Source organism: Pelmatolapia mariae, linkage group LG7 (assembly GCF_036321145.2).
Source record: "Pelmatolapia mariae isolate MD_Pm_ZW linkage group LG7, Pm_UMD_F_2, whole genome shotgun sequence".
Classification (NCBI taxonomy): domain Eukaryota; kingdom Metazoa; phylum Chordata; class Actinopteri; order Cichliformes; family Cichlidae; genus Pelmatolapia; species Pelmatolapia mariae.
Genome location: NC_086233.1, coordinates 48,238,974 through 48,345,455, shown reverse-complemented (window position 1 = coordinate 48,345,455; position 106,482 = coordinate 48,238,974). Strand labels below are relative to the sequence as shown.

Genomic DNA, 106,482 nt, shown 5'->3' with positions numbered 1-106,482 from the left:
TGTGGCGTGAAAGTCTGAAAATATGTCAGCAGACAGAGAGAGAGAGAGAGAAAGAAGAGGAAAGGAATGGGGGGCCAAGTTTAACCGTTCGCTGGCCCAGGAGGGGGATATTTCTAACACTGCACTGTCAGGAACCAGGAAGTGCTTTGCAGACAGAAGATGCACACACAACGTTTGACACATGCGCTCTCATGTGCAATCTGGCAGCATCTGAAAGAGGAAATGTGTTTAAAAAAAGGCACAAAAAACTGTAGTGGAACGGAAATAGAAGGAAGCAGAAAACCTGTGTCTGAGTAGTAGCATGTTCCTGTTGTTTGTATCTGTAATGAACAGCAAGTGATTTCTGAGAGGTCGACAACACAAAACAAGGGATAGGAAGAAAAAAACAAAACCTGGAAAAGGCCGATGTCTCCTTGTAAGCACTTCCTTTACTTCCTTGTGCAGCTTTTCTCGGGCAGCCTTAATCCTCAGACAAGGAGCCTGAGCAGGGAGACATCTTTCAGCTCTTAAGTCATCCCACAGTCTCCTCACCACACACAATAACACCCCCCACACAGACACATACACATACACAGGAAGGGAGAGCTGTGGAAAGCGCAGGCTGACAACACATGACAGAGTGTTGATAATGAGCTGACAATGTCTGGCTTCAATCCACGAGTGTCACTCTAGTGTGGCAGAAGCAGCCGGGCTGCAAAGTAGAAGTGCCAAAGAGGAAATGCAGATACTGTCAAACCTTGGTCAAAATATTTTTAGTAGAAAGTTGAACCAGATCGATGTCATGTACCTGCCTCTCCACAGGCCCCACATACTCAGCCATGAAGCTACAGTGAGGATAGCGCTGACTGCTGCACTGTTAGAAGCTTAAAAATCACTCAGAAATGTTGTTTTGTGGGAAATCGCGAGCATTTTATAGCAGCAAATGTCTTTACGAGTGCCTGTTGATCAAGATCTGGTCGTCCTGCAGTGAAACTGTTAGAGATGAGTTGTTTGTTCTGCTGCAGAGAGCAGTCCCACAGAGTGTGAGGTCACATGAAGGGAATCTGTCCAATCTGCTCAGACTGTGGTCTTTGTCTTGTCCAGATTCAACAAGTTACTGTGCCCACAGCCACAGTGCAGACGTCAGGAATGCGAGCCTATATTTGGCATGAAGCAAATGAACAGATACGCACAAACATGCACACACACACACGTCCAGAAGCCCCTTATTTCATACTATTCCTCATATCTGGCATCACATTAAGCATATTGCATTAGCGTAGCAGCTGAATACGAGCGTTGACAAAGGATTTACATAAAAATGTACATAACAACATGAAGAATTCATGCAATGACTGAGAGTATATGTCTCACTACCAACTCATTTGATTTGCTGCAAAATTTCCATAAACATACGTACACAGCTGTGGTCCCCGGAGAAAAAAATCCTACTGTTTTCAGCAATTAACACTTGTGATTTGTAATGACGTGTGTCTGTAACCTTTGTTCCCCCCTCCACACAACCATGAGGCTGTAGCATAAATGAGGTCCTTAACTGGTGGACACTTCTTAATAGATTACGCACTAAGTACTGCCCTGTTTAACAGTCACTCATTTTATTTGCCAGCTGGGTGCTGCTTTGGTAGTGCAAAATACAAAGAGGTGATTAGTGGTGAAGCTAGAAAGTAAAGACAAACCACACGTTATTGAAAATCTGCTAATGCTTCCATTGGATGCTTCTATACCTTTAAAACCAGCTTTAGAGGTGGCCAGGTAAATAACATTAAACAGTGAGCAGATCTGGGGCATGTAGATGTTTTTCACCAGCACTGTAAGCTGAAACACTGTATACCGCAATGCACCGAGCACTAGAGGACTACACTGTAAAATTTAATGAGCTGGCTTTACATTAAAAAAAGAAAATGCAAAATTCATGACTCAAAGAAAAAGTAACCTCAACTTAAGAGGAGTAAGTTATACTTACTTAACAGGGTACCAAGGATAGTATAGAGCCATAATTTGAAGTTGAAACTGTATTTTAGAAGGCTATAGATTTGCATTTTTTACAACTTTAGTGAATATATAGGCAATAAACTCAGAAAATGTCACTATAAATGGCCATTATATTTATTAGTCAAGTCAAGAGTACTCGTGCACAATATTTACATTAAGTGTTATAAGATGTGGATCCAATTCCATGTTACACTCATAAGCCCCATTTGCTACACAGTTATAGGACTACTGATTTTATTAGTATGGATAAGAGCCTTTCACTCCATCCAGTGTATCACTCCAGAAATCTCAGACATGGTGGTCTGTTGCCAGCGAAGCCTTTACACTGTTCTTGCCCACACAAACGCTTGGAACCACATCACACATCTGGTGAAATAATCATCACAATATCAACAATAACAGTCTGATGAGTCTAGACTTGCAGAAGTATTAAAAACAAATCAAGCACACATTATAAAATTAATTACCTATGTACAAATACTCTTCAGCATTTGGGCAAGAAGTGCAAATAAGAAATTTCAGTTAAAATTCACTCATTTATTTAAAGTAAAGACATTGTTTGGAGTTACAGGGTGGGAGTCAAAATGGGTCCAAAGCACATTTTTAACAGCAGTTAAATCACAGACCAAAATAAACCTAACACAGACGCAGCTGGGTCGAGAAGAGCTATCTCAAGTGTCATGCCGACCTTAAAAGGAACTTTGCAAGCACTGATGGCAAATTAAACACACTATCAAAAAACCACTTTCTTGTTGTTTTCACAGATCTAGCAACTGCCCAACAGCTTGTTAAATTTCTCAAAAATGCTCATAATGACCAACTGCTGCTCCTGCGGCACTGGTCAACCAGCAGAAACCCCACTACAGCCATTGAGCTGGCATAATTTGCTTGCGGATACACCAGAGGGATCAACAGGACGTATAATTACTCTGCAGTGACAGTGTATCATTGTCATTGTCTGCAGGCCGTGTAATGGAACCTCAGAGCCATAAAAGACAGTGATTCACCCCCACAATCGACTTTACACCACTGGGCTGCCAGCCTTTAACTCCAAGCATCACTGTGGCGCTCTATGGTTGCTTAGCAACTAAAGGAAATTGGAAGTGCCTTTGAATTAGGGCATTTTAAGAGGAGATTTATATGAAGACCTTGATGATAAATGCCTCCATAAATCTGGAACTTTCTATTTCTATGAATTCATTGCTGGAGGTTCTAATTCTGGTTTTAGACACTGCAGCGTCACGTGGGCTGCAGATCTCACGCTGGCTCTGTTATGACACTGTGGCTCGTTTCCAGATGCAGGCTACATTTTCATGTTATAGTGCAAAAGCAGAGGAAGGGAACATGGCCTGTTTCCATGACACCATAAACAGGAAATAGGAAGGGCCCAGTGCTGCCAGAGCAGTCTACGTAAATCAATGAAGAAGTTAGCAGAGAGGTCAGAACTTTCCCATAATTTCAGTCAATGCACGAACGAGCCACCCTTGGCTTCAAATGGAGGTCCGATGGGCCTGTAGCCCAAAAAGTGTTGCATTTGGGGATTTTTGTTTTCAGCATTTATTTTCAATGAAATTAGCTGCAGCATGGGATTTCTAGCTCTAGCCACCTGATAGTGGTTTACATATACTCCCAACTTTAGGTGTAGTTTGGAAATGAGTGCAACCAAGAAAGTATGTTCCATCCTAAATCCCTGACAGACCAATCACCATAGACATACATTTGGTGGGTGCTCTTTTTATGTGTAAAACAGGCTATATTAAGGACCCTTAAACTAATATTTTTCTTTTGATTTGAACCAGATTTACGCAATCACTTAAGCCTTCAGCTCTCCTCACTCAAATTAATTGAGGCCTACGTTGGCAGTGCCCTCTAGGTAAACTCCACCCTATGTTTTTATTTATGGGATTATTTGGAAGTGAACGGACTCTACGCACTCACCCACATTTTTATAAAACGCACGTAAACAAAAAGACAGCGGTACTTATAGCTAATTCTATCTACACACTTCCCACTCTGTTTTCCCGCGAGTGAAAAAAAGTGTCCCTCTCACTCCTCCTCCTCACTAGAGGAGAAAGCAGGAGTGAAGCTGCGGCAGTCCTTTTTGGCGGCCTCCTCCAGGTCTTGTCCCCTACAGTCACCATGCCAACCTATGTGAGGAGGAGGCTTAGCTGCGGGCCCAAAGAGACTTGATGAGGTCCTGTGATAATTAGCACCTCATTATGGAGCCCAGTGAATAGGCCAGCGGGCTCCAGGAGCCACAAGGGACAGAACAATGGGGAAAAAACACACACATACACACAAGACAGAGGCTCACATCAAAGGGAAGCGCCCACTTTTTAGACCACGTAATAAAGAGGAGAAGGAAGATTGGGGAGGAAAATATTGCTCTCCATTCATACCTAAAAATATAGCTCATAATCCCAGTTTTTAAGCTTCCACGTGTGGGTGGTTGGGTGTATGTGTGTGTGCTTGTGTGTTAGGATCTCTGCGTCACTCCAATCTGAATTTCCCCCCCTCCGGAGGCCTTAGTTGCTCCTCAAATGCATGAAACACAGTCAGTCCTCCCACTCTCTCTCTCTCTCTCTCACACACACGCACACACACACACACACACACACACGCACACACACACACACACACACACACACACACACACACACACACACACACACACTCAGAGACAGAGAGAGACTTATGCATAAGCAAGTCACCATTTCAGTGTTGAACTTCAGTGAGAACCAGAGCCAGAGGGACCCCGGTTAAGCAATGTGTCCATCATCAGCATTCCTGTTCCTGTGTCTCACCATGTGTCTGTACCTCTGCTTGGCAGGCAGGCGCTAATCACACAGATATTACCATGCACATGCTGAGCCAGGTGAACCGTATTGCACTGCGTCTGCGTTTAACCACGCACTGGGGTTCATTTTGGGTGTATTGTGTCAAACACTGAACATCCTTTAAATACTAATACATTGCTACTGTTTCACAAACTTAAACTTAAAAAAAACAATCAGTAGTCCTGGCATATTGCAAAAGCAAAGCCCGTAAAGTAAGCACTTAATCTGTTCTTCCCTCTTATCTGTGCAGTGTTTCCTGTACCTCTGACTGCCACACAAACCCCCAAAAGCAGAATATTTTCACACCTATGATTAACAGTTGTCAAGCTGTTCTTTTCATCAAGCGCTTTTCCCTTTTCACTCAAACACACCTTTCGTGATTGTGCCCAGCGAGCTTAATGTTAACTTCATCAGTCCACTCCACTTCTTTTTCTAAATGAGTCTGGCTTAATCAGCTGTTGCTTTACAGACGTCAGATTGTTGACGAGGTCGCAGGGATTGTTGATGATTCATCCATATATAGAATGTGTTTGTCCTATAAAGTTGCAATGTTTAACAGAGCACCACTCAACACTTCCTGGAGACTTTTTTCAGTGATATGTGGGGGCACGGGGGGTCCTTTCAAATGTCTTTTTCCTCCTTCCTTGTCCATGACATCTCAGGAAGAGGACATTGCGAGCTGCATTTTATTTGCTTAGCCTAATTTTCAGCTGCTCAGTGAGTTGTCATGGTAAGTAAGTGTTATCACAAGGTTTTAATTTACACTTTACCATTAGGTCCGGAAATGTTTGGACAGTGAGAAAATTGTGATTTTGTCTCTCTGTTCCAGCACAGTAGAATTTAAACGAATCAGTCAAGTCCACTTTCATCTTTAATTTGAGGTGATGAAAAAAAGAATGTGTCATTGACTACTGAAGAAATCATTTGTATTTTTATTAAACAGGTTAATTTTCTTTTTTTTTTTAAAAAAAAAAGGTCCCAAGGAGAGCAGGAACATTAGGAGTAGCCTAATTAACAGTTTTTGGTTCTTAGAAAAAAAAAGAAAATGCATTGGTTGGTTTGACAGGATTAAAAGCCCTGGTCTGCTGAACAATGGTGGGTAATCACAGATTTCTCTCTGTAGTAAAGAAAATCTCTCTCAGACCATCCAGCCAAGCAAAGAGCACTTACACTTTCACAAAAAAGAAGAGTCACATTAGACTTTACCAAAAAAAAAAAAAAAATACTTTGATGATCATTCACTTTGATGATGTGGCAGGAGACAAAATCATCTGGATGACTTCCACACAGCTTCATGTTCATTCAAAGTTAAGTGAATAAACAAAATCTGGTTGGAAATAATATTTCAGAGGTATTGTAGCTTTACAGTGATGTGATTTTCTATCGGGCCTGATTGATATCACTGTAATGTGCTCATTCATTAAACTGAAGGCATCTATGATCATCAGCCCCATGGGTGCTAAAATCCACACGGATGGGAGTCACACCGCTCATTTATGGAGAAGCATCAGTATGCAGAAAGCATGGAGCTAGATTTAACAATAAGGAAATATTGTGGAATATGCTGCACAAATTGTAGACACACACTTCATTAGGTACATTAGGTATCTCCTTAAAGGAGATTTGGATGCGGGAATAACTGCATCAGTTGTGTGATTACAATATGAACCACAATCTCTGAGGAATGTTTCCAAAGAATTAACCCAAAAGAAGGGACAACCTGGTGCTAGCCCAGTGTACCTAATAAAGTGTCCAGTGATTGTATAGGGTAAGCTGTAAGTTTCAGAACAGGGCACTACTTCTTCACACTGGTCTGAATATTACTGTTTCAATGAATCTTTGTAGTTTTGTTTATTTGTTTGAAGTGATGGACTTTTTTTTCTTTTTACTAAATCTATCATTTAGATGTGCACGGGTTAGTACTGCCATGCAGACTGTATAATGTTCTGCACCGTTCTTGCCTATGTTCATGTCAAAAGTGCAGCACTACCACCTCCTAGTGGTAATGATGGAGATAGTGTTTAGTAGAAGAGCCATGAAAATACTTGGACTGCTTAAATTAGGTTTATTTGTCCCATAAGAAAATAAAATAATGAGAAATAAAAATCTGTATTATTAACAAGGACTGCACTGATACTTTTCCGCTGATATAAATATCTTACTCAGATGGCGTTTTACCGAACTTTGATGTTTTATAGCAGCAGTCCACATTTTCAGAATGACACCAAATACAACAAAAAAATCACAATCACTCAACACCAATTCCATAAACAAGTTGATTTAAAAAGGTTTAATTTAACAGAAATGGTTAGACGAAGGCACATAATGCATAAAAATACAACTGATTGATCAGATAGTGCACCAGAGATGAAAACAGCATGTAAACCAGATTTTAGTTCTGCTTGCAAAACTTCCTTTAAATATATCAAAACGGGAACAAACAAACAAAACAAAACAAAAAAAATCATTAAAACAGAAAGACGATGACAAATATAAACGCAAAGCTGATTATTGTGGCAGACAGACAAAAGTGGTCCACAGCTTCACGTGGAATTCTTGTAGGCAACGTTTACAAGACAAAATGAAATAACACATCTGTCCAAGTCCAAGAGAAAAAAAATATAGGCTTGTAGTTTTTCACTGAGAGCTTTTCGCCTGCATCCTCTCTGCTGCGAGTAGTGAAGGCTTTTTTTGTTGGTTTTTTTGCTCTTTTAAGAAGGGAATTGCATTTTTCCTCAGAAAAAGGCATTGTATCACAGTATACCCCATCATCTCTCTGTCACATTATTAGTAAAAGTCCAACATAAAAGTGGAAGTAGGGGAAACAAAAAGCCTAAGACATTATTTACTGTATATACAGTGAACCAAGTGAGCGACTGTGCTGTGTGTCTATGCTAGAGAGCTGGTGTGTGCTGATATTACGCTACTAGCATGCGCTAATGCAGATGGATTGATTTTTTTTTTGGCCCTTGAGAGAAGAGACAGCTGGTCTTGTCAGAGCTCAGCAGTGACTTCCGTGGTTATGGATCTCTCGTGCTAATATTAGTGTTGTTTTCCTTCCTTCCAGCTCCCTGTCACTGATGTAAAAGAATAATTGTTAAAAACAAACTGTGCTCTTGGAAATCAAATATATTGCACTTTAGGACAAGGCCAGACAATGTTTTTAAAAAAAAGTAATAAAGAAACAAAAAATGAAAAAAATAGGATGTCCAGTGTAGCTAATTTTTGTCTGCAGATTCTCCAGTGAAACAATTACTTTCACAATTAGAAAAATATGGTCATTCATTCTCATTCAACCTGTTAATGTACCTTAAAACTAAGCCTGAGGACACTGAGGAACAGCTTTGCAAAGTCTACCTACCAGCAGCAAAACCTCTTAAAAACCATATAACAGTTTAAGCTTTTTGTAAACGAAATGTCTGCTGGCACATATTTAGCAATCAGAATATCAAATAAATGCAAATATTCCTAAATATGGAAGCGTTCCTCTTCAGTGGAATTAGAAATTCATAGGCGTGGACAACAAGACACGACAACCGAGGTCTTGTTTGAGTTTTTGAGTGTAGTTTGATTTATGTTAAAGTCAAGCTGAAGACAAACGAGAAAGAATAATTGCACATCTTTATCTTATTTATGGATTATTTACCTAAAACAGTAACTCAATAATAAAAAAATCACTTTTCCTCCCCCCTCTTGACTCAGAGCAATCGCCGGGTAACTAGCAGAGTTTGCTGTTATGTAAATATAATTTGAATGTTATATGAAATAGTTAGTAACATACATTCAAGTTCTAGAGGAGAAAAAAATCAAAAGAGTTTTATTTCAGTCTGACTAAAAAAAGAGAGATCTGTGTAATTGCATGGCGACTACGTCTTCTGACGATTGTACAACCAATCCTCTCAGACCGTCCTCTCCTGACAACCTACAGCATCTGTGTTAATGATATTTTCAGTGTGTTTTCTTTCCTACTAAGCAGGCATCAATAACCTGTCTAAGGCATACTGTAAACGGTCCCAGTTCTTCCAAAATACAGTCAAAAAACAAATCCCCAGGCAGGTAGCTACCACATGATACCGGCTCCTCATCAGTGGAGCGGCAAACTTGGCAGCAGTGGAGACGCACACCAGGATGACGGTGATGATGGCCACCATGACGTTGATGCTCTTCCCCAGCAGGACTCGGGCGTCGTGGCTCTCGAGTTGGACCGTCTGCTGCTGCTGCTGCTGCTGGAGCTCCAGCTTGGACACGCGAGTCTGACACGACTCCAGGGCTTCCTGAGAAAGATGGGGAGAGGGTTTTTTATGGGTCAGACCGTCTCTCAACTTGCTAAAGGGCATTTGCTGACCTTTAAACACTCAATTACCCAAATTCCTCTAAAAGAATTCTTCTGCATCAGCAGAGAGAGGCCGCTTGGACAGATGACAATGGCCATGTGCTGAGATATTAGACACTTACAGGCATGGTGCATTTTTGTGATCCATCTTATGTGCTGCTTATGTGTGAAGCATCGCAACATAAGTAGATTCACCACTATTTACCTGTATGTCCCTGGCCCTTTCGTGAGCCTGGTAGGCCACCCTCTCCTCAATGCTGGCCAGCTCCTGCTTCAGATTTGCCATCTCATTCTGGTGAAGTTCTGTCAGATCGTTCAGCTGGTCTTCCAAACGCTCATACCTGCCAGTCAATGTAAGGGGATGGTTAATATTCATATCATTGCGGATTTTAAAGTGGTTAATTAAATGTGATATTAAGCTTATTGTTATCTCAAATTCTCTTAGAGTTATGCTTGTTTATTTTAGATGAACATTTTATATTGGTATGTCTGTTCTTATTAGGCTGGACGGTGTGTTATTTAACAATAATGAAATGCCAAGTTCTGTAATCGTACCTGTATCTCTCATCCTGCAGTGACTGGCTGACAATGCCATACTCTCTCTCAAACTGTGCCTTTAACTCCTCTATATCCTCCTCCAGCTGATTCTGGGCATCTTTAATCTCCCTCACCTCCTCCAGGGTCAGGGCAAGTCTGCCCTGGTTGTCTTCCCCAGTTTGGTCCCCCTTAGCTTGGCTCTGACACGGCCCTGCAGACGCTCCTGCCCCTGCTGGGTTTCCATTATTGTCTGAAACAGAAGCGCTGCCTGAGGAGCACTCGTCATCACTGGGATACTTGGGTTTGCCCACTATAGAGGTGCTGTTACTCAGTCCCTTCCCTTCAGTGTCAGTGGGCAGTGGAGAAGAAGAGTCCAGAGTGGTTTTGAGGTGGGCAATGTTATCAGCGCTGCCAAACTTGTTCCTGATGAGGTTGGCGAACTCTCTGGGCTTGCTGAAGAAGAAAGGAGGAGACAGCGAAACACCTGGTCCAATGGTTTTGATCTTGTCCATGGTCGGGTGTCGGCCACTGCTTGTCATGTCCCTCAGCTGTCTGGGTGACTCCCGGGGTATGGTGCTGTGTTTAACAGTGGAAGAGCGAGCGGGAGGGCTTTGATAGTTTTCACTGTCTTTCATCTTTCGGTGGTACTGTTCCAGCTTCTTTTGCATCTGGGCAATGTTCTGAGCTGACTTCTGGTTCTTTTTCTCAAAGACCTGCTTGATGCGCCCCACCTGCTGCTTGTCCGCACTGTCCATGAGCTTCAGATACTCAGCTAAATTCTCATCTCGTGTCGTTTGCTCGATCTTTAGCTGTTCTGTGACTTTCAGTATCTTTTGCTGGAGGCTGTCCAAGCACGAGCGACTACGCTGGACCTCAAAGCCGAGAGCAGGATAGGGACTTCCATCACTGAGCTCCAGATCCAAATTATTCTCTGAAGAACCCCGGCGCATTGACAGCGGGAGGCCTATAAAACTGCTCTCTCTACTCCGGTCCTACAAAAGAAGAAAATCAAAAATTAAGCTTAAACAAAATCCTATAAAAATATATGAAATTTGGTACAGTCATGTATCAGTCAATACCACAGCGCTGCTATTAAAAACAAGCTACTGGTCATCTCACAGTAGAATAAAGTATTTTTCCTTTCTCGGTTAAGAGACACTGGACTTGTACTCATTTTGCACCACCTCCAAAATATATACACACATACATGCTAGTCACTAAAAGCAACCATCCAAAATTCAAAAAAGAAAAGTAAAACACACATCGTACCACACACACAAGGCACATAATCTACAGACACTCATCGCACAAATACACAGTTTTCAATTGCAGTAGGTATCCTATAACTGTTTCATGCTTTTAAATGTAGATGACAGCATTTTACTGTAATTTACAAGAGATGTTTTTTTCAGTGTAAATAATGTATTAAACTGGTGCATTTAAAGGAAGGACCTTTTACTACAGAATTCTGCTTAATAAAAAAAAACACAGCATTCTGGGAAAGTAAATATTTTATCAAGACTTCCAACTATTTTACCTTTTTTTAAGATCAGGGCCTGTTTTCTAGTTTTGGCCCCAATTTTAAAATTTGATCATATTATTTTATTCGACAATAAAATTACATGTATGCTTCCTGGGTACAAGTCTTTAATACAGAGGGTCTTTATCATTATCACAAAGACACAGCTATGCTAAACAACCTAAAAGTAGGTCAGCATTTTTAACTAAGCATTACAATCTACAGCTGCAGCTGTAAAGTAAAAGCACATGTGACCAACTGCTCATACTATGAATCCGATAATGTTTTCAGGCCCTCATTTGCTTCAAATTACTAGCTTAAATAATTGGGGTAAACATCATTATTTTTTTAGATATATACAAGAAAATACAATATTTCTACATAGTAAGCTCTGGCTCGCGCACTATTCAGCATTTCACACTGTGAGGCCATCTGGGTGTGTCTATAATGCTCTTATTTGGAAAATCTGTTACATTTTAAGAGCCAGAATTTAATCCTGTTTGTTTATAATATAGAAAAAAAAACAGTTGACAAAATTCATATAACTACTCTTAGTATGTGTGAAAGAAGTGGAGCATGTACATCTAATGTAGGTCAGTGATAATGTCACACAAAGGCGCGAGGCAGCAGAAAATCCCTATTCCAGACAATGTACCCTAGTTTTACAGTTAATAACCGTTTTTTGTGATTAAAGCTGAACGTTATGCTCACTTTTTGTACTCTGTTGTAGGTTTAAGGAAGTAAGCATAATATATACAGGCTGAGTAAGCAAGTTTGCATTTAGTAGGGAACTAGAAGACATCCCGTTATGAGGAAACTGTAGGAAAGCAGAGAAGCAAAAATGTAATCATGCTTCTGAGCTGCACTTTAAAGAGCAGAAGTGTCGCTTAAAGTGTAAAAAAAACTGCAGCCCATCGGTGGCTCAACAAACCACTTCATCTTGCAAGCTGATCACAGTGCAACACCCCTGTAGTGAAAGAGGGTGTAAGCCAGGGGTGTCAAACTCCAGGCCTCGAGGGCCGGTGTCCTGCAGGTTTTAGGTCTCACCCTGGGTCAACACACCTGAATCAATGATTAGTTCATTACCAGGCCTCTGGAGAACTTCAGGACATGCTGAGGAGGTCATTTAGCCATTTAAATCTGCTGCCTTGGATCAAGGACACATCTAAAACCTGCAGGACACCGGCCCTCGAGGCCTGGAGTCCGACACCTGTGGTGTAAGCTATTAAAGCCTTACACTAAGTGTTGTACAATAAGCACTATAGGCGGCACAAAACTGCACTAATCCTTAACAAATGTAACACTGCTAGTTTCAAGTAAATAAACAGTCAACTCAAGCAGGCTCGATCTTGCTTAGCATTTCAGCATCGCCACGTAATGGTCACATATTGCAAGCTAAGTATCTTGACATCAGACAAATGCACCCACAGTTAACCACATAATGAAACTTCTCAACACATGACTCCCACGTGAACCTCGAGAGAAGGTTTACAGGATGATGTATGAGTACATGCCTGGTGCACACACTGAAAAACACTGCTCAGACTAAAACAAAAACACAGTCACCAGGACCATCTCTCTGAATTCAGCTTAATTCAAGGTATCCAATTACACAGGTGAATAGAATTTACCTGCTGTTGGCTCTATGATGTAACACCAAACTAGCCAAACTTGTTTAATAATGTGATAAGTAAGGCAAGAATCTGATGACATGATTATAACTGCAACACACTGTGTTTGTACCACAGTGAACGAGCACAAACTGCTTCACGTATGTTTTTAGCCATGCTTGTGGTCACGTTGATGCAGACTGTAATCAGTCTGCAGCCACTGAATGACATGCTGCATGATTTAGCACACATAACTATGACTCCAGGAATATATATCTACTGTTGTTGTAACGCCATCATCAGGCAACAAGGCAATTTTCCCGAATATTTAACCTAACTATCAACACAACTAATAGCATGTTCAGTGCCTTGTTCTTAAAAGGAACTTCTGGCAGCAACTTTAGAAGTCCAAAAATAAAAATTATTTCCACACCAGGAAAAAAGATTTTTAATCAACTATCAGTTAATTAATCAAGCATTGATAATATGCAATCAAACATACAAAGTGAGGTTACGCTGTTGTTTTATTCATTGCTATTCATTCAAGGTATCCTATTACACAAGTAAATTCAGTTTACTTCCTGTAAACGGAGTATGAGGTCAGGTAAAGCAGGTAAATTCCATTTACCTGCTGCTGGCACTATGACTTCACACTCAACTAGTCAAACTCGTTTGATAGTCTGATATGTGAGGCAAGAACTGATTATTACTAGAAGAAGCTGGTGGTTACATTGGTGCAGACTACAATCCTCAGCAGCCACTGGATGAACTGTGACATAATTTACACATATCTGTGATCCCAGGAATATGTATCGTGACTTTGTAATGCCATCATCGGGTCAAAAAGTCAACAATGCCACTAATGGCATGGTTAGTGACATGTTCCTCAAACGTGTTCTGTTCGGTCTCTGCTTTCAAAGTCCAAAAAGTTACTTCCACCCCAGAAACAAGTGTACTTTAATCAACAATCAGCGAACTAATCATGCTTTAATAATACACAAACAAAAACTTAAAGCTAAAGTTAAACTGTTGTTTTATTTATTATAATATAAGATTCAAGCTAGCCTTGTTAGTATCAGACCATTTCACCCATCCTGGATGCTCCCCTTGTTCTGACCCCTCTAAGAAGGACACCACTGGGATAACGTGATCAGCTCAAAAAAAACCAAAACAAAACATGGTGGCAAACTGTGATGGCTGAGCTGACAGATCCATTACTCCCTCTAGGAATGAAGAGGACAAACTAACTGACTCCACAGCATTCATCTATTAGAGAATCACTGATTTAATGCAAATCAGCAAATGTTGGAATGCTAACAGGCTCAACTAAGATAGTGAAAACAGTAAAAATTACACTTGTTAAACATCAGCTGTTAGCATGTCGTTATGAGCCTGTTGCAAAGGCAAAATCAGCATTAAGCTGCCATCATGGCTTTAAACTAATCTCATTTATACACACACACACATATATAAATATATATATTTGACTGTAATTACACTGCTCTTACACAGTATATTCTTCATTATGTGCAGTGTGTAACTGGAGAACGGCACGCTTATTTCTACAAGCAAGCCAGGGTTTTTTTCAGCCTCTGTCCTCATCCTACTCTCACACTCTCTCTGGCATCTGTCCTTATTGAACACAGAAGTCTTTCTCTGCAGAGAAAAAAGCTTACTTTGTCATGTTCTACCTCTGCCCTGTCCAGGACTGAGCCACTGCATATGGATTCACTGGCCTGACGTAAAGCCAGACGAACCCTGCATCCAGTTGTGGTCTTGCCCCATCAGCTGTGAAGGCTCTAATTCTCCACCAAACAATTGGTTTCACATATAAACCGACCTTTTAGTCAAACCTGATTTCCATACAGAACAATGAGCAACTTAATGATGCCTCACTTAAGAGGAAGTGTAAAGTAAGCTGCTGTATTGCTCGCTCAAATTACCAAATCTTTTCAGTGTTCATAAGACAGTCACAAAGAACTGCCTGTTCCACCAGACAGCTTAGACTGCATGCTATTTCTGCAGTACTTGAACAAAGCTAGCTCCTCAGGCACTCTCCCACCACTAGCGTTTACTTTGGAAATGTTCAATATTGTCCTCTGCACCATTAGGGGCTAAACACTGAGCACAGGGGTCTTACTCTGTTGCTTCAATGTGCTGAGCTAACATAAATATGGAACAAGTGCAAAATAGATCAAATGGAAACCTGGCAACCACTGGTGAATCACTGCCGAGGCCTGCAGTAAGATTTATGTAAAGGGTATTGATAAAACTTCCACACTCGCACTGCACCTGAATTTCAAGCATAAAAATGATAAAACAAGGAGCTTTGTGATATAAACAGAAGTGGCTTTTAACTGGATGAGGCCATAATCGTGAGAGCGACCTAAATAACATAACCCAGACATTTTTCACATTCTGGAAACCATCTGCAAGTATGACAGCTGGCAATTTCCTCACACGAGATTGATGAAATTGTATCATTTCAATTTAATAAGCACATCTGCACCACCACTGCTGCTGCTACTTAAGATTTCGAACCACTCTGAATAACCGCAGGAGCAATCTGAAGGTCTCTGCGGATGAGTGGTCCTGCTAAATGAAGTAGGCTCACGCTGATGAAAATGTCCTCCCCAAATCTGCTGAGGAGCTGCCCTACTTTTCACTCACTTTCTCCAAAAACATTTGCGCAGCCAGAGACCGGTGAGATCCCGGTTACATTTTTGATCCCCCCTAATCCCTCTTATCGTGCCTTTAAAATATTTTTTATCACTACAAATGCGGTGTGTTCTCACTCTAAATAAAGTCTTCAAGATGTTGTCTTTAGAATTAGCAAGCCAGGCAATACGCCCACTGGTGTTTTGACTCACAAATAGATTTTAGTGTGTCAGTAGAGCAGAAGAAGAAGAAAACAGAGAGCAGGAGACAAGGCAGAGAGAGAGAACTGAAACGGATATAAAAAGGACAGGAACAGAGGTTGCTCCCAAACAGAGCTCAGCAGCACACATCATCCCAATCATCATCATCATCTCCAACAGCAGGATCAGCAGGAGTCCTCCATGCCCTCAGGGTGCCTCCTTCACAACTCAACCCTGCTTGAGCCCCCTGTTCCCCCTCCCACGCTGTCCTACATAGCACACAGAGTCTGTCCAGCACCATGACCCATTTAATAAGCCCTGACCTCGCTTGACAGCATAACATAAAGATCCATCTGCATTAGCCTCAATCTTAACCCAACAAGGAAACTCTGTGTGTTGTTAGGCCTGAGAAAACCCACTCAAAACTTAGCTACAGTTCGAGGGCAAAGTCGCTGCAGATGCTGCTTATCTTGCACTGCAGTGTACTCTCTCTTGGATCAATGATCTAGTTAGTGATTCAATTTTTCATGCAAAGGCAGGCCTCGCACTCATCTGCCCACTGCACCACCACGAGAAACAGACTGAGCAGCAATTCAGCATTTAAGTTCTGAGGAAGAGCAAGGGGGAGAGCTCACAAATTATTTAGAACTGGGTGGATATGCAGGGGATGTTTACTAAATTCTGAGTCGTATAGATAAAATAAATATTGGTTTAGATTGATTGAACGTGCAGCTGATTTCTTTTCATCTTGCTGAACCCACTGCCCCTTTCAGTTTGAGTGAACATTATTATAACCACAGACATTTTCTTATGCAAACAGGAACACATTGTCCCCAATACCAGGAAGTAATGGTAGCTAGTACTCACAATCCCTTTTGCAATCTAGAGAAACCATCAGTTCACAGCGCCAGGTCATGCAAGTGCACAAGCACATTCAAATACAAGCACAGGTGTTTGCACCAGTTTGAAGTAACTGGATCCAAATGACAAAACATTTGGTGTGCTGTCACTGGCTCTTGGCACGCCCAAGTAAACACGCACAAACAAGGCAATGGAGCTGGCACACTTGAAGAGATGGAACAAAACCGTCCCTTCAGCCGAGAACAGAATCACAGAGGGGAAGAAGCCCTCGATGCTTATTGGTATTCCCTCCAGCTGATCCTCATGGATACAGACGCTCTCCCACTCAGGGCTCACACAGGGAAACAGGAAGAAAACCAGCGATATGGAGCGTGAGAGGGACAAGGAGCACATCTTTCATTTTAAAGAAACCTGACCCGGCGTCTCCCCCCTCCGCCCTCTCCTCTCATCTGCATCCCACAGCTGCGTATGTGGTCAAACTTTGATTGCTTTCTTTACTGAGGGGCCAAACTGTGCACCTTATTGGACTAAAAGGAATGGGGAAACTTGCAACAGAGTCTAAAGTCTTAAATTCCCTGAATGAATGATCCCCAGGGGGTCAGGGGAATTAATTGCTTAAGACATATTCACTATTATCTTAGAAGACAAGCTGCTCCAGGACTAAATCAATAGTCCATTAACACTTACTAGTGCCTGCTTGCCTCCAGTGACTGAGAGAGTATTGAGCGGGATTCAATTAAGATAAATACGCAGCTATATTCAAGCGACCAGAACCGGTGACGTAACGAGGCTGGCGAGGACTCGAGCACTTCAAAAAGATACTTTCGGCTGCTCCCTTATTCGCGAGGTGTCACGGCAGGTACCACTGCATGTTTGGTTTGGCAGATTTATTTTTTTATAACACTGGTGCTCTTCCTGAAACAACACTAAAAGGATTTGTGTCTCCTCCCGGCATCAAACAGGAGATCTTTCATTAAAGCACTACATCACGGTGCCACTGAGGACTGAAGCACTTCTTTAGCCTTAAAAAAAACCCCACACAGGACCTACTTTAAAAACTTTTTTTAAGGACTCTGGCATACAATGCACAGCATGTAAATATTATGCCGACGTGAAGGTCAATGTGCACCTTTTGCACAATGACATGCATGCGAGAATAGCATTACAGGTAAAGGCCACAGTTCACATATGGAGATCTGGGTCACTGAGAAATGCCACAATCTCAGCAGAGCCACCACTCAGTAAGGGTTAAAGGCAGTCTCTGGAAGCCAGCCACGAAAAGCCACGTTGCATCATTTTTGGCCTCTAACCCACTATATCTGCTGCACAATGGCTTTTTGAGAAACAAAACTGGAATGCCATTTACGGGCAACAAAATGAGGAAAAGCAAAACTACACAGCCCAGCATTAATAAACCAGCTAACAGTCAGATGAGCTGATCCACTTTACTGTGTTAGCGATTATAACAAAACTGGTCTGACTGCTTATATAAGAACCCGGCTATAAAGTTATTCCGCATGATTCTTTCAAGCTGTACTCCAGGGGAGAAGTGATCGATTTCAATTACTTATACTCTTAATTCAGTTTAAATTCAGTCTATTAACAGGAACTAAAAAAAAGGGGAAAAAACCCCGTAATAGCACTTTTTAGTGACTGGGTGTCAGATGTAAAGGTTCATACTGAAAATGAGAAACAGTTTGCTGCTTCATGCCACTTTACTGAAGCAGCGAGAGAATCACACGTTTTTATGTGTTAAAGTTTCTGGCTTTTAACAGATAACAGATCTGCCCCAGCCATTAGGGGACTTCTGACTCCTCGTGTGGTTTTCCCCCTAACCACCCAGTTTTAGTTAGCTACTTTTGTCAAGTCTCTTTCAGCTAAAAGATTTGTCATGGGACTTGAGTTAAGTGCCATTCTGATACTGTGTACTCTTAAAAGAAATTGAGATTTTGAGGATATAAGCATATAAATAAAAACTTGCTTTTTTCCTTACTTTTCTGGATTGTTTATACTACATGAAATTGTAATATGAGTCATCAGGACTTTATGTGATATAATCCTCCTTGCACTTCATCTACATCTGAAATACTAACTTATGTGATCGCTGACCACAGAGAAAACTCAACTGCGCTATCAAAAGAATATATTATGGTATAGTTTCCTTTAAATATCTGCTGTTATCGCTTTAATATAGATGAGCTGGGATCCTCATATGGTTGTGAAATAGTAAATAAATCCAATCAGAGTAGGTGGCTCTAAACAAGCAAATATTTGATACAGTGTTTGTGTGTTTGCGTGATTAAGGTTTGTATTTGAACAACACCATGGCTGTTTTTACAAAGACCGATTCAGCAAAAATATTCCCTGGTGGAGAAAGTCAGTAAGCAAGCCGTTCGCCTGAGAAACTTGTATTGTCCCCTGTAGAGGAACCGACTTCTTGTAGGTGCTTTGCATAGTTTCTTACCAGTCTCTGACACCAGCTTCCTGGGAAAATTAGCAGTGAGTGCGCATATTACATGTTAAATATTCGGTACTTACTTTAGATTTTTTTTTAAAGTGAACATCTTTCCCAGAAAGAATTGATGATCTTTCATATTTACGAGCAATCATCATGACAGACTTGCAAAGGGAACAGCAGGCACTGATTCTAATTGATTTGAAAGTCGAATAAATGCAGGGAGCGTATTTACCTTTTCTGTGTGACTGACCTGCTTTTTATTTGCTTAAATTGGGAGAAATCACTAGAAAATATTGATTTTATGTATCACTTGATTGAGTATATCTCTTTGATTGTTTAAAAGACAATAAGCTGTTTATGTGTCCAAATATGTTTGTTTTTTGTTTTTAAGTTAACCCTTTCCGTGGGTTCTACTTACTACTTTTTCACAGCTGTGCATGTCAGTAAGGTGGGGATGGATGACAGTTTATGTTTTTTTACCCTTTCAAAACTAGGTTATGAACTGAGTCACTGAGCACAAACACAGAAGCACCTGTAAGACGCAGCGCAGTACAGTAGCTTATAACAAACACACTACCTAAGCTATTAAGTTTCCGCTCAGACTACTAGTTCTGCTGATAGCAAAATCGATAATCCAGCCAAAATTCTTGTAAACAATGGGGGAAAATGGCCAGCTCATAATTTACTTTCCAACAACACCTTTCATAAACTTGTTCGCAACTTAAAGCTGGTCCTCATACCAGCTGGCCTTACTGAACATTTACCCAATATTGGCCTAGGCTGACTCACATATCGGGCAGACTCCACACCTGTAAGCAACACAGCAGGATCACAAACCACAGCCTCGAAAATGAACAAATGCATGGAATATGTATTAAGGAGTCACGTGTTTGTTTGGTTTAATATTTTTGCATGTTTCCACTAAACTTACCACCCTTGTGTTTAGAAACCATATTTAGGAGTGGTGGGCGTGTTTCTCTAAGAATCAATAAAACTTTTCAGATTATTATTAAACCATAGGATCAACCGCTTTCGGTAGCCCGGAGTTCACAGCCTCGGAGTCCCTTCACATCCTCATGAAGACATGCCCTTTTCTACAGTATCTGTATGAGTGCGGCTCACTGAAAGCTCTTTGTTCGGGGAAACACGCAGCTTTAAAAGCGGCGCAGCTGTCGGTTTCACATGACGTGGAGCTCGAGAGGCAACAATGCATCGCTGGTACAGTACGGGTCCTGCCGTTTATCACACAACAATGCTGCAAAAACAGTCATTCACACACTCACCATCCGGCTGCTGCTGGTGCTGCTGCTGAGGTATTTCTCGACTTCGGACAAACTTCGCACGGACACGTTTGCGCTGGGCATAATAACCTCCAATTAGTGGCCAGTTAGGAGCTGGTGGGTCGTCACTTCGGTGTCAGGACTAGTTTACAACTGTCGCCTAAACTCGTATCCATGTTTAGCCCCCCTTTTTTTGCTCGCTCTCTCTCTCTCACTCCCTTGCTCACTCACTCACCCGTGCACTGGCTGCTCCCTTTCAACAAAACTGCGCGTGAACCTAAACCCCGCCCACTCGTCTCTCTGAAGGGTGGCTCAGCTGAAAGAGGAGGGGTTAACTCTTTAAACACACGTACCTGCCTGCTGAAGATAACGCAGCCTTGAAACTCTTTTTATTCTCTTTCTCTCTATTACCACAACAATTTAAGGTACTGTAGTTAGAAATATAAGTATTAAATACGGTTTTAGATATATTATAAATGGAGGAATCTCGTTTTGGAAAGCAAAAGCAGATAATAACTTATGAATATTTAAACCACTTAGCCTACATTTGTTATTAAAGGGGAAAAAAGGCATTATAAGCAGGCAATCTACTTATCATCGATTGAACTCTTGAGAGCATTTGCTAGAGTAAAAGCTGGAGGACTGTGGTTTAAAATTACTGTTGCAAATATCAGTTTAAAAGTTCATTTGTAGCTCTTGAAGTATCAAAGTGCACATCCTGAATTGGGTTCTACTTACCCTACAGAGCATTACCTCAGTCACTCAGTCAGCTGAATAATGCATACATTTTCTGAAGGGCTGAGTTTTTAAATTTAGTAAAGTGTGAAAGGGAAGGTTTACAAGATGTGTGGTTTGGAGGTGGCAGCACTGACTGAAAGATAGAAGGACGAGTTGGAGATTGTGGTTTGGAGACGAAGTTAAGGAGGCACACTTGGCTGACTTGGTTCAGACATGTGCAGAGGAGGGAGAGTGACTATATTGGACAAAGGATGTCCAATATAGTATATGGAGGGGGAAAGGACAACAGAGGAGGGTGAAGAAGTCACTTGGATGAGTGGTGAAAATGTTACCAACAATGAACAGAGCTTTGTGGGATTTCCTTAGCTGGATGATTGAGCATGGATCAACACACATCAAAGAATCTCATGGGTGTCATGAAGGAGGACATGTAGAGAAGGGTGCAGATGATCTGCAGTAGGGGCCACTGAAGGGAGCAGTTGAAAAAAGAAGTAGTACTGAAACTGGGTAACTAGTACCCAGCTGTTAATGTGGTGCTGTTGTGGTGTGAAAAAGAAAAAAGGTGCTTTTTTGTCCTCTGAACTATAAAGTTTTGAAAATGTAAGTATCACAAAGTGCATGAGGATTCACTCAGATATTACTTATTGTGTCGTTGTACAGATACACATATGAACATGTAAATGTTTTATTATTCAAAACCAATCTATATAAACTATTAAAGTAATTACTTGTGGGGAACAAACCCTTTGTTTCTTACTGTAGGGTTAATTCCATTGAACAATGTGGTCATTTTTAAAACTGTGCAAAAATAAATAAAGGACACGAAAGTGCAAAAGTGCAAGAAAATGTGACGACCATTATTACGTAATAATATTTCAGCTTAAGTGGTGAAAAACAGGGTGGCAGTCAAAATGGGGAACAAAACTAAGCAGTACACTCTGCAAAGTGAAAAATGTTTTAAAATAGGGTGATGATTGCATGTATCTATAACCAGACGATCAGCAGGCCTAACAGGAAGGAAGGAGGTTTGGCCTGATGATACTCATGTATTGTAGAACAGCAAGTTTGATCGTCTTAGATAAACCGACAGCATAACTGACATATCGTGCTGATGTTTCACTCCAAGAAGTATTTCAATTTGATGTAAAAGAATCTGGCTTACATATAACCGGTTCTGTCACCTTGTTTTTCAACACTAGCCCCCCCCCCCCCTCCCCCCTCCTCCTCACCCCTCCCAGCTGCACAGACACCCCAGAGGCCATGAGAACAACCCAACTGGTTCTTTCATTCAGATTCAGCTCAGAATGAGCTAATCCACCATAAACACTCAGGCTCGTGTTGCATCACAAATCCCCAAACCTTAACAGTTACCGTGTTGTTTCCCGTTTCTTAACTGGTTTGCATCACACATTGATATGCAGCAGCTTATGCAGTTCAAAGGTGGTGAATAAAGCGATGTACTAGTTTGGCAGGACTATGGAGAACCACACAAAGAAGCTTCTGGGATACACTGGACAATGGACTTCTGAAAACAGCAGCAGACAACATCATTCATTTGTTCATCAAGTTTTAATGCTGCTATCAGTGCTTTTAATTAGCTGGACACACCCACGGTGTAACTACCACGAAGCCTGCAGACACTGTCCTCCGTTCAGTTACGTATATGCGCTGAGCTCTGATTAAACATTGATGAGCTTATAACACAAGCTGTAAGCACAGCGCCCTGCAACATCTTCCACCGTCATGTCATTTGACACAAAACACAACAATAAGTCGGTTGGGCAGGATGCAGATTTTGTATTACTAATTCAGAAGGGACATGTAAACAATCTGGTGTGTTTATAGAAGAGGTTCAAGTTCCAAGAATTAGCATTTAGACTGAGTGAAACCAAAGTCCTGCTAGAAACAGGTCTTGCAACTCAGGAGACATCTTGAAATTCTTATTTTGAAGCATTACTTAAATGTACTTTGCTTTTAATGGTCCGTAGAACATTAAAAGTGCATCTATATAGAGAAAAGTTTTCTGACAAAATACATTTATTCCCCCCTGGAAGTTATACTTTTACCACCATCGTCATCATCATTGTTTACAACAGGCTGAACTGCAGGACCAACACAGGGAACTGTGTACAGAAAGGGGAGTAGTAAGTTTGATTTCCCAGGTAAGATGATATCTCTCAGTGTGTGCCACAAAATGATGGAGATTTTCTATCACTAAGCTGTGGCAAGCACTGTGTACTCTGCTGGGGGACAACATCAGAGCTGGTGACACTGAACAGACTGAATAAACTGATTAGGAAGGCTGGCTCTGGGATTGGCTGCAAACTGGATGCTTTTAGCGCTGTGGTGGAGAGGAAGCCACTGAAAATGTAAATGTGACAAATACCACCTGATCACCCCTCTGCACTTATGAGTACATAGCTAGGGTTAGCGTTATTTCTCTGTGAAGCTCTGAATAGAGCTCAGTTAAATGGCCTTTTGGAAGTGGGCTTCTCTGCTTTGCATGAGACAGTGGGTTTACAAACCCCTTGTGGTCAACCACTTTGAGCCAGTTTCGTTCTGAGAATGATTTAGTTCATGAGAAAGGTGTTTAAAATGGTGTTTGAGCTTTGTCTCTGCAAGCTCAAGAACATTTGTCTCATTTACTTCTAGAAAGCTACTTTCAGATGCTGCCTTATTCATACGGGGTCACCATAGCAGGTAACTCTCCATGCTTGATTTTGTGCACTGGATGCAACCCCAAAGGGATTTATGTCTCCTCCTGCAAATGAATCTGGGAACTTTTGCTTGTTAGGTAAATGTGTAAACAACTACACTATTAAATTCTTATTGAAGTATGAATGTTCACCCATCCGCAGATTATCACAATTCACAAGCTGTTGTCTTTTTCCAGTGAGGCTGTATTTTTAAAGCACTTTTGCAGTCATGACTGACACATTTTCACCCAAAACTGAATGATAATGAAAACAAAACCTGTTTATGTGCAAAGTTTTCTTAACATAACTGGTAATGGTGCAAAACACGTGTTATATTTGTGTGCGCTATATAAAAGTTTCATTCATTCAGAATCAGTGCCGCCAACTCCTGCTGACAATCATGTTTGAAAGATGTTTTTATTTTCAAATGATATGACCATCATTTTCTATTCGTGTGAATTTGTCCAAAAAAGATGAAACCCACGAACTACCAAGTGCTGCCCGTTAGCCTTGGTCAATTCTATATACAAAGCTATATACACAAATACTTCAGATCCATATGACGTCAGTTATTTGAAAAGCGATGTTGCCGATCCTTTGGACTGGCAAACAAATGAAAAATAAAAGTTTTAACTTTAATTGATCTCACAATTCAGTTCACATTATGACAACTTTCTTCCTTATAGTTACCACTATAAAAAAAAAGCTGTGTATGAAAACAAACCATACTCATTTCTTCAAAAGTACAAACAAGATTTGCCAAAAAAAACCAACAGAAAAAACAAGGCCTGGAGTCTTTTAAGCATAAAATATTATGTACAATAAAAAGCACACACCAAGCCTACTATCCAAGTTTCAAAGGGTTTGTTCCTGAACAGGCAGATACAGATAGGCTTCCTTGCAATTGGGAGTTGATTTTATTTGTCCTAATTGTGAGCTGCGCTCTACTGACGGGTTCCTAAGGGGTCAGATGAAGGACAAAGTTAAGATGTGAAAAAAAATTCACAAGTTAAAGTGGGTCATTATATTATGACCTTTCAGTGACGTGAATAGGCGGCCACTGAATCTTCAGTCCCGTGTCGCTATAATAAATAGCTGTGCGTCAGACAGCAGAGACGGCCTGGCTATTATAATCAGTGGACTCCATTTTGAGGATGTAAGGGATGATGCTGTCAATCTGCACGTTGCCAATGAGCCCAGCGAAAAACAGCTCCTCGGTGACAGCTGCACTTATCAGCCTGAGGGCAGGGAGACGCAGCAACAGCTTGGATAACCTGGGATTGATGAGAAACAGACATCAAATTCAACATGTAACAATTAAATCTACGAGAACAGCACACACACACACACACACACAACTCTGTCCTGCTTTTTAAGAGTTTAAAAAAAACGGATGGTGTGTTTCCAGCATTGCCGGCATTATGCAGCACAGAGGTGAAGCCTACAAACCTGTAAGAGTCTTCTGGATATGTTCTGGTTACATAGTCCTGCAGCTCCATGTAGGCTTTTTCCTGGAATCTCTCTATCTGTGGGATATTATCTATGCCCGGATGATCTGGTACAAAAATAATGTATATGCACAGTCAGACTTGAGTACACCAAGGAATCTGCTTTTTTGCAAATCGGGGGGGATTGTTTACGCACCAGGGCTGAAGAGTACAATAGCTTTGAGGTAGGCATATTCATACGAGTCTGGGGAAAGCTTGGACATGCTGTTACAGAACTCCTGCATCCTCCAAATGTGCTCCATCACTATTTTCACTCTCTCTGGGGACAGCTTCTCTGTGAGACCAAGAAAAAAAAAAAAAAAGAGACGCTGTAACAGACATGCCACAAAAGTGAATAAGACAAGACAGGGGTAGGAATTGATAAGCATTTGCTTCCTCGTCCTCCTTTTCGAACGGGAAACTGTCAACCTTTTGTTTTTTCTTTGTGAATAGGATGGCTTTTAATGATTTTGTGTTTATTTGTTTTTTTATATGCATTAGCACTTGTTGCTTCCATTTTCAAAATAAAGATTTGTTTGATTCATTGAACATCTTGTGTTACTGTCCCTTGAGTCTGTCTAGCTTAACAGCTTTCCTCTTTCTCAAACTGTACACAAGTATTAAACCTCTCAGGAAGCAAGCAGCAGAGCTCTCCTACCTTCCTGTAAGCTGGTCTGGAGATGGTTGATAATAGCACTTAAGATGGTGCCGACATTCATTACATTTGAACACTGTGCCAGACCCAGGGCAAAAAGTTCATTCCAGCAGGCTTTCATCAGGTTAATGTCATTGTCTTGCCCGCTGTAAAACAAAATGCACATGGTTAATGTACTACAAAGGACAGTGCGTGCACATGTAATGGCGCACTTCAAAGACACATGATTTAACAGACATTAGAATATTCTTGCAACAACAGGCTTACCCGAGGGTTTGAAAGGCAGGTATGGAGCGTGCCCAGTGCATAGAGAGAAAAAGTAGCCGTGAAGCCGATTCACAGATGTAGTTGACATTGAGGTACTCTGGCACAGGCAAAGGCATCATAAGCTGCAGGAATGGGGAAAGAAAACAAAAATATGCTAACAATGCAGACAAAAAATATGTAGCTCTGTTTAACACAATCAGGTGTTTTTATCAAAGGGGAGAGTCACAATCAGTGGCTGTCCTTTTACCTTGAAAGGGATATGGCTGTCAGAAAGTAGAGGTCCTTCCAGCTCCACCACAGGGCCCGACTGGTCCCCTGACATCAGCTGCATTGTAGCCTCCAAGGACTCTCCTGCTGAGCCATCACCAGGGTGCAGGACTTTGGCCAGGGTGTCAAAAGCTCTAATAATACACAACATATACACTTATTATATTTTTAAAAATGCTTGCACTGAAAGAGCCTCACATTTGGATTTATAAGTTGTATACTGCAGGATAGAGCTGGGTGATATGACCCAAAATTCATATCTCGATATTTTTTAGCTGGATGGCGATATACGATATATATATCTTGATATTTTTTTTAAGCCATAAGGTAAGAACAAAAAGAGAGTTTAGTCAAAGCTGTGTCCCAGATGTCACACAGGCACTTTTATTAACATACAGCGTAGATGTACATGAAGAAATTACTCAAAAATAAATTATCAGCATTTATTAAATAATAATGCTCCATAAATAAAAGAAACACAATGTTGTTTTTGTGCATAACAAAAAGCTTACAATTGTGCAGTCAAAATGTAAACTAAAAGACGCTGAGCATAATAACAAAGAGACAGATTTCACAGCTCCTCTATTCCCAACTTCTACTGCGTTACTGACAGCCTTGAGTTTGAAATCCTCTTTGTAACCATGTCTCTGAACAGGTGCCATTTATGGTTCTTATACACACACAATACGGTAATATTACGTTGAAGCACAGTACGTATCACTCCGCGAGGCTCCACTACGGTAGCCGTAATGCTCCGACAATCCATCAAGCGGTGCGGCTCTGTAGCTCACCAAAGTCGTACTAAAACATTTTTTGACAGATTACTGAGCGCCGTGTACCACATAAAAACGGTTCGCGGTCAGTAAGCACAACCAGAATTCATACATAAGGTGCACTGTCGATTTTTGAGAAAATGAAAGGATTTTAGGTCATGCAGCCCCTGTGGGCTGCATGTCGTTAGCGCGGTTAGCTCGCTAACACGTTGACGCTGACCAGCCCCACGCACGGGGCGATCCGCGGTAACTCGTTAACGGAGATTTGCCGTGTTCATCTTGTCGTTGCCTGCAGGTGAAGCTATGGGGGAGGGGGAGTTGTGTTCAGTGAAGGAGAGGCAAGGCCCAGTAACGCAGCGTAGAGACAAAAATGGACGAAAGAGAGGCAAACTTGCGGCTCCACAAGTATAATTATAACGTAACATATACTATATCGATATAAACGATATTGTCACAACTTATATCTCGTATGAAAATATATCGATATTTTTAAAAAACTCGATATATCGCCCAGCTCTACTGCAGGAGATTCATCACAAAGCAATGCAGCACCACTGTCACAGATGCAAAATGTTACACTTTTGATCAGCAGAGTGCCAGTCTAATTAAAGCCTTAAGATCGAATTAGAAACCACATGGCCCTGCAGGAAATTCAATTACAGCTTTATGACAAACAGAAAATAGAAGCCAGAGAGTTTCGTGAGTTTCATTCTGGTGCTTCTTTAGGCCTCGGTATCAGCATCAAAGCATCTTGATTTCTTACGACAGCTCTCACCTTGAGATATCACTTGCAGTTTGTTCATCTCCCTGGATATCAGTCATTGAGCTGTCACCGTTGCTAAGTGTTTCAGCTCCCATCAGATCATTTCCGCTGTCACTCGCTTCTCTGCTCTTGTTGAGGTGGGCAAGGGATGTTACTACATTTGCCAGTGTACCAAGGTCACCCTGGCAAGGGTCCTCCTGTTGAGGAGGGGACAGTCGTTATCGAACATTCTGATCACTGAACTGCTCCCACAAACAACAGGGACAAAACTGGTTCACAGCAAACTTATTAGGACACGTTCTTCATCAGTGAACATGCAATAAGTTTTGTTTGTTTGTTTAATCCTAAGTACTCTAAAGTTCTCTGCTTGTATATAAGGTAGGAAACATATAAGCATACTACAGTTTTACTGCATCCGTGTTACCTTTTCAGGTGAAGCTGGAATCAAGATGGTGTTTTCCAGCTTGGAGAAGGGTTGCTGGATGTTGAGTAACATGCTTGACTCAAGCAAACTTGTAGATCTGAAGTTAAGAGATTTGACATCACATATTGCATTATACTTTACAAGGCCGTGTAGCAAAATAATCATTTCCAGCCAGAAATATTAATCGAGCTTCTAATTGTATATAACGTTACATAAAAGACTTCCAATATAAGTTCAATATAACTAAGCAAAGGCATTGGAAATGTAGAAAAATAACATGTACAGCACATTTTATTCATTATGTTTTCTTACACTGTGGACAGTTAAGGGGAAGCAGAATTCAACTAATAATAACAACAACTGTCTTATCAGTATATTAGAGTTTAAGTAAGATTTACCGAGCAGTTTCCTTGTCAGATGCAAAAGTAGGTGTAGCAGCCAGAGGGCTACACAAGTTCTTGCGGATGTAGATCTTTTCAGTGGAGGCTGCACAGTTGACGGATTTTTCTCTCGCAGTGACTTCAACAGGCTTCCTCTCACACTGAACAGCTAAGAGACCAAAGTCATAGTCACGTCAGTCTTTAATCATGCAGGTTCTTAATAACTTAGTATTACAGTTTCTTACAGTCCTGCTTCATGCCCAGAGCTATACAACGCTGCAGTCGACAGTACTGGCAGCGATTTCGGTGTAGCTTGTTAATAGCACATTCTCCGGAGCCCCTGCATGTGTACACCAGGTTCTTCCTTATGCTGCGTTTGAAGAAGCCTTTACAGCCTTCACAGCTAACGGCTCCATAATGACGTCCTGAAGGATGAAAGGGAAATGTAATCAGGTGTGCTTATGTGTCATTTCAATACCAACATTATAAAAAAAATCTCTTTCTCTCTATACACATATATATATACCTAATGCATACCTGAGGCCTTATCCCCACAGACAACGCAGTACTCCACAACAGGCTTCACAATAGACTGGTCTGAGCTTTCAGTCACAAACTGCCAAACAACCCCAGAAATTGAATAATTTAATACAGCAAACACTGCAAGCAGGCTGACTAAACATATTCATGCCCCAGTCATTAGACTTTTCAGTAGCTTGTTTATCAAAACTGGAAGGAGTCAATAACATCTACAGGCAATACCTGAATCTGCTGCCCAGTGAGTTCAGGGGAGGCAAACAGCAGCTGGTTAACCCCAGAACCATCTGGAGTGGTGAGGATGACCTTGTTGGGTGAGCCTTCCTGCTTGGCCAGAATCACCTTCCCCCCAGGAGAATAATCAGCATTTGCTAAGATAAACTGCTGCTTTCCAGGGGAAGATGGCTCAAGTGCTGTGACGATCTGGATCTTCTGTCCAGTCTGCTGATCAGTTACAATCTGTTTTGAATGAATGAATAAATAAATAAATAAATAAATAAATAAATAAATAAATAAATAAATGAGCAGGTGTTTACTGCATGTGCTGAAATGATAAGTGGAATTGACACATTTTACAAGCAAATTGCGCATATTTATTTATTCACACAAATTCACAGTCTCTGGGGGTGAACGGGCCATATCGTCACCTGGATTCTGTGTCCTAACGCCATGTTGTTGTCTGCTGACACAAGCTGAATCCTTTGAGCCTGTCCATCCATTCTGATATTCCACACACCTTCCTCCACCACCGTTCACATCAGTGCCCCATGAAACAGACACACCTGTACAATTAAACATCTGTATTACTCTATGTTGGGATCAGAGAATATCCTTTAAAAACAAAACAATTACTTCACAATGTTCTTACAGTAAACAAATCCCTGAATCACTTATCAGCACTTTCGATTTATCATCCTTCCCCCCACGATAAAAATATTTTTTTCTAATGCTGAGGCTTTTTCTAAAAATATGCATGACTGGTTGTTTTGCACAATAATTCAGAAAAGCAAAGCCAGCAGTGGCTTCACAGTAAATGCCGAATAGTTCTTAAAACAAACTGCAAGTCATTTCATTTTTCAACACACTGATTGACTGGCTAAATAAAGTCAATCTCAGCTGATATACAGAAATGCTTTCCTATCTAAAAATAAACATTAAAGTCAACCTCAATAATATTCTATAGGTTGAGATCTAGCAAATACATTTTTAAGACCATTTTTAGCAAATGCCAGGGCTTTCCCGGGAATATAGAACTGTGATATAAATTTTTTTTTAAAATGTAACACATTTTTCAAAGTAGTTTTCTTTACTCAATTGTAAAATATGTTTTTGTTCATCAAATGGCATCAAATAACAAGAAAAGGCACAGACTTGTCTTAAGTAAGCAGAAATTTTCTTGGTGCCGACCAAAGAGGGTTTGGCCTTCTATTACAGTGAAATCACGAGAACTTGATGAAAGGATTTCAACAATCTTTTTTCCATAATTGGGGTTTGATTTTAATATGGCCAAAAAATAATTAATTAAGGCCACATTGCCCTTTGACTTAGCTATATGCAGTTCAGTCGACACCACCACAGGTCAGTTTGAGTCAGGAAAATCCCTCAGTTCACAGTTCACACTTGTTGAAACGCAGTTTAGCTTCTAAGTGTTTTACAATGAACAGTGCAAATAATGCAGGAAGAGGTCACCCTGGAGTTACATTTCCTCTGTTATCATTATCATTAATATTATTATTGTTAATGTTAATGTTATAATTATTATTGTTCTTGTTGCCTCGATCTCATATTTCTGGACAATAGCCCTAGTCTATAAATAGGAGGAACAAACACAATCAAAGTTAACCTGATTAATTAACTGATAACATGTTAATAGAAAGAGTAATGTAAAATAGCAGAAGACTCATCTTTTAATCACAAAAATATTTCTTAGGTTCTACCAAAGATCTAATTAGTGTTTTTTTAATAATCTGATATCTGCAAAGTGAGCTGGGACAACGTGATATATTTCAACTAAGAGCAAATAAGTCTGGCAGAACTTATACTTACATAACCAATAATTATTCATACTCCAGTTTTCTCCAGTAGCGGTCCTTTTAGCTACAGCCCAGCATCTGTTTATATTTTTTAATTATGTCAAAAGCTAATAAGTCATGCATTGCTTGAAATAACTTTTACTAAACCAATATAAAAATATAGGTATTTAATCTGTTATGTTCAGTGTCAGTAACTACACGTTAATTTGTGGCCTGTGCTAACCAATCAAGCCGGTGCTAGCTCGAAAATGCACTATTGGTGGCCTTGCGATAAAAGACAGCTTAATGTCGCGGTAAAGTAACAATAAATGAGCAACAAAGACACTGTATGAAAACATACAAGCTCCTGACAGCCAACTATTTAAAATCGATACGGAAGATAAAGGTATTTCTTTTCCTGTGGGTGAAAGGTCAACATTGAAGGGTTAAAGCATGCTAGGGTTCAAGGCCCATGATGCCGAATCGTACAGTGAACAGTTGCGCTCCGGTTTTCATAACTGACCAAAAATCGCAATAATTCTGGCACCGGACTTCCACGCGAGTCGGCATTTGAGAACAGCTCACGATTTAACACTTTTAAATTTCTGCTGTTATACTCACACTTACGGAAAGGATGCTGTTGCTTGCTTTACGCAGTGTGGTTTGCGAAGCTAGCACAGCAGCTAACATTAGATAGCCGTAGCACGGTTAGCTAAAGCGGCTAACATAGCTAGATAGCATATATGTTGACGATATTACTGACGTTATGCGTTAACCTATGATGTTAACTCTATAACTGTAGAGTCTCACAAACATAGCAGCATCTTTACATACTTGCCGATCTTATGTTTTATGCTCCCAGCTCCACACGACAGTGCTAACGAGCTAAATTAGCTTTTTGCTAGTTGGTAGCTAATGGCAGCTTCCCTACTGTAGATCTACTGAACACTCCCTCCCTTCCTGAGTTACTGGCCGCTCACGGATCCTTCTTTAACCTCTCCTGTCCGCATAACTAATAAACTCTTACCTTTCGATGAGCTGTTGGGTCAGATATTTTGCTGCCTTAAATAAATTAATATTTTTAAGTGTTTGCTGCAGGTAGTGGGAGGGTCAGAGTTCGTGACCTTTTTTATCAATAAATAAGACTCGCACATGCGCATTTGGGCAATATCGATTCATATTGTGTACACTAAAACCTACAGTAATTGTCATGTTTAGACGTCAGATTCCTGGTAAACCGTTCATAATGTAGTCTTCCTTTCATTATACTCTCTCATGACAAAACTTAAAGAAAATGAACAGGAAATTTTTCATTTGATTAATGTTTTTTCTCAATGACAATATACTTTAAATTGTTAATTTTTTTTTTTTTTTTGGTCATTTTTCTCACATAGTTTTAGGTTTAAGTATAATTCTGAAATTATTTTAAAACAGCTTCTGTCACACCAGCTATTATTCCATTGCCTACAATGTCCTAGACCATTTTCTCACAATCCCTGCACTTGAATGATTTAGCAAGAGTACACACAACTGGGCTTAAATTTGTGACATATTACATTAGTGAGGATTAGAGATTGCACAACATTTTTCTTATCTGTTGGGTTATGATGTCTTCACAGCAAACTGATTGATTTACATTGAAGATTACGATAAATTCAGCAAACTGTTATGAAGACATTGTAAGCCTTTTGAAATGTCATAATCAAACGTTGAAAATATTGCACCTTTATACTAAAAAGGGACACAATGACAAAAAATGAACCGCCCTCTTTTAAGTGCAAATAAAATTCATTTTACACAACCAGCTTTTCCATACATAAAGTGCAGATAAAAAGAGCACTTTGCGATCTTTTTATCTAGAAAGGTGCTATATAAATGAAATTTTACTTACTTACTTACTTACTTACTTACTTACTTACTTACTTACTTACATAAAGTTTAAGTAATGAGAAAGCATAACCTGTTTCATTACATGTCTTTTCCAGTATATTCTTGACTGGTTACTGGTTCCATATTATTATACTTGAGAGTGAATAAAGTGACAGAAATAAATAATATTTAGTTCCATATAACAGTAGCATAAAAATGAATGATGCCATTTGCTCTGCTGTCATTACTCGAAGAATTATAATTGTAAAGATAAATGAATAATCCTAAAACTATGCTTTGGTAACTTAACAGTTATGTAATGGATGGTCTTACAATGCTGTGCATGTCATAAGCTGCCCCTATTTTGCTAGCAAAGTAGGAAATAGGTGCAATAACTTATTGACACATGTAAACATAATTAGAAATAGAGTCTATAAGGCAGAAACAGAGTGTGTGCAATACTGACTTTCAGTGTCATGTGTTTCTTCAACACAGCCTGAACTCTCGTAGTTAAACTTTCTTGTAATTTCTTAAAGAAATTTTCAGGAACAGTTCTCGAGGATTCTTGAATGACATTATTTTTAAAAAAGGATGAACCCACACTGCTTCAATAGTGTTGATCTCTGGGCTCTGGGGAGACCAATCCATGACTGACACTGTTGTGTGCTTTGATGTTTCATGGCACATCAAATTCTGCCAGTGCTTCTTTGTATTCATTCCATAAGTTCAGATAAAATCCCCAACACCACTGACTGAATTCCAAACCCAAACCATGTTTACAGGTGACTGTAGACACTCACTGTTGTATCTCTTTCCAGGCCTCTTCTGGACACATTAACAAAATTTGGGGTCATCACCTCATAAGACTGATTTTAAGTCCAGTTCTTTTGTACTTTGGCATATCTCATCCTTTTCTTGTTTCCATCCCTTAAGAATGGTGTTTTGCCTACCACCCTTCCATTGAGACCATTTCTGATGAGGCTTCAATGAAAAGTAGATGAATCAGTTGAAGGACCACATGCATCTCTCAGGTCCTGTGTCAAGTCTTTGCTTGATTTTTTCCTATTTCTTAAGGACATAACTTTCAGATACTGTCCATCTGATGTAGCTCTTTGAGAATCACTTTGTTGGTGCAAAACTACAATATTATGCCTGTCAGACAGTGTTAAATTACATGTTTTTGCAACAGGCTGCTAGTAACACAGCGTGTAAAGATAAAATTTAGGTACAAGGACTGGACTGAAAATGAATGAAAAAGCAGACAATGTCCAAAGAAGAAACTTTTAAAGACCTTCTGAAAGCCTGAAGAGCTATGGCTCAAGAATAATTCTGGACCAACTCTGGTAATGAAATGAGGGGTGACTCAAGACATCTGCAAAAGATTGTATAAACCTTTAAGATCCATCATGAGGACTTATATAATATAAATGACTAAACTGTACAGTCAATATGCGGCATTTACACCCAAATCACTTTTACTTTAAAGTATAGCGTTAACGTTGGAAAAGAATAACTTCAGCAAACATACATACAACAACAATAAACACGTGAAAATAAAAATTTATTACAATGACAGAATTTGAGCAGTAAAAATTAATTTCTTGTCAATCTAATTACAATCACCTCTATTTACATAGATATATATTTAGGGTATAATCATATGAAGCCATTTGATTGACTTAAGTGCAGAACCCATTATGGGACAGTTTGAACAGTGAATTCTCCACCAATACATCATCGAGACTTTAGATTGCAGACTCCAGTCTAAGAATATAAAGTAAACATTTCTTACCCAAGCAGGAAGTGAACATTGCTCTGAACGTGCTCTATGGTAACTTATGAAGTGTGAAAAAAAAAAAAAAAAGCATTCCCAAACCACAAGAAATACCTACATAATTTATTTAGGAATCTGCTGGATAGGCGTGTGTTCACATGTTATGACAGCAGCCGTGCCCATAGTAATTAATGGATAATTCTCTTTTTCATAAAATCTGTACTATGGCAATCCAAGCATGACATTAGACAATTGCATTAAAAGCATAACCCAAAATTAAAGTCTAAAAATGGATTTCTGACATTGAAGCCTAAACTTTTTAAATGCATGTGGAAAAGATTCATGTGACTGTGCAAAAATAAAAATGGGTAAATCCCATCTCCACAAGAGAGCTTTAAAAACGATGTAAAAACGAGTTACAGTAATTACAATAAAATCAATAAAAACAAAACTGGTGACTCCAGATGCTTTTTACAGATTTCTGGGAGCACTGAGGTAAAACATTTTCAGCCAAGGCAAGCACAGCCAGCAGCTTCACACAACAGATATTAAAGCACAGCAGCCTCTTTAAAAGACTTGATCCATCTGTTAAAAAAAGAAAAAAAGAAATATTAATATTATCACAATATTTTAATATTATTAATATTGTCACTATATGCAATAATAAATAGCATCTCTCTACAGTACTTTTGGGCAGTCTCTGGGCTGTCAGCTTTAAAAATGTAGTAAACTTTGTTTTTGTGGTAGAGTTTGAACTGCGACGTCTGTGAGGAATCAGCTTTTACAACAAATCCCAGCAGGGGCAGACTCTCCAAAGCTGCCACGTCCTGCATGAAGAAATGAAAAACAAACGTTGCATTAATTCTCTTTGTTCCAACTGTCATACTGAGCTTTTATTAATACAAGTAGAAGACTTTACCTCACTTGCTGCGTATTTGTACAGGACCTTGCCTTTAATGACGAACCATAACCTCTTCCCGTGCTTTTTAGCCACCTTGGACGCCTGCAGGTACCCACTCATAGAGGAGTCGTCTGTGTTGGCCGTCACCTTTACAAAGTAAAAGCAATCTGATGAGTTTTCTGAACATTATATGAACCCAAGTTGGGACACTGTAAAATGTAAATATAAACAGAATGCAAATCTTATAAATCCAAATTTTTATAACAAGAGAAATTGAAAATATTAAATGTTTAGAAATTTTACTATTTAATGAAAAATATTAACTCATTTTAAATTTGATGGCAGCAAAACTTCTCAAAAAGCTGGAACAGGGGGGAATAAAGGCTGGAAAGAACTTTCTACAACTAATTAACCTGGATACATAAAGTCTTCAAAAGATTCAGAGATTCTGGAGAAATCTATCATGCAAAGACGAAGCCATATGTGAACATGATCTAGAATCACTGCCATCTTCTCTGGACCAAAACTCATTTAAAATGGACTAAGGCAGGGGTGTCCAACTCCAGGCCTCGAGTGCCGGTGTCCTGCAGGTTTTAGGTGTGTCTTTGATCCAACACAGCTGATTCAAATGGCTAAATTACCTCCTTAACATGTCTTGAAGTTCTCCAGAGGCCTGGTAATGAACTAATCATTTGATTCAGGTGTGCTGACCCAGGGTGATATCTAAAACCTGCAGGACACCGGCCCTTGAGGCCTGGAGTTGGGCACCCCTGCGATAAGGGGTCTTCTGGTCCTCTGGTGGTGTCCATGGAACAGTTTTCCGCTTTCCCTTAGTCCAGGGGTATGCAACTCCAGGCCTCGAGTGCCAGTGTCCTGCAGGTTTTATGAACTTCAAGACATGTTGAGGAGGTAATTTTAAATCAGCTGAGTTGGATCAAGAACACATCTAAAACCTGCAGGACACCAGCCCTCGAGGCCTGGAGTTGGACACCCCTGCCTTATCAGCATTCAGTACAAAAGCCTGGATCTCTGATGGTACGGGGGTCGCACAAGAGCTTATGGAATTTGCAGCTTGCATATCTGAAAAGCCATTATTAATGCTGAGAGGTATTAAAAGCAATATATGGTCCCATGCAGATGACATCTTTTTCAGTGAAGACCTTGTATACTTCAGCAAGAAAATGCTAAACTGTATACATCAACAGTCCGGATCTTTAACCTACTGAAAACATTTCAAGCACCATAAAACAATAAATACGTTAAAGAAGACCCAGGACTGTTCAGCAGTTAGAATCCTATATCAGACAAAAATGGGACAACATTCCTCTCTTGAAAGTCCAGCAGAGTCCAAAGTTTTAAACATCTGGGAACTGCCCAGATGTTTAAAAAAAATTTCTATTGTTCTATTGTGAATAATAAATAAACTACTTCAGTAATGAGGTTGTAATGGAAAGTGTATACAGATGAGGGCGACATATGAACTACCTCTTTGAGGGTTGCGGGTATCAACTTCTGCTTTTTGTGGAAAGTAAACGCAGTTCTTTTTCCAAGTTGATGGGTCTGTTCGCCTTTCTGCTCCAAAAGAACTTGGAAACACTGGTCACACACTCGAGTAAACTTGTTCTTTTTATATTCGAGAGGGAATTCATTGGAGGAGCAAGATTGGCACACAATCTGGTGAAAGAATAAAGCACAAGTTTTACTTTTTTTGCCCTTCCATCTCTCCCTCATTCTGGACAGTAAGCATGTTGTACAACTGATGCCTCACCTTTCCGCACGCACGGCAGTGATGTCTCCTCCACGTTTGGGTGAACTTGGAGGTGCAGACCATACACATGGAGGCCCGCTTGTCAGGGATCCATATGGGGGCTTTGGATCCCAAAGGAGCACCATCGCCAACATCAGTGCCATCCAGCTGAATATGAGTGGTACAAAAAAAATGAAGGCACACAGGAGTTTCAGTGGCTGCTCACACAATGTTAAATGTTGCTCACATATTGCAACAGCTGGAGATGTACTTTTTTAAGTGATCTTACCACATCTTGAGGCTTGCCAGGGGTAAAGCTGCTCGTCTTCTTGGTGTGTTCACTGATCGCTGTGGAAATCGCTTCAAGCCATTCGTCCTGTTCCTTGGCCGAGCTACAGAAAGAGAAAACAGAGCGTATGTGAAAAAACAAAACAAAATAGATTCAAGCAAAAAAAAAGAAAAAAGAAAAAAAAGAACATACACTAATGAAATAAAATGTAATAACAACAACAACACACCATCTTAAATTACAAAGGCCTCTTTCATTTCTGATCATTACCTCGCGGAGAGAATGAAAGAGCGCTCTACACTCACGATGTTCAGCTCGTTCTGATAGGCCTCTTGACTCGGTTTGCTAACCTGTAATTATTTTCACTGTGAGCCGCGATGCCAGCATAAAGATGATCTCGTGATGTGAGAAAATGTGAAAATTGATGAGACAGAATAAGAAAGAGTTCTCACCTTCATTCCTCTGAGGGGCAGCGTGTTTTTGAACATGTATTGGCCTGACTGAACGGGTTTGGTGTACAGCAACATGTCGTTAAACTAAATGGAAAATGACATGAAACATTTTCATTCTGTCATGACCATCGAGTCTCAAATACACCAGTAATAAGATTAATGAGATTATAAAAATGTGGGAAAAATATCAAACAAATGTGGAAAGACATCTGAGCACCTTGAAAGCTAAAGCTATTAATCAATCCAAGTTCCTTATATCAGCTCAACAGAATGTATGACCACATGTTTTACTAGGAAGGGAACCATGAGTGGAGGCACATGACAGAAACACTGCTGTTCGATTGTGATTTGGTTATGAAAGCATAAAATAAAAGGAAATATCGACTATACCAGGAAGAACATTCTGGGCTGCATGACTTTCCTGGACAGCTTCATCAAAATCCCCTCTTTAAGGTATACCTGAAAAAAAGGGGGGAAAAAAGAAATCACAAAAAAGTGTAAATTAGCAAAAAATATCTGACCCTGATCCTCCCTATATTTTACTTTATCACTCTTCTCACTGCCTTTTCTTTATCGAGAACTTCTTCTTGCAACTTGTGAAGAAAAGTACTTTGCAGAGCTTGAAGTTCATTATTTTCTCCAATTGATGGCCTAGAGAAGGTCAATATTAGCAGCCCGCCTTAATAATCACGTGGCAACATGGTGGCTCAGTGGTTAGCAAGAACATCCTGGACTCAGGCACACTCCTGTGTGCTGTTTTCATGGTGTCCCAGTGCTTGTGTGGGAGCTTCAGTTTCGCCCATCAACAAATAACATGCTACGTTAACGCTGCCTACGTCAGCCCAGGAAACTCTTGCAAAACATATTGTTAATCTCAACTAAGGAAACATTGCGTTCCCACTTTCTCACCAAGTGGAACAACTCAGTTAAATATGCCCAAGCATGGTATGTAAAGATCAGGCTAGTCAAATAAACCAGACTCTGGTGGTTACACCTGCTTGAGTACAGTATGTATCGCCTAACGGGAAACCAGTTTAGCTGCTTCAGTTTTTCCCAGGGTCCTTCATGCTGGAAAAGCGTGATGGCTCACTGGGACATTAGAATCAGAGAGACATCATCCGTGTTAGCACAACCTTTGCTTTTCCTACATTGACATTGCGTGTCAATGTGTGTGTATGTACTAAATCTTACAAAAGCTTTATGACCTCACCCGGCCAGGCTGGACAATCTCATGGTTGCCAATTAGACGGCACTGGACACGGATCAAACTCTGGAAGATATCCTGAGAAAAAAAACGAGTGGAATGTGTAAGTAACGTGTATTAGGGATTTACCATGTGATTGCTTATCATGAAATTTCTATTTTGCTCTCACCCCTTGTTTCATGAAGTCATTTGCATGACTGGCCACCTCTTTCACTATAGCAAGGGCAGCTGAATGGACACAAATTTGTAATTGCCACACACATGACAAGAAATATTTCCATTCGACTAAAACCATCAAGAATATTTACGGATCTGCAGATTTAAAGAAATTAATAAAAATAAAGGTTATGTCGTTACCTTCTGTGTCTTTGTAGTCGTCTGCATCTTCAGGCAGGTTTTTTAGATAATCTAAAACAAAATAAAAAAACATTTAAGTTTTGCGATCAACAGTGTAACCACAACAAGTGATCAATAAGTACGCAAATGGGTGTTAAGGGCTCAGTTTCTATATCCAATTCCTGGAATGATTCAGAACTTAAATCCTGGATGAAAAGGTCTTCAGGTGTTTACGTAACGCAGCTATACAAGAGTGACGTGGGAAACATTCATCATATGTTGGCACTGACCGATTAACCAGACTCGTGAATCCACAAGCTCACTCTTGTTGAAGCTTATGTTATGTCACCAAATCTGATTCGGACTGCACTTCAAAAGCCTTATTATACAAGGAGTCAAGAAGGAGCACAAAAGATTTTCGTAATAAGCACCAGAGGGCAGCATGATGCCTGAGATGAGACATCAAAAGCTGCGCCAACATGTACAGTTTAGGAGTCCAAAACTACAACAATGAGCTGAGTTTGTACTTAAGTTAAACTCACCTTTAAGTATTAAATAAGAAACATAAAGATCTATTTCAATGACTCTTTATTTACAGGTTTACCTGTGAGTAGCAGCTGATACTGAGGAATCCTCTGTACAGGTTTTAACAGGTAATGCTTCAGAGCCAAGCTGGCGCAGCGTGGACTAGCCTTAACAAAAAAAGAGAACAAAACCAAATCAACATTTAATGGTTTTTGTTTTGTTTTTGAAAAAGGGAGCAAAGACACCCGCTTACACACAGAACAGGTTGAGCACCATTACCTCAAATTCCCGTACTACTGCGCCAAATGCTGGATTCTTCTTAGTCTGCTCATCCAGAAGAACCACATTCCTGTCAAACTCACGAATGTATGTCGAGTACATCTTCAGATAGGGCCCCTGTTTCAGGAAAATGTCTGCTACCTGGGGATTCTCGTTCCTGTAAACAAAACCGAGCAAAAAGAAAAACACTGGTCAGTTCCTCGATCCATCTAGGTGATTAGGTGGGGGGGGGGGGCGGTGAATTATCAAAAACATGTGAAAATATATATTCTTACCCAGAGCTTGAATACTTCCTTGTGGATCATGAACAGAAAAAATTCACCAATGTTCTGAGTTTCCTCTTTACCCGACTAACCACACTTTCAACAGGCATTAACAGCACCACATAGGTATCGTGACTTGATTTAAGACCGTGGGCATTAGTATGGAGTTAAAACATAAAAACATCCCTCTACCTCTGAAGACTATCAGTTATTACTGCATGATTTAGCTCCCAATCGGCAACAAGAGCACATGTAAAGCTCTCAGTAAAAAAAAACTAAAAAACTTTGTTATACCATTTAGCTATTCTTTGTCTCAGTTCAGAGAGGAGGTTTTGGTTGAGTTCGTAGAGTTGTGGGAGGGAGTACAGTATCTGGTTTAGAAGACGGTCCTCAATCACAGGCTTCCCACTCTGGCGAGAGGCTTTAGACACTGCTTCACGAAAGTCCTGTTGATAGACAGATAAAAAGTCAGATGGGCACAGCTTAAGTGCATTCTTAAAAGACAATTAATTTCTGTTTTATTTGCATAGTGCTAAATCACAACAGCTGCCTAAAGGCACTTTATGTTGCAAAGTAAAGACCCTACAATGACACAGAGAAAACCCCCAAAATAAAATGACCCCATATGAGGAAGCACTTGGTGGCAGTGGGAAGGAAAAACTCCCTTTTAACTGGAAAACTCCGGCAGAACCAGGCTCAGGGAGAGGCGGCCATCCCCTGTGACCGGTTAGGGGTTAAGCGGGCAAGACAGGACAAAAGACACACTGTCATTCTTATAAAATAAATCAGGACCAAAGAAATAATAAATAAAGAGCAGCAAACACTGAGGGTACCATTTATGGTTCGCTTTCTGGTGGTTTATAGAGACACATGGCAAATAAAACTGCCAACAGACCATGTACCCAGCAGAGAGCTCCTGTGGTTAACGTGCGATTTCCTCCTACTAAAAAAAAAAAAAAAAAAAAAAAAAAAACAGCTGACAGTGTAGGAGGTGGCTCACATGGTGAAGGATGTAGCAGAAAAAAAAAATTAAAAACATGTACGTTTTACGAGATAAGAAAAAAACTACGTTGCAGACAGTCAGCAGTAACAAACGTGTGACGTTAGGCTTGTTGGTTTTGAGCAAAAGGCCAGTTTGGTTATCTTGTTTCCATTATAACACATGGGTTAGACAAACAAAGCAGCTAAATCAAAGTAGCTTTTATTGTCTGCATTTAGATCCCAAGAACGAGAGCGTCTAAGAATATGCATTACCAGATAAATCAGATAGAATATACATGCTGTGGTGAGTGCTGATGTCTGTTTGAGTATCTGACAGAGCTGGGTAAAATAGAAAGCCACTTCAACATTGCTTTGAACTTCATCTGATCTGTTCTTCACAACTGTGCAATCCACAGAGACTCGAGCGCTTCCCGTGTATGCTATACAGTCATAGACGGGAGTCGTCGCTTATCACTCAAGGCTACTACGTCCTACGTACCAGCCCTGATCAAATTTCCTCACACTTGACACTGCAATTCATCACATCTCCTCTTCCTGAGCAGATATGATGAACTGTCAAGAAAAAGCGAAGACTCAACAAACAAACAGAAACAGATGTGGAGATTCTCGCAGAGATAGGGAGTCCTTTACTTATAGTGACATCACCGATCTAAGAGTGGGTTGGCTAAGAGTTGGTTAGACTGGTTGGACGACACAAAAATATTGTTCTTCCCTTCTTGTCGCATAGCAAACATTGCAGGGGAAGTACAGCATAGGAATCAGATCATTTTTTTGGCAGCGTGAACCATTTGAGGTTAAAACAACGCGACTGTGTTTCATTCAGAGCAAGTGTAGTGTTACAATAAGAACCTTTTATTGCCAGAAGGACGGAGAAAAGTTTATTGTGCCCTTCTATGAGGATCAAATCAAACACATATGGAGAATGTGGGCTCCGACACTAGACCAGCACTGGCTCAAATATATACCCACGGCTCTTTTCATGGCAAACACGGTGGTTGCTTTTGTTTAAAGGGTGACATGTGGAGGTACTCACAACATGAAGCAGCTTCAGGACGTCAACAAACCTGGAAAAACAAAATACAGTTATAATGGTTACACAATCGCTGCCTCCATACAACAATACATCCTCATGTTTTGTGAGGTTTTGACATATCTGTGTGTCTACCCATTACAATGAAGGTGAATGGAATTTTTTTTTCCAGTCAGGCGCTTACACACAGATCCTGCTAGATTCTACCACCTGTTGGATGCAAGTGGAGCAGTGTGTCAAACATATGGCCCAGGGGCCAGAATCAGCCTGACAACGATTCCAGTCAGGCCCGCAGGAAGGCTTTGCAAAATGTGAAGGAGTTCATAGATTTTGAACATTTAACTGTACTTTCACGTTTTACAGCTTTCCCTATGGAGAAAGACCTCCCCCACTGCCATTCATACTACACCAAAGTAGTTTTTTTATTTATATAGCACATTTAATGACCACAGCAACGCTGACCAAAGTGCTGTACAGAAATACAAAATAACTAGTACCAAGTAACTTTTATTATTAGCACCAAGCACCAATTACCTCTCATACTGTACTAAAAGCCAGTGAATACAAATGTATTTTTAGATGAGATTTAAATTGATTGACAGTAGGAGCCTGTCTGATGTGTTGGGGTAGATTATTCCACAGTTTAGGCGCTACGACCCCAAACGCTCGATCACCTCTGTGACCTTGGTATGGCTAAAAGCAAAAGATCATTTGTTCTAAGACATCTAGTGGGCACATAAGGCTGCAAGAGATCAGACAAATACCCAGGAGCCTGTCCATTCAGGGCTTTATAATCAACAACAACATTTTAAAATCAGTTCTGAAGTGAAAAGAGAGCCAGTGGAAAGAGGCAAGCACCAGGGAAATACGTTCACATCTTTTAGTTCGCATCAGAAGGCGAGCTGCAGCATATAATATAGTTACACAATGCAAGACACACACCAGATGATCTGGATGATGAGCTACTACAACTATTTCTTTTGTTGAAATTGCACTTCTTAACAATTAAATGTTTAGTTAAATGGCTTTTTCTCCAGTCTTTTTTCCCCCAGTGTGTAAGTTAATGTTGCAAACACCAAGAGAAACTTTTAATCTACAAAAACCCACAACAAACCTGAGAGACAGACATCCCAAAATCTGGGCAAAATTATCCTAGACTATATGCAGACTATATGGAGTTCAAGAAATGCAAATGACGAAAAAAAAAGGACACTCACACGCTCTCAGAGGTCATAATTTCTTGTGCAATGTTGAATATCTTGTTTTTCTTCTTTTCACTCGCCGTCTGATGAAGACAATAAAAACAGTACAGTTTGAATAAAACAGTACAGTAAATGTAGCACACGTACAAGATGCAATAATAATATATTAATCTATTAGAAACAGCATGAGGATGATGCTATAAATGTTGGGGTTTTTTTGTTGTTTTTTAAAGGAAGGCGTGTTCTCCCCTGCAGGACTAAGTTGCCTGCAACCTTGAAATTCTTGCAATGAGCAAACCCTGTCAGGATCTAACAGCATCTGCTCCTCACCGTTTTCTCCTCTGGCTGCTCAGGGTCACCTTTACTTGAGTCAGAGCTGCTGTCATTCTCGCCTTCATCTTCTGAGGTGGTCTGGATGAAGTCTTCATCAAACGGCACCTCGAGAACAACGTCTTTTTCAAAGGAGCTTCTGTACAAAAAAAAGAAGTCAGAAACACATGTTAGTCAAAGAGCAAAACAGGGACTGACAAACACAAACAGGGCAGGTAGTCTTGACACAGAACTACCTGAAGGCATTTATTCTGCATTTGAAAGGCGCTGACACACCTTTAAAATACACATGGCACACGAGCGAGAGGAAGGGAATTTCAGAAGAATGAGGAAGATTTCTGATATAAAAAAAAAACCCTCCTCAGCATTTAATCCCAAGAATTTCTTATACGGGAGCATTTATTATTAAAAGTCATAGAAATGCACACAGGAAAGGGAGGACTTCACACCTTTAAATGTTAAATCTAATTATCAATGCAATCACAAGCCTACTTCTATTGCAGCTTTTTACATCTGCTCACAGAACTCAGAAATCGTCATGCGTTTGGCAATTTAACCCAGCAGTTTTAAACAGACTTCACATGAACAGCTAACAGGAAATTGTGCCAAAGATGCGCCGCATGTCTAAAATGCCACAATTCCCTGAGGATTCTCAGAAGGCACCTCCCTGAACAAAACTTACAAAGAAAGAAACCAGACAAAGCTAAGGGGGGAAAAAAAACGCAAGAAGCCAGTCTGTGCCCCCTTTACAACAGCTGTAGTACTTCACAGTGAGCGGTCTCTGCTATGAGCCAACGTGTTTCCAACATGTGAGTGTTTGAACCAAAGCGCTGCGACATGCTAAGCTGTTCGAGGCAGCGTGTGCAGTTACACAAACTGTAATCCTGTTATCCAGCTGACTTCTGCAAACTGCTCATTCAAAACCAGACATGTGAAATTCTTTGCCTACTAACAGGATTACTACAAAGATTACTTCAGGGAATATACACACAGGAAAAAATTATAATAAATTAAAAACTGGAGCCAATGAAGACGCAAACTCAGAAACATTTTTTAAAAAAAACAGAAAAGAAAAAAAAGGGGGCAGTTCAACAAAAGTGCAAAAAAGTAAAAACGTATCTATTTAGCACTGATCTGCTTCTTATGATGAATGTATCTAGATCTGCAGAAACAGGGAGCAATATCTAACAGTGCAAACACACAAATCTGTACATAAACAGATTTAATGCACAAATCTGTGATATTTTCTCAGCTTAATTTGTTCATAATCTGCAAACAAAGTTAGAACATGTTCAGGAACAAATAATAAAGGCCTGGATGTCTTAGAAAGCACATCTTAAAACTTTACTATTACCACCACTAATAATGTTGATGATCAAAAATATTTCATCCATCCATTTTCTTCCACTGATTGAATTTAGGATTGAAGGTGGAGGGGAGACGGCAGTAGTTTGGACAAGCTGCTAAAATATTGCACGAAAGCCATTTACAGTCACATTCACACCTATGGCCAATTTAGAATCACTAAATAGCCTAAGATCCATGTCTTTGGACTCTGGCAGGAAGGTGGAGTACCTGGAGAGAAAATGCAAACTCCACACAGAAAGACCGGCCAGCCCGTGGATCAAACCCAGGAGCTTCTTGTTATGAGATGACGGTGCTGTCCAGCACAACACCGTGCCACGACAACACTTTCATTAGCCATTATTTACAGTTTTCCAAAATGACAGAAACAAAATAAAAACACTAATACAATTAAATTAAAAACAGAGGACAAAAATTACATTAAATGTTAAGAAAATGGGAGCAAGAGTAGACAGTGACTCAACATGTAGTAGTAGGCATCTGTAGTTTAACAAACCAATACAAAGACCAAACAAAACTCATCCTTCACACATGACACATTTGGAACAAATGTTCCAGTTACTATGATTATTTAAGTATATCTTATCCTGGTCAGGTACTTCTTATCATGCCTAGAAATGAATGATAAGATGGTGGTTGGCAATATCGCGCGTATGCTGAAGGATGTTTTTTGTTTTGTTTTTCCAGTAAGTGTAGTGCCTTTTTTTTTTTTTTATCTTGGGCTGATAGATCGGACGCTCCTTGCTTCATTTTGTTCTGGTCTGTTCATGCCGAGACTTTTCTATTTTGTTTGTTTGATTGATTTTTAAACCATAGTTACCATCTCCTGGAAAATACTAATCATCAGCTCTATTATCTGAAGACCCAGAAACAGTTTTGAAAGGTGTTGCTGTTTTTGTGGCTTCCTCCTCTGACACTACTGTTTCCATTTCTTCACCCCTTATTTATTTGCATATTTATTTAGCACTAACTTAATGCATCTTCATTACATCTTAGTGTTGATCATGGGATGCAGATTGCAGATTATTCTAAGTCGCTACAGAACAAAACTGTCCAGTGGACACGCTTCATGAATCTGACGGGAATTTTGTGAGAAGCATAAGCACGTCGCCACCCACACATTTGTGAACAAAGCCCAGAAACTCCTTTTGTTCCCCTAATGCACACATCACTAACAGTTTTATAAACATATATACTTTTTAGCATTAGGTAGTTATAGTTGGGATTGTAGGTTTTTGGTTTGAAAACAAATAAATCTAACTATTAAGTAAAAGGACTAGATGTTGTAGTCCCTGATAATGGACTGATAATGGATAATCATTGTAAAATGAAAAATAAAGTCTTATATTGAGTTCTGATGAAAGGTTTCCTCTTTTAGCAGCAGATTTTTAATTCTATCACCTCCACTCTATTGAACTGAGCCTTTAAGAAGAGAAACAGGTGTAGTTTTAGTGTCTTCCTAACACCAGATAACTGCAGAGCTGCAAACACCAAGACACTGTGAAAGCGCTTCTTAAACCACAGAAATGTGGATTGCATTGATCTAGTATGTATTCTTCCCTTCTAGGCTAAAGATTGTCTCTGCCTTTAATAATAACAACATGTTTATACTTTAAACTTGTGTAGTTTAAGTCAGTGTATCAAGGCTATGCAAGCACACCCTACCTGTCAAACTACCCTGACAGGAATTAGAAAAACAAACAATGTGAAGGCCCTCTGCGCGCTTCCCTTTCGCCCTCTGTCATCAGAAACATATTTTGCAGATGAATGGTTGTTTAAAAAAAAAAATTCAGGACACAATGAAAAATATGCTGTTAAAAATAAATCAGGTTTAGAGATAGTCGAGTACATCAGGTCTACCTGTCACAGAGTGCTGGTGTCTGTTGGTGGTCTTTCTCCAGGGACATATATGGATCCTGCTCCTCATAAATGCCCTCATTATCATACACCGAGCTCTCTGAGGGGTCAGGGTGTAAGTATAAGCCCTGTGGGTCAGTGTAAACTGAGCTCTGCCATGGTTTAGGCTGTGAGTAGGGGTCCTGAGGATATGGCCCTGAATTTTCCACATTGGCGTAGTCTAATATCTCCTCATACACAGGGCTGTCCTCAAATGGGACAACTTCTCCTTCATTTTCTCCGTCCACATTTTGCTCGAACTCAGTAAATGGAGCGGAGAATTTACGTTCGGGATAGTTCTGCCATAGGTCTTCGTCGTTGTCAACACTTAGTTCATTATCATTGGGAGTGTAGTCTGGGAACTGGTCTTCTTTTTCCGTCTGCCTGGGTAACCTACTCGTTGATAATTTCAAGGGCTGTTTCCGGAAAGAAATTGTCTTCTGTACTTTTTTAGAGCGAATGATGTCAGCGCCGGAGAAGGACTTGGCTTTGTTCACACTGGAGCGAGAATGCCTATTAACTTCAGCTGCTGGATGATTACCGCTTGATTTGTCAGTGGAAGGCAGAGGCAGCTCCTCCTTTTTCCCGTGTCCTTCAAACTCCCTTGCTGCTCTCTCCTCAGCGGATCCCTTATTCTGATTCAGCATCTTCTTTCTCTGGGGCTTCTTTGGAGGTACTTTACCCATCCCAGCTTTCTCCGCTGTGGCAACAGGCTGGCTGAGGGCCGGCTGGCTATGCAAAATGCCACAAGCTTCCTCCTCATCACCCTTTGCTTTCCTCTGAATCTTTTTATCCTTTTCAGCGGAGAAATCCATCTCATAAGTGCCACGGCCCCAATCGAGATGTTCCCCTTTCACGTCCTTTGGAATTGCCTGAGGAGCCGAGCTCAGTACTTTTTGGAGCTCAGACAGAAAAGGTTTTTTCTTGGGAGGAGCAGCTGGAGGGGGACAAGTTTTCACTGACAGAAAAGCTGGCAGTTTCTTTTCACTTTCAGGTGCACTGACAGACAGTGATGATGTGCCCTTCCTGTCTGGTGACACCGCCACGTTTTTGGTGTTTATTTCTCTGCCATCTTGGCTTACAGACTCTTCCTTCCCCTTCTCCACCTTTTCCTTATGGTTCTGAACAGCTTGCCTGGGTTTCTGTGGTATAGGGATAGGACTGGACTTCCTAGGGGGAGCTGGGATTAGTTTGGGTCGTGGCACACTGAGAGCATCTTCCTCTGGTACTTGTCCAGGTACAGCGTCAAGAATTTCATCATTTGCCTCATCACCCCGCGTTCTGTGAGGAGAAGTCGGCCGAAAAGCCACCTTAGGACGGGAAATATTAGTATTTACAGTGACATTTTGGTAAATAGCATGTGCGTCTTGAACAGACTGATAGTGAGTATGGGTGGGAGAGGCATTCGTTGTTCTGAAGTATTCATTGTTTATTTTCTCTCTGCTATGTTTGCGGGTGCATTGAGAATTGACGCACGTGCAGTTGTCACTGCTGCACAGACAAATAGGAACAACGTAATCCCAGTCAGGCCTTTTGCTCTCGTGCTGCAGTCCATTTTGGGAAGCAAGACGACCTACAGTCTGGGGGGTATCCGACGCAGATGTCTGACGTGGGCTCGTCCAGACAGGTTGCCTCTCTTCCACGGGAGCGTTGAATTTAGAGGGGCAGGGTTTGGGGGCTAGCGCCGGTTTAACCTTCCTCTGCGTGCCAGGAGATGGTTGCGAGAGGTCACCTTTTCTGGGGATGAAAGGAGATTGCCGTGGACTTTCGTAGTAAGGCAGCTTTGGTTTAGGGGCCACAGGTGGCTTATGCATGCCTGGGAATAGAGAAATTAAATATATGAAGTTGGGATTCGAGGTAAAGTTATTTCCTCTGACTCTCAGGGAAAACAACATCAAAATGACTGTAATCTAAACCCCACGAAAGTTACAACACTTACTGTGTTTTCTTTCACTGCTAATCCTAACCTCGGTATACATCATAAACAACCTCTCCAAGGGTTCAAATATCACATGATTTATGTTTGCCCCTCTATGTAGCAGCACATTACTCCAACTAATAGCTCGCGTCAACATGCAAAAGTGGGGGATTAGCAGGTGGGAGATGAAGAGTGGGAGAAGCAGTAAAATGCAACCCTGTTGACAAGCAGGTTTTCAAGGCGTTGTTTTCAAATATTTCCCTGTTCAACAAGACACAGTTTGAACTGCTGACTGCGAATAAAATCAATACAAAACTCAAGATAATCAAATGTAACTTCATTTAGAGCTATGCTGTTTAAATGAATACCAAGCAGGATGAACCTAAACAGGTGAGATTTATACTGTGGAGGAATAGAAAGAAAAAACATGCTGAACTACAGCATAGAAGTACATCTTCTCTGAGCATTTACTATTTCCCGATTAGCCATTATCAGCTCACCGTGTTCACGTATAAACCAGAAAAGTCATCGAACGGGGAACTTACCTGAGTTCATCATCGCTCCACTCACTTCGCTTCTGTTTTTCTTTCTTTATTGTTTTCCGGTCCTTATATTCAAAATAAATAAATAAATCAGTCCCGCAGACAAAAGTCCTTCATATCCGGATAAAGTTCAGATCGTCGATTCATAATGTGTCAAATAATCGACATTTTCTTTGATTTTAACCCGAGTGGCACACGTGATTCCGCCGCAAACAAGTTCTTCTCTCTGGAGGCGCACCGGCTGTTGCTGTTCTGCGATATGTAGCCAGCCAATAGCCGCGAGCTTCCTTTTTGTTTCCGAGGACGATCCACTAGAGGCCCCCCAGGAGCCACAGACGGCCAGAGTCAATCTTTGCAACCAAATCTTCCACAAATTGGCATTATTATGAGTTGTCACACTGTAAAATCTCTTCTCCACACGGAAACAATAAACACTGACTTGTAGTAAGATTTAATGCTTGCTCATGACTGTTCAGGAATATTGCGAGGTGCCATGCACGCATATCTTTCCTCCTACATCATCTTTTCTATTATTAATGGTATGACTAAGAAGCCAGAACTATGCGAGGAAGCCAGCAGCTTCTTTGTAACACATATTTTACGCAGAGGAAGAAATACTTGGAATATATACATATATATATATATTCCCATCAGTTCCCTCCTTGTGTCAGCTGGTTGATTTTGCATTTAGTTTATTTTTTTTTTTTTACAGGAAGTCACAAAGAAAGTCAGATGACTGACAGCTTGACATGATGAATAATTAGAAGGATTAAATATAAATAATGGATTAGTTGTTGATTTTTTAAGCGCATTTTTGCCATGTTTATTTGGCCAAGTCGAAACTCAATCTCTCATCATTGAATCCAGGAACTTGTGGCAGATCTCTGGCCCCTGATCCATGTTTTATTTCATGGAGGAATATCGAGTGTGTGACAAGACAAGGGAATGCTGGAGGGCGTTTTGGTCTGTTGCTGGAATGATGCAGTGTGATTCCCGTCCCTGCAGAGGAGTTACGTATCTTAAAGCGCTATACAAATGCAGGCCACTTTAAAGAAGCGAAAGTGAAGACTTAATTGATAAGATAAATAAGGACTCAGGCATCATGTTATGTTTCAGTTTTTTTATTCCACAGAGAAATCCGTCAGAATTTCACATAAATGTTGATGAAAATTTTACATTGCCTTCGCCGTTTCCCTTTTCTGTGAAGGACTCGGTGTGAAGTCATGTCCTCAGGTTAGCGCTGTGTCTGCAGCCGCAGGAGTGTTCACAGAATCACTGTGTGCAAAGATCGGAAGAACACCAGTAAAGTGTTCAGCTTTAGAAAGCCAACTTCTGTTATTTGTGGTTCTGTGGTGATGTGTTCCAGTATGCAATAACCGGTTTGATTCATTGGCTTACAGGACATCAAATCAGAGGGGATTGTGGAGTAATACCTGAACTTGTAGTCTGACGGGAGAATCAGACCTAATCTGTAGTCTCTTCTGCTTCTGGAGATTTGCTTTTCAAGGACCCTGGCTGAGAAGCTGTGATCGCTGCATATGTAGCCCGCAAACAGCAGCTTCCCTCTGATATACATCTATCACATGAGCATATAAAAAGTACTTTACACGTCTGGAAGTGGAAGAAAACGCCTCTGCAGTCCCCCACTGCAGTTATTTTTACCCTCCCCACATGTAAAAATGTTAAGCAGGGAGGGCTTTTCTTTGCAGAGACGTGGTTTACAAAAATGTTTCACAACAAAGGTCATACATCATGAGGTTATTTTTAAGTTTTAGATTTCAACATAGATTGGCGTTGATGTGACACCACATCCTGTTATTTGTAATGTCTGTGCTTTCAGAGTTTCTGAGTAGGGTCTGCTGACCTACATTATTTAAGTGCTGACAGTGTGTCATGTGACTATAACTCAGACCTTTATGTTTGATTTACAGAGTGAAGGACGTTAGCAAACATCACTGAAGCAGTTGTCATTAGAGCTCCCTTTTGTATTTCCTTTGAGTCTACTTTTAATACTTTTAAATGAATGTTTGGACATCGGGGGATGGGATGCTTGTTGCTGCCACCCAGTGGGGACCATGAAAGCGTGCACTTTGCATAGCATGCAGCTTTTGGACAAGTCTGCAGTTGGTTTACTGACCAGGACCGTGCCGGGAGCAGCTCTGTGTCGCTGGCGCAGCAGGATGTTCTTGGATTCATAGCAGGGATTCTCCATTTCTATTTCATACCTCACCACACGAAAAGAGTCCATCTGACACTGGATTTTAAGAAAAAAATAAAAATAAAAATCAACCTGTTACTGAATCTGACTGACTCTAAGCAACACTGTTTTTATCCTTGAAAATGTGCCTCAGTATCACTAACATAACTCTTATTTTGCCTAGATTCACACCTGAGTGCAAGGCGATGTTCTGTGTTTGTTCTTCCTCCTGTAAAGATACTCCAGCGAGTCCTGGCCGGGCGTTGCGTGCGTGTCGACAGGCTGACGTGGACAAGTCACACACACAACAAGGATCTGTTGACTCTGTGGAGGCTGGCCCATAATGAGAGCATCATACTCCAGGTCTGTCACTACCGGCATTAGTTTAGTGCTGCAGCAGCAGCTCCTCCGCTGCCCTTCCCCCAGCAGTGCCGCTCTGAGTAGATCCGGGCACACTGTGAGGGGGACAGAGGGGCGGAACGGTGCCACTGCAGGAAGGTGGGTGACGGCGGACATCCGCAATTCTGGATTATTTGGAAGAAAAACTGACCTGGGAGACAGGGAATCTGATGTTTTATAAGGCTAGTAAAACATGTAGCAATTGACTTTTTTCATCAAACTTGAGCGTCTGGTCTTACTCTGGTTTGATGCTCCCGTAAATCCGAAGAGGTCCTAGCTGCGTGAATCCACGTTCCTTCTTTTCAGGCTTTTTAGGTGTCCTGACAACAAACAGGTCAAAAAAAAGTTAAACGGTTCTTCAGTGTGCCTTTCAATAATGCAGCAAAGATCTAGTGCAAGTGTAGCACAAGTGAAGCACTGAAACTGCTCCGCAATGTGTTTCTGTTACTGCAGCTCAAGAATAACTAAAGCAGGTGCCGTTATAACTCGCTGGTTGAGCAGGTACATACACTCGGCTAAGTCCATCATGAAAAAGACATATTTTAACCCTGGAGAACCCATGGGGTCAAATTTGACCCCATGGTTTCCCTAGAAAACCAATGGGGTCGGCTCTGACCCCATGGGTTCTCCAGGGTTAAAATCTCAATGAGACTTTTACCTGGATAAATAAATAATATATATAAATTCTCTTTAGTGTGTTTACTTGGTTAAGTTATCCAGAGTAGAAACATCCAGATACCGCTGTATGTCACATCATTTTCACACATCCACTGGAGCACTGAGCCCTTCTAAATGTTGCCCAGCGGAGCTGTACGTCAGGAAGAAACTGTCCAACTCATTAAATGTTTTTCAAACTGCTACATCATCAGGGTGAAGACTGTGTAATGTTTAATTTCATCTTTGTGAGAGTAGCGAAGGTATTTGCCCAGTGAATTTACAGAGCACCATCGGGTGCCATGTGTCCTGTTTCTAGCAGTTTTGGAAATCGACTGAAGAGCAACATCTCCTGAAAATGTCAGAAAAATGTCCTGACATAACATGTGTGGAAATGGCTTTAGCGTGCACCTAGGCAGCACAACGGGAAAGTCCGGCGCTCTTTCGGCTGATGGCGACAGGTGTCCGTGAAGCTCCCGAAACTCATCTCTGCTATCCTCTGGCTGGACAGGGTTAGCATTTACTCGTTCAGGTAGCTTCACAGAGGGCAGAGCAGCTGACTGTGCCTCTTTTCTCGGCCTGGTCCTCGGTGGGGCATCTGGCATCCGCTTTGAGCCAGGACACTTGATACCTGAAGGAGAGGAAGAGGTCACTCAGAAATGCACACAGATACAGAGTTGCACAGATGACCGTGAACAAGATCCTCATGGAACTATTCAATAATGTCGAGTTTGCAGGATGAAGTGATCCTGTAACTTTTTGCTTCATTGAACTATTCCAAGCAGCTCCGACCAGGTCAGGTTGTCTTGATGTTACCACAACCAGCTGTTGCAGTTTTATCACATGTGGGAAGAACAGGGTGAATGTCAGAGAAGCTAGAGAGGCTATGTTTGGAAGCTGTGAGCGTGTAAGTACCGACAGCCACACGATAACAGTCCAACCAATCTTCCACGGTTTTGTGTACTCTTTGCTGAAGCGTCATCAGTGTCCCGCTAGGATGACCTCTTTTCCAGTGTGCTGACGACTCCTCCTGCCTCTTCCCTTCTCTCACCATCTGGAGAGCATCCCGAGAGCACACCAACTTCTGCCACACAACATTATGTGCACATGGTAGATTATGTTATGTAAAGCATTTAGCTAGCTGCTCTACACACAGTAACCACTGTCTATTTGTGCACAAACGCACTGGTGGCTATTAAGCTAACTGCTCCTCTTTATCTAATCAGCTGTTTGATTCACTCAGTGTCACTTTTCCACTCAGACACAATCATCTGATCATTAAAAGTGTGTTACATGTGTCAGTGGGGGATACAGGAGGTCTTGAGCAGCATCAGAAATAAATGTTTCCTGAGTCTTCAAATAAGGCTGCAAATGCAGAACTGATATTACAGAGAAATATTTTAGCTTCCTCAATATCAAGGTGAAAAACAATGTAATCTTACTGTTTCCTTTGGCTGATTAAGGTGAGGCAGAGCAGAAAGCGGAAGCTGGGCATTTTCATTTTCACACCTGAAGGTGAGCACTGCAGACGTACCGCTGAACAGACTCACAGACACGTGATCAGAAATCTACAGGAGACAAGCAAACACGTTTATCAGTTATTAGAAAATGAAAACCCTAAAGAAAAGCAAAGTGGCATAAAGTGTTAGCAAGTTCTCCTGTCTGCGTCGCCTGAAACGATCCAATCTAAAGCAAAAAAAACCCTGCAGACAATAAAATATGAATCTCTGTGTCCTGTCAGAGACAATTAGTGTTGCTGGGGATTTCTGCTTCAGTAGGAAATCTACACCGTAGCTACATCGTAACCGCAAACCCCACTGAAACCCTACAAAGTGAGCTGATGTGCATGAGAGTGGATTATATATCCTTAACCCTAATGTGTAACATTCACAACAAAACTCCCCCATCATATTTTTATGATTTTTTTCCACGTCTCTTGTGGTTATAGTACCATTACATATGATTTAGCATATGTAATTCCAAAGGCAAAAACCACAGGGACCAAAAATCATTTTGATAGTTTGCTACAAAATGTAATATTCATATTTATTTTCAACTTAGTAATTTTTTAAAGGTTTTTCAGATGTAAAAACATTCTTACATGAACAAAATGAGGAGTGCTGCATGTACTGATTTTATTATTTCATTGAAATTCAATTTAAAAAAAAAATCAATCAGCTGTCTCCCTAGAAATATAAGTACACACTGTGTCAGTGCAGTCCTTAACTATTGTGATTAGCTTATTCGGTACTGCCAATTCCTCCTCTGTGTTTCTGGCTACTTTTGCTCCGAATTTTTCAATTTATTGATGAGAGAATAGCAACAACAACATCGAGAGGAGATTAATTCGTAGACCCCACCTGTATTGCAATCTTTTCCCTGTGATATGTCTTCCAACTCCACTCCTTAGTTTTATTTCCGTAAATATCGCACATGAATCCACCATTGTGGTCCCACAGTGCTGTGACGGCCGAGCTGCATTAACAGTTACAAAAGATTTAAAACAAACAGGCGAAGCATGTGCAAAAGAATTTTGTTATACGTGTATTTTTACATGTTACTTCATATTTTTCAGTAAGAAAAAAAAAAAATGAAAAGAATGGAAGTCCCATGCACTCACCTGAGAGGATGTGTGACGGCCCCGCGCCCAAATGCTGTAATAGTCGCGAGGATGGTGGGAAACTTGCTGTCAGTGAACACATTGGTATAGAAGCCTCCGCAGGGCAGGCCTGAGTGACTCTGGCACACTGCCATGCAACCAGATGGGTAACTGAGGGGCCACAATTACAGGTCATAAGGTCAGCAGCAGTGACACATTTTCCATATGCCCAAATCCACCTTTAATTCTGGACACTCATTAAAATTGAAATCTTTATGAATAAACATGATGAGAGAATTATACTATATGAATGAGGAGCCATCGTTGATCCTGTAGTGCAGTTTTTGCCGGGCAGGATCCCGCTGCTTCACTTCTGGTATCTGTGGCATCCCGTTGACTAAAGAGGAAGGATGGTCCTTCCTTCTCCTGCGTGTCACGTTAGCCTTCGTATCCCCATAGTGACGGAGGATAAGCTGTTCGTTCGGATCCAGCTCAGTTGTTGGCAGTTTTCTATGTTTAAAAAGAACCCAAAACGGTTAAGTGTAAAAGTTTTTGGACAAATGTGACTTTTGTAGTTTTCGTGTGAAGATTCTTGACTGGTTTAGATGTTGTGAAAGGTTTTTTTGAACCATGGAAATAAGCCATCATCTTTTGGTGTTGTTAAATTTGTTGATTTTGCTACTCCTAACGTTTTTGCTCTGTCTCTGATAGGTTTGTTTTTTCCCCCCCCATCTTCAGATGGCCTACGCTTTTACTGACCTTTCTTTGGACCTCATATTGAGAATTTAAATGAAAAACTATCAAATGCAATTGCATCATTTGAAATCAACTCCAGATCTTTTATCTACCTAATTAGTCATGGGATAAAGAGGGAACCGACCTCATTTGACCATCAAACTACAGAGGGTCAATTGTCTAATTTCCTTTGAGTGTCTGACAATGGTAGACTGTATAAAAATGTCCATTGTTTCCAAACAGTTTACGTGAAACCTTTGTCAAACCCTTTGAAATAAAACTAAAAGTCAGCACTTCAACCACATATTGACTGTTTGATTTCAGATCCCCTGTGTTGTGTACAGAGGCAAAATTACAAATAAATGTGTCACTGTCCAAAAGCCTATGGATCTTAATGTATATTAAACAATGCATGTGAAAGTACTGGATTATATTGCTTTAACCAGATAAGGATTTCAGTAACTGATGACCAAATTTAAAATATTTATCAATAGCCTGAAATTCAATCAAAATGGATTCATCATCTGCATTTCATCTGCTGGACAGATCAGCTGACCAACAGGATCTGATCATTTGGAAATGCAAATGCTATTAATGCAAAAACAGAAGCTGACAACTCACTCGGGATTTTTTGCTCCCTGCAGTCTCTCCACCACCCACTGATACAAACCGATCCTGTTAGGCACATCACTGGAGGCTTGATTAGGCTGAGCGATCAAACCTGCACACAAAACACATGACACAGCGGAGGCAGTGACAGAGTCATTTACGCAGTGCTGCAGCTGCATGTCATACCTGCATGTTTACACTTACTGGATGAGATGGAGGGAGTGGCTGCTGTGGAGCTGCCAGCTGTTTAAGAGCAAGAATATGAAACTTAGTCTTAGAAGGATTATAATACAATTTCCAAACTATTTCACGTAAATGCCCCCAAACTCAGAGCGCGCAATGCTCAGAGAAACTGCAAAAAGAAAACAAACAAAAACAAAACCCAAGAGCTACATCTCAGTTTCTACATGCCTCACAAAAGAAGAAGACTGAACAAGTATGGGCTGTTGGAAAGGTCCAATGGGGGTGGGGGGATTATCCTGCCTTCCTGGTATGTTATCTTCCCTTGTAGTGTTTTTATGGCCACAGAAATGTGCCTGAAATTGTTTCTTTTACCTCTACTGCATCTTTGCTCGCTCTTTTTCACACGTGGGTTTAGTTTGACTTGCCACTTTCTCCCTGTGAAACCAGCACTTCCTGCTGCGCACGGGTTCTCCTCTGCCGTTTCCTCCCGGCCGCTGGCTGACACCTGGCGGGGAGGTTGCTGCAGCTTCGGGGAGCCCACAGACTTCGGTAGCTTGTCAGTCAGTTTGGGACTTGAACGCAGCGCCCCTGCAGTCAGATCGTGCCAGGAGCAGTTCAGAATATTTACAACCCCGTGAGGAAGACGCCTCTCATCAGCCCACCTATGCTGCCAAAGCAGACGAGCCAATTCATTTAATAACTGAGGCGCTGCTTGCTTGTATGCCTCGATCGAACCGTTCAGGGTTAAAGCAGACGATGTGCCAGGTTTATCGCCTTCTTCCTTCCTCTCCCCGTTCTCCTCTAGATTACTATGAGAAAATAAGACAGTTTATTTACAGTAAACCACGTTTCCTTCTCCTCCTTTTTTCGGATGCTCCCACAGCAGATCATCTCTGTCAGAATGTGCAAGCCTCTAATTAGCCTACCTTCGTATCCTGCCCTCGAATTGCGCTCCTCCATTGGTCACACTCAAATGTAAGATGTTTCCTCGCTCTCCTTTAACTCGATTTCGTCCTGCTGGCTGCAGAGAGGCAACTGGACGGTAAAAGTTGTGCTCTTTCTTTTAAACTACACAGTCAGCAAAACGCATCCTCACCTCACCTGATCAAAGAAATAAAAGGGCCCCCGTTTGCCTTCTGTTCCACCAGAAGAACTCATTTCTCGTTACAAAGGGAGAAACCCCCCCACACTCAGTATCTCTTTGCAGCAAAGCAAAAGTAACCTAGCTGAGAAAAAGTGCTTCAAGATCAACATTTCACTCCAGCAAATTCCCCCCCTCTCCGTTCATGTTCTCGCCTTGTTGCTTGGATACGCACTTCTCGCGTTACGCGCCGTTAATGATCGACTCTGGGCATCAAATTGAATCTGTGGCAGTGCAAACAACAATACTTACTCTCAATAACAGATAAGGTGTCGAGCGTTTGGCAATGTGGACACACAAAGAGAAAGAAAGGGCGCACAGGTTGATACTGAGGAGCTGCAGCAGTCAGGTGTGCGCTGGGCTGCCCGGTAACCTGAAACTCAGCCGCTGGACGGTCGGAGAAAGTGATGAGTCCAGCACGCAGTGCAGCTTTTAAAGGCCACACACCGGGACGGGACTGTCACATACATCCGAGCATCACAGGAACTGTGAGTCCAAACAATGTAACTCTAAAAATCTGATGACGATTGAAACTTTTTTTTTTTTTTTTTGCTGCTTGGAGCACAGGAGGGTCGTTTTCTTCTGTTCTGGTTAAGTTGTTGCATAGAGGTCGTCTAATAGCTCGTTATTGGCTGAAGCTCCCTCCAGCACACTTTTCTGCTTTGACCACTGGAGGCTCCCAGCAGCTTATGCGTCACTTCGTCTCTTAGCCGCTGATCATGGCGGAGCTACAGTTCCAGGCTGAAGTGGAGCCTCAACTTCTCAATGGGGATGACTTGAACGAGGAAAGAGAAGAAGCGGACGCCTCAGAATCGGTAAAGAAAAAAAGAAGAAAGAAGAAGAGGAGCAGGACCACAGCGCCAGGTAAGGAGCGCATTTTGCGGTTAGAGAATCCTTTTAAAGAAAATAGCGCAAAAAAAAAAATGTTCCCCTTACTGCTCGGTGTTGTGCAGAGCATTAAATGTGCTGGACAGTAGACTTTTTCAACCTGTCAGAGGGTATTCCTGTCCAACTCTCAGCGGCTGCTGCTGGAGCTGAGGGCGCTCATCTGGAAACGGGACAGACTCCGAAAATGAAATGTAACGTCAAAAATGGATTGGAAGCTGTCACTCGAAGATATGAGGAGAATAAATGTAACTTGCCCAGATTAAATATGTTTGATCCTATAATTCTCCACATAATCTGCATGAAATTATGTAATAGACCCACAGTTTTAGTGCAATAAGATGACATGTTGCCAGTTGCAGCATTACTGCTTCATCACGTGGGAAGCAGTAAAATCCCAAAAGGTTAAGTTGCTGAAGCTGCCCTAAGTCAAGCGTGGTCCTCACAGCTCTGTCTATGAAGGGCTAAATGTCATAATGCTGCAAGCTACATATGCCCTTGAGGATACTGACTTCTCAAGGCAAGAAATTATTCACACATCCTGCCAAGTTCAGATCATGGTAGATGCACTTTCTTGAAAGGACTGAACCACAGATAATTTACTCCCTCTGTGTGTGTGTGTGTGTGTGTGTGTGTGTGTGTGTGTGTGTGTGTGTGTGTGTGTGTGTGCTGCCGGCATACCCGTGCATGTTCACCTGCACATGCATGCATGGCATTGTGTGACTTTGCAGCAGGGACAAACGAGGCTGAGGGGGATGGAGACGCCGGAGGTGTTGGTGATGTGACAAAACAGTTGGAACAGCAAACGCTGGAGGACAAAGAAAGGGCCGAGGATGGAGAAGAAGGTATCTTCTTATTACAGCCGCCCACTATCAGCATCATTGTCTGCAGCGGTCATGCTGCTGGACTTCAAGTCCCAGAAAGTGCACTGTGAAATTCAGCTGATCATATCTGCAATGTGATATTTGATTTTCAGTAGCACTCCGGGAATTGTGCCCAAATGCCTGTCGATATTTCTCACTTTGCAAACTGTATTGAAACTAATGATGCTTTCAACAGATGGGGACGAGGGAGAGAACTCAGCTGGAAAAAAGAAGAGGAAGAAGAAGAAGAAGAAAGGATGTAAGCTATTTTTTCCCCCGTAGCGCACCAAAATGCACCAAGAATTTAAATTCTTCACTCAGCAAGAGGATTTTTCTTATTGATTGTTCATTTACAAAGCACACACACACTTAAGATATTGAACAGATATGTATTATATGTTGATAGCGTTGAAAGATCGTTCAGTAAAAGCTTTGCGGTTGTGTTTGAGCATCGGCGTGTATTTGAAAACAGACGTCACTGCATTGAAAGCGCTTTGGAACACCAGATGATTGCAAACAGAGCACAACAGCAGCTTGTCTTTTTTTAAATCCATGTCATTAGTCGTCAGTATTGCACAATGCACGAGTGATCCTGCACGTGTCGGACAAAACTGCATGTTGTTCAGACGGGACGATATGAATGACTTCCCCAGCACTGTAATTCTCTTGCTCTACCAGAATGCCAGGCATTGTTCTCTTAAAGTCAAAATATCAATGTCATGAGCACAAGGGCTCGTAACTTGTTAACGTGTTTTATTTCCCCTCTCCTGCTGCTTTTTCCTCTGCTCCGCCTTTTCTGTATCTGGGCCACAGTGAAGGGACAGACTGACCCTCCCTCAGTCCCTATTTGTGAGCTGTATCCCAACGGAGACTTTCCAAAGGGAGAGGAGTGTGAATATCCCCCATCAAAAGACGGGTGTGTGTGACCTCCACGTTGTTCCTTCCGTCTTCCGTTATGTGGCATTCCTGCATTTAACTTAGGTCCCACTTTCCGCCTATCCATACAGGCTATAATATACTAATTGATCGTGTTTCGTTCCAGTAAAGATGTAAATCCATTCTCTTTTTCTTTTTTCTTTTTTCTGTATATTTTGCTGCAGTTAAAAATATCAGCACTGTTTTCACCTGTGCAGTGTTTTTTTCAGGGAGCATGTGTCATAGCCTCATTACAAACATTTGTATAATGAGAAAATAATGAGTGTCTCCTCTCCGTGGTTCTCCCCTGCACCCACCCCCAGGCGCAGCGCAGCGTGGCGGACCACCAGTGAGGAGAAGCGGGCCCTGGACAGGGCTAACGAGGAAATGTGGAATGATTTCAGGCAGGCGGCCGAGGCACACCGGCAGGTCCGTGCATATGTCATGAGCTGGATCAAACCAGGGATGACCATGATAGAGATCTGGTGAGAAACACGCTGATTTGTCTTTGAGAGTTATTGATATGGTCTGAGAAGATGAGAATGTGATTAAGACCTTGAAAGAAAGGGAGGATCTGCTCTCATCTGTTCCTCATTTTCTCCTCTGAATGTTTTACCTGGCTTCTCTCTAACATCTGCTGCCTCTTTGTGTTTCTTTCTGCTTCTGTCAGTGAGAAGCTGGAAGACTGCTCCAGGCGGCTCATCAAAGAAGATGGGCTAAAGGCGGGCCTGGCTTTCCCCACAGGTTGCTCCATCAACCACTGCGCAGCCCACTACACCCCAAATGCCGGAGACCCGACTGTGCTGCGCTACGACGACGTCTGCAAAATTGACTTTGGAACACACATCAACGGTGAGAGCTCGCTAATAACTTTTTAAGTGCTTTTTCAAGTTACGGTCTCCCATTCCCCATTTGGCACGGTGGAATGATGATTGCCTTATGATTCTGGCCGCCTGGAATAAACTGTTCTCATAAGTTAATTAACGTCCTCTTTTTCTGGATGAATACATGCTGAATGTTTCTGCAAAAAAACGGTGTAAAAAATTGAAAATAATTAGCCGCTGCTGGCACTAACCAAACTGTTTGGTATTTTCAGGTCGAATAATAGACTGTGCCTTCACCGTCACTTTCAATCCAAAGTACGACCGACTGCTGGAGGCTGTGAGAGACGCAACCAACACTGGCATCAGGGTAATGGGGCCCGTCCTCCCATGCACCGTGCTTACACAAAGACTTGTGAAAAGAAACGAGAATCCTCAAACCAGATCACAGTTTAGGTTATAATTCATATCTAGTCTGAAATGCAACTGTGATAACGGGTGACGATAACTCTGGAATAACGGCACAAATCATAACGTACAGTGGCGTATAATAATTCAGAGTGACATAAAATGTGCACGCTGTTGAATTCCTGCCAGCTGCAGGGGACACACAGTTAATATCTGATGTAATCTTATAGTGAGAAAGCATAAAAGCAATCAAGTGTAAAATAGATGTGCATGGATATACAGCAACTGAACAGCGCATAACACAAAAAACTGATAATTTATATTTTTTATTAAACATGTGGCTGGAAAAACATGATGTCTCACTTAACTGTGACTACTTTGGTACCTGATGTTACCTGATGTTGCTCAGACTGGATATATTAAGACTGTCAGTATATGATTCACTTATTCAGAGTTAGTTCCCCCTCAAAAATCAGGAAAAAAAAGAAGTGGGATATGATTCTTACTCTCCAGACTGTCAGTGTGCGATGGATGGCGTGTTATTTACTGACGTGTGTGTGCAAACTCTGATCTGTCCCAGTTCGCCGGAATTGATGTGCGCCTGTGCGATGTTGGCGAGACCATTCAGGAGGTGATGGAGTCTTATGAAGTGGAGATAGATGGGAAAACATATCAAGGTAAAAAAAAATGATGCCATGCTTCATCCTTTTTAATCATGAACAAGGCTTAGAGCTGCTTCCTGTTTATGAAACCCTCTCTGTGCCGCTGTCTTGACAGTGAAGCCAGTAAGGAATCTCAACGGCCACTCTATTGGACAATACAGGATACACTCAGGGAAGACAGTCCCTATCGTAAAAGGTGGAGAAGCCACAAGGATGGAGGTTTGTACACCATTTACCACAGATTACACGTGGATTAGACTGTGGGGCCCAAATTAAAAAAACCGCAGACCTCTTTTTTTTTACTAAAGCGTTTGAAATTAAACCTTTTCCACCTGACTGACCTTGCGTGAATGCAAATGGACCCTTTTTAATTCTTAAGTGCAACTGGACGAACATGTGGCTGGTTAGGGTTACGACGGGGTGTGGAGAAATGTTCCAATTCGCCGCTTTAACAGCTTCTCGGTCACCCTCCTAAGCACCTTAATTACACTTTTTAATGGAATTAGCGGCCCCATCGAGTAGCAACACGTGTTAGAACACCAGCCACTCGTTTCTCTCCAAGAGAGCCGAATCGTGGGCATCAAGAGTTCATTAACGGGGCCAAGGAGAAAGACGGCTTCGCATTATGCAGGGAACTAAAGTGAGCCTGTGCCTGGCTGCACAGCTGTGGTGCATGGCTGTTTTGTTTTTTTTCTTGGACAGAAGTGAGCATTTTAATTGGCAAGTTGCTGCGTCAAGCCTTTCACCTGATGGTTCCAGGAGAGTTGAGGAGGGGTTGATGCTGATGTGGCAGCTTTGTGCATTGTATTTTTAGCTAAAGTGTGTTGGTGTAAAAGGGCAATTACCCTCTTTGTGATCAGAGAGTGGAAGCTGGGTGTGCCACGGGGACTGCTAGCACTTTGACTGATTATCGGTGCAGCGAGAAAGGGCGTCTCAGTGTTATCAGCTCGTACCACGGGGGGCTCCGACAGCAGTCACGTGCTGATAGAGACGCAAAGTGCCAATGAGATCCGACCAATCAACAGCCGAAAAGAGAACTACCGCCCTTTAATAGACTCCACACGAATATGTCATCGGCTGACAACTTGAGGTTTTTGTTAAATTTGCTCTCAGCCTCCCCTCCTCCCTCTAAAGTGTTTTTGTCCTATGAGTGCTCAATGACACCTGCCCTGCTGTAACAGTCTTTCATTTCTGCACCTTAAAGTCCTCGTCTCTTTTTGCTTTTTTTGCCGCTTCTCAGGAAGGTGAAGCTTATGCCATCGAGACATTTGGCAGCACTGGGAGAGGCGCGGTCCACGATGACATGGAGTGCTCGCATTACATGAAAAACTTCAACGTGGGACATGTGCCAATAAGGTTTCTGTTTTCACCTCATCGCCCCGTGCTTTATGTTTTTATATGGTGGCTTTCCTCAATCTCCAGTTTGTCACGTTTCTCCCACCTCTCTTTCCGTGTCGCCACCAACGCCGCAGACTTCCGAGGGCTAAACATCTGCTGAACGTGATCAACGAGAATTTTGGCACTCTGGCATTCTGCCGCCGCTGGCTGGACCGCCTGGGGGAGAGCAAGTACCTCATGGCGTTGAAGAATCTGTGCGACCTTGGCATCATAGACCCGTACCCACCTCTCTGTGACATCAAGGGCAGCTACACCGCCCAGTATGAGCACACCATCCTACTCAGGCCCACATGCAAAGAGGTGGTGAGCCGGGGCGACGACTACTAAGCATGCACCAAAATCCACAACGAACCAGGAGACGACAGACCTCTTCAGACTGACAGCAAATATGCAATATTTCTCTGACCTAACTTTCCAGTGCTTGAATATCTTTAGATAATTGTTTTAGCAAAAAAAAAAAGAGACTCTCATGAAGTTAGCTTAGATAGTTTTGTTTCATTTTTTTCTCTCTCTCCAAAGGATCAAGCCAATAGTAAAAAGGGCATATCTTTAACTGATTCAGCGTTGTCATTTAGCGTTTTTTGATGTGCGGCTTTTAGGTAATATGCAAAAGAGATTTATGCAAAAGAATCATGCAAAAAAAAAAGGAGGTTTAGGTGCTCGCACCTTGCCTAAACATGCTATGCTTTATTGCCTTGTTAAGCTCATGTGAGGAAAACGGAACTGCTATCAAATATTTATACTTCTACATTTCTTTGCTTTATTTTAATTTGAGGCAGTTTTATAAGAAATAAATTGTTATAAATCTTGCATCCAATGCTGCGTTTGTGTTCATGGAGCTCTCTGGCAGCTCTAGAGTCATCACCGATACACAGCGGTTTTACAGTTTATTAGGGAAACTACTCCAAAACCTAATGCAGGCTGTGCTGCAGTGCTGAAACCTGAGGAAAAACCTCCGTCTTAAGAAAGAATTTGACCAAAAATAAACATTACAACAGTGAATGTTTATTGTTTCCACTTAGGTTGCTCCCTCTTTTCTTAGCTAGTAAGCAAAAATGTCAAATGATGTCAAACTTTAACCATGTACATGTGTATTTCTCTCTTTTAACCAACGGAGGGCGGTACTCAAACATGGGTTAAATATCAGTCAGCCACCTCTGCTGGTGAAGATGATGCAGTAAGGCACATCAGGCTGTTTATTCATAGCCTGGTGCTTCTGCATAATGTGACCGAGGAATGAAACCGATTTTTCCCAGAAGCATTAAGAATGAGCACACTGATGTTTAGTTTATGCAGTTTAGATTAAATAGAACGGACAGGACACAGAAACAGCGTTGCAAGCATCACGATGACGACAGAGCACATTCATTCACCCTAAAAAAATAAAAATAAAAAAATCACCACCTTGTCCTCTAAAAGAAAATTTCCAGCCCATTTCTCTTATTTTGGCAAAGTCTTTGAGACAAGGGCATGGGTGGTGATGCTATGGCTGAGGAATGCATCATGTCCCCTCATACAGTTTGTCCTTTCTCCTTGGAGACAGCAGAACAGGCCTATTCTTAACCGGGGGCTGGCTCTAAAGTGGCTTGTGGACTTCGGATCTGATACACTGTGATGTCCATTAATACCCAGACTTTTAATACATATTTATTTTGGAGCAGCAGGAGTCACAGGCCAAAAAGAGAAGCATATGTTCAGAGAGCATTTGCGACACCCAAACACGCACCGCCTCCTGCAGGGCTGACTTAAGAGAGGTCTTGTCAAGCGAAACCTCCTCATGTGGAAGCAGGTCTTCCGAAGAAGGTGAAATCCTTTCGTAGCGAGCCGGCTATAAGAGCAAACAAATCCCAAGTGTTTTAGCCTGTTGTATGCAGAGAGGGTGGAGAGGGTTTTGTTCTCATCAGTCAGCAGGGGGGCGAGTGGCCCAGAGTAAAGTGGAGCTGCTCAGATTTAAGCCGTCTGATTCCTTTAATGTTTTTTCATCCTCTCCCTTCATCCCGGAGTTACTTGTTCTGACCTGCACAGTCCCAGACTCACCACCAAGGACATCTAGCATATGTACTCTTCCACACACGCTGCCTGATGTTTACTCGTTCATGATTTATCGGCAATATCTGTGTGACGACAAGGATCATTCAGTCTGTGCCTTTGCGAAATTTCAAAGTAAACAATCTTCCATAAAGTGGATACAGCAGGACACGACTGTTTTTTGGCTCGTGAGCTCTGACAGCGAGGAAATCGAGCCAGGAAATGAAGTATAATTGAGTATTTAATATGCACTTCTTGCTGCTTTATAAATAATCTTGAAAGTTTTATGAGCTGAGGCACAGCATAACAGGAATACAATTCAGACAGCTTTGTGTGGATGAAGGTTTTTACGGTCTGCTTTGTTCTCTTTGATCCCACAGTGACTGTAGTCTGGAAGGTATCTGCTCTCACATGCTTATTTTTATCACAGGTTCACAACCTCAGTCCTATAGCTTTTTCCCCCTTTTGTTCTGAGACCATGGACCATGGAAAAAAAATAAAAGAAATAGGCAGTGGTTTCACTTTCATGTCCAAGTGAGGCCTAATTCAGACAGTCCTGCTGCCAGCTGCGTCCACTGCACTTCTCGGCGGTTCCCTACCAGCGGCCGCAGTGTTTTCTGAGGATGTGGAGGAGTTTGCGTCCGAGGCTTGACTTCCAAGGTTTAACAAAGCTCTTGGTGTTAACAATAAGTCGGCCTTTCTTCCAGTCTTCATGACCAGCCACCACATACTCAGATCCTATAGTGGAGAAGGGGGAAAAAAGGAATAATGTATTTCAGATTTGCTGAGAATGCCAGTACAGCACGGTGAAGAAAAAAGAGAAAAAAAAATGACTATGGAAATGTACATCATTTAGCTATAACAAGTTAAATACTGCGCTTCCCTGGCTGGCTTAGCAGAAGCGATTATTGTGGAGTGTTAGATGTGAAATAGTCTCATAACTGAGAAGTGTGTCTAATCTTTTAGTTGTAAATGTCCAATTTAAATGAGTAATGCTAGGATGTTGGCACTCACTCAAAGCCTCTGTGAGAGGCAACAGGGATCTTTCACTCTGCACAAAGCCGGCACTCTTGTGCACTCAAGAGTCAACTAATTATACACTTCTGCATCGTGAGCAATAAAGTTTCTCATTGGAGCCGGCTGCAGCTGACCTGGGTTGAGGATGGGGCAGGTACAGCCGTGGGTGGTCCAGGACTCTGGGTAAAGGGTAACACTTCCCCTCTGGATCGTCATCTGAGGGTTCTGATACAACACCTTCTTGACCTTGACTTTCACCTCTGCGTGAGAGCCTTTGTCGTGGGCTGACATCACCTTTGCCACCAGTACTGCCGAGGCAAGAAAACAGCGATTTAGACCAAAAGAAGTAAACAAATAATAACCATGTGAGAAACATTCTAATCGTTTAGAATATAAGTGTTGACTAATAGTAGTACTAATAAGGCTCTAATTAGAATTTTCTAATTTGTTTTTTGGTGCTGAAGGAACATTTTCTCACATTTATGAAAATATGTTCTTTTTAAGGCATGTAAATTAAGATATGGGGTGGTACCTGTGGTCAGTTAGATGTGACATAATCATGAAATGTTTAACCTGCTAGCTCCCTAGACAAAGTCCACACAATGTCCAATTTTACTGATTTGCATGGTGTCTTGCGTCAAAGGTGAAGGAATTATCTAGTGAATTCCCCCCTGAGCCATCGGGTGTCATATGTCCTGCCTTCTGCACATTCTTTCCAGGTAGCAGCCTCACCTAACCCAAACTGATCACTTCAAGTCAGGAGAGCACGTCTGAAGCGGACTTTCTCCTGTTGTGTGCTCCCTGTGAGAAAGGACCTGATTATCTTGACACTGTCCACAGGTCATGTGCAAAAATGATTTAAAATATGAGAATACCCTGGACCCAAGACCTCAAGCATTTCATTATAAATCATTCGAATTGTTAAGATTGACTCTCACAGGTTTACAATAAAAAAAAAAAAATTACCATAGTCAAACTCTGCAGCACAGAAGAGTTTAGGGTTGCCAAGGGTTACCTCTATGCATTCACATTTCTCTGGAAAATGAAAGTCAAACAGATAACAAGATTAATACACATAATTTCACCGTGAAGTATAGATTGTTAGATGAAAGCAGCCTTATTTGCATCTATGTGGGCCGATGAGCACGCAGAGTGTTTGGCGTGATGTGACCTGTGACTCACCGGAGTGGTGCAGTGCAGAGAAAAGCTCCTCTACCCTAAAGAGTGCCGTCTCACTATATTTGCTGCTGTGTCCCATGTGGCCACTGGCTGTATAGAAGACCTCCACATCTGAGCTGTGTCGCAGAGGTAAAACCAGTCAGAGCCAGTTAATAACCCAGTATGCTCTCAAACTCCCCAGCATAAATCACCTTATCCTGATTTATTTCCATTAATACATATGGTTGAGTCTTGGCTCTTACCCAGAAATGCAGTCACCAGTGTAGGGGTCACAGTCCCACGTGCAGTCACATGGACGGCAGCCGTATTCATTAAGCCCCCAGTATCCCGTCATGCAGCTGTCACAGTAGGAGCCTCCGACACCGGGCTTACAAGTGCACTCCCCGGTGTTAGGGTTGCAGAGAGTGCTGCCACCTGAGCGGACTGAGCCGACAGGGTGGCAAGAACAGGCTGTGCAGGAGAGAGTGACAGAACAAGAGAACTGCGTGTTAACATCTCTGTAGCAAACACTTGTGAACTTCCACATCAGCTGAAAGGCAAATGTATTTTATCATTCCACTCGTTACAAGCGACAAGTCAGAAGTATGTTATGTAGTCAGTGTGCTTTGAGCAGATGCAGCAAAAACAAACAATGAAGGACTCCCTCGGCTCGCTGTCTGAAGGCCCATTGACATGACAGATTGGTTTTGTTTTTTCATTTCTAGTTTGTGTAAGAAAGAATGTTGCAGAATGCTTGAAAGGATGGAAGGGCAGCAATGGGGAAAAACATGGAGAAATTCCTCCACTGTTTGCAATTACAGCCACACTTTGAAACCTCGAATGCAACTTAAGCAAGAATTACAGAGATTCCTGTTAAGGAGCGGGCTGGAAGTCTGCTTAGTGTCTCATCAGTGACTTAGGAAGGTGCTGGAGCAAAATCCCCTTATCAAGGAGATCAATGTGCTTTAATCCAGAGGGTAAAAAAGAAAAATCAAAACCCTCCAAATAGCAAATGCTGCAACTCTTAGTTGGACTTTTCAGCTGGCGTTGCTCCAAATAGAGTTTAAAGTTTTGGTTTAAGGCCAAAAAACAAAGACACACTGTGGGGTCTTACCTTTGCAGGAGTCAGGTGCCATTTTCGGTCGGCTGGGATCTCTGTAAAAGCCCTTCTTACAGCTGTGGCAGTGACGGCCCTCTGTGTTGTGGCGGCAGTCGTCGCACACCCCGCCACTCCGTCGTCCCGTTGCGAGCCACAGCCCTCGACTGAAGTGACAGCTCCTGGCGTGGCCGTTACACTTGCACTCTTTGTTTAGACGAGTGTGGGAAAAGAAAAGAAACGTTCAAGTGTCACGCTTTAATCAGCTCACCTCTCAACTTTGAACCCCAGTGACACTCTTTAAGTAGTGCATCAGCATCTAAAAGGTGTGCGTGTGATTTATGACGCTAAATTAATTTTCCCGATAAGCCAACGAGCCGCGTGTCCTACGCTGCATCTCACTCTCTCGCCCCATCACTCACTCTGACACTCGTGCGCCGTCCCCGTGATGCCGTTGGCGGCCTGCCAGGGTTGATCATTGTAGAGAGGTGCGCAGCGCTCGCAGTGGTCGCCGGCCGTGTTATGTCTGCAGGCACACTTGCCGTGGACCTGCCGGACAAACGCACCAGAGAGAGAGAATTTAACAGTTATTGAGCATTTTATTGTATCTGCATGCACTAAAGGAACATCACTTAGAGATCAGTTATGACTTTATGTGTCATGTGACCAATTTGAAATTGTTAATTTAGCTGTTTATAGTTAATTATACACAATAATAGCCATTTTAAATAAATGTGTATTTTGGAGTCATTGTTGATCCATTTTTTAAAATTGATGCTGCACATAAACAACCATGCACATTGTAATAAGCACCTAATGTACTTATAACCAACCTCCTTCTTAAGTATTGCAACATAGTGGCATCTAAATGCACGCTGACAGTGTTTACACACTGTGCAATTGCCTGTGCAACATGTCTACACCTCTTAGGCTGTGTTGGAAATAAACTAGTGTTTCTATTCTTCACTTACAGTTAAGAGAATAACATGACTGAGACTATGGGCTGTTAAAGTATTAGGCCGAATACCATAATTAAGGTTTCCACCCACTTAAATCCCTGTAATGGTAGGTAAAGCTGTGGCTTAATATTCAGTCTTCACTGCAGCCCTCCACTTCAGCAGCACATACCAGCACACAGCTGGGTAACGAGGGAGTGGTGGGAACAAAACCCCAAACCCAAACCACATCACAAACCTAGAGACAAACTGGGTGCATCAGCAGATTTCAACGTGACACAACATTTGAGTACATTCTCACAACGGGGCATTTTTGTTAGTGGATTGTCATGTACCTGCAAACCGTTTCACAAACTCCAGCTCAATGAGTGCTCACCATGTTGCTGACGTTCTGTGTGCCAGAACGGTAGGCACTGGCCGGTTCGCAGTGGTCTGCGTGTCCATTGCAAAGGCAGCTGCCTTTGACTATAAAATCGTAGATGGCGTAATGATCCGTGGGGAGGGCAGAGGCACCAGGATGCTTGGCCTGACAGGGGCACGGCTGATTCTCCAGCAGACGGACTCTCAGGTTGGTGACCATGAGCTGGTCCTGAGCAGCCGGGCCATAGGGATCCACTGAGTGCCAGGGAGACAAGGCTCGGTAGATCACCTGGAGGATGAAGGGCAGCACATGTGAAAACCTCCAAAAACCTCTCTAACAAGTATTAAAAAACAATCTTAGATACACTGACGGATCACAACAAAACACAAATTAAGTTTCTTTTTTTTAGGCCTGCCAAATAAAAAGCAGGCACCAGCCTGGATTTCCTCACACGCTTGTGCTACAGCTGCTGTTACAGCAATACATGAGTAGCCTAAAAGTGAACATCAATCAACACTTTGTTAAGTGTTGATTGTTTAGACAAATAATCTCAGCCCGCCTCTGAATTCTAAGAACAGGGATGAAAACTGTGAGTCACACAGAGGAGAAGGAAGTTATCACAGACTCAAAACATTCACTTTTAATATCTATGGACCAAGTCTGTGTATAAAATACACTATATACTACAATATCCTCTCCAAATGGCATTCCCTGCATGCGCATTAGCCCATATAGATTATTTTTAAACATGTTGAGCCAACTGGAAGTGAATTATATATTTTTCTGGAAGCATAGTTGAATTTTGTTACTTCACAATGTCACTTTTCCTTCAAAACCCACACAGTCACCTGCTGTTTAAACCAGCTGTTTGCAGGGGGCACGATTGCAGAAACCATTTGAGGGAGTGAAACTAAAGGACAGCAAATAAACTGAGGGCTCGTACCGAGGCCCAGCATGAGACAATGAGAACTCTAGAGAACCTCAAGAATAGAAATATGAAGCTGAAAATGAGGGAGTGATTACTTTGCTGAGGTTTGTACAAATCATGAGCATGAGAGAGACTTGTTGCTGTGTCAGAATGGTTGTGCAACACTGTGGCACCACGCACTTGGTAAACATACAGAATCTGATGTGCAATCTGAAAAGGCTGATTTATAAGGAGCACATTTTACTTCATCTCTTTACCGAAAACAAACAACAAAAAAACAAGGTTGACTCTAAATATTCATTTCAACAATCAACATTTCAGGGCTTCTTTGAGTGTTAGCAGAAGAAGGGACGCTTATTATAAAGGATGAGAAGCAGAGCTCACATACTGGCAACACACACATTTCAGGCAAATGCACTGCAATTATGAGATCAGCCGTATATTCATTCAGTTATCCAACCAGAACCTCCCAACATGTTCTTAGGCAAATTTAGAGCAAAACAAATCTTTACTCTGTCCAGCGAGAGTCGATCTGTGAATGAACCATAGCTGGTCGTAAGGCAGCATATGGCTTGTGCGTGTAAAAAAAAAGTGTCAAAATGAACTCTGATATTGTAGCTGTGCATATCACAGCAGCTTGAGGCCTAGAAGGCACGGCCCATGAGAGGGAGATTAGTTTACAAAGCTTGGTCAACTGTTTGGTTGGTAGTTTGTGTGATAGCAGCTAATAAAGTGCTAATAAATAAACCACAAAGGTGAAGCAGTTGCTGTGAAGTGCTGGGATGTCTGGCAGCACTGATGTGATCACTGTCAGATCTCAGAAATGACACTCCAGATCTGCCCTACAGATCTCTGTCTGAGCTACAGTACACCACTCTTCTCCCCTTTTCAAGGCTTATTTCAAAATGATTCGATTTCAGATTACTTGTTTGTTTAGATAAGTAAATCCAAAAAGTTCCATAATTCCATAAGCACATAACTCAGATTTCAGGACAACACCCACCTCTCCTCTGCTACAAGGATAAGCTCCTGAATACTTGGAGGTGCAAGTTGCCCCACCCTCGCCAACTGGTGACCCCTCCACCAGGCCAAACGTCTCGTCGCAGTTTCTGGCAAAATATCTGAGGGCCTTCCATGTGCGTCCACGGTCCTGGGAGCGCTCCAGCACCATGGCAGCAGGGCGCGGGGAGCGGAACACCAGGATCAAATGGGTGAAGAGGAACTCCGTCTCCAGATCCAGCTGGAGCGTCTCCTCCTTTACCCCCTCCGCAGATTGCCACCAGGTGTCAGGGTGGCGGAAAGAGGAGTCGCTCATGGCAGATGGAGGGTGCTCCTGGCTGGGGATGGCAGAGTTGCACCGGCTGCACGTTGCCGCCGAGCAAGGCCCCCTGCTGCTGCGGGGGGCGGAGGTCTGTCTGTAGAAGCAGAAGGGCTTCGAGGAGTTGAAGCCGCACACCGACCGGGTGCTCAGCACTCTACCCAGGGCCAAGTTGCCCATGCGGGGGTTGCAGGCTTGTCCAGAGCAGCGGTGATCCCTGGCTTGATCGTCGGTTTTAGACGTTACTGGGGAAAGAAAGTGTGTGTTTACTTTTGGGATATTAGTAATTGGAGATCCAGCTAGCATTTTCCTCCAGTTAAACGACTTTCTTAAATCACACTGAAAAGAAACACCAAGCAGGTTCATACTCACCGGCTAACAGAGGAGAGGATGCGCTCACCGGGAAAATGAGCAGCAGAGTCCACAGGCTCATCCTGACTGCGCTGTAAGTCTGCATAAGGTAAAATAAGGCAAGAAGGCGCATTTAAGTGCTTCATCTAAGGATGCCCATTTGCTAATAACATTCTCTTTCCGTGTTATAAAACTGCTACAACAGACATTTAGAAATGCTGAGTTTAATTCCGTCTTTTGTCGTGTTTAAATCCTCTGCAGGCTTAGCTTGGACTAGTTCATCCCAATCCTCGGCACGCATTATTCTTCAATTATTTGCACTCCACCCCTCAGGATTCAACTTTGCTGTGGAGAGTTTTCATTGACATTTGGGAATATGAAGAGATTAGCACCGCCCTCTTCTGGTCTTTTCCCAGACCACTCCCACTCCCACTAAAATCTGAAAACAGCAAAAGTATTCCGGGAAGACCTTATGACGTAAACGCTTTAAAGATGATAGTTTTGGAAAAAATGATGAAGTGAGGTGATTATACTGAAATATCCAGGCTTCTATTTTTACTTCTAATAATCATCCAACACAGTTCTAATAAGCTTTACATTTCATTGATTTTCTTTTCTTTTTTTTATTTGTGTGCTCTATTTGTTTTCACTTTTAATTTTATAATATGAAGTTGGTTGTGATGATCCTCAGTGCAAACGCATTAGCTTATCCTATAAAGCGAATACACAGCAAGTAAAAATGAGACAGAGGGCACCATGGCTAAAGGGAAGGGTATGAGGTGGCACTATAAACTGTAAATCAAAGAAGGGAGTAGCCATCATGACATCACTGACTGGTCAGTGTACTCCAGTGTTGGGATAGTTAGCCCCCCAAAGAAGCAATGCATTACACATTCCTTTGTTACTCCCTGGAGGAAATAAACTGTTACACTACTTTTCCGTGTCTCTGTCATGTCCTGAAATGTATCATCAGTTCACAATATAACACTTGGGCTAAAGTCCCTATCCTAATGAGCACATATAGATATATACAATGCTTCTTTTTAGAAGCTGACAATATAAATCTGAAAAGAGACTTTGAAGTGGCCGACTGTGATTCTGCTGTAGAAACATGTACAGGTGGAAACTGAGGTCTCAGTGCTGCAAGTCTGATTGTTCGTCATTTCCTTTGTTACCCATTGAAGATCGGGGTCTGACTGCTAGGCTGGTATTAGCAGACACTCAATTTAATATCAGTCTGGGTTCTTTGCTAGCTTTGTGTTAACATGTTGTGTCTGTATAACACAGTTGTTTCTGCAGTTTGCACTTTATCACTAGACCTTATCACTAGACTTTTGTCCTTTCATGCAATACAAAGAAAATTAATGTTTTGTATCTCCTTTCCTCAAAACTTGTAGCCGGAAACCATTTTTTGGTTCTTTTTATTTCTAATAAACAAATAAAGAATCATCCGCTCAGCACAACCCCCGTGAATGTGCCTTCCTCCCTAAAGCAGGATTTAGAATTCCATTCAAAATCCACACAGGTGTTACATTCCTGCTACATATCAGCACTTATTTCTAACTGCAGCTCATTAACCACACTTTATCTGTCTGAAGTTGTCAGACAGGCAACAGCCCCAGACCTGAGGGGGTCACGCAACCCTTGACCCAAATAATTATCCGGTTGCATGCCTTTTTTTTCTATAGCTTTTGTTGTTACTTGACCCCAAGAGTCAAAAGAGTCATTTCAAAGAAGAAGAAAAAAAAATGTGACAGGCAGGCAGCAGATTTATCGTGCTCATTTGATACTGTGGAAAAGGTTTAAAGTGCAGATAGATAAAAGAAAATAAGAGTAAAAATGCCAGAGACATAGTGATGAGTGAAGATGAAAGGAGGAACATGCGGTCAGGACTAATGTTTTCTCACAGTAAAATAAAATAAAATAAATGCCTATCGTATGACTCATCCTCTTACACGTGTGTTTGTTTATGTTAAAGGAGAGCAAGTGGAGCGGTCATGAGCAATCTCGGTCTCTTCCCTAAGGCATCCCGGCCCCGATGGATCAGGACATTCCTGGAATACTGTGACTCTCGTCACAGTGACAGCGTCTTTAAAGGGGACAGGGTTCATGTCTGTGTGTTTTTAGATTTACCACGGCTTATTTTAGTTGTCTCCACATGATCCACTGGAGCAAAGGGTGATGCACCTTGAGCGGTTCTCTTTGTGCATTGCTTGCATGTTTTTCGATCTTAAAATCCCAGGAGTCACCATGAAAAATGCTGCAGGAAGGATGTCTAATCTTGGCCAGTCTGCTCTGTATTCCCCTGGCAGGATGAAAGCGCGGCACGTTGCAAGAGAATTCCTCTGCTCGCTTTAACTCCTGCTGTTTGTTGTTTTTCTTTGTTACACAACTTCCACTCGGCCATACCACTAAAGGGATACTTTGACATTGTTGGAAAATCACCTTATTGAGATTTTTAGATCAAAAAGGCAAACACCATCTTCAAAATTTGATCTGGTTAGCGGTCAGAGAAAAATGTTGAGTAAAAGCTGCCCAAAGCACATGATTAATTACGTAGCTTGTTGGTGTGGCAGACTGGTTTTCATGCGGTCATGTGTAGGAGTCCTTTTCCACCCAAAGGTTGCTCCCACAACCTTCTGAGATGCCGGGAAGTCCACTGAAGAAATACCCGTGCACAAAAACTTCTGTAAAAAAAAACACAACTTGAACTTTTGTGACATATAACATGTTACTAAAGGAGCTTTAGAGCGTCTGGCAGTCTTTATGCTGGCTGCTTCATAGCTACAAGTATGTGACAGTTTTTCCTAACCAGGAATTCTATTTGATTTCTTGTATATCTACATAAATGACCAATGTTTAAGTGTATGTCAAAGGGAAAGACGACTGTCTGATTTGTTGTTTGGTGCAGATAAATGCAGTTATAGATGTAAAAGGCCAGTCTGGGGAGTTAGTTCAGTAACACATGAAATAATGCTTACCATGTTAAATTACCTCCCTGCCTGCTGCAGTCTGGCGCTGGACCTCCAACAGCCAGCGCTGCTATGATCCTGTCATCTATGGCCCAATAAGAAGACAGACACAGGGCTGCTGGCCAGCTTTATTTCCAGACTGTAAAAGGATATGGTTTCCCCCCCTCCCGTGCTTCCGTGTCACCTAGTACCTTCAGCCCACTGAACCATCTCAACCTTTGCAAGTAATCTGTCTACTCTCCTGTAAAAGCCAGACAAAAAGCCAGACATGCTCCAGGCAAGCAGGGAAGGTGCCCTGCCCGCAGGGTAAGCATTAAACAGATGGCTCTGAACACCCACTGTCACTGCTTTTCCTGCCATTGCATTTTTATGACGTTTATCACTACTATCTGTCTGCTCGATCCTAGCCATAACATCACTCCCACCCACATTTCATCAGGCAGTGTAATCTGCAGTGCCAGCTCTAAAATGCAACTTTTCTTGTGATGTAACTCATTTGGAATTAATGCTGTTAGTAATTCATATCATATAGTAACAATAGCAATAGCCCAACATATATTATTTTCTGCTCAAACACTTCTAGGAATTTATACATTGTACCAATGAGCTTATGATGCATTAGGAAAGAATTAGCAGATAGCTGAGTGCAAGCTTGATGTAAAGACAAGAGTGGACACAGAAATAGGGAAGCTGTGGAACTTTCACCTTCACGTAAGCCGAGCAGCCGGACGTGTCCCATTTTTTATTTTAAGTGTTGTGAGAGGGGAAGAGTCCCACAGAGAGATAAAGTGTACTGATGTCATGTCATCCGCCCCATGACATGAACAGTGGTAAGGATAAAAACGGAAAAAAGAAACTGCAGCAGGAGGGAAGCTGTAAAACGTTTTAACTTTGCAGAAATAGCAGGTGTGAGTTCCTTGTTTTGTCTTGTTGAAACGAGATAGCCAAGGATGGAAACATTAGAGAGAAAAGACTTTGCAGATGATGTGATTAGTCTCATGATTCAATATTTTAAAGGTTTTCAAAGGGAACAATAACAGTGGGAAGCAACCAAGTATAAAGCGCAGCTTCATTTTAACTTTCACTCAAATTGTTTGTTGCCATCACATGTATGCTCACTGATTCTGCTGATGGGCAGTGCTTGCATGCTTTAGCTCAAAACTAATTGTGTACTTACATTTCATTGACTTTATTTAGGTTTCAAAACGTTTATGCGAGACAAAAAAAAGTTGTTTAGGTTTTGGGTTTTTTTGCTAAAATATCTGTTTTCACTTTTCCTTTTATAATATGAATATGATACTGGTTGCAGTGATCTTCAGTACAAACATTTATACTCTACATTAACTTACTGCAAACTAATATCAAAGAGAGTGCATAGTAAGTGAAGTAAGAGAGAGGGCACCATGGCTGTGGCTAAAGGTAGGGGCATGGGGAGCACCAAAAACTGTATATAAAAGATGGATGTAGCCATTTTGTAGCCAGTCAAAAAAAGGAATGCATTACACATTCCTTTATTACTCCCTGGAGGAAGTAAACTGTTAAACTACTCATCACTTAACTTTTCTGTTATTCTGTAACATCCTGAAATGCATCATCATCAGTTAGCAATATAAACTAAGGCTAAAGTTCGACATAATGAACTCCCTATTGTAACAAGAAAATACATACAATGCTTCTTTTAGAGTTTGAACGCAAAGCTGAAAACCAGGTCAAAGAGACTTTGAAGCGGTCACCACTTCCACTTAAATTCTGCTATAGAAACATGTGCAGGTACAAATTAAGTTCACAATGCTAAAAGCCCGATTGTTCATTACTTCCTTTGTTACCAGTTGAATATCTGGGTCTGGTTGCTGGACTGCTGTCGGTGAACACTCAGCTTTAACGTCACTCTGGGTTCTTTGCTAGCTTTGTGTTAGCATGCCATCTTTGTTGATCCTTGCAATGAGCTGATGTTGTATTAGCAGCACAACACAACATCAGTTAATTTTGCATTTAGCATTTTTGCAATTGCTACTTTTTGAACCTAAATTCAAAAATGTGGGGTGAATCTTTCGGAGGAAAACCATTTGGTTATTAGCTACCTGGCTCTAAAGCATACTCTGCTTTATTGGCATTTTTTACTGTAATAAGGTAAAAAGTTACATTTAAGATGCGGCGATTGAGACAGTAAACCAATTAGAGGAGCATTTACTCAGTTCCCAGTGCAAGTGAGGTTAAGACCATTTGTCCTATATAATTGAAAAAGCCCTTTTGCAACTAGAGAAGTCGATAACTACTGCCCACATTTAAGGCTCTTCCTCATCTGCCTTACTTTCCAGATCAGAAGGCTACATCCATCTTTTCCTCCCAAAACTGTGTCATATTAGTGTAACTAAAAGTGGAAATTATGGGTGGGACACAGGGGAGCAGATTCCAGTGTTGTCTTTGCCAGTGGGCTATTACAAATATAGTAACATAATATTCAATAATATGATCATTATTGAATGCTTTTGTGCTAATTATAGATGCAAAGCAATACGCTTTCAGTCCATGTACAACCAAAGGCATTTTTTCCATTATATATAGTCTATATGAAGGACTGAGATCACACTGCTCTCAAAAAGCCACATGTGATGATTTATGAATTATGGGATGTCAGACAGCAAACTAATGACCTTAGCCAGGTGTCCATCACTGTTATTTCAGGCTAAAACTTTAGAAACAGCTGATAATTTGTACATAATTGCAGCACTAATATCTTCTTGTTTATTTACTACCTTTAAACAAAATTCACTGATAAGAAATGTGCAAGTTCAAAAAGTTGTTTGCGAATGCGACTTCTCATGTTCCTGATGAAGACCCACCCTTCAAACCTGCCGTAGGGTTTTGGGTGGATTTCTGTCGCTCCCAGTTGAGACCAGTTGAGACTGGATGATAATCTGGGAAAAGGCTGGGGAAGATCTGGGGATTGGAGCCTGTGTTATGAGAAGAATGTCTGCTGCCTCACAAGCGTGACCCTGTGGTACATACAGTACAGACATGTAATGTAACGCATTGCCTCACTGTCAGACAGGTCGGGACAAGAATGAATACATCAGAGAGCAGCCCGACAGCAAGCCCTGTTCATAATTAAAATCCTTTAGTAAACTTCACTGAAGCTAATTATTCTCATCGCTTTTCTGCTCCACATGCTCACAGTTGTAGGAGAACTCGTATTAGGTAAAAAGAGCAACACTCAACTCTGTTGACAAGTTACAGTGAGTGACCATGCCTTTTTGTTTCATTTCACAATTTTAAAAAAAATCACACCAATGAAAAAGATTGCACTACTGACATAACTAATACAACCAGGGTTATTATTATCACTATTATTTGTTTTTATTTTGTCTTAGATGTATGGGTTTGCTTGTTTAAACTGATTTTTTATTGTGTAAAGTCTTTAGCTTCCCTTTAATTTTCTATCACTTTCGAAGTTAGTTTTATTAATTTGTTGTTATTATTTATTTATTTATTTATTTATTTATTTATTTTAAATATGGTTATATATATATCTGTGTTTGTCAGATGGAAAATTTAGGACGTTTAGAAAAATAACACTCACATAGATATCCCACTATGGGATTTGCTGGTTGTGTTAAAAATGTTAACATATCCTGGTCCTAAAACTGAGATATAGATTTATGGTGTTTATGAATGTTTATGAATAAAATCATAGAAACCAGTCACGTTTTGACTGGATGCAACAATTTCTTTTTCTTTCTTTCTTTTTTTTTTTACAAGAAAGAAATTGTTTGTTAACATATAACGTGACGTTCAAGGACATTTTTTTTATTTCCTTACATGGTGAAATATTACCACCTAGTGGTTGATGTTGGATATCCTCAACTTAATTTATTGTTTCATAACACCCAATACTGTGGGAAAGCAGAAAACTATATTTAAGTCTCAGAATTAAAATAAAATAAATAAAATAAAATTAATTTATGTTTAATTTTCTTGTTTTGCTATATATCAATACGTTTCTTTCTTTCTTTCTTTCCTTTTTTAAAAAAACTTTGTTAGTCATAAAAAGATAAGGATATTGCGGAAAAGCTAAAGAATAACTGCCTGCTGAGATGCTCCTCAGCAGTGTTAATGGCCATTAGCACTATATGTGTAATATATGTAACTACTGAAACTACTGTCCACTGTATTTACCTCGAGCTCTCACCTGCGGAAGATTACATGCAGGTTCGTTTAGTTTCCCAATCTTTAGCTGAATGTTTGTCACTTTTGTTACAAATAGAGAGCGCCGTTTAGCAAAAATATCTCAAAATAAAGTCTTTATTCGGTGTTTTTGTTATTTCGGTTGTCACAGTTCTGCTGTAATGGAGGAGCTGTTGACTTGATATTTTAAGTGATTTCACCTAAAACATTAGCTACAGCTGGAGAGTTCAGTTTCTTGGGAGAGACTTTGAACGGAAGAAGTGAACTAGCTAGCTAGCTAGTTATCTAAAACCAGTCGTTGTGTGCTCGCTTTTTCATCAATGATTGTACCTCAGCTGTGAAACTGAAATTTCATACATTTTGAAAATTGTGAAATGATATACAGGGCATAACGGTGTATTTTATTAAATATTGTGGAGTGAGAGGTGTGGGTACCGTCCCTTCGATAGCTCAGTTGGTAGAGCGGAGGACTGTAGAGGCGAAAGCTGAAATCCTTAGGTCGCTGGTTCGAATCCGGCTCGAAGGAGACTTGCTTTTTTTATTTTTATTATAATTAACTTTATAGTAAATGTTTTGACATGCAGCCAGGCGTTTTTGCACTTTTGATTTAAACGTGTGCTCAGTCATCTTTCATTCACAGAGAAATGCGATCAGTTCAGTTGTTCAGCAAGATCACTGTGAAACTCCTAAGCCAAATTTAATGAACCTTGGTGGAGAGGTGGAGCACTGTAAAAGCAATAAAGCATTAATGCTTTAAAACTGCAAGGTGAGATTGCTGAGAGTGCCTTTGTAATCGTTCATGCAATAAATGTTAGTATGCTATTATTCTGTAAGCTTCTTTCAGTTCTTGTCCTGCTAATCTGTTTTCACCCCACCTCACCCCACATTTCAGTAAGAGGCGTACCCCAGCTCTTACTGAAATGTGCCCCAGCTCTGCCTGACTCTGGCTGATAGAATAAGGAATGGAATGAGTGCATACATGTTAAACTAAATCTATAATTTTAGAGTTATAGCATTTTTTTCTGATGTTGAACTGCCTCTGTGCATGTCAGATTTCTGCTCCTGTGCTGCTATCTTGTCCTGAGCTGTTTGTGCAACCTTTGAGTTTGTTGACTGCAGACCTTCTGCTTTATTTTCCACAGGCTCTTCCTTTTGGCACGTCAAGGTGGTGGAGCTGCTGTCCAGCCAGGTAGGTGCTGTTTAACTGGGTAAGGAAGCTTCTGCCAACCTAACTTTCCTGAAGTTCAACACACACAAAGACAGGACAAATGTAGCGCCACCTCCAAACTAGCTAGCCTATTCTCAGGGTATGCTGATGAGAGGCTGGAAATCACTGGCACATTTACTAATTTTGTGTTACTTCACTGAAAACGGTCAGGTTTGATAGATTTTTGAGATATATTTCTACAATTTTGCCTCTCTGTCCCTGATAATAGTATAAGGTACATTATTCACACAACATGACTTAAATGGATGAGAATAGGAACGCTTAAAAACTTTAATTATGTTAAGCTGGAAATGTATTAATGACAATTAAATAGGATTTTAAATACACCAGAAAAATCACAGGTTGTGCTAAGATAATTATGACTTTAAAATTGTACAAGAAGAAATCATGTGACAATAAAGAGTCAATTAGGCACGTTTAAAAAGGGACAAAAAAGTTTAGATATAAACAAGTGGAATGTACAGCAGGGTAAGGTGCAGTATACACAAGTTAAACCCAATAATTGCTTGAATAATATTCTGTATGTAGAATAGCCAGTTCATAAGCTCGGGAGATATAAGTCAGTGTATAAATTTAGTCTTCAAGGGACATAAGAATACAGCATCCTGAAATCACATCTCCAGAGGTTTGGGTGACTTTCTAACAATTCTTTAATGGGAATAGAAAATTCACAAATCCAACAAACTCAGATGCAAGAAAGAAAGAGGCTGCACACTGCTCTTGTCAGCGAAGTGTCACAGTGAAGCATAAGGATCCGTTTCTCCCATTCTGCTCCAGTTGGTCTCAGATAATGGCCACACACTTTTGACTAATTGTGGTGTTGACCAAGATCAGTGTGTAGGATCTTTCTTTTTTTGTGACTGAAGTAATTGCCAAAAAAAAAAAAAAAACCCCAAAAAACTTGTTTTGGGCGTGCTTTCATTCATGGCGAACACGCTTCCTGGGGGAGGCCGGAGAGTCCAGGGAAAAGGCAGTGGGAGAGACGGGGCGGGACTCGGGGATGTACTCTGTCTGGTACTTCTCAATGTAAGGTTTGGCCACATTCCACACCTGTGTTGAAAATATAAGCACATTTAACGACATGCCACGTGGAGCTCGCACGTGCACTGAACAACTTTTTAGAACTTGCCTTTTGATCAAGTAGCAGGCGGTGAACCGCTTCAATATCAGGCGACATGAATCTGTCTTTAATCCACGGTCTGTTTAACGGCAGGAGAGTAAAAGGAGAAAGTGGAACAACGGGTAAATATTAACTGTTAGGTATATAGTTTCGACAGGCTCAAAATTTTGTACCTTGGCCGCATCTGTTTGACTTACTTGACCACGCTGCGAACAAGTTCATAGACCTTCTCCAGTGGAGTGGTGGTACGGAGAGGGCGGAGGAACTCGATGCCCTGACATGCGGCCAGCAGCTCTATAGCGAGGACTGGTAACAGGAAGCATCAATTCAGTTTGGCCAAATCCCAAAAATAAATCTCTCATTTTAGTGATAAATATTGAAAACATTAAATAGCATAGATCACAGCCAATTGAAAGCCTTCCCTGGGTTTTTACTGCTGTTTGAGCCTTTAGTTTATTCCATGACTTACAAGAACTGTGGATTTTTTTTCCTCAATATTTTTTCAAAAGACGGAGAAAAGAATTTTAAGCACAGAGATAAATGATATTTGATGATAGTTTAATTATTTATCTGTTTTTTAAAACCTGTTGGTTTAAGGTTAACCTCTGTATCCGCCCAGTAAGCTGCGGTTTTGTCTTGTCGGTGTACACTGGCATGATTTTCAGCAGCGACCTTTGCACTTTTTGCAACAGAAGCAGCGGAAACTGACTGGTTAGTCTCTTTGACTCAGGGACGCTTGTTGTTTTCAAAGAGTTAGAGTAAAAACAGGTGGTTAAAGCATATTTTTAATTCTGATAGTGGTAATGCAGCAGAACTATGGAACGGATCAATTATTTTACTCACTTGTTTGTTGTCTGCATAGAGTTTCATTGGAATTTTAGGACACCCCACCATAAATCTATTGATTACCATACATAATCACAGAATCACGTTGTTAGGAACACCTGCTCAGTTGCTCGTTAGCACAAATGTCTAATCACCCAGTTAGCAACTCAGTGCATTTAGGCATGAGACATGATCAAGACAGCCTGATCAAGTTTAAACTGAGCAACTGAATGTGGAAGAAAGATGATTTAAGTGACTTTGAACGTGGCATGGTTGTTGGTACCAGATGGACTGTCCCAAGTATTTCAGAAACCGCTAATCTACTGGGGATTTACTGGGAAATAATCATCGCTAGGGTTTAGAAAGAATTTTCCAAAAAAGATAAAATATCAGTGAGTAGCAGGTCTCTGGGTGAAAATGCCTTCTTAATGCCAAAGATCACAGTAGAGTGACCAGACTGCTTTGAGCTGATATGAAGGAAACTGTAACTCAAATACTGTTGCTACTCATTAGAACCACAACAAATCACACTTTAAAGCAGATGGCCTACATCAACAGAAGACCACACCAGGTGCCATCTATGTCAGCTAAGAACAGGAAACTAAGGGTACAGTTTTCACAAGCTCACCAAAAACTGGACCACATAAGACTGGAAAAATGTTGCCTGGTCTGATGAGTCTTGATTTCTACTGCAACAGTTAGATCCTTATGACTGGTAGGGTCAGATTTTGGCATAAACAACATGAAACCGTGGATCCATCCTGCCTTTTATCAACAGCTCAGGGTTGTGGTGATGGAGTGGTGCAGGGAACATTTTTTGGTGCACTTTGAACCCCTTTCATACCAACTGAGCATTGTTTAAACACCAAATCTTACATATTGTCCATCTTTTGATGGCTTCTTACATCAGAAGATGGACACAAAGCTCAGATCATCTCAAAGTGGCTTCTTAGACATGACAGTGAATTTGCTTCACAGTCACCAGATTTAAATCCAATAGAGCACATTTGGGATGTGATGGAGCAGGAGATTTACATGACGGATGTGGAGACAAATCAGCAGTGCCTGTCATGATAGTATGAGGAATGTTTCCAGCTCCTTGATGAATCTGTGGCACAAAGAATTAAGCCAACCCAGTACTTGCAAGGTGTACATAATTTAACAATGGTACACCTTACCTTGCTCCACATGCTCTATTACCCTCAGGGCCTTCCTAGCAGCCCATCCTCCCATAGACACGTGGTCTTCCGTGGCAGCACTAGTGGACAAAGAGTCCACAGACGATGGGTGACACAAAACTTTGTTTTCTGAAACTGAACAGCATGAAAGAGTATAGAGTAATGTCAGTGCTCCTGCTCAAATATTGGGTAAGAAGAAAGGAAAAAAAACCTACAATTTTGTAACATTAGATCTTTTATTAAAAAAATGCACTCTGAAGTGTAATATTCAATATCAAAGCCTGTTAAGTAAATAATGTTGTCATAATCTCTTTGAAATTGGAATAATTTAGCAGGAGATTACATATTATTTTGTGTTTTTCACACGAACCTAAGGCGGCTGCAGTGCAGTGGGCAATCATGAAGCCTGAGTTGAGTCCACCCTCGTTGACGAGGAAGGCAGGCAGCTCACTCAGAGACGGGTTGCACAACCTCTCGATCCTCCTTTCGCTGATTGAAGCCAGCTCGTGGACTGCAATGGCTAAAAAATCCAGAGCCTATGAGAAAGAAAACAGTTGTTTAAGAAAGAAGAATCAAATCTACAGCAAACCGAAACAAACTGTATATATTACTACATACCTTAGCTGGGTACTCCCCATGGAAATTCCCACCTGAAATGGTCTCACCTCTTTCTGCAAATACCATCTGGTGAGACCGTTAAGACAAAATAAACTGATTTCCAGTAAAATCCTGTGTGCAGTTTGTGGCAGATCCAACTTCAGTTATCAGAGTTGAGACCAAACTGGCTAAATTTCATAGATCAGTCTTTTCCTCTAGTTTGAAAGACAGAAAAGGATACAGGGTTGTCAGTGGCACTGTTGATTTCTGTGTTGATGATATTCTGGACAAATGCAATTGTGTCATTGGCAATTCCATGAACCTGCGAGCAGAGAGAGGATACAACACTCAGAAAGAGATGTATGATGCTCAAACATAGTTTTGCTCCAGCTCCATATCTGCTTTCTATGTGGTAGACCCACTATCTAGCATGTGAGAATTCAGAGTTTTCCCTTTCCCATCCAGAAGTTGCAGAAGCTTTAAAACGCTGTGGGAGAAACCTGTGATTTGGGGATATATAAATGAACTTGGGGTTACCTGAGGACAGCACCGCATGGTGTAGGCATCCTGGACTCTGTCACAGAACCTGTGGCTCTCTGTAAAAACACACCAGGACCATATGACACACATTAAACGCAGCATATTTAAGGCTGCATAATATTAGAAAGGCTATACTTCATTAATGCCTGTCGGCAAATGCACCCCCAGCAACTCATGCATCTCATCTTGAGTTGGTGCAACTCTGAAACCACTCCCTTGATCAAGGCCAGTGGTAAGAGCATTTCTAATATGCAAACAAGTTTTTGGGAGGAGGAAGGCACACAAACGTAAAATGCAATGATCAGAACTTTACATGAATATTGTTTGATGTTCATCAAACCTGCAATCTGGGATGGGTGGTGATCAGAGTCCAACAGTGAGCGGAAGCGTTGAGCCACCTCTATTTGCCCCGGATGTGGCCGCAGTGCATGGATGTCTGTGGGAGGAGACCAGAAATTGAATAAGGATGGATGAGATGCAGTGCAGTTATACAATTGGAGGTAAATAATTCCATCTAGTTTCTGGTTTTCTTCGGGTTTATAGCTTCTGCTCACCACTGTCAAAGGCCTTGGTGGTTCCCTTTAGCACCTCCAGGGTGAGAGCAGCAATAATATCTGCCTGCTGGGCAATCGCCTGGGCTCGCTCCACGGCCTCTGCCCCTAGAGAGGTAATCATCTGTGTCCCATTGATCAGAGCCAGACCCTGTTAGGGAATCCCAGAGAGTGAGATGGGTGTACAACCCCAATTGCAAAAGAAGAAAAATTGGAGTAGGTGTGTAAAATGTAAATATAAACAAAACGCAGGGATTTTGCAAAGATAATTTTTTATAAGGATTTTTTTTACAGTGTCATTATTTTTACAAGTTAACCCTCATATTACTTTTTCTTTTGCTAAAATTATTTTAATTCCATATATTTGGCCTAATATGTATTTTATTGTATATTTATGATGCAAATGCAGTTTATGCTTCAAAATCTGTTATCAGTGAACTCTGGGTCCAATCACAACAGTGCAGACAAATCAAATAGAAGAGCTTTTCTTTTCTTTTTTTGAACATTACCTCTTTAGGTTTTAGTGATATTGGCTTTAGTCCATGTGCCTCCAGGACCTGGTCAGGAATGAAAGATGAAAAACATGTAAAAAGTCCAGGGTCATCAGAAAGCAAACAATGTTTCCATTTGCACCCTGAAACCTTTCACTCTTGTAAACAAGAGACACGTTTTCCTACGATAGTAGTTGCCCTCTTGTTTTACAACTCCAGAAAAGTCACTCTGAGCTTACGTATTTGGCATCAGCCCACCCGCTCGTGGGAGACCACATTTTTCCCTCTCCCATGAGTCCGAGGGCCAGGTGAGAGAGGGGTGCCAGGTCACCACTAGCACCTACTGTTCCCTTTTCAGGGACAAAGGAGAGGCAGGAGGCTGAGGGGACAAAGTTATAGAAACAAAGGTAAGTCCTATGACAGCTATCCTACCCCTGTCCTTAAATAAAGTTATCAACAGTTTGCTGAAGCTGATATCTCACATCAGCTAACTGGTTTGAAGCTTACCGTTAAAGGCCTGGATCATGGCCTGGAGGGTTTCAAGAGAAACACCACTGTGCCCTTTGGCCAAAACATTGATCCTCAAAGCGAGCAACATGCGGGTCCTCTCTGGGCTTAACGGGTTCCCCACACCTATACGTCACAGCATGACTCTGATTAAGATGATTGACGTACAGAGGGCCCGAAAACATTAAAATCAAAATATCTGCGTCACAAAGAGTGTCATCACCTGCTGAGTGTGAGCGCACCAAGTTTTCCTGGAGCTCCCTGTGGAACGAAAAGTGCATGGCATCAGTCAACAAACAAAAAGGGCTCTGTGTGGATGATTACAAAGACCAGAAATAGATCATAAAATGTATTTAAGGACAACTTAAAAACTCTACTTGAGTTTGCTGACAGGAATGACAGTTCGGGCAAATTTGCCAAAACCCGTTGTGATCCCATAGACAACTGCAGGGAGAACACACATGGGGAACTGAACACACAAAGTCTCCTGTTTTTCCAGATACTGTAATTTAGCCCGTTTAAATTAAGCTCATTCGCACTGAATCCCTTCTTAAGTGTATTTTAACCTTTGTTTTCTTTGACAATGGTGTCCAAAAGCTCTCTGGATTGCACAACCTTTCTTTCTGCCTCAGGAGTCAGCTAAAAAACAATGATAAAGGGAGACATTGGATCAAGTAAAAGATTACAACTGAGCAGTTACGGACAACAAAAGAGGTTTGTTGATCATTACCTTTATCTTGTAGAGTCCTCTGCCTAAGTTGATGAGATCTGTTGACGTCAGGCTGTTGCCATCCAAAGAAATATACTGGACAGAGAGTTTCACATTTCACTGAGTTAGTTAATATGATATGAATATGTTTTGAATTTTATCGGAAAATACACTTACCTCTTCAGGCTCTTTGTATGCTGCCGTGCTAGTTGACAAACTTAATTAAGGATAACATTTGGCAAAATGTAGTGTCACTCTCAGATTAATTATAATTTCCCACAAGGACAATTTTAACCCGAAATTAAAACAGTATGTGAAGAAAAAATGGCATTAAAAAAGATTCAATCGTTTTTAGTGCACACTACAGCACCTACTACAGCTGCTATGGCACAAATATCCAACAAGTGTAAGGATACAGATGAGAAACTCCCGGCTCACACGGAATAAAGTCAGGAGACATGGTATCTCCTTCAATAGCTGAAATGCACAGGAAAATAAATCACAATGTGTTCATTCCCCCCTTGGTTCACACAGTAGTTATATTTAAAGTAAATTACTTATTATACACAATTACGCATCACTGAAGCAGAGTTAAAGGTAAACCATCGTCACCGTTCTTTAAATGTGTTGCAAACATTTTTAATATATGCATTCTTCGTGTAGAAAGTTATTACCAAGCTCGACAAAGTCATTATCCTCCAGTACATCCTCGATGGTGTCATCCGCGTCCAGCAGACCCAAACCCTGGCACCTGCGCGCAACAAAACGTGTGTCTTTCACAGCCGTGATGCCGCCGTTGTCCGGTTTGTTCTTTATGTAACGTTTAAGCGCTTCCTGTCCGAGCCACTGGATGGTTTTGGAAGTGTCCCGGCAGGGCACTGCCAGCCATTCATCTCGGATGTGTACAGTAAAACGAGGCATCGCGCATCAGCGGGACTTGGCTGCAGTGAGTCCGGCGCGCCGCTCTCTGAGGTACCACTCTGGGCCGTTTACACTTCGGCCACCAATAACACGCAGCTGGGGGAGCCACGCCTCCCCAGCATCACACCTCTAGAGATCATTGACCCACACGGACCGGTCTCAGTCTCACCAGTGCTTGGACGTAGATCCAATCGATGCGTTCACGTGATGTTTGAAAGTGCTCAAGTATCTATAGAGGCTAAACACAGTGAATTAGATTAGAGGTCACCAGAGGAGTATGGGGCGCCGTTTGTAAAGTGAAACATGCTGAAATTAACGGCAACATTTTTCCACATTTAGCTCAAAACCTTACAAAAACATGTTTTTTCGAGTCTTTTTTTTTTTTTTTTTTTTTTTTTTTTACAATATTTAGTAAAATATTTGTAACTTTTCGTATGGGCTCTACCCTGGCCATTTGTGGCCACTTCACTTTTCTTTTTTCAACCATTTTTGTTCTGTTAATGCAAATGGAATGAAACTTCCCAAAGGTGTGTATTTTTTCAGATTTTTTAATTTTCAACATCAACTCCTTAATAATGTCAATAATATTCACTATACACCAAATTGTTCCTCTTGACTCTATCGTGGCCATTTTTGGCCAACTGAAACCAATTATAAACACCTTTTTTGATTCCTTGTTATTGACAGTACTATATCATGCGATTTAGGTAAAATTGCTTTCATTCTAAACTCAACACATGAAAATTGTAGTTTTTAATGTTTTTTACCAAATTACATCATTTACCCATTTTTGGCCAAGCAAGCAATTTCATGTAATATTCTGAGTTTCTAGTAGCGGCCTTTGATGGCTTACCACACTCCAATGGACCTATATAATGAAACAATTTTGACATAGGTTTGATCTTAAGGATCTAATAGTTTGTGTTTGTGCATGACATTGCAGCACAAATATGTATTTGCAAGATAGACTGGAATAAATAATGATGCATCAAATATTACATAGGCTGCAGTGAATTTCTGTGGATGCAGGCTATTGAGCTTTGAGGTTCCCAGTCAAATTTAGCTTTGAAGCACATGTTAAAAGCACTTTTACTCTTGTATTTTTCATAAAAAGATACCATACCCAAAATATTAACTCTAGAAACAAAAACAAAAACAACCCCAATCACAGGACATTTTGCAGAGTTCAAAATTGCAGCTGCAGCGCAAACAACAACAAACACTGTTTGTAAACGTGTCCTGGAGTTTATGCAGGTGCAGACAGAGCTACTGCTGTAAGTAAGCCTAACAGCTTCCAGATCATTTATTTTGGCAATATGGCAATTAGATCATCACTGCTTCAAGCACTGCCTATATGATCTGGTCAGAGAGCAAGGACAGCAAGCAGTCCTCTGCCCTTGAAGAAAAGTCATCTGCCCAAGATGAAGAAACTTCCTCTCCAGAAGATGAGGGGCCAATCTCCAAAGAGGCTGACTGCATCACCACTGATGATGAGTACTAGCCAGTGCCTGAATCCTCTTCTTTGGGGGAGGATTGGGGTTGGGGGGCATGGAGGTGGAGGCCGAGCAGCTGATGGAAAAGAACATAGGAGCATTTTCTGAGACCGAGGAGCCGGTGACTGAGTGGATCCCTCATGAAAGGAAAACCATGTGGGTCCCACCACTGAAGAGAGACTGCTCTACAATCCAGTACCCACTGGTATCAAACCAGGGCTCACCCTGTATGCAGTTTCCTGCATTAGCAGCCTGAGATCTACTTTTGACTTTTTTATAACAAAGAGATCTTTTAGCTGCTGTGCACCCTTACAAACCTGCACGGGAGGCGAAGGTGTGAGGATTGGAGGATTATAGATGAAGTGGAGATGTGAGCCTAAACCAGAATAAAGCAATACATAGCATGTTGGATGACAACACTGGAAGTTCTCAGGAAGTAAAAAAGGGATAGGGGTTCAGACTCCAACTGACGGAGGAGCTCCGAGAACAACGTCTTTCCTTCGGTCACCTTGGCAGAGGAACTCCTCAGATGAAAACTGGAACAGGGGAAACAACCCAGAGCTTCCTCCCCAGCTCCTCCAGTTGCAACAGAGGAAGATTTTGTTGTCTGTCTTTGGCTTCACCAAAACTACCACGGCGATATCCCACATCCCAAAGCAACGGAGGAATGTGCTTCTTTTGACAGCAACACACAAGGAACCAGTCAGTGATGGGGAATAAAGGATGCGTGAAAGCAAGAAGCAATCCTGGACTACAATAGGCACAAATATTGCTTGGATAACTTAGAGGGTGTTGGCACCTCGAGTTGTAGAAGGAAAACTAACTGATGGCTGCTGGCTCTTTTCTCCAATCTCCTGGATGTCTTGGGATACGATGCCTTTGTCGCGCCGGAAACAACTTCACTGAAGTGGGGGAGTCCTCTACAACCTACAAATGAAGAGTGATCCTGGGAGAGCTGGGACACATGCTGGTGACCTCAATAACTGCAAGACACCCTTGTCCCTGATTCTCAGCCCCTTCTGCCATTGATCTCAAGATACAGTAGTCTGAACCAGAGTGTGACCCACACCCCACCAACAAAATGAGAAGAAGGTGCAAAAGGCGCGCCTCCAGGATTGGAACAGCAGCCCCTTGCACCAGGTGTAGAAAGTGTGCCTACAAAAACCACTCTACTGTGGTTAGTACATCTTGCTGCTAATGAGGATGCACACAGAAGTACACACACTGGAATATACATTTTGATCATTTTATTGGTCATTTCAGTGATTATATGGTCATTAAATTGCCTTTCTGGTCACTAACACACCATTTGTGATTTTCTTTTTGGCCATTCATTCATTTTATGCTTTTATCCCTATGTAAATCATTAAAATTATGTGATTTAACTGGTATCTAAAGGGTTAAAATTATGGATTTGATTGAAATTTTGGTCTTGATGAACAGCACTGATGCTAATCTAAAAAATCAAGTCAAAAAAAGTGTACATTTTTCTTAATATATATGAATTTTATAGCATTTTGTAAACGTAAACAGAGGGTGGCCATTTTTGGCCACGAACAAGCTGAGAGGGAGTTTTTTTGTTTTTCTGTCACTGCACAAAAAAACAAAGATGCATAAAACTCATTGATACTTTTAATTATTGCTATGCATCTAACCTCCATCATGGTTAGAAAATAAATCAGTTTGCATGTATTATTTAGAAAAAAATGGGGATTTTATGCTTTTATCCCTATGTAAATCATTAAAATTATGTGATTTAACTGGTATTTAAAGGGTTAAAATTCTGGATTTGATTGAAATTTTGGTCTTGATGAACAGCACTGATGCTAATCTAAAGAATCAAGTAAAAAAAAGTGTAAATTTTTCTTAATATATATGAATTTTATAGCATTTTGTAAACGTAAACAAGGGGTGGCCATTTTTGGCCACGAACAAGCTGAGAGGGAGTTTTTATGTTTTTGCTCTCCCTGCATAAAAATAACAATGCATTATAATCAATGTTGATGTGAATCAATTACATGCCCCAGACTCTACTATTAATAATACAAGAAATTTCAGTAGCAATGCAATTATATAAAATTGCGAGATTTGAGGTTGTCTTCCAGCTAGTGCAGTGGACAAACAAACTGGTGTTTAAAGGGTTAAAATTTTAAAAAGTAATAACTATTTTATATTTATGAAAAGAACTGAAGTTAGTTAAAAGCTTTATGCAGAAAAAATGGCAAAATACATAAAAATAATAAATTACAGACCTAATCTTTTGGTGGCCACTTTTGGCTACGAACAAGCTGAAAGGGTAGTGATTTTGAACAAGCCCAGAGGGTTAAAACACAATTTTAAATGTTAAATCTAAATGTTAAATATTAAATCTAAATGTTAAATGTTAAATCTAAATGTTAAATATTAATCTAAATCCAAATGTTAAATCTAAATATTATATTTAAATCTAAATCTAAATGTTAAATCTAAATATTAAATTTTAATCTAAATCTAAATGTTAAATCTAAATATTATATTTAAATCAAAATCGAAATGTTAACTCTAAATATTATATTTAAATCTAAATTGAAATGTTAAATCTAAATATTATATTTAAATCTAAATGTTAAATATTAAATGTTAAATCTAAACGTTAAATGTTAAATCTAAATGTTACAGGAAAGTAAATATTTAGCTAACATGCAAATTTATTGTACGGCTCAACGGAAATACCAAAATAAAAGCTTTACGAAAACTTCCGTTGCAAAAGTGTGCCGGTAGTGGTCAGATTGTGTCTGCTCTCCAATGATGGTCACTTCTCACCGCTATGAGCTGCTTCACTTCTTGCCTACCAGCATGTCCAGCGATTTAGCTGAAAACATCGGAAGATCCCTTTTGTCGGCCTTCCAAAGGTCGCTGCAGCGATTGTGAAGTGGAGACTGCGGCTGCCCAGAGTCCACTACTGCTGAACCTTTGGATGGCCGACAAAAGGGATCTTCCGATGTTTTCAGCTAAATCGCTGGACATGCTGATAGACAAGTAGTGAAGCAGCTCATGGCGGTGAGAAGTGACCATCAGGGGAGAGCAAACACAATCTGACCACTACCGGCACACTTTTGCACTGGAGGTTTTCGTAAAGCTTTTATTTTGGTATTTCCGTTGAGTCGTACAATAAATTTGCATGTTAGCTAAATATTCAGTTTCCTGTAACATTTAGATTTAACATTTAACATTTAAATTTAACATTTAACATGTAGATTTAAATATATTTAGATTTAACATTTAACATTTAGATTTAACATTTAACATTTAGATTTAGATTTAAATTTAATATTTAGATTCAACATTTAACATTTAGATTTAATATTTAACATTTAGTTTTAACATTTAAAATTGTGTTTTAAATATGAAAAGTTACAAATATTTTACTAAATGTTTAAAAAAATGACTCGAACAAACATGTTTTTGTAAGGTTTTGAGCTAAATGTGGAAAAATGTTGCCATTAATTTCAGCATGTTTCACTTTACAAACGGCGCCCCATAGTGGCGAGGTAGACTTTTTTTTTAAACTTAAAGTGTAATAGTGCAATCAGTGATGGTTTAACAATGAGATCAAGTTTTTAACTGCTTCATTTTATGACATGCTCAGTTCTTAGAGCGCAGTCACAGATTAAAGGAATTAAAGCAGAACCTTTGGACCCTGCTGCCTTCACTTGTTAGATATTAAAAGAGGTGTTCAGTGCCATAGCAGCCAGACATCTAATCAGCTACTGAATAAAATGTCAGGTATATCTTCACAAGTTCTTTCATATTACAACAAAACCTCACAATTTAATGTGATTCGATTCAGTTCTTGCAAATACAGACACTCTAATGCAGGCTGTAACCTCTGCTTTACTTTTTCAACAGTTGTTAGACCAACAATTGTTTCTCCTTTTTCTATGGGAGTCAAAAAGGCCACTTATCTACAAGGCCAAGTTTCAAGTGGCAGCAGCTCAATATGTCAAGAGGTCAAAATCATTTTAACTTAATGTATTTGATTTCAAACTGATGCAACACCATCAATATCCAGTAGCTCCAAAAGTTACTATAAGTTTGCAAGGATCAACTACATGCGATGATAAACCTCAGGAGCCCTGTAAAAGTACTTAAAAATGATTACAGGAGCCACATCAGTACATCAGTCAGATTTTTTTTCTGTCTTTCATCATAAAGCAAACACTGTTTCATAAGAATAAAATTAACAACCATCCAGGCTTTTAGGAAAACATTATTACCAACAAATATTTATTGCACAATCAAATTTAATCGCTGCAGTGTAATTAGTTTAAAGGTACAAAGGACAGTCTTTCTTTTTTTTTTATTTAATAGGAAAAAGAGTACCATAGCTGTAGATATACACTGATTAGTGGGTAATTGCATCTTCCAACAAAGGGATCCACTAAAAATCCACAGGAGCAGGGACCAGCTTGTAAACTGCCATATTGCTACACCATCTTGAATCCAGTGGTTGAGATGGACATCACCATTCTGCCTAATTGTGTTTTATGTCTGTGGCTGGAGACATAATGCTCCAAAGGCCGAGGACAGTCAGCAGAGTAGACATGCGACAGTCCACTCTCAGGACAGCTGACAAGCTGGTTAAACAACCTCATCATTTTAAGATAATGTTAGGCCTTAACAAAAATCACACTTTCCCACACTCTAAGGAGTTTAAGCAGTTCAGACTGATATGAGGCTATGTGAAATGTAAAAGCATCACAAGTACATTTCAGTGATAAAGTTATTTAACTGTATTTAAATTTGTCAATCCCAGGAAAGCAAAAAAAAAAAGAAAAAAGGACCGGCAACATCATCTTAGGATAAGCTGCAAAGTAGAAAAACGTATAAACCCCAAAAACAGTGTTTCACAACTTGCTTGGTTTTTAGACAGAAAACCTATCTCAGTGTCAGACCTCCTCCGCCTCCTTCATGGTCTGCCTCATTATGCACTGCATCAGTAGAGACACGCTAATGCTGACTGAGATCACAATGCTATATTTATTTGTGGTGAGGATAATTGTGTTTGCAGATGGCTCAAAGCGCAAAGTTTCCTAGTACAAACATGCAGGATGCCTTTTCTTTGTGCTCTCCAAGTGCTCCAGGAACTGGTCATTCTAAACTAGCAGTAGGTGCGGATGTGAGTGTGTGTGCGGTGCCTCTCGTCCTCTGACAGCTGGGATAGACTCCAGCCTCCTTCTAAGCCCCAGGTTGAGTGTTTGAGGTCATGGATGGTTAATTGTGTTTGCCTTAAGAGGTCCGGTGAACACATAATTCAAATTTTAGAAGTTAAAAAAAGACCTATTACTGAAGACAAAACACTCATCACTGTCTCAGACATTGTTGCCTCGCTGAATAGTGTTATAATGCGTGTCACTCAGTAGTCTCTTCTTAAAATTAGGAGGCTCATGTCCTATGCATCTCCCAAAATATACACATATGCATTCCTGGTTCCTTTCCTTTTTGTTGCACAGATTCCAATTTTGCCTTTTCTATCTGTTTCTGAAATCAAATAACCTGAAATATGTCTAAAATGTATGAGTTCCAAATGATGTGACGTAAAAAGAAAGTGTGTCCCTATTCAGATACAAATATAGTCGATTATAATGCGGTGTATCAGCAAGACATATTCAGCAGTATTGATTGGGGGAGGACTTCTGGCCTGCTTGTTGAAGAAGTAGACTAACGAGGCGTGCCTGAACGCATCACAGTAGTCTGCAGACCGATGATGTCAGTTTACGAGATGTAGGAGTCTCTGCATCACCATGTGTGCCGACACAGTATAGGCCTACTGCTGGCCGTCAGCGGGCAAGCAGTGGAGAAAGAGGAGGGGAGGAAAAGTGTGTTTACACAGACGGCAAACTGCCTGGGGAATCGTAGGGGAGAGGAAGTCAGCCGGCTCTGTGTCTGCCTGCTCCAACTTCCTGCTCAGAAAAAGAAAAAGCACAGGATCCTATTTCAGTCCAGCACAACTCCTGTAGACCAGAAGTAAGCATGGAAAAACAAGGAATCACACAAGCGTCGCCGTAAACTTTTTCGGAGGGACCAGACCGAGCCGGAGATCGCAGGTAAGGTCAAAAATAAGCGGGCGTCTTTCCGTGAACAGCGCTTTGTTGCCTGATTGGTGGCTTGTGTGTGTGTGAGAGAGAGAAATAACGCATGCCGAGTGGGGCGAGCGGCCGTAATTGCGTTTCAGTTAATTGTCTTGGCTGTAAACACGTTTGGTTTTTTTTGTTTTCTGCTTCAGCTTAAAGGTCGAGCTGGTTTCTAAGTTTCTACACACGAATGGCACAGATTTGGGGTCAGACAGAAATGTACCGTCTTCCGGTGCAAGCAACATCTTGAAAATGAGTCAGTGGGGCAGCGTAGTGATTCAGACCTCCGTGCGTAAAAGTGAGTGTAACTTTGCAACTGAGAAAGAAAAAGAAAAGGGAGAGGCAAATGAAAAGGCAGTGGAAAAAAACAACAACAGAAAAATAGCCTCAGAGTCAATAAAACCTGTTTTCAGATGTTTTTTTTCTTGCGGGTCCCCCTGTTGAATTTTCCACCGCCAGTGAACAGGAAGAGAGCAGATTTAGTCATGGCTAAGTAATGTCTGCATACACCATCTAATCTCATTAGGAGTTTCCGTTCAGCCAACACACTGGATGGCTTTGTGCACACGCGAGACTTCTCGGGGCGAGCATCCCGCAACAGGGCTCGTCGTCCCTCGACCAAAACCACCACAATATTCCCCAGATATTCTTAGAAAGACTCCTAGCACTATTTCATTTGCGGTTCTCACAGTGACTAGTTGCCTCGCTGCAGAGCTGAGATGTGGGCTTTTTAATTTCTGTTTTGCTAGGTTTAACTCTGTTGTTTTTTCCTGTAGTGGGTTAGTTGTACTATATTTAATAGGTTATACTCTATGAAGCTACTACTGAGGTCTGACCTGCAGCAGCAGCAGCATGCTTAGAGCATCTCGCAACGCTGTCCTAAATTGCAGACCTGTCTGCTCAGTGGCCCCTCGCTGCAAGCGGAAAGCTTTACTTTCTAAAGTCGAATTGAAGGCTGGGTGTAGAGTGGGTTAACGGGTGGAGCTGTGAAAAAGGGGACAATGACGTGCTCTTTTGACCCCTCTCCCTCTGGGAATTTTGTGGGAAGTGTGGCAGGATCAGGGAAACGCTCCCCTGCTGTGGGATCCCCTCTCCTCGCCATTTGTCCTTGGAAGTAGAATAGGAGGAAGTCCTGACTTTGACAGGTTTGTAGTTTCACATGGCAGATAGAAAACTCAGGGGATGGCTTGTGTCGGAAATTAGTTCAGCCCTCTCTCTCTCTCTCTGCCTGTCCTTTCTGGACAAAGATAAGCAGCGGTTGAAAAGCTTCTCCACAATCTCAGTTTCCTTTAATGGCTTGTCATTTCAATTTCATTCATATAGCACCAAATCACAACAGCAGTGATCTCAAGATGCTTTCTATTGTAAAGTACAGAGCGAAACCCCCAACAAACAAACCACCCCATTTGAACAAGCATTTGGTGACAGTGGGGAGGAAAAACTCCCTTTTAGCAGGAACAAACCTCCGGCACAACCAGGCTCAGGTAAGGACAGCCATCCCCTGTGACCGGTCGGGGGGTGATGGGAGGAAGACAGGATAAAAAGACAGACTGTGGAAACGATAAAGAAATGAGAGCACAGTCCTTTCCATCAGTAATCAGACTTTATTATGTCAAAGGTCTGCTGTAATAATTTCCAAAAAAGAATCTTTACGTTATTCACAGTTATTTGTTGCATACTGGGCTCCTCTGTTCATTCTCCACCTAAAACAAGCCATTTAACTTCCTTGTGTGTTTTTTGTAACTTTAACTTTCTTCTTCTTTCTTGGCTTCTCCGTGCAAACAAAAGATTTGAACTTGAGTTGGGTGAAAGTTCTGTTTTAATAGTTAGACCTTCATGACATCACAAAGAACCAACAACAGTTTTGTCTCAGAGGGTTTTCTTATGGAAGCTAATCTCATTCTTTGAAACTTTGGCCAAAAATGTAAACAAGAGTAGAGATATAAACATGAGTGAGATTAAAACTAACGTACTGAAAATCATTCGTCATCAATCACATTTAAAAATAAATAAATAAATACAAATGGCCACCAGTTTCTCCTAAGGTGATGTCTCACCATATTATCAGATAAACGGACTATTCAGACTGACACAACTACCGAGAATAGCAGTGCATCACCTTACAGTAAAATTCTGGCCTTTGTTACTTGAACTATGACTTAACACATCATCTGCTTTATTGTCAGTTTCTTAGTAGTCATGTGATTTAATTTTTTTATTTTGAAATCAAGCAGTCATTCGAGCTCCGCTCTCGTCAGAGCTGTGGGGACAGAAACCCCCACTGCCGTTACTAGCATATGAGCTCCTAGCAGGCAGGCAGACAGGAGCTCCGAGGCTGCACATTCCTCTATTAAAGGAATAACCCACCCCGGGCCCGTCGTACTTCCTCTGGAGAGAGGGCCAGGTTGAACCGCAGCATATTTCTGGCTTGAGCTGTTGTTAGCCCCCCCCCCCCCCCCCCCCCCCTCCCTTATTTTTTTCTCTCCTGTGGCTCCTGCTGCTGTTACATTACACTACACTCTTGAACACACACTGTTCTATTCATTGGCGGTCTGCTCTTCCTTGCACCACATGTTGGAGCTCAAACAGATCGGCCCCTCTTTAGCCAGTAACTTAATTTAGTCTGTGTGCAATAAAACACAGTGGCAAGGCAGAACTGAGAAGGGGCGGGGGGGATAAAGGGGTTATATTTAGATGAAATGTTGAGTTGTTTTGTTATAAACAAGTTATAAATGGGACTAAAGTAAAGTGTAAAGAGGGACTTGCCTTGCTTCCCTCCAAAGGTTTGATTTGTGTGCTTATTTTGTCACTGTGGCACCAGGCAGGTGTTATACACGCCAGTAATTTGGGTGCTTTTTCAGTAACAGCTCGCATCTGTTAGCATGTTTGGTGCTACTCTCCACACGCTGACCTAATCATTTGTGCGTCTCGCTGCAGGAATGGACAGTGCCATCACTCTGTGGCAGTTCTTGCTGCAGCTGCTGCTCGATCAGAGTCACAAGCACTTGATATGCTGGACGTCCACAGACGGCGAGTTCAAGCTCCTCAAGTCGGAGGAAGTGGCCAAGCTGTGGGGGCTGCGCAAGAACAAGACCAACATGAACTACGACAAGCTGAGCAGAGCCCTGCGCTACTACTACGACAAGGTTAATTAAAGTGATTCTAGTTGCCTCTCCATAATAGCCCAGCTAATCGTGTGACTGCAGCTGCTGTGATAGGTTAGCCGGGAGAGGAGTGTGACGCCACGACACATCCTCTGTTCTTCCCTTTAAACTCACAAAATCCCCCGATAGACACTTCTGCTTCCTCTTTCTTGTAAAGCACACACACAGATCTGACTGTGATGTAACAAAGCACTACTTCAGTGTGGCCCCAAACACTCCTCTGATATTCTATGTGTGTGCCTGGTTTGTTTTTCATATTCATGTCAGAGCATAAAATGATCTTATCACGGTGAATTGTGTTTGCATGTTTTGCAGAACATCATCAAGAAGGTGATTGGCCAGAAGTTTGTCTATAAGTTTGTGTCCTTCCCTGAGATCCTTAAGATGGACCCGCAGGCGGTGGAGATGGGCCTGGCTTCGGGAAGGCTTCCCCTTCAAGAACAAGAGGCCCAGGAGCTGGAAGAGGAGGAGGAGGAGGAGGAAGCTGAGGAGGAGGCCCAGAGGAGGACCCTGGCAGCCTTGGGGGCACAGCAGTGTCGGAATGACTACCTCCACTCGGGTCTCTACTCGTCATTCAGCATCAGCTCCCTGCAGAAGCAGCCCGAACTCCTCCGTGCCCTGCAGGAGCGTCAGGAGGAGCAGCGCTCTGTCATCCGCTTCGGCACCAATGCCAACGAGAGGAGCTCTCCTCCCTCAGCCAAGCCCGAGTCCTATGTCTCACCGGGGCCATCTAAATTCGCCTCTCATTCCCCCTCCCCGTCCTCTCCTCACACTCAGCGCGGCCGGAGCCCCGCTGCTGAGGAGGAGGAGCAGGAGGACTCTGACCAAAGCGCTCAACCCCTCAATCTGTCCTCCGGGCACAGAGGGCGAGCCCTGCAGCCTCCTGAAAAGAGGAGCAGCAGCAGCGGTGGCAGAAGCAGTTCTCTTAACAGTAGCGCTAACCACGGAGATGGACTCCCCCCAAAAAGCAAAAAGCCTAAAGCTCTGGAGATTTCAGCGCCGCCCCTGCTGCTGGCAGGGAGCGACATCGGCTCCATCGCACTCAACAGCCCGGCGCTGCCGTCTGGGTCTCTCACTCCAGCCTTCTTCACTGCACAGGTGAGCTGAGCAGCAGAACTCTACAGATGCTACAATGACACTAGTTCCTCCCTCATTTCTAGACATGAGTCATATGTTGAGTCTCAACTGTGATTATGTGAGCACTTTGAGGACTAGTGACTCATTCATTGAGTGTCAAGGTGCTTTCCAGCATTTTGCCATCACATTGGATTAAATACGATTTGATCCCTAATTTAAGATCTAACACTTCACTCACACCTAGGATTGCACTCTTCATTTTGCTACAACTTTCTCTTCTCACGAGCACTCAGTCGCTCCCTTTTTTCCCCTCTTTGTGATTTAACACAAACCCAGTAATCTCACTCCCTGCCAGACCACAGCTGAACGATACAGAGCCTGATAATAATCAATCTCAGAAAGACGATATTTCTGCCCGTGATGCCATCAGTGCCGTCCCCCCTGAGCGGTACTGTGGTTGGTGATTGAACACCAGAGTATGACATCAGCGTCCCCAAAGCCCCTTATAGCCCTTTCTATATTTAGTCGTGAATTCAAAAAACAGAGAGAGCGGGTGTAAAAAGTCACAAAGAGGTTTTTACGCAGTTTAAAACATCATTAAAATATTTGTGTGATGTGTAGACCAAGTGCCGCATTTCTGTGTGGCAGTAATGTTTTGCTTTCGTCTGCCGGTGGAGCCATTGTTTTTTGGGGTTTGTTTTTTTTCAAATTTTATTTTCTGCCACGAGTTTAGAGCCAAATTCATCGAGCTGTAACATTTTGGGATTATACCAAAAGATCATAATGGCCCACGGCTCCGGCACAAGCACCAACTTGAGTTTAATCATCTAATTTAGTTAATCGCGTGTTTGTACTGGAATTGTTACAAAGAGAGAAAAAAAAAACCCCAAAAACGAGCGCCACATCAGAGAGGGGTTCGTCCACGCGTCGAGGAAGACTTCGGAGCTACGCTCACACCGCCCGCTGACAAGGGCTGCGTACGATGAGATCAGAGGAGAGCGAGCGATTTACGCAAATCTTCGGTGAGTCCAACCTGGGAGAGGAGAGGAAGAGGCCCTAAGCGATGCCATATGCTCCAATAATTCCGTTAATACTCGAGCAGCAGGGCTGGGTCCCCTCGCAACACTGGCTCACTTCTCTGAGGTGACACAGGGGAAAGTAGGGGAGGAGGGGGGGAGAAGACTAGGGGAGACGGAAGGAGGGAGGGAGGGAGAAATTGATTTCATATGTTTTCTCTCTAGTTCCAAGTGCTTGACGACCACTGCCCCCCCCCAAATCAACAACAGCCCCCCTCCCCTCCTCCTCACATCACCCCTGTATTCGGGAGTAGAAACCACAGACTTCCTTCCTGCTTCGTCAGTTTGTTTTTCCAAACGCTGATACATGTCCGTTCACCGTTTTCAGCATGTTGTGCATTACCAAAACCCTCAGAGCAACATTCTCAATCCGCTGGTTGTGAGTTTTGTTTTTTGTTTTTAATTTTGTCCCCACTAGTTTCTCTCATTTATATAAAGCCTCCTTCCCTGTGTGTTTTCCCCCCACCCGTCAGACTCCCTCGGGTTTGCTGCTGGCTCACAGTCCGCTGTTGTCAGGCATCCACTTCTGGAGCAGCCTGAGCCCAGTCGCTCCGCTCAGCCCCGCCCGGCTGCAGGGCCACAGCTCCCTCTTTCAGGTAAGAAACACATACAGGTGTAGCGGAAGACAGAGGGACAAAAATAGCAGGAGATGAGAATAGAGGGTGTACTCAAAGGATTATTTACTGGTAGCGCTTTAAGCAGAGGAGGAAGTTGGAGAGGCTGCACGGGCCAAATTAGTGCTTCTGCAAAAGCCTCATTGTTCCCAGCAGTTGATAAAAGAAAAGAGAGCAAAAGACCAGGGCAGGAAAAGCTTTTAGAGAGGGCGATTACGTGAGCTAGGTGAACCAAACTTTTTATTAAATGATTTCTAATACTGCCCAAATGTTATGCAAGTATTTACCTGACAGGAAGCAAAAGAACTTTTGTTTTTGTGTGTGTGAGTGTTATTTGCAAAGCAGCAGTCACAAAGGGTTGTGAAACTAGTTGAGACTCAGTAAGCAGGTCCTGCAGAGGTGTCCTGTTTCAGAGCTTGTGAGAGGGAGAGGAAATCCTGTGAATACTTCCTGTTTGAGCCCAGGGGAGCCAGTCTGAACAGGGTGGACTGGTTTGAGAGCTGCTCCTCATTTATGAAACACACACACACACTATACCGGATTCATTGTGCGCAAATAAGACGACTTCTGTTGTAGAGTTAGAGGGGAGAGAGACAAGAAGGAAGCGGCACAATGAATTAAAAAAAACAAAAAACAAAACAGGAAACCAGAGCAGTGACAATGCAACAGTTCCTTACCGGAAAGCGGTTTTCATAGAGACTCCATCCCCTCCCCACTAACTCTCAGTCCCTTTCTCTTCCTCCGCAGTTCCCCAGCCTAATCAACGGACACATGCCTGTCCCCCTGCCAAACCTGGAAGGAACACCCTCCTCCCTGCTCCTGTCTCCCACCACTCACAAATCCTGATCCAGGATCTGTGGAAAATGCCCCAAATTCATCGTTCTCTTGTTGAAAGTTTCTCATCATCATAATAATCAGCAGCAGCAGCAGCAGCGATCTCATATTCATGATGTCAGATTTTGTCTCAGAAAAACAGAGACAGTTATGTGACCTCACCTTTTTTTTTGTTCTCTCCTTTTTTTTGCACTTGACTTGCTTCAGATTCTGAGTGGTTGAAAGCACTTGGTAAAAGCCATACGCCACGATGTCTCAGAGACATCTGGCCTCTTTATGATAAAATACAGCATGTTTCTACACTAGCCTGTCCGCGACGGACAGAAGCGCAGCTGCGAAAGGCTAACCAGCCGCTCAGGCTGCGCAGAGCCTGGTTCGTTTAATCTTTAGAAAAAAGAAACAAGTCTACTTGTTTTCCTTAAATGTTAACAATGTGAAACTGATCGTTTCACTTAACGTGGTATTGTATGTAACGTATGCACTATGCTTCTCAGATAGTACCGGCTGTGCCTTGTTGTCCTGTTTTTGTTTTGTTTTTTTTCACTTTATTTCAGAATCTTTTAATGAAGACGAGATTTCAAATGAATGAAAACCTTGTAACACTTAGGTTCTTTTTTTTTTTTTCTTTTTTTTATACTGGACTTGGTAATACAATATGTATTCTGTATATTTTTTTGTATTGTGAAGAATGTCATTTTCAATAAACAAAGCATTGAATGCTTAAACAGAGTTGAAACTTTTTAGTGCAGCTGAAACAAACAAAAAAACCAAACACTTTTGGTTTTAAACCTTTAGATTTAATTTTTCTTTACTCTGGAAAAAAAACTGAAATATGGGAGGGCATCTGCAATGAAATCCCACACCAACAACAATTATTCACAAATAAAGAATATCATACAAAACATGTCTTGTAACACTGTTAAATAAGGGCAGGACTATAGCTAACGCTTCCTGAATTAGGGGTTCGGTGGCTGCTGTGTGCTTCCTCATAGAAAAGAGCAGGCATGCACCACAATGACAGAGGAGAAAAAAAAAGATCTTCTTTTACAGATGAGGGAGATGGGAATGGCAGGTAAACCATGGGCAATGCACAAACAGGGCACTGCAGATTCCAACAGTGGGAGCTCATTTTTGCAGCTCCTCTTTGAAAGAGTGGAGAAAGAACAAGGGCAGGAGGGTGGATCAGTGTATTTCGTAGGTGTAACTATTCCTGTAATGCCCTAGTTGACAATCTGTGTTGCTCTTTCCCTTCTCTCTCTACTGCATTTGTTCATTGGTCACGGCAGAGACCGGAGCATCCCTGGAATGATATGCCAGCAAGTTTTTTGTTTTGTTTTAAATGCACAGATCTGCCAAGTTTTGTGTGCAAAAACATAATAATGACAACAACAACAAAAAAGAAATCTCACATTAATCTCCGGCTGAGATAAAATGATTAGTTATTATATCAAAGCTGGCCTCGGAAAAACCTTCAGAGTAAATGGTCACATGTGATTTGTGCAGCTGAGTACAGCACCATGGCAACAGAGACAAGAATATGAAACCCCTTTGAGCTGCTACAGAAACCTCCCTCTGTCTGTGTGCCTCACACACCCACACGTCGTCCAGGAGCTTCGAGGTGGAGTTTTTATGTATGAAAATGGAAACGACGACCAATAAAAAAAAAAAGACACTAAAAAAAATATCACCCACTTCAAAAAAAAAGAAAGAAAATTAAAAATCTATACACATTGCATGTTCTCATTAAAGTGACTGAGCCTGTTAGAATTCTAGACAGTAGTTGGATTTAGCAGCAAATTCACTTGTCAATAAATATAGATGTACAGTGTACAAATGTCTCTCTGGAGCCAGTTTCAGACTAAACTTGGGACGGGGTCAGACCGTGGATAGCCCCCCCACCTCGCAAAAAAAAAAGAAAAAAAAAATTCTGGAGGGGGACTGAAGGTGACTACGACGTTCCACGCCAACTCTCATCTCCGAGTTCTGATCCAGCAGCAAGACTGTACAGCCAGTATATCGTTCCCAAATAACTGTATCCAGTCCAGAGATTTTAAAACAGCATGCTTTGTCTTCTGCTTTTTCCATTGCCTGATGGGAAACAGAAAAATAAAGTCTTTAAATATCGATTCAGCTATTTTAAATGACAGAAATCTGCATTTCCCAACTATTCCGGGCTATTTGATAAGCAAATTGGAGTAAATGACATCCAAATAACAAGGTTAAAAAGTAACTTACTTATCACAGTGACTGCTATTTAAGCTGTTCGGTGGGTTTGCCCACGCAGGAAAAAACAATGGTATACACATTTCATTTTTAAATATCACCGTTATCGTGACATCTCTGCTTTGGTCGTATAAATCACCAGGTTCCAGGTGCTCTGCGGTCATAAACAGGAAG

At 41.5% G+C, this 106,482-nt stretch overlaps 9 protein-coding genes and 1 non-coding gene across 18 annotated transcripts in view; 3 read left to right on the top strand and 7 right to left on the bottom strand.

Moving 5' to 3' along the window:
- Nucleotides 1–7,104: 7,104 nt before the first annotated feature.
- LOC134631244 (transmembrane and coiled-coil domain protein 3-like) lies at nucleotides 7,105–20,549 on the bottom strand. The gene is made up of 4 exons (XM_063479387.1): nucleotides 20,289–20,549; nucleotides 9,718–10,691; nucleotides 9,368–9,503; nucleotides 7,105–9,103 (listed from the first exon to the last, which is right to left on the bottom strand). Exons 1-4 carry the CDS (start codon nucleotides 20,367–20,369, stop codon nucleotides 8,798–8,800), a joined length of 1,497 nt encoding a protein of 498 aa, XP_063335457.1. The 5' UTR covers nucleotides 20,370–20,549; the 3' UTR covers nucleotides 7,105–8,797.
- Nucleotides 20,550–24,117: 3,568 nt separating this feature from the next.
- On the bottom strand, nucleotides 24,118–32,420 carry nr2c1 (nuclear receptor subfamily 2, group C, member 1). Of its 3 annotated transcripts, none has more exons than XM_063481030.1 (14): nucleotides 32,312–32,420; nucleotides 29,920–30,054; nucleotides 29,498–29,731; nucleotides 29,273–29,351; nucleotides 28,981–29,160; nucleotides 28,754–28,904; nucleotides 28,356–28,452; nucleotides 27,944–28,128; nucleotides 26,376–26,529; nucleotides 26,129–26,250; nucleotides 25,865–26,007; nucleotides 25,364–25,501; nucleotides 25,169–25,274; nucleotides 24,118–24,993 (listed from the first exon to the last, which is right to left on the bottom strand). In XM_063481030.1, exons 2-14 carry the CDS (start codon nucleotides 29,989–29,991, stop codon nucleotides 24,822–24,824), a joined length of 1,833 nt encoding a protein of 610 aa, XP_063337100.1. In that variant the 5' UTR covers nucleotides 29,992–30,054; nucleotides 32,312–32,420; the 3' UTR covers nucleotides 24,118–24,821. The 3 variants fall into 3 exon arrangements, with proteins under 3 accessions (XP_063337100.1, XP_063337101.1, XP_063337102.1); XM_063481031.1 differs by lacking the exon at nucleotides 32,312–32,420 and adding an exon at nucleotides 32,119–32,280; XM_063481032.1 differs by lacking the exon at nucleotides 32,312–32,420 and adding an exon at nucleotides 31,319–31,339.
- Nucleotides 32,421–35,007: 2,587 nt separating this feature from the next.
- On the bottom strand, nucleotides 35,008–49,562 carry LOC134631800 (FYVE, RhoGEF and PH domain-containing protein 6-like). Its single transcript, XM_063480356.1, has 19 exons — nucleotides 47,713–49,562; nucleotides 44,488–44,626; nucleotides 44,173–44,240; nucleotides 42,959–42,989; nucleotides 41,218–41,369; nucleotides 40,661–40,817; nucleotides 40,461–40,548; nucleotides 39,878–39,928; nucleotides 39,690–39,748; nucleotides 39,527–39,598; nucleotides 38,707–38,775; nucleotides 38,317–38,400; nucleotides 38,135–38,214; nucleotides 37,865–37,967; nucleotides 37,597–37,743; nucleotides 37,314–37,502; nucleotides 35,847–35,975; nucleotides 35,615–35,754; nucleotides 35,008–35,512 (listed from the first exon to the last, which is right to left on the bottom strand). Exons 1-19 carry the CDS (start codon nucleotides 49,560–49,562, stop codon nucleotides 35,476–35,478), a joined length of 3,645 nt encoding a protein of 1,214 aa, XP_063336426.1. The 3' UTR covers nucleotides 35,008–35,475.
- A 1,751-nt stretch (nucleotides 49,563–51,313) lies between these two features.
- Nucleotides 51,314–58,784, bottom strand: LOC134631248 (uncharacterized protein C3orf20-like). 4 transcript variants are annotated; one of them, XM_063479399.1, is made up of 16 exons: nucleotides 58,686–58,784; nucleotides 58,511–58,605; nucleotides 57,957–58,393; nucleotides 57,606–57,644; nucleotides 57,414–57,513; nucleotides 56,361–56,567; nucleotides 56,079–56,228; nucleotides 55,819–55,933; nucleotides 54,901–55,026; nucleotides 54,374–54,542; nucleotides 53,870–54,089; nucleotides 53,044–53,124; nucleotides 52,598–52,955; nucleotides 52,346–52,462; nucleotides 51,642–51,784; nucleotides 51,314–51,483 (listed from the first exon to the last, which is right to left on the bottom strand). In XM_063479399.1, exons 1-16 carry the CDS (start codon nucleotides 58,740–58,742, stop codon nucleotides 51,438–51,440), a joined length of 2,460 nt encoding a protein of 819 aa, XP_063335469.1. In that variant the 5' UTR covers nucleotides 58,743–58,784; the 3' UTR covers nucleotides 51,314–51,437. The 4 variants fall into 4 exon arrangements, with proteins under 4 accessions (XP_063335469.1, XP_063335468.1, XP_063335471.1 ...); XM_063479398.1 differs by having other exon boundaries at nucleotides 51,314–51,784; XM_063479401.1 differs by lacking the exon at nucleotides 51,642–51,784.
- A 660-nt stretch (nucleotides 58,785–59,444) lies between these two features.
- On the top strand, nucleotides 59,445–65,440 carry LOC134631252 (methionine aminopeptidase 2-like). Its single transcript, XM_063479410.1, has 11 exons — nucleotides 59,445–59,589; nucleotides 60,342–60,455; nucleotides 60,670–60,732; nucleotides 61,287–61,389; nucleotides 61,712–61,873; nucleotides 62,059–62,240; nucleotides 62,485–62,579; nucleotides 63,198–63,294; nucleotides 63,395–63,498; nucleotides 64,520–64,635; nucleotides 64,752–65,440. Exons 1-11 carry the CDS (start codon nucleotides 59,445–59,447, stop codon nucleotides 65,002–65,004), a joined length of 1,434 nt encoding a protein of 477 aa, XP_063335480.1. The 3' UTR covers nucleotides 65,005–65,440.
- A 297-nt stretch (nucleotides 65,441–65,737) lies between these two features.
- On the bottom strand, nucleotides 65,738–74,005 carry LOC134631250 (netrin-4-like). Its single transcript, XM_063479402.1, has 10 exons — nucleotides 73,912–74,005; nucleotides 73,225–73,784; nucleotides 71,309–71,581; nucleotides 70,399–70,525; nucleotides 69,995–70,183; nucleotides 69,144–69,351; nucleotides 68,905–69,017; nucleotides 68,689–68,757; nucleotides 67,857–68,030; nucleotides 65,738–67,443 (listed from the first exon to the last, which is right to left on the bottom strand). The coding sequence occupies exons 1-10, from the start codon at nucleotides 73,994–73,996 to the stop codon at nucleotides 67,301–67,303; spliced, it is 1,941 nt and encodes a 646-aa protein (XP_063335472.1). The 5' UTR covers nucleotides 73,997–74,005; the 3' UTR covers nucleotides 65,738–67,300.
- A 7,481-nt stretch (nucleotides 74,006–81,486) lies between these two features.
- trnay-gua (transfer RNA tyrosine (anticodon GUA)) lies at nucleotides 81,487–81,573 on the top strand. Its single transcript is given in 2 exon segments — nucleotides 81,487–81,523; nucleotides 81,538–81,573. It is a non-coding gene; the product is annotated as a tRNA-Tyr (tRNA).
- A 1,620-nt stretch (nucleotides 81,574–83,193) lies between these two features.
- Nucleotides 83,194–89,714, bottom strand: hal (histidine ammonia-lyase). 2 transcript variants are annotated; one of them, XM_063481028.1, is made up of 20 exons: nucleotides 89,468–89,714; nucleotides 89,210–89,270; nucleotides 88,971–88,998; nucleotides 88,815–88,889; nucleotides 88,651–88,723; nucleotides 88,462–88,528; nucleotides 88,308–88,345; nucleotides 88,085–88,210; nucleotides 87,817–87,956; nucleotides 87,596–87,643; nucleotides 87,090–87,237; nucleotides 86,876–86,971; nucleotides 86,533–86,591; nucleotides 86,237–86,317; nucleotides 86,017–86,082; nucleotides 85,769–85,934; nucleotides 85,399–85,533; nucleotides 83,593–83,701; nucleotides 83,405–83,474; nucleotides 83,194–83,325 (listed from the first exon to the last, which is right to left on the bottom strand). In XM_063481028.1, exons 1-20 carry the CDS (start codon nucleotides 89,712–89,714, stop codon nucleotides 83,194–83,196), a joined length of 1,965 nt encoding a protein of 654 aa, XP_063337098.1. The 2 variants fall into 2 exon arrangements, with proteins under 2 accessions (XP_063337098.1, XP_063337099.1); XM_063481029.1 differs by lacking the exons at nucleotides 83,194–83,325; nucleotides 83,405–83,474 and having other exon boundaries at nucleotides 83,589–83,701; nucleotides 88,971–88,990; nucleotides 89,196–89,270.
- A 7,073-nt stretch (nucleotides 89,715–96,787) lies between these two features.
- LOC134631243 (ETS domain-containing protein Elk-3-like) lies at nucleotides 96,788–104,781 on the top strand. The gene is made up of 5 exons (XM_063479386.1): nucleotides 96,788–97,293; nucleotides 100,258–100,466; nucleotides 100,800–101,582; nucleotides 103,111–103,233; nucleotides 103,999–104,781. The coding sequence occupies exons 2-5, from the start codon at nucleotides 100,260–100,262 to the stop codon at nucleotides 104,095–104,097; spliced, it is 1,212 nt and encodes a 403-aa protein (XP_063335456.1). The 5' UTR covers nucleotides 96,788–97,293; nucleotides 100,258–100,259; the 3' UTR covers nucleotides 104,098–104,781.
- A 124-nt stretch (nucleotides 104,782–104,905) lies between these two features.
- The window catches only part of LOC134631242 (cyclin-dependent kinase 17-like), a 66,105-nt gene continuing 64,528 nt past the window's right edge, over nucleotides 104,906–106,482 (bottom strand). For all 3 annotated transcript variants that reach the window (XM_063479383.1, XM_063479385.1, XM_063479384.1), the window contains exon 17: nucleotides 104,906–106,173. In XM_063479383.1, the coding sequence (XP_063335453.1) occupies nucleotides 106,136–106,173 (38 nt within the window). In that variant the 3' untranslated portion in view covers nucleotides 104,906–106,135. The remainder of the gene's footprint in view (nucleotides 106,174–106,482) is intronic.

What these genes read in the sequence shown, in the direction of transcription:
- LOC134631244 (XM_063479387.1), bottom strand. Translation starts at nt 20,369, where the DNA reads ATGCCCAGCGCAAACGTGTCCGTGCGAAGTTTGTCCGAAGTCGAGAAA. An exon ending in GCACCAGCAGCAGCCGGATG is followed by an intron (nt 10,692 to 20,288) that starts GTGAGTGTGTGA and finishes CTTCTTTTGTAG; the next exon opens with GACCGGAGTAGAGAGAGCAG. An exon ending in AAAGGGCCAGGGACATACAG is followed by an intron (nt 9,104 to 9,367) that starts GTAAATAGTGGT and finishes CATCTTTCTCAG; the next exon opens with GAAGCCCTGGAGTCGTGTCA.
- nr2c1 (XM_063481030.1), bottom strand. Translation starts at nt 29,991, where the DNA reads ATGGATGGACAGGCTCAAAGGATTCAGCTTGTGTCAGCAGACAACAAC. An exon ending in TCACTGGGCAGCAGATTCAG is followed by an intron (nt 29,352 to 29,497) that starts GTATTGCCTGTA and finishes GTTGTTTGGCAG; the next exon opens with TTTGTGACTGAAAGCTCAGA. An exon ending in CTGTGGGGATAAGGCCTCAG is followed by an intron (nt 29,161 to 29,272) that starts GTATGCATTAGG and finishes TTCATCCTTCAG; the next exon opens with GACGTCATTATGGAGCCGTT.
- LOC134631800 (XM_063480356.1), bottom strand. Translation starts at nt 49,562, where the DNA reads ATGCATAAGCCACCTGTGGCCCCTAAACCAAAGCTGCCTTACTACGAA. An exon ending in AGATTGTCCAGCCTGGCCGG is followed by an intron (nt 38,776 to 39,526) that starts GTGAGGTCATAA and finishes CCTTTTTTTCAG; the next exon opens with GTATACCTTAAAGAGGGGAT. An exon ending in TCTTTCATTCTCTCCGCGAG is followed by an intron (nt 37,968 to 38,134) that starts GTAATGATCAGA and finishes CTCTTTCTGTAG; the next exon opens with CTCGGCCAAGGAACAGGACG.
- LOC134631248 (XM_063479398.1), bottom strand. Translation starts at nt 58,742, where the DNA reads ATGAGTTCTTCTGGTGGAACAGAAGGCAAACGGGGGCCCTTTTATTTC. An exon ending in CTGTTATCGTGTGGCTGTCG is followed by an intron (nt 54,090 to 54,373) that starts GTACTTACACGC and finishes CCTCTCCTTCAG; the next exon opens with GTATCAAGTGTCCTGGCTCA. An exon ending in TTTCCCGTTGTGCTGCCTAG is followed by an intron (nt 53,125 to 53,869) that starts GTGCACGCTAAA and finishes GTTTGTTGTCAG; the next exon opens with GACACCTAAAAAGCCTGAAA.
- LOC134631252 (XM_063479410.1), top strand. Translation starts at nt 59,445, where the DNA reads ATGGCGGAGCTACAGTTCCAGGCTGAAGTGGAGCCTCAACTTCTCAAT. An exon ending in GAGCAGGACCACAGCGCCAG is followed by an intron (nt 59,590 to 60,341) that starts GTAAGGAGCGCA and finishes GTGACTTTGCAG; the next exon opens with CAGGGACAAACGAGGCTGAG. An exon ending in CTTTGGAACACACATCAACG is followed by an intron (nt 62,241 to 62,484) that starts GTGAGAGCTCGC and finishes TGGTATTTTCAG; the next exon opens with GTCGAATAATAGACTGTGCC.
- LOC134631250 (XM_063479402.1), bottom strand. Translation starts at nt 73,996, where the DNA reads ATGCAGACTTACAGCGCAGTCAGGATGAGCCTGTGGACTCTGCTGCTC. An exon ending in GACGGCGCACGAGTGTCAGA is followed by an intron (nt 70,184 to 70,398) that starts GTGAGTGATGGG and finishes GTCTAAACAAAG; the next exon opens with AGTGCAAGTGTAACGGCCAC. An exon ending in CTGCCCCATCCTCAACCCAG is followed by an intron (nt 67,444 to 67,856) that starts GTCAGCTGCAGC and finishes TCTCCACTATAG; the next exon opens with GATCTGAGTATGTGGTGGCT.
- hal (XM_063481028.1), bottom strand. Translation starts at nt 89,714, where the DNA reads ATGCCTCGTTTTACTGTACACATCCGAGATGAATGGCTGGCAGTGCCC. An exon ending in CATTGTCAAAGAAAACAAAG is followed by an intron (nt 88,529 to 88,650) that starts GTTAAAATACAC and finishes TTCTCCCTGCAG; the next exon opens with TTGTCTATGGGATCACAACG. An exon ending in CTTGTTCGCAGCGTGGTCAA is followed by an intron (nt 83,475 to 83,592) that starts GTAAGTCAAACA and finishes GCCGTTAAACAG; the next exon opens with ACCGTGGATTAAAGACAGAT.
- LOC134631243 (XM_063479386.1), top strand. Translation starts at nt 100,260, where the DNA reads ATGGACAGTGCCATCACTCTGTGGCAGTTCTTGCTGCAGCTGCTGCTC. An exon ending in CAGCCTTCTTCACTGCACAG is followed by an intron (nt 101,583 to 103,110) that starts GTGAGCTGAGCA and finishes CCCACCCGTCAG; the next exon opens with ACTCCCTCGGGTTTGCTGCT. An exon ending in GCCACAGCTCCCTCTTTCAG is followed by an intron (nt 103,234 to 103,998) that starts GTAAGAAACACA and finishes CTTCCTCCGCAG; the next exon opens with TTCCCCAGCCTAATCAACGG.